At 56.4% G+C, this 103,206-nt stretch overlaps 9 protein-coding genes, 1 long non-coding RNA gene and 1 other non-coding gene across 20 annotated transcripts; 5 read left to right on the top strand and 6 right to left on the bottom strand.

The window, feature by feature from the left end:
- The first annotated feature begins 8,320 nt into the window (after window positions 1-8,320).
- Window positions 8,321-13,042, top strand: MRPL4 (mitochondrial ribosomal protein L4). The gene is made up of 9 exons (XM_012790668.3): window positions 8,321-8,674; window positions 8,758-8,830; window positions 8,911-9,070; window positions 10,067-10,118; window positions 10,961-11,078; window positions 11,466-11,572; window positions 11,648-11,757; window positions 11,842-11,918; window positions 12,704-13,042. The coding sequence occupies exons 1-9, from the start codon at window positions 8,618-8,620 to the stop codon at window positions 12,847-12,849; spliced, it is 900 nt and encodes a 299-aa protein (XP_012646122.2). The 5' UTR covers window positions 8,321-8,617; the 3' UTR covers window positions 12,850-13,042.
- Window positions 13,043-21,273: 8,231 nt separating this feature from the next.
- ICAM1 (intercellular adhesion molecule 1) lies at window positions 21,274-30,635 on the top strand. Its single transcript, XM_012790667.3, has 7 exons — window positions 21,274-21,427; window positions 23,303-23,563; window positions 27,666-27,971; window positions 28,193-28,480; window positions 28,557-28,811; window positions 29,002-29,250; window positions 29,342-30,635. Exons 1-7 carry the CDS (start codon window positions 21,370-21,372, stop codon window positions 29,515-29,517), a joined length of 1,593 nt encoding a protein of 530 aa, XP_012646121.2. The 5' UTR covers window positions 21,274-21,369; the 3' UTR covers window positions 29,518-30,635.
- LOC142864856 (uncharacterized) lies at window positions 23,123-26,423 on the bottom strand. The gene is made up of 2 exons (XR_012915167.1): window positions 25,668-26,423; window positions 23,123-23,819 (listed from the first exon to the last, which is right to left on the bottom strand). It is a non-coding gene; the product is annotated as an uncharacterized LOC142864856 (long non-coding RNA).
- A 403-nt stretch (window positions 30,636-31,038) lies between the features above and the next one.
- ICAM4 (intercellular adhesion molecule 4 (Landsteiner-Wiener blood group)) lies at window positions 31,039-32,243 on the top strand. The gene is made up of 3 exons (XM_020283939.2): window positions 31,039-31,432; window positions 31,552-31,854; window positions 32,035-32,243. The coding sequence occupies exons 1-3, from the start codon at window positions 31,039-31,041 to the stop codon at window positions 32,226-32,228; spliced, it is 891 nt and encodes a 296-aa protein (XP_020139528.1). The 3' UTR covers window positions 32,229-32,243.
- A 1,428-nt stretch (window positions 32,244-33,671) lies between these two features.
- ICAM5 (intercellular adhesion molecule 5) lies at window positions 33,672-40,202 on the top strand. Its single transcript, XM_012790666.3, has 11 exons — window positions 33,672-33,845; window positions 34,777-35,046; window positions 35,243-35,563; window positions 35,788-36,075; window positions 36,360-36,614; window positions 36,751-36,999; window positions 37,449-37,694; window positions 37,782-38,060; window positions 38,141-38,380; window positions 38,775-39,041; window positions 39,760-40,202. The coding sequence occupies exons 1-11, from the start codon at window positions 33,764-33,766 to the stop codon at window positions 40,032-40,034; spliced, it is 2,772 nt and encodes a 923-aa protein (XP_012646120.2). The 5' UTR covers window positions 33,672-33,763; the 3' UTR covers window positions 40,035-40,202.
- A 3,612-nt stretch (window positions 40,203-43,814) lies between these two features.
- ZGLP1 (zinc finger GATA like protein 1) lies at window positions 43,815-46,834 on the bottom strand. Its single transcript, XM_012790372.2, has 5 exons — window positions 46,689-46,834; window positions 45,729-46,094; window positions 44,822-44,898; window positions 44,375-44,468; window positions 43,815-44,219 (listed from the first exon to the last, which is right to left on the bottom strand). Exons 1-5 carry the CDS (start codon window positions 46,832-46,834, stop codon window positions 44,090-44,092), a joined length of 813 nt encoding a protein of 270 aa, XP_012645826.1. The 3' UTR covers window positions 43,815-44,089.
- A 369-nt stretch (window positions 46,835-47,203) lies between these two features.
- FDX2 (ferredoxin 2) lies at window positions 47,204-51,451 on the bottom strand. 2 transcript variants are annotated; one of them, XM_012790665.3, is made up of 5 exons: window positions 51,162-51,353; window positions 51,020-51,074; window positions 50,701-50,807; window positions 47,823-47,910; window positions 47,204-47,635 (listed from the first exon to the last, which is right to left on the bottom strand). In XM_012790665.3, the coding sequence occupies exons 1-5, from the start codon at window positions 51,313-51,315 to the stop codon at window positions 47,479-47,481; spliced, it is 561 nt and encodes a 186-aa protein (XP_012646119.1). In that variant the 5' UTR covers window positions 51,316-51,353; the 3' UTR covers window positions 47,204-47,478. The 2 variants fall into 2 exon arrangements, with proteins under 2 accessions (XP_012646119.1, XP_075854477.1); XM_075998362.1 differs by lacking the exon at window positions 47,204-47,635 and having other exon boundaries at window positions 50,637-50,807; window positions 51,162-51,451.
- Window positions 51,452-51,544: 93 nt separating this feature from the next.
- RAVER1 (ribonucleoprotein, PTB binding 1) lies at window positions 51,545-65,894 on the bottom strand. 3 transcript variants are annotated; one of them, XM_012790661.2, is made up of 14 exons: window positions 65,636-65,894; window positions 63,959-64,025; window positions 60,981-61,450; window positions 57,319-57,510; window positions 57,102-57,231; window positions 56,635-56,729; window positions 55,635-55,722; window positions 55,167-55,378; window positions 54,964-55,057; window positions 54,743-54,888; window positions 53,987-54,061; window positions 53,473-53,613; window positions 52,996-53,079; window positions 51,545-52,906 (listed from the first exon to the last, which is right to left on the bottom strand). In XM_012790661.2, exons 1-14 carry the CDS (start codon window positions 65,852-65,854, stop codon window positions 52,760-52,762), a joined length of 2,160 nt encoding a protein of 719 aa, XP_012646115.2. In that variant the 5' UTR covers window positions 65,855-65,894; the 3' UTR covers window positions 51,545-52,759. The 3 variants fall into 3 exon arrangements, with proteins under 3 accessions (XP_012646115.2, XP_012646116.2, XP_012646114.2); XM_012790662.2 differs by having other exon boundaries at window positions 54,743-54,777; XM_012790660.2 differs by having other exon boundaries at window positions 54,743-55,057.
- A 228-nt stretch (window positions 65,895-66,122) lies between these two features.
- ICAM3 (intercellular adhesion molecule 3) lies at window positions 66,123-71,732 on the bottom strand. The gene is made up of 7 exons (XM_020283984.2): window positions 71,147-71,732; window positions 70,356-70,622; window positions 67,993-68,310; window positions 67,388-67,675; window positions 66,861-67,115; window positions 66,492-66,740; window positions 66,123-66,404 (listed from the first exon to the last, which is right to left on the bottom strand). The coding sequence occupies exons 1-7, from the start codon at window positions 71,226-71,228 to the stop codon at window positions 66,214-66,216; spliced, it is 1,650 nt and encodes a 549-aa protein (XP_020139573.2). The 5' UTR covers window positions 71,229-71,732; the 3' UTR covers window positions 66,123-66,213.
- Window positions 71,733-74,146: 2,414 nt separating this feature from the next.
- On the top strand, window positions 74,147-74,210 carry LOC142864966 (U7 small nuclear RNA). The gene has a single exon (XR_012915257.1). It is a non-coding gene; the product is annotated as a U7 small nuclear RNA (small nuclear RNA).
- A 1,950-nt stretch (window positions 74,211-76,160) lies between these two features.
- TYK2 (tyrosine kinase 2) lies at window positions 76,161-96,078 on the bottom strand. 7 transcript variants are annotated; one of them, XM_075998142.1, is made up of 27 exons: window positions 95,964-96,076; window positions 95,305-95,519; window positions 94,985-95,145; window positions 94,283-94,508; window positions 93,873-94,085; window positions 90,203-90,326; window positions 89,960-90,107; window positions 89,428-89,591; window positions 87,343-87,709; window positions 86,687-86,908; window positions 86,440-86,597; window positions 84,987-85,095; window positions 84,701-84,893; window positions 84,510-84,613; window positions 83,974-84,156; window positions 83,782-83,869; window positions 82,479-82,606; window positions 81,059-81,194; window positions 80,821-80,975; window positions 80,453-80,603; window positions 79,901-79,998; window positions 79,531-79,723; window positions 79,083-79,201; window positions 78,537-78,709; window positions 78,067-78,184; window positions 76,895-77,005; window positions 76,161-76,812 (listed from the first exon to the last, which is right to left on the bottom strand). In XM_075998142.1, exons 5-27 carry the CDS (start codon window positions 94,063-94,065, stop codon window positions 76,678-76,680), a joined length of 3,570 nt encoding a protein of 1,189 aa, XP_075854257.1. In that variant the 5' UTR covers window positions 94,066-94,085; window positions 94,283-94,508; window positions 94,985-95,145; window positions 95,305-95,519; window positions 95,964-96,076; the 3' UTR covers window positions 76,161-76,677. The 7 variants fall into 7 exon arrangements, with proteins under 7 accessions (XP_075854257.1, XP_012646109.1, XP_075854258.1 ...); XM_012790655.2 differs by lacking the exon at window positions 94,283-94,508; XM_075998143.1 differs by lacking the exon at window positions 94,283-94,508 and having other exon boundaries at window positions 94,985-95,056.
- Window positions 96,079-103,206: the final 7,128 nt, after the last annotated feature.

Genomic DNA, 103,206 nt, shown 5'->3' with positions numbered 1-103,206 from the left:
CTTTCTGACTTCTGTGACATATGCATATATGTCCTATTCCAACAATAAATTCAATTTAAAAAAAAAATTAAAGCTCTTGATAACCAGACAGCACCCCCAATGCAAAGCAGGGGTTAGGCACAGTCTCCTATTTGAATAGGATGCTGTCCTAAATTAAAGAGTATTTGAAAGGCAAACAGAAGAAAGAGAAAATTAAACTTGATCCATTTCTGCCTCTTAAAAAATAGAAATGGAGTAGTCTCGTGCGTACTGATGGGAAACGGCCTTCAGCGTAACAAGTTGAAAACAGCACAGTGCAGGCAGATGTGCATTGCATTTCTGGGTGTATTTAGAAGGGCTGTATAAATACACACGCATTTGCCTGTGCGCTCACAGACCATCTCCCGGAGAAGGCACGAGACACTAGTCACAGCGGTTACTCTTCTGGGGGTGGGGGGCAGCTGGGAGGAAGGAAAACTGAATGAGAAGAGGCCACATTTTCAGGGTGAAATTTTTAGCTTGCGTTACCAATTCCAAAAACTTAGGAAAAATAAAGAGTAACAAGTTCCCACGTTTCTCATTGCAATAATAATAATAAATAATATTTTTTAAAAATTGTTTTCCTTTTTGAAACAAGGTCTCGCTCTGTTGTCCAGGCTGCAGTGCAGTGGCACCATCATAGCTCACTGCAGCCTCGAACACCTGGGCTTGAGCGATCCTCCTGCCTCAGCCTCCCGAGTAGCTGGGACTACAGGCATGTGCCACCATGCCAGACCCTTTAATAAATAACCTTGTTGGCCGGGCGCGGTGGCTCACGCCTATAATCCTAGCACTCTGGGAGGCCGAGGCAGGCAGATTGCTCAAGGTCAGGAGTTCAAAACCAGCTCTGAGCAAGAGCGAGACCCTGTCTCTACTAAAAATAGAAAGAAATTAATTGGCCAACTAATATATGCTTGTAGTCCCAGCTACTTGGGAGGCTGAGGCAGGAGGATCGCTTGAGCCCAGGAATTTGAGGTTGCTGTGAGCTAGGCTGACGCCAAGGCACTCACTCTAGCCTGGGCAACAAAGTGAGACTCTGTCTCAAAATAATTAAATAAATAAATAAATAAATAACCTTGTTAATAAACATATCAATGGTTTGTTCAACATATTTTTTACTTGCTTTAGCTGTCAAAATACAATGTATTAGGCCGGGCGCGGTGGCTCACGCCTGTAATCCTAGCTCTCTGGGAGGCCGAGGCGGGCGGATTGCTCAAGGTCAGGAGTTCAAAACCAGCCTGAGCAAGAGCGAGACCCCGTCTCTACTATAAATAGAAAGAAACTAATTGGCCAACTGATATATATATTAAAAATTAGCCGGGCATGGTGGCGCATGCCTGTAGTCCCAGCTACTCGGGAGGCTGAGACAGGATCGCTCGAGCCCAGGAGTTTGAGGTTGCTGTGAGCTAGGCTGACGCCACGGCACTCACACTAGCCTGGGCAACAAAGCGAGACTCTGTCTCAAAAAAAAAACAAAAAACAAAACAAAACAAAAAAAATACAATGTATTAATATTAACAAATTTATATTGAGAAATAAGCATATATAAATTATTAATGAAGACATGATTAAGAATCTACATATACAGATGCAACATATACACGTGTATAACACAACAGCTAATGCTCCGTGGTAAGCCCTGGTGATGCCTCATTGGTTGCTGCCACCCAAAGCTGACAGTCTGATGGAGGTGACAGAAAAAACCAGATGGTTCTAACACAGGTAATGGGGCTTTGATGGGGAGATAAGGGAAGTCAGAAAATGACTAGTCATTCTAGATTTTGCATCTTTTCCTGAGCTAGATGTTGGGGTCTACTTAGTTCCAGGCCCGATCTTGGGGTCCACTTGGACCACAGGAAAACCTCGCTGTATCTTCTGCCAAGTGAAGTGTGGCACCCAGACAACGTCTAGAAACCAGGTGTTCAACCTGCGGAGCAAGAGGCACAGAGGAAACTGGGTTTTCTCCTTGCACGGGAGCTATCGGGAGGAAATCTCGGCTTCTGCGGGGACCTGAAGGCTGGGGAGGAAGTGCCCCCCCTCCGTGTGCCTGGGCTGGCTCAGCAAATTGACATCTCTCCAGGGACCTGGGGGTGGGGGTGATGTCAAGGCCACAGACATATCCGGCTGTCTGCTAGGGGAACCGTGGCTCCCAGACAAAGGTGATGTCCCCAGGGACATGCGAACACACCAACAGGCAGCTCTCCACCCACCCCCCCCAACCCGCGCTGCTGAGGCAACCTAAGGTCTCCGCCAGGTCAGCTAAGAGAGAAGGGGTCAGAGAACGGGAGGCCTCGACTTCCTGATGGTCTGGCGCTGGGGGGGTCAGGGAAAGAGCTGGCCCTGCCCTTGGGGGCCCCCCAAGTAAGGGAGCCATGGAAGAGGAAGGAAACAGGGCCCTTTTCTTGGAGAACTCCCAGGCAAAAGAAATACAGGAGAAGGAAGAGGCTTGAAGTAGTTTCCGCTAATTATAGGGTCACTAACAATAATGGCTACCGCTCACACTACATGGACTATGCGCTGGGTGCGACTCTATGAATCCTCACAACCCGAGGAGGTGAGTATTAGTATTATCATCATCCCATTTTAAAGATGAGGAAAACTGAGGCACACAGGAATGGTGGGATTTGAACTAGAGCTACCTGGCTCCTCTCAGCCCAGCAGCCCTGGCTATCTGCCCCCTTTTTAAATGTTTTTTATTTTTTTACAGACAGGGTCTTCACTCTGTAGCCCATGGTATCGTGCAGTGGTGCAATCATAGCTCACTGTGACCTTGAACTCCTGAGTTCAAGTTAGTTAATGGTGTGCCTGAATAATTCCTTTTTTTTTTTTTTTTTTTTTTTTTTTTAGAGACGAGGTCTTCCTATGTTGTCCAGGCTGGTTTTGAACTCCTGGCTTCCAGTGATCCTCCCGCCTCAGCCTCCCAAAGTGCTGGGATTACAGGCATGAGCCTCCACGCCCCGCCTCTCTGCCCTCTTGTTTGTTCTTCTCTGTAATCCAGGTGACGGGAACCCTCTGACTTCTGTTCCCACCCCCAGCCCAGATATTGCAAACTCCTCCCAATCAATGAGGCCAGGCCTGTCCTCCCTCCTCTCTGGGCTTCCACTGTCCTCCCCATCCCCCTGCTTCTCAGTTTTTGGCAGGAGGAACTGCACGGGGAGAGAAGTGTCTGAGATGGATCCCAACTTTCCCATCGTCGCCCCAGCACTGGGGGAAGGGGCCCCGGTCTGCAGAGAAGTTTCCCAGATGCTGCTCTTGGCAGGCAGGGGAGAGGCAGCGCCTCATGTCGTCCGTGGGCTCGGAGCCCACTTTCAGCTTCAGGGAGGGGGAGGGGAGGTTCCCGGTGGAGTCCAGCCTCTGCCACGTCTGCACCAAATGCAGTCTTGGCCATTCAGGCCCGGGAGGGGTGGGCTCTCTCTTGCAGCCCAGGGAGGCGTGCACAATTAGGAGACAGCAGAACGCCAAAGAGGCCCATTTCTCAGCAAGCCCCACCCACACCAGCACAATCATAACAGCTGACACGTGTAGAACATGCCAGTTACTGTCCTAATCGCTTTACAAATATTGAGTCATCATCGATAGCCCAGGGCTGCTCCTTCAACTAGGGAAAGGACGGACAAAGCCCAGCACATCCTCAGAACGGTAGACCACTCAGCAATCAGAAAGGCGCTTGTGATATTAGCAGTGCGAGTGGACCTCAAGTTCAAAAGAAAACCAAACGCAAAAAGCTACATACTGGCCCAGCGCTGTGGCTCGTGTCTGTAATAATCCCAGTGCTTTGAGAGGCTGAGGTGGGAGGATCGCTTGAAGCTGGGAGTTTGAGACCAACCTGGGCAATGTAGGAAGACCCTCCGTATGTCCAAAAAAATTTCAAAATTAGCCAGGTATGCCGGTACCCACCTGCAGGCCCAGCTACTCTGGAGGCTGAGGTGGGAGAATCCCTTGAAGTCAGGAGTTTGAGGTTACAGCGAGCTGTGATGGAGCCGCTGCACTCCAGCGTTGACGACAGAGTGACACTGTGTCTCTAAAAAGGAAAAAAAAAAGTGACATACCGTGCGGATTCCATTTCCGTGACCTTCTAGAAAAGGCAAACCTGTAGGGACGGCGAATAGGTCAGTGGTTGCCAGGACCAGGGGGCTAAATGGAAAAGTTAACCCCAAAAGGGCATGAAAGAATTTTTTCAGCGATGGGACCAGCCTATAATCTTGATTGTGGTTTTGGTTCCGTGACTATATGTTTGTCAAAACTTGCACAACTGTACCCTAAAAAGGGAAGACTTCATTGTACCTGAATTGTATCTAGAAAATACCAGTAACTTTTTTTTAAAAAACCCTCATAACAACTTTACATCCATTACATCTATTTTCCTAATCAGGAATATAGAAGTATCTCGAACAGAGGAGATTTAATACGGGAGTTGGTTACACGGATGAGAAAACCAAAGGGGAAAGAGAGATTGTTTAAAATTTAACAAAGCTGGCCACAGTGACCTGCACTTGTAGTCGCAGCTACTCAGGAAGCTGAGGTGGGAGGATTGCTTGAGCCCAGGAGTTTGAGACCAACCTGGACAACACAGTGAGAACCCATTCCTAAAAATCAAAAATAAAATAAAATAAATTAAAAAATAAAGGATATGGCAGACCACGTATAAAAATGTTTCTTGGCCGGGCGCGGTGGCTCACGCCTGTAATCCTAGCTCTTGGGAGGCCGAGGCGGGCGGATTGCTCAAGGTCAGGAGTTCAAAACCAGCCTGATCAAGAGCGAGACCCCGTCTCTACTATAAATAGAAAGAAATTAATTGGCCAACTGATATATATATGTAAAAAATTAGCTGGGCATGGTGGCGCATGCCTGTAGTCCCAGCTACTCGGGAGGCTGAGGCAGAAGGATTGCTTGAGCCCAGGAGTTTGAGGTTGCTGTGAGCTAGGCTGACGCCACGGCACTCACTCTAGCCTGGGCAACAAAGTGAGACTCTGTCTCAAAAAAAATAAAATAAATAAATAAATAAAAAATAAAAATGTTTCTTAAATAAAAATTAGGGTATAGGGAAAAACTATGTCTGGTGGGCTGCCAGAGGCAGAAGGGGAAACAGACCTTGGATTCTCCCATCCTCTTGTCCAACAATCTACCCCCAGTGCCTCAAATTGGCTAAATCTGCCCAAAAGCCAGTAGGCAAGGGACATGTCCTGTGCAGGGGTGAGTCCCTAGCCATGCAGGGAAGGCAGGGCAGGGAGTGGATGACATCAGGGTACAGACTCAAGCCTGGTACACCCCCATTTTCCAGAGGAGGAAACTGAGGCCCAGAGAGCCGATGTGACCTTCCCAGGCATTCAAGCTCTGAGGGACATCTGACTGTCCCCCAACACCTGCTGGAGGGCTGCTTCTGTGCCTTTTTCCTGCCCCCTCCAACCCGCTTTGTGGTTGCTCAGGGAACCGAAGGGAATAAAAATGTCCATGCAAATCAGCACCATCCCTGGGGGAGGGGGGAGGCCCTCAGTGGGCGCCTCCTCCCCCCACCCCCACCCCACCGCCGGCGCAGGCGTTGGCGGTTACCCACAAACTGAGCTGAAAACAAACACGCAGCAGATGTCTGGGCAGTTGGTGGGGGAGGGACGTGTTAGGTGTCATCCCCTAGTGCGCTAGACCAACCCCCACCGGAACTGCACCTGGCACCGTCCCTGCACTGCCTGTCCCAGGGCTGCCCCCCAATATTCCAGCCCTGACCCCTGGCCTTTGTGAAAACCCCCACGCCGTGATGTAGGGGGAAGAGCCAGATGTTGGGGGGCCATCTAGCATCCGATGTGTGCCCCTAAATTCCTGTGATACCCATGGCCCGCAAAGACCCCTTCTGGGCTGCAAGGCTGACACAGGTCCCGCACTCCCAGGGCCAGAGGTCACCTGCAATTGAACCTTTGATCCGCAGGAGAGGGCTGGTTGCATCGACCTTTGACCTCTACCCGGGCTTGGCTCAAATTTTGAACCTCTCATTGTGGAGGTTTTGAGGTCATTACTTCCTTTGTATTAGACTCATAATCAACATGCCAGTGAGGGCGCCCTGTGCCAACTGGGGTACGGAGGGAAGGAGACTTTACATGCAGTGTCACCGGAGAAGGTAACATTTTGGTAAAGACCTGAAGGAAGTGATGGAGGGGGACATACAGATATTTTGGGGAAAGGGATCCAGGAAGCAGGAACAGCCAGTGCAAGGGCCCTGAGGCTGGAATGTGATCAGTGGATTCCGGGGAGGAAGCCGGTTTAGCTGAAACCACAGAGTCACCGCAGCGGAGGATGGGAGGAGGGTCTGGGCAGCTCCCGCAAGGCCTTGTGGGCTGTGGGAGGACTTTGGCTTTGGATCTAAGTGAAATGGAAGACACTGAGGAGTTCTGAGCAGAGGAGGGACGTGACCTGACTCAGGTGTTTACACAGCCCTGTAGGGGAGGGTTTGTGTGTGTGTCACTTACAGATTAGGAGGCCACAGCTCTGCAAGAGCTCAGGGCTTGCCCAAGGACACCCAGCCAATTAGTGGCACCCCCTGGATTCAAACCACTATCTATGCAACTCCAGTGCCATTGGGTAAATAATCATTTATGGGCACCTTACGTGCTCAGTGACAGTAAGGGGACAGAGACCTCAAGACCCAGGAAATAAAAGGAGATCTTTCTTTATTCTTAGTAATACCTCCATGACAAAATGATGAGTGAAGGAATCCATTCTGGAAACATTTATTGAGCACCTACTGTGATCCAGGTACCATATGGAATGCTCAGGCGACATCAGGGAACAAGACCATTCCAGCCTTGGGGGAGTTTATACTCTAATGGGAGAAACAGACAAAAAGCATTACCAAAAAAACCCCAAAACCAAAAACCAAAACACCTCAGGAAATTATAGAGGATGTTAGGACATAAATATTAATGGAAAAAAATTGGCCATGTGTGATGGTGCACGCCTGTGATCCCAGCAGTTTGAGAGGTCAAGGCGGGAGGACCACTTGAGGCCAGGAGTTCAAAAAAAGCAACATAGCAAGACCTCATCTCTACAAAAAATACAAATAAATAAAATAAAATAGCAATCTCCACCCTTGGCCCTTGATGGTGTCTCGCTCTGTCACCCAGATTGGCGTGCAGTGATACAATCATAGAACGCTGCAGCCTTGAACTTCTGGGTTCAAGCAATCTTCCCACCTCATGCTCCCAAGCAGCTGGGACTACAGGTGTGCACCACTGAGCCCAGCAGAAACTGCTATTTTATTTTATTATTTTTAAAATTTTTATTTCAGAGTATTACAGGGCTTCAAACATGTTGGTTACATAAATTGCTTTTGTACAGTTTGAGTCAAAGTTATAGGCTGGGCGTGGTGGCTCACGCCTGTAAATCCTAGCACTCTGGGAGGTCGATGCAGGAGGATTGTTTGAGCTCAGGAGTTTGAGACCAGCCGGAGCAAGAGCTGGCTTGTCTCTACTAAAAAAAAATAGAAAGAAATTAGCTGGACAACTAAAACAAATATATATATATATATATATATATATATATATATATATATATATATATATATAATTAGCCAGGCATAGTGGCTTGTGCCTGTAGTCCCAGCTACTACTTAGGAGGCTGAGGCAGGAGGATCTCTTGAGCTCAGGAGTTGGAGGCTGCAGTGAGCTATGACACCACTGTGTACTCCTGCCTGGCAACCTGGGCAGCAGAGGGAGACCCTGTCTCAAAAACAAAAAGAAAGAAAGAAAAGGCTGCTGTGGGCTTGTGGCGCCCCCTGGAGGTAGAGATGGGAGTCTAATAATGAGCGTTTGGATTTCTGGGGTTCGCAGGACCAGGGGGGCAACACAGGATCTGTGGACTCCCCACTTTGCTCCGTCCTTGGGGAGCCCTGGAAGGCATGAGAGGCGACAGGACCCTGGCCTAGGGGAAGGAGGACACACAGACCTAACCGGAAGGGTTTCAGGACGACATAGCCCTACCCCGGGGATCTAAGCGGGCAGGCGCGGTCCGCCAGGCCCAACCCTGAGGGCTCTCTGCGGGCGATAAGGCCCGGCCTTCAAACAAACCAAACCAGGGCATTGGAAGCACAAAATCCACCTCCGCACGTCTCTCGGGCCCAATGTGGGCGTGACCGGCCTGGTGGGCGTGACTGACATCAAAAGCTTAGCGGTCATTGGCAGCATTCCCTTCGGTGCCCGCCTCAGAACCGCCCAGCCCATGGGCGGGCCATTCTTCCAGATTTAACGTTCATTGGCTGAGTAGAGCCTGGGTGCTCTCATTGGCAGGATTCTTGCGCCCGCTCGTTGGGGGCGGGACCTAAGGGGGCGAGGCCTATGGGCAATGGGGCTTCTTGCTGTGCGGTCTCGCGTCCCCAAGTGTCGCAGAGGATCCTTAAGCTACGAGCGAAAACTGGGGTCTGGGGGTTAGTTCTCAAGGAGAAGTGGGGACACTCTGGACCAGGCCTCTCCGTCCTCGCTCTTGTACACCCCGCTTTCCAGCGCGGAATCCGAGCAGGGGGAGTGGGACGGCGTCGCGCGTGTGACGTCATCTGGAAGCGCCGCGCGCGGCTGCCGGAGCCGTGACCTCCCGTGGCGTGGGAGGCTACACTGCGATGCTGCGGCTAGTCCGGGCCGGGGCGCGGGCCTGGCTTCGGCCCACGGGCTGCCGGGTGAGGCGAGGGACTGGAGGCGGGGTCGCAGGAGGAATGTTGGGAGCCCAGGGTCGCCTCTCACTTTGGCCCGCACCTTACAGGGCCTGACCTCGCTGGCGGATGAGGCGGCGCGGCCGGCGGACAATCCAGAGCCGGTGGCGGTGGCGAGCGCGGGTGAGGCTACTGGGGTCACCTGAGTAGGGACGGCGAGTGGGAAGCCCTAACCCTTAACCTTGACGCCTGTCCTCCCCCAGCCGCTCCAGGTCTTCAGGCGCCCGTGCTACGCAAGTGCGAGCGCCCCATACCCGCTCATCTGAGCCCCGTGCAGGCCTGGATCGAGTCCCTGCAGGGCTACGAGCAGGAGCGCGTGGGTCTGGCCGACCTGCATCCCGACGTTTTCGCCACCGCGCCCAGGTATAAGTGGGGGCTGTAATGGTGAACTGGGTGGCAGGAGGAAGAGAAGCGGGAATTCAGGATCTTTGCGAAAATGTGGAATTTCTAGAGTCTCAGTTTCTCCACCTGTCAAGGGGGGAGGTGATGCTTTTCTCTGCTGCAGACCTGTTGAAGCTGAAGAGTGAGAAGTAACATCCTTCAGGGATTAAGGGCACAAAGCTCTAGAGCTGACAGGGGTCAAATCCTGCCTCAGGGATTAAGGGCACAAAGCTCTAGAGCTGACAGGGGTCAAATCCTGCCTTCCTCTCTTGTGTCGTCTTAGTGTCCCCATCCTGTCAAACCTCAGGAGGTTGATGTGATGATTAAATGACTTAATTCTGGCACACGATGGTTCTTTAGGAATGTTGGGTATCATTACTGTTAACTGATTTTTGCTAAAGGCTGGGTGAGGTGACTCATGCCTGTAATCCCAGCAGTTTGGGAGGCAGAGATGGGAGGATTGCTTGAGGCTAGGAAGGGGTTCAAGACCAGCCTGAGCAACTTAGCGAGACCTTGTCTCAAAATAAATTTAAAAATTAGCCAGGCGTGGTGGTGTGTCCCAGCTACCTGGGAGACTGAGGGAGGATTGCTTGAGGGCAGGAGTTTGAGAAAGTTACAGTAGTAGGAAAGAAGTAATGGTAGAAAAGGAGGAGGAAGGGGCAGCCCTTTCTTTAGAAGGGTGCTCCTCTCAGAGATACTATTTGAGCTGACACCTGTAGGCTGAGAAGGAACCAGCCAGGGGAAGAGTGTTGCAGGCAGAGGGAACAGCAAGTGCAAAGGCCCTGAGGCAGGACTCCATCTTGCAGAGAGGCCAGCTTGCCTGGAAGTGGTGTGAGATGGGGTCAGAGAGGGGCAAGGATAGATCACACAGGGTCCTGGAGGTCAGAGACAGGCAGCTGCGTTTTCTGATGGTGGGATAGGGACCCATGGGAGGGTTTTAACCCAGTGGGTTTGTCATGTCCCCTTCCTCCCCAACAGGCTGGACATCCTGCACCAGGTGGCCATCTGGCAGAAGAATTTCAAGAGAATCGTGAGTGCCCGAGTGGAACACGTGGGTGGGGAGGAGGCAGAGGAAGTCCAGTGGTGTGTTTTCAGTGGATTGCTCAGCTCGGGCCTCATCTTCTCTCTCCTGAACCATCCACTGATAAGTGGGCAATTTTCAGTTATTATCTGAATCCTCCCAAATCAACAACTCATGGCTGTAAATGTGTGATTATGGGCAGTCATCCCAGAGAAAGGGACATTTAACCTCAAGTCTACAGTAGAAGCTAACCAGTTAAAAGACAAGACATGGTGGGGCCAGCCACAGTGGCTCATGCCTGTAATCCAAGCACTATGGGAGGTCGAGGCGGGAGGATCGCTGGAGGTCAGGAGTTTGAGACCAGCCTGAGCAAGAGCCAGACTCCATCTCTACTAAAAAAAGAAAAGAAAAGAAAATATCCAGAGCATGGTGGCACACGCCTGTAGTCTCAGCCACTCAGGAGGCTGAGGCAGGAGGATCGCTTGAGCCCAGGAGTTTGAGGTTGCGGTGAGCTATGATTGTATCTCTGCACTCCAGCCTGGGCAACAAAGAGGAGAATCTGTCTCTTAAAACAAACCAAGAATTTGTCTAAAAACTACTGAACACCCCCTGTGTCCCGGCAACAGTGCGCCTGCCTTAGGGAAGGGGACCGGTTCCCCCATCCTCCCTGACTGCCCGCAAATGCTCTGTTCTTGCCCCGAGAGAGTTGCCTCTCACGGTGCCTCCTGCCGGGCTCTCCGGTGACAGGACTGATCTGCCCAGCTCTTGGCTGGATTCCTGGGCCTGGCGCCTTTGAGCTGCAGCGACACCTGTCTTGCAAACCTGACCCCGTCCTCCCTTTGTGCCTGCAGAGCTATGCCAAGACCAAGACTCGGGCCGAGGTGCGGGGCGGTGGCCGGAAGCCCTGGCCACAGAAGGGCAGCGGGCGGGCCCGGCACGGCAGCATCCGCTCCCCGATCTGGCGAGGTGGTGAGTAGGGGGCTGATGGGTGAGGGTGGTGCCTGGGGTGGGCGATTTTTAACACACAACTGCCCACATCTGGTGTGGTATCGTGTCAGCCCTGTTCCTCCTACCTCACCTTCAGAGTTCTGGGTCATGCCTCCTCCAGGAAGCCCTCCTTGACTCCCCCTGGGCACTACCAACCCTCCACAGTCCGTCGGGCCGCCCTGATTCCTGTTCTGCTTTGTGCGGTCTGTGCTGTCACTCCCGGTGTCCTGAGATGGGAACCATCTGATCTCAGGGTTTGCCAGCTGTGGAAACTGAGGCCCGGAGAGGCGAAGTCACTCACGGGTCCCAGGCTGTCCCTGATCCACACACAACACACCTGCTCACACACACACACCCCTGTCCCCACAGGAGGCGTCGCCCATGGCCCCCGGGGCCCCACGAGTTACTACTACATGCTGCCCATGAAGCAGCGGGCGCAGGGCCTCAAGGTGGCGCTGACCGTCAAGCTGGCCCAGGTAGAGCCCGGGCGGCTGCTGGGGGAGGGACAGGCGCTCTGGACCCAGGGCTCAGATGGCCCCTTCTCCCACCAGGACGACCTGCACATCGTGGACTCCCTGGAGCTGCCGACCGGGGACCCCCAGTACCTGACCGAGCTGGCCCGCTACCGCCGCTGGGGGGACTCCGTGCTCCTCGTGGACTTGTGAGGGGCGGGGTGGGGCGGGGCAGGGGCAGGGCAGCCCGAGCTCGGCCCTCAGCAGGGCTCACCTCCCGGCCTCTCTCACAGAGCGTACGAGGAGATGCCGCAGAACATCGTGGAGGCCACCTCCAGGCTCAAGACCTTCAACCTGATCCCGGCTGTGGGTGAGTGAAGGGCCCAGCGCACCTGCCCGGCCCCCGGAGCGTGCACGTGCGGCCCTGCTGTTAGAATCACAGTCCTTGCTGGCTGGTGGCTCAGGCCTGTACTCCTGGCAACTCTGGGAGGCTGAGGCGGGAGGATCGCTTGAGCCCCTGAGTTTGAGGTTGCTGTGAGCTATGATGCCACCACTGCACTCTAGCCTGGCCAACAGAGAAAGACCCTGTCTCAAAAAAAAAAAAACAAAACACAAAGAAAACAATCTTGCATCTGCCACTTGGGCATTGAGTGGTCTTGGGCAGCCACCACGCTCCCCCAGGCTGACCCTCAGCCTGCCTGGAACAATAACCTCTTTTAAAAGCTCTGAGGTGCCCTCTGGCAAAGCCACAGTCCACTCCCCCTACAGCCACCAGAGGGCGCGTGTGAGCACCTGAGTCAGGGCCTGCCCCTCCGCCCACAGCCCTCCATGGTGCCCGCCTCCCTCCCTCCCTGCAGCACCCCAGGCCCTGCACGCCCTGCCCCGGCCCCTCCTTACTCTCCCCTCACCTGCCCCGCGTCCCTCCCACTGGATGGAGAGCTGGGAGTCACAGCCAAGTGCTGGTGGCCCTTGCTCAGTAGCTGATGAGCTGAGGACAGTTCCCAGGCCAGGGACTGGGCCCAGGCCTCAGGCTCAGTAACTGCGGCTAGGCCACGGTGTCGTCCCTGGGACAGGCAGGGTGCGCCCCTGCGGAGGGAGAGGGGTTCCACATGGGGGGAGGGGCAGCCCCATCCTGACTGTCCCCGCCCCCCCCAGGCCTGAACGTGCACAGCATGCTCAAGCACCAGACCCTGGTCCTCACGCTGCCCACTGTCGCCCTCCTGGAGGACAAGCTGCTCTGGCAGGACTCGCGCTACACGGCCCTCTACCCCTTCCGCCTGCCCTACCGCGACTTTCCCTGACGGCGCCCTCGCCTCTGCCCGCACCCCTGGGAGCCTCCCGCCCACCCTGCGAGGGGGGAGGGCGGCGCTGCCAGCACCCCCATCCCAGTGAGGAAGCGGAGGCCACGGCCAGGCAGACGTCACTGCCAGAACCCAAGCACCTGCCTCAACGCTCTCTTTTTTTTTTAAATAAATTTTATTTTTTAATCAAGGAGTCGGGATAGAGAAGCGCTTGTTGTCATTTTTCATTATTCCATTTGGCATGTTGGGTGCCTTCCCTGGTCTGGGCACTGCTGAGCTCCTCTGTCTTCCCAAGGGGCCCACTCCTGTCATCCCGGCGCTCTGGGAGGCTGAGACGGGAGGATCGCTTGAGGTCAGGAGTTCGAGACCAGCCTGAGCAAGAGCGATACCTCGATGATGCCAGTACTCTCTCACCAGGGTGACAGAACAAGACTGTGTCTCTAGAAAAATAAAAAATAAAAGCAACCTCAGGGCCAGGAGTTCAAGACCAGCCTGGGCAGCATAGTGAGACCCCATATCTACAAGAAATAAGAAAATTAGCCAGGTGTGGTGGCTTATACCTGTAGTCCCAGCTACTCAGGAGGCTGAGGCAGGAGGATCGCCTCAGCCCAGGAGTTCAAGGTTGCAGTGAGCTGCGGTTGTGTCACTGCACTCACTGGGCAGTAGAGCCAGACCCTGTCTCTAAAAACAAACAGAGAAAAACCACTTCAGTGGTGTTTATGGAAATTTCAAGAATCCACTTACCCCTGGTGTGTGTCAGACTTGGAGCTCGTGAAGTTATGTGGGTGTTCACAGTCCCCGTCCTGAGTGCGGCCACCTCTTGTCATCCCTGAGTCAGGGCCCACAGTCTAATATGTTAGGGCCCTTCAGTCCAAGAGTGTGGGCGTCATTGCACAAGTAAATGTCATGTACAAACGAGTTTTCATCAACCGTTTCCCCTAAGCACAAAGTCAGAAAAGCAAACATCTCGCAATAAATGAGCAGGTAAATACGTTCTTAAAAACACCAAGTCAGTATCCCAATTCTTGAGTCTCCTAAAGTCAGCCAGAACTGCCCCCACGGAGTGCGGTTCCAGGCAAGCGCCTGTCTGCTGGGCCACCACAGGCTGAAAGCATCTCTGGAATGCCTCTCGGGGTTGCCTTCAGGACACTTTTTGTTTTTGTTTTCCTTTTGGGTGTGTGTGTGTGTTCAGTTTCCTTTTTTTTTGAGACGAGTCTCACTCTGTCAACCCTGGGTAGACTGCTATGGCATCATCGTAGCTCACAGCAACCTCAAACTCCTGAGCTCAAGCGATCCTCCTGCTTCAGCCTCCCGAGTAGCTGGGACTACAGGTGCGTTCCACTACACCTGGCTAAATTTTCTTTTTTTTTTGAGACAGAGTCTTGCTTTGTTGCCCAAGCTAGAGAGTGAGTGCCGTGGCGTCAGCCTAGCTCACAGCAACCTCCAACTCCTGGGCTCAAGCGATCCTCCTGCCTCAGCCTCCCAAGTAGCTGGGACTACAGGCACGCGCCACCATTCCTGGCTAATTTTTTCTATATATATTATTTGGCCATTTAATTTCTATTTATGATAGAGACAGGGGTCTCACTCTTGCTCAGGCTGGTTTCGAACTCCTGACCTCGAGCAACTCGCCTGCCTTGGCCTCCCAGAGTGCTAGGATTACAGACATGAGCCATTGCGCCCGGCCCTAATTTTTCTATATTTAGTAGAGACGGGGTCTCGCTGTTGCTCAGGCTGGTCTCAAACTCCTGAGTTCAAGCGATCCTCCAGCCTCAGCCTCCCAAGTACCTAGGACCACAGGTGTGCGCCAACATGCCTTGCCCTTAACAGCACCGGATTTGACTCAGTGAAACAGAAAAAGCTGTTGGAACCAGTTAAAGGGGTACCAAGGCTGGGCAGGAAATGCCACCTCTCAGCTGTGCCTCTTGCCACCCCGTGGGGACACCAAGACCTAGAGTAGGAACCAACTGGATAGTTGTAGCTAGAAGAACAAATGAGGTTCAGTCTACATCACAGCGTGGAGACTAACTGCTGCCCATATTTCAAAAGAAATGGGTCACAACCTGTTCCCCCGCAGCGAAATCCCTCAGCCAGATCCAGGGTGGAAAAGGGCATCGGAAAAAATCATACTCTGTCTACAGTGCGCTTTAAAATAATTGGGGCAGGCGGGGCGCGGTGGCTCAGGCCTGTAATCCTAGCTCTCTGGGAGGCCGAGGCAGGTGGATCGTTTGAGCTCAGGAGTTCAAACCACCCTGAGCAAGAGTGAGACCCTGTCTCTACTATAAATAGAAAGAAATTAATTGGCCAACTAATATATATAGAAAAAATTAGCCGGGCATGGTGGCGCATGCCTGTAGTCCCAGCTACTCGGGAGGCTGAGGCAGGAGGATCGCTCGAGCCCAGGAGTTTGAGGTTGCTGTGAGCTAGGCTGACGCCACGGCACTCACTCTAGCCTGGGCAACAAAGCAAGACTCTGTCTCAAAAACAAAACAATAATAATAATAATTGGGGCAGGCGGGTGCACCTGTAGTCCCAGTGACTTGAGAGACTGAGGCAGGAGGATCGTTTGAGCCCAGGGATTTGAGACTGCAGTGAGATATGATGATGCCATTGCACTCTAGCCTGGGCGACAGAGCAAGACCCCATCTCTGAATGAATGAATGAATTTATAAAATCCAAGATGAAAGCGTGGGCAGGGCTGGTTCCATCTGAGGGCTCCGAGGGAGGATTTGTTTCCAGTCTCTCTTCCTAGCTTCTCGTGGTTTGCTGACAGTCTGTGGTGTTCCTTGGCTTGTAGAAACATCACCCCAATCTCTGCCTTCATCTTCACATGGCGTTGTCCCTGTGTGTATGTGTGTCTGTCTCTGTGTCCAAATTTGCCCTTTTTATCCAGACACCAATCTATGTTGGGTGAGGGTCCACCTGACCTGGCCTCATCTTTTTTTTTTTTCGAGACAGGGTCTTGCTGTGTTGCCCCGGCTAGAGAGCAGTGGCACAATCGTAGCTCACTGCAACCTCCAACTCCTGGGCTCAAGCCATCCTCCTTTCTTTTTTTTTTTTTTGAGACAGAGTCTCGCTTGTTGACCAGGCTAGAGTGAGTGCCGTGGCGTCAGCCTAGCTCACAGCAACCTCAAACTCCTGGGCTCAAGCAATCCTCCTGCCTCAGCCTCCCGAGTAGCTGGGACTACAGGCATGTGCCACCATGCCCGGCTAATTTTCTATATATATTAGTTGGCCAATTAATTTCTTTCTATTTATAGTAGAGACGGGGTCTTGCTCTTGCTCAGGCTGGTTTCGAACTCCTGAGCTCGAGCAATCCGCCCGCCTCCGCCTCCCAGAGTGCTGGGATTACAGGCGTGAGCTACCGCGCCCGGCTGCCATCCTCCTTTCTTAGCCTCCCGAGTAGCTGGGACTACAGGCATGCGCCACCATGCTCAGCTATTTTTTTTTATGCTTTGTAGAAATGGGGTCTCACTATGTTGCCCAGGCTGCTCTCAAGCTCCTGGCTTCAAGCAATCCTCCCATCTCAGCCTCCCAAAATGCTGGGATTACAGGCCTGAGCCACCTCGATCTGCCACAAAGTCGCGTTTTGATCAAAATATGAACATCCTGAATTTTTTTGCTCTATACCCGAGCGCTGTTAGAAGGAATTGTGGTCCTGGCATAAATAAGGTCCATGGAAACTTCTTGTGCACCCTTTGAGATATGCGATATCATCCCATTCTACAGCTCAGGCCATTAAGGCACAACCAGGGGCGCGTGGCACCGAGCAATGGGCTCACGGCTCCATGCACGTAGACGCCAGTACCATGGCACCTGCTTTTGGGAAAAGAAAAACTTCATCGCGAGTCAGCTGAGAAGGAGAGAGGGGCAACTCTCAAACCCATCTCCCCGGTCTGGGGCTGGGTCAGGCTCTTGTGTTTCTAAGTAGTTGCAAATTCATGCCAATGTGTTCACGGTTAGGAGGTGGCAGCTTCCTTCCATTGCGCATGCCCATTTCTGTCCCTGTGCCATCTGTAACAGCTTAAGCAGTGGTTAATCAGTTTCAGCTGGCCCCGCCGTGGCACGTGGCTTGCTCAAGGCCACGCCTTGTAGGGGATGCTCTCAGCGATCCGATCTGGCCGTGTGCGCCCTTTGCTGCCTACTGCTTCGGGGTCCTGTTGGAATTGCCAGCTGGAAGGTCAGACATGCTGGGAAACCACGACGAGCTCCCCCTGCACAGCCACTGGGTTGGTAATAATAATGATAATAAAAGGAAAATGTCGGCAAGGATGCAGAAAAATAGGAACCGTTGGACCTTTGTCCATTGCTGGTGGGAATGTGAAACACGGTCTGGCAGGTCCTCAAAAAGTTAAACATAAAATTACCGCGTGACCCAGCACTTGCACTCCTAGGTATACGCCCCCAAGAATCGAAAACATGTTTACCCAAAAACTTGTACGTGAATGTTCACAGCAGGATGATTCATAGTACCCAAGAAGTGTGGCTCACACCTGTGATCCTAGCACTCTGGGAGGCCAAGGGGAGAGGATCGCTTGAGGCCAAGAGTTTGAGACCAGCCTGAGCAAGAGCGAGACCTCATCTCTACAAAAAATAGAAAAGTTAGCCAGGTGTGGTGGCTCACGCCTGTAATCCCAGCACTTTGGGAGGTCAAGGTGGGAGGATTGCGGGAGACCAGGAGTTTGAGACCAGGCTGGACCACATAGTGAGACCCTGTCTCTAAAAAAAAAACCCAAATGCACAGCCCTCACCCAATACAGGACAGGTTTGATGTAGAGTGTAAGGATCTTCCACAGCTCTGCAGTGGGACTGAGCCCCAGCTGTCCCCAAAGGGGCAACTCACTGAGGCTCACCTCTCCTGGCTGCCTCGTCTTGCCTTCCTTGGCTACCCACTGCCCCACCAAGCCATTGTCATCACCTGCACTCACACCCTTGTCTCAGCGTCCGCTTTGGGGGGAACTTAAACTAAAACAGTTGGCAAATAATACAGCCTGGATGGGAACCCCAGCCTGGATGGAGTTCTGGGGGCTTTTGGTAAAAGCGGTGGGAAGAGAATTCTAGGCTGGAGGAACAGCATGTGCAGAATGCTCAGAGACAAGGCAAGTTCATTCATTCCACAAATAATGTGTTGACCACGCCTACCAGGGCCGGATATCGATTCAGGGGCTGGGGCTGGCAGGCTCCCTGGTCTTTTGGAGCTCACAGAAATGGAGGTGACAGCCATTCAAATACATCAAAAGAATTTTCATTGCCATTCAGAGTTTCCCTACGAAAAAAGACAGAAAAAAAAAGAATTTTCAGCGAGCGATGAGTTCAGTAAGTGCAAGTGACAGTTCAGTAGGGCAAGTGACAGGGAGTGACCAGGGTGTGGCTTGGGATGGAGCGAGAAGGTGTCCATTTAAGTGGAGACTCAGGCCACGAGAAAGGAGGAGCTGGCCCTGTCGGGGATGTGGGGAACAGCATTCCAGGCTGAGGGAACTGCAAGGCGGCCACGCCGGAGCTCAGAGTGTGAGAAAGAGGGCGCAGTGCCGTGGAGTGGGGCTTGGCTGCTTGTGCCTTGAGTCTGTACCCTCTGGTGTGCAGCGGGCCCAATCCTTGGCCTGCCCGAGACTGCCTGGCACCCGAGAGGAAGCCCTGCCCTTCCTGGAGACTGCAGCAAAGCGCTGGGGAGCGTCTGCTTCCCTTCCACGGTGGAAGACTGGGAAGTGGGTGTCCCCGTGCCAACCTTTCCATCCCATCCCATCTGCATCTCAGGAAACAGCCCTCCCTCCTCCCCGGGGCTCAGCCCAGACCAAGGAGTCGGCCCTCCTGTCCCAGCATGTCTAGTTGGCCCTGCCTCCAAAACCGATGCCAAATTCGAGGGCTTCTCCAAGGCCACTACCAAGTCCAGTCCCATCATTGCTCACCTGGACCAGAGCAGTCACCTCCTCCCCCTCTCCTGGCTGCAGCTCCTGCACCTGTGAACCCCTGATCCCATCAGCTCAGCTCCCTCCATGGCTCTGGGCTCACTGGGAGTAAAAGCCAAAGTCCTCCCCAGGTGACAAGCACCTGCAGAGTCTGCTCAGTCACCTCCCTGCCCTTCTGTCCTCCAATTCTCTCCTTCGATCACCTGCTCCGGCCACACCCGCCCCCTGGCAGTTCCTACCTCAGGGTCTTTGCGCTTTCTTGGTGCTCTCTGCTTGGTACATCCTCATCTCCTTCTGGTCTTTCCAGAATACTGTATTTTAAAGGGTTATTGGGCTAGGCATGATGGTTCACACCTGTAATCCCAGCACTTTGGGAGGCCGAGGTGGGAGGATCACTTGAGGCCAGGAATTCAAGACCAGCCTGGGCAGCATTTCGAGACCCCGTCTCTATAAAAAGATTTTTTTTTTATTTTGGCATATTATGGGGGTACAGATTTTAAGGTTTCAATAAATGCCCATTTCCCCCCACCCCCCAAAAGTCTGAGTCTCCATCATGACCATCCCCCAGATGGTGCACATCTCACTCATTATGTATGTATATACCCGCCCCCCTCCCTTTTTTTTTTTTTTTTTTGAGACAGAGTCTCGCTTTGTTGCCCAGGCTAGAGTGAGTGCCGAGGCTTCAGCCTCGCTCACAGCAACCTCAAACTCCTGGGCTCAAGCGATCCTCCTGCCTCAGCCTCCCGAGTAGCTGGGACTACAGGCATGCACCACAATGCCCGGCTAATTTTTTCTATATATATTAGTTGGCCCATTAATTTCTTTCTATTGATAGTAGAGATGGGGTCTCGCTCTTGCTCGGGCTGGTTTCGAACTCCTGACCCCGAGCAATCCACCAGCCTCATGCCTCAGCCTCCCGAGTAGCTGGGACTACAGGCATGCGCCACCATGCCTGGCTAATTTTTTCTATATATATTAGTTGGCCAATTAATTTCTTTCTATTGATAGTAGTGACAGGGTCTCGCTCTTGCTCAAGCTGGTTTCGAACTCCTGACCCTGAGCAATCCACCAGCCTCGGCCTCCCAGAGTGCTGGGATTACAGGCATGAGCCACCGCGCCCGTCCATAGTAGGTGCTTAATAAATAGGGCTCCTGGCGTTGAGAAAAGCACGTTTTCCGTGCGTGCGTGTGGCTGCAGGTGGCACTGTGGCCGCGCGGGGGAGCTCGCCGCCCGCGCACCTGGGGCCGGAGCCGGCGACGGGGCAGACCCGCTGGAGAAAAGTCGCCCGAAATAACCGGGCGGGACATCCCCGTTCCACCGTGTGATTTTTGCCCGGGCCGTTCCGGGGCGGGAATTCAGTCCTCCAGCCACCCCCCACCGAGAAAAAGATCCCCGTGGAAATTCCTTGGAAATGACCAGGGCGGGGGTGGGGGACGCGTTTGCACGGCGGGAGGAAGGGCCCGCGCGACCCCGGGACCCTTCCTGTCCCCTTCTGGGGCGCGACCTCTCCGGCCGCTCCGAGGTCTCCATGGCGACGCCAAACGCGCCCCATAACAGGAAGCGTTAGGCGGCGCGGCTCGGTGCTCCGCGTCCCCAGCGTCAGCGTGGAGGGGACGACGGATCTTGGGGTCACACGCGCAGACGGTGGCCGGACCCCCGCACGCATCCGGTGCAGGCCCCCGGAGTCCGAATTTCGGGCGCCGCGCGCGGAGGGCAGGGGTTCGAGCGCCCAGTCTCCCCTTCCTCGTCGAGGTCTGAGCGGCTGCCTCAGTTTCCCCGCAGAGCCTGAGGCACCAGCAGAGGAGGCTCGGCGCGTCAGGCCCGCGTGGCTTCCTTCCTTTTTCTGGGAGCTGTAAAGACGCCCCCCGCCGCCGCGGCCAAAAGGGGAAGCGGGGAGACTGCGGGGGTGGGCGCACCCACGGGTGGCAGGGGGAGGGACGCCGGCTCCCCGGACGTGATGGCCGCGCGCCCTCGCTCCCACGGCTCCCGGGCGGGCGCGCGCCGAGGAGGTGCCCGGGCCTGTTCCCGCGCTTCTCGGGAAATCTGTGTCAGCTGGGCGGGGACGTGCCCCTCGCAGGGAGCCCCCAAGCGACGGGCTCGTCCCCTTGATTCAAGAGGCCCGCGTGCGCTGGGGAGTGAAGAGTGAGAGCTTGAGTTCGGATCGCCGCTCGGCCCAGAGCCTCAGTTTACCACTCTGTGAAACGGGCACAACAACAGTCCCTCCTCGTCCAGGGTAGCGAGCAGTATTCAGTAAGGTGCTTATTGCAGTGTAAACAGCAGGTCAGGCTCAGCCCAGCCGAGGGACAGGACGCGACGGGGTCTGGGGCAGCCCCCGGGGTCGCCGTCCCGCTGCTGCGGCCACAGCCGCCCGGTGGCTTCAGCTGGGAAATTCCGGGGGCGCCCAAGTGGTGGGCGAAGGAGGCTGGCCGGGCTCGGGCCAGGCACAGTTTGGTCCGGAAGGGCCCTCGCTCCGGAGGGGAAGGCTCGAGATTTCCGGGAAGGCGGCCCCGCCCCTCTGCCCCCCTGGCCGAAGAGTATAAAGGGCCGGGCGCGCTCCCCTGCGCCCCAGTCGCGCCGCGCACTTCTGCCTCCCGCCGCTGTCGCCTCGCCCGCTATGGCTCCCGGCGACGCCCTGCCCGCGCTCCTGGCCCTGCTCGGGGCTCTGCTCCCAGGTGAGTCTTGGGTGGCCGGTCGCCCTCGGGCCAGCTCCCCGACCCCGGCTGCGCCCCGGGGGGACCAGCTCCCGGGAGTGGCCGTTTAGGGGGAGGTGGGGCTGGAGCCAGCGATTGGAATTCAATCAACAGCCCCACAGCCGAGGGTTCAAATCCTCCACCTGTGGGCTCAGGTTATAGATCGCGCCTTCTTGAGCCTCAGTTTTCCCAGCTGTAAAATGGGGAACTTGACAGCGGCCACCAGGCCGCGATGCGTGTCCGGGGGCCAGCACAGCACCTGGCTCGGGGAGGCGGCCAGATGGCTTAGGGACTTGCCCGCCCTCCCTCTCACTGCCCCCCCCCAGCCTAGTGGGCTCAAGGACACCCCGCCCCAAAGACATACTCTGTTCCTCATCCTCGCCCCTGGGGAAGTCCTGGGCCGCGTCTACTGGGGGAATTCCAGAGCTCACTTGCTGGGGCCAAGAGCCGAGGTGGCCCTGGCACTCCCCTCCCCTCCCCCAAGGCCAGCCGGGCTAGGGAAGCGAGACAGAGGGTCACTAGCCGTGGTCAGTTTGGGGAAGCAGGACAGGGGAACTGACCCCTTGGTTACCAGCCCTACAAAGGTTTCTAATCCGGACTCCGCTGCTTTCTACCCGAGTTGTCGCCCCTCTCCTGGCCTCACTGTTTCCCTCTGTGAAATGGGAATGATTCCAGAATCCGCCTTGGAGAATTTGCAGAGCCAACGTTCTCACACACCCCCACCCCAGATAGAACACCCCTGATAGAGCAAATCTGAGGACAGGGATCTTTGAGGGAAGGGGAGGAGACCTGAGCTCAGATAGACTTTTTTTTTTTCAGCTTTGGGGGCACCAGAGTCCGACGGATCTAATCAGAGCAAGCCCCTTCTTTCTTGCCTGTGGTTGTGTGCAAGGTGGCCACTTGCTGCCTGCCCTGTGCTCAGCTACTTGCATTAGCAGGAGGCAGGGTAACTATAGTCACCCACTTTACGGATGGGGAAGTTGAGGCCTAAAGAGGGAAAAGTACTTGTCCAAGGGAAAGAGGAGCCAGGATAATTCCTGGAGGGCTGCCCCCCTCCACCTGGCCTCTTGGAAGAGAGGAGGGCTCTGACTTCCTGTTTTTGTTTGTGTTTTGAGTGGGTTTTGTGTGTGTCCCAGGCTGGAGTGCTGTGGCATCATCACAGCTCACTGCAGCCTCAGCCTCCTGAGTAGCTGGGACTACTCAGGTGTGTGCCACCATACCTGGCTAATTTTTAATTTAAAACAAACTTTTTGAAAACATTTTTGTAGAGATGGGGTCTTGCTATGTGGCCCAGGCTGGTCTGGAACTCCTGGCCTCAAGTGATCCTCCCGCCTTGGCCTCCCAAAGTGCCGGGATTGCAGGCATGAGCCACTAGGCCTGACCTGACTTCACATTCAAACTGACTCTGCTAAAAGTCCTTCCACGGGCTCCCTAGTGCCCTCAAACTAAAGAAAACACCTTTAGCTGGGACTACAGTGCCCAGGTGACCTTCCCGAACTCATTCCACCCTGCCCCAGGACCTTTGCACTTGCCGTTCCTTTTGCCCGGCATCCACTTCCCTTTCCTCTGGTTCGCCAGGCCTTTCTCGGCACTCAGATCTGCTGAGACACCACCCTGCCCCCAAGGCACTCTCCGTTCTATCACCCTGTTTCGTTGTCATCAGACCTCATATTAACATCAGTTCTTAATTATCTTGTTTGTTCATGAAATGTTTCCATCTCCCACACGGAAGGCAGAGAGTTTTGTCTTGTCTGAGCCTGTGTCCCCCGCCCCCAGCCCAGCCCGGGCACACTGTCCTGTTATGGTTGTTGAACCCCGATTTGTAACGCCTGTCCCCTCCTCGCCTTTTTGTCCCAGGACCTGGAGGTGCCCAAACCTCCGTGTTCCCCACCGAGGCCACGCTGCCCCGAGGGGGCTCCGTGCAAATCAACTGCAGTTCCTCCTGTGACCAGCAGGCCTCCTTAGGCCTGGAGACTGACTTGGATAAAACAGAGGTGGCCCGTGGAAACAACTGGAAGGCCTACGAGCTGAGCAACGTGCGCAAAGACAGCAATCTGATATGCTTCTCAGTCTGCGGCGGCGACCAGACCATGGCTGCGGCGTCCCTCACCGTCTACTGTGAGTGGCTGGGCCGGGGCTGGGGGGGCCCTGCAGGGCCAGCGCCCGCAGGCTTGTGGGGGGTCTTTGTCGCTTGGTGGTGGGGCCCCTGGAGGGGCTCACTGAAGAGCATGCGGGGACATCCTTGGAAGGTCCCGTTGTCACTGGGAAGTCCCTCGGCGAACCTCTGTGCATGCATTTAGAGCGTCCACAGAAATGTCGCACGTTTGAGAATGCCAGCTCTCGCCACCCCATTCTTTAGACACATGACAAGGCCCTGGCAACGACATGTTAAAAACAGATACAGATTGGCCAGTCGCAGTGGCCCGTGCCTATGTTCCGAGGAGCCTGAGCTGGGAGGATGGCTTGAGTCCAAGAGTTCAAATCCAGCCTTGGGGGCAACATCGTGAGACCCCCCCATCTTTATTTTATTTATTTATTTATTTATTTATTGGTGACAGAGTCTCACTCTGTTGCCCGGGCTAGAGTGCCGTGGCGTCAGCCTAGCTCACAGCAACCTCCAACTCCTGGGCTCAAGCGATCCTCCTGGCTCAGCCTCCCGAGTAGCTGGGACTACAGGCATGCGCCATCAGGCCCGGCTAATTTTCTTCTATATGTTTTTAGTTGGCCAATTAATTTCTTTCTATTTTTAGTAGAGACAAGGTCTCGCTCTTGCTCAGGCTGGTTTGGAACTCCTGACCTCGAGCAATCCTCCCGCTTCGGCCTCCCCCATCTTTATTTTTAAGAAATACATACAAATTAAAACTAGCCCTGAGATGACTTTTTTTTTTTTTTTTTGCATATTGAGAACGATCTAAAGAATTGATAGCAGGTGTCTTGGCCAGGCTGAGGGGACTTGGGCAGTCCTGGGACCATGCTACACGTGGCCCTGTCCATGAGGGAAGAGGTGGGGGCCTGGGGTTATTCCCTGCAGCTGTGTTTGGTTTGGTTTTTTGCTTTGGAGAGAGGGTCTTGCTCTGTCGCCTGGTCACAAAGGCGGTGGCACGATCAGAGCTCACCGCAACCTTGAACTCCTGGGCTCAAGTGACCCTCCCACTGCAGCTTTGTTCGAAGGGCAAACGTTTGCAAACCACTCACATGTGGAGGGCCAGGGAGAGAAACCGAGGTTTGGCCATACAAGGACTAGTATGCAACTGCGCAAAGGAACGAGTGAGCTCCCAGGTGTACCATAAAGTTGCAAAGAAAGAAAGTTATGCCGAATATGTGCGGCATGCCACTCTCAAGTTAGGGAGTGGCAGGGGTGAAGGAGGGAGAGGCTATATTTATGCATAAAAGAGCCTTAAAAGGACATTCAAGAAATGACAATATTAATTGGCTGGGAGGAGAGAGGCTCCGGGGAGGGCAGAATTCTCTCTCTTGCGTCCTTTCCTACCTGAGGATTTTGAACAGTGAGAATGAGTTGCCAAGGCAAAAAAAAAAAAAAAAAAATTAAATAAATATAATCCAAAGGAAAACGAAAGAAAAGAAAATAACGAGAAAGAAAAACGGAAGCGAACTGGCCGAGTGGCTTTGGAATTAGCCTTGGGTTCCAAGTCCCAGCATGCCCCTTCCTAGCTGGGTGACCCGGGGGACATGGCTTCTTGCTCTCCTCTCCTGTCATGTGCAATGTCCTCGGGGGGTGTGATGATTCAGTGAGGCAGAAAGGACGACCCACTGTCAAGACGCCGGGGCAAAGGCAGCCTTGGGCAAATACCAGCTTTGTTTCTGATCTGGAGGGTGTTTGAGCAGTCGCTGGCCACGGCCCTGCCAAGTGAGGGAGTCCCCAAACATTCCCAGTGACCTCTGGAACCCTAGAGGGGAAAACCTCTTTGAAGGACTGTTTGCATCTCTGCCCAGCACTCCAGCTTCGAGGCCTGGCTCCACTACGTTTCTCGCTCTGTGACCATGGGTGCCCCAAACAGTAGCAAGGGGGTGAAAGGTGAGGGCCTAAGGGTCACCTAGGAGACACTGACTCTAGCTTGGTCTTGCCCCACCCCTGGATAGCTGAGCCTTCTCCAGTAAGGTTAGAGATATCATTCCTTGAGGAGGTGGCCACAAGTTGGGCTTTGAAGGATGTGTAGGAGTTCGTAAAGACAGGCATTTGATAGCAGAAGGCTGGACTTACAGGAAACCAGAGAGCCGTTGGCTGCAGGCCTTATCCACGCTGCCCATGTTGTGGAGAGTAACTGTATCCAAGAGAGAAGTACACAAATATTTGAAGAGCAGAATGACCAGGATTACGTAAGGGACTTTATATTAGAGTCAAGAACAGGTAGGGGCAGGACAGACTCCCTGCCCCCAGTTCCTGGCCCTCAAGGTAGGGAGCTCAGGCAGTTGCTGAGTTTCCTTTGGGGCTTGGCAACACCTCAAGTTCTGCACCTTAAAGTTTATAGCAGGTGGTTAGAGGTAAGAACTGAAGCCTTAGGTTTTTTTGACCTTATTATGCTTTTTAACAGCTTTTTTTTTTTTGAAGACAAAGTCTTCCTCTGTCCCCAGGACTAGAGTGTAGTGGTCACATCATAGCTCACTGCAACCTCAAACTCCTGGCCTCAAGCAATCCTCCTGCCTCAGCCTCCCAGATTGCTGGGATTACAGGCATGAGCCACTGTGCCCAGCCAATAGCTTTCTTTTTTTTTTTTTATTTTTTTTATGCTCAAGAAACTGAAATCTAAAGCCAATAGCTTTCTTGAGATATGATTTGTCTGCTGGAAAATTTGTCCTTTTTAAATATACCTTTCAGTGATTTTTAAAGTGTATTTATAGAATTGTGCAACTATGACCACAATCTAATTTTTTTTTTTTTTTTTTGAGACAGAGTCTCACTTTATTGCCCAGGCTAGAGTGAGTGCTGTGGTGTCAGCCTAGCTCACAGCAACCTCAAACTCCTGGGCTCAAGCAATCCTCCTGCCTCAGCCTCCCGAGTAGCTGGGACTACAGGCATGCGCCACCATGCCCGGCTAATTTTTTCTATATATATTAGTTGGCCAATTAATTTATTTCTATTTATAGTAGAGACGGAGTCTCACTCTTGCTCAGGTTGGTTTCGAACTCCTGAACTCAAACAATCCGCCCCCCTCGGCCTCCCAGAGAGTTAGGATTACAGGCGTGAGCCACCGCACTTGGCCCACAATCTAATTTTGAAGCATTTCCATTACCCTAAAAAAGAAATCTCCTGTCCATTTATGGTGATTCAACCTGTGAAGTGGATTAATAATAGTCCTACCTCTAAAAGTGCCATTTAAATTTTTTATTTTATCTTATTTTATTTAGAGATAGAGTGTTGCTCTGTTGTCCAGGCTGGAGTGCAGTGGCATGATCATAGCTCACCATAACCTCAAACTTCTGGGCTCAATTGATCAATCCTTCTGCCTCAGCCTCCTGGGTTACCTGGGACTACAGGCGCGTACCACAATGCCCAGCTAATTTTTCTATTTTTAGTAGAGAAGGGGTTTTGCTATTGCTCAGGCTGGTCTTGAACTCCTGAGCTCAAATGATCCTCACTCGGCCTCTCAGAGTGCTGGGATTACAGGCATGAGCCACTGCACCTGGCCAAGAAGGGTCTTTTTAAAACAATGTCTAGTGGACTGGGCTGCCAAAATTTATTAGATTTATTTGACTGGACTCCTGATGACAGACGTTGAAGTTCTTTCCCACTTTCCACTCTAAGATGCTGCCGTAAGCCAGACATGGTGGCTCAGGCCTGTAGTCCCTGCACTTTGGGAGGCTGAGGCAGGAGGATCGCTTGAGCCTAGGAGTTCGAGGCTGCAGTGAGCTATGATCCGACCACTGCACTCTAGCCTGGGCAGCAGAGCAGAGTGAGACCGTGTCTCTGAAAACAAAACAAAAGAGAAAGAAAGGGAAGGAAGGAGAGAGAGGAACAAAGGAAAAAATAGAAAAGGAAAGCAAGAAACTGCTGCCATGAATAATGAATTTTTTTTGGTCCCGGTCACAAACACTTGGAACTTTCTCATCAGTTTCCCCAAAGCTCTTGACATTCCTGTCTGTCTAGGTGGCAGGGCGTGTTTGGGGGCCACGGTGAAGTCACAGAGCTTCTGGGCAGGTGTGAGCTGTCTGAGGCCGGCAGTGCGGTCCAGCTCACAGGGACTCGCCTGTTTCCCTGCAGGGTGCCCGGATCAGGTGGAGCTGGCGCCCCTGCCCTCCTGGCAGCCTGTCGGCGAGAACCTCACCCTGCGCTGCCAGGTGGCCGGAGGGGCGCCCCGGGCCAACCTCACCGTGGTGTTTCTCCGTGGGGAGGAGGAGCTGGACCGGCAGCCGGTGGTGGGGGAGCCCGCCGAGGTCGCGGCCACAGTGCTGGTGGCCAGACGCGACCATGGGGCCAATTTCTCCTGCCGCACGGAACTGGATCTGCGGCCTCTGGGACTGGAACTGTTCGAGAACACCTCAGCCCCGCGTCAGCTCCGAGCCTTCGGTGAGGCGCCGGGGGGCCAGCAGGGCGAGGGTGGGGTGCCCGCGGCCGCAGAGTCCTCTGAGAAGGCTGTGACTCCAGCTAAGGGGTGCCTGCGGCCTAGGACAGGGACGGCCGAGTCTCCCGGGAGGAGGGTGGCCCAGGTGGGGCAATGAAAAGGAAACGCCCCAGGAAAGGGCTTCGGGACGTCCGCCCCGTCTGCTCACACCCGCCTCTGTCCCCAGCCCTGCCGCCCACCGGCCCGCGCCTGGACGCGCCCCGGGTCCTGGAGACGGGCACGCGGCGGGCCGCGGTCTGCTCTCTGGACCGGCTGTTCCCTGTCGCAGAGGCCCAGGTTCACCTGGCACTGGGGGACCGGAGGCTGGCCCCCACGATCGCGACCCACGGCGACTCCCTCTCGGCGCAGGCCCTGCTGCGGGCGAAGGCGGGGGAGGAGGGCTCCCGGCAGCTCACGTGCGCGGTGACGTTGGGCAACCGGAGCCGGGAGACGCGGCAGACCGTGACCCTCTACAGTAAGACGGGGCCGGGGCGGGGCTTCCTAGGGGCGGGGCTTCCTGGGGCGGGGCTCACTGTATGCCCCGCCCCCAGGCTTCCCGGCGCCCAACCTGACTCTGAGCGAGCCGGAGGTTTCAGAAGGGACAGAGGTGGTCGTGGAGTGCCAGGCCCAAGCTGAAGCCGTGGTGACGCTCAGTGGGGCTCCAGCGGGGCCACCAGGCCCGCGGGCCCAATTCTTGCTGAACGCCAGCGCTGAGGACAACGGGCGCAGCTTCTCCTGCTCTGCGGCCCTGGAGGTGGCCGGGCAGGTGCTGCAGAAGAACCGGACCCGGGAGCTCCGCGTCCTGTGTGAGTAGGGGTGCAGGACAATGACCCCTGTCCTCCCAGGCCCCGAAGTCCCATACGCTTTTGCCCTTCAAGCCCTGTTCCTTAGGGAGCCCCCTCCCCGGATTCCTACCTAAGTCCTTCAGTCCTAAATGGAGAGAGAGGGGTGTCCCGGTCCCTGACCCCAGTCTGTCATCTTGTCGTGTCTCTTCAGACGGCCCCTGGCTGGACGAGAGGGACTGCCCGGGAAACTGGACGTGGAAAGAAGGCACCAAGCAGACCCTGAGATGCCGGGCTCGGGGGAACCCGCCCCCCGACCTGAACTGTTCCCGGGAAAAGGATGGGGCTTTGCTGCCCATCGGGAACCTGAGCCATGTCACGCGGAGCCTGTCGGGCACCTACGTCTGCCGGGCGGTCAGCAGTCGTGGGCAGCTCACCCGGGAGGTGTTGGTGACCGTGCTCTGTGAGTGTGCCGGTGCGCCGGCTGCGTGGGGCCGTGTGGCGGGGCGGTGAGCCTGGCCCTGTCCTCACCGCCCCTTGTGTCTTCCCGACAGACTCAGACCACCAGAATTTAGTGGCCATCGTGGTGGTGACGATCTTAGTCATCCTGGGCGTTGCGGGGACCGCGGCTTACCTCTATAACCGCCAGCGGAAGATCAAGAAATACAAGCTACAAGAGGCTCAGAAGGCGGCCACCATGAAACTGAACACACCAGCCACGCCACCCTGAGCCCGTCCCAGGACCAGGCCTCCACCTCGGCCCCCCACGTGGTGAACGGAGTGGTGGACAGATGCCTTTCGGCTACATCCACCGCTCCAGCGCGCCGGAGGACAGGACAGCAGCCTTGGTCACCCGCAGGTGGCGTTTGGGGTCATGGCACCTTGGGCCCCTCATACCTGACCTGTGGCCACAGGACCGAGCCAAGAGGAGGGGGCGGGACTCAAGGCACGATTGTGAGGAATATCAAAGTCTAACCCGGCCACAGTGGGAGTGATAAGAGACACCCCCCCAACGTGGGGACACACAGCCGGAAAACACTGAAACTCTCTGCCTGCTGTGTACACCGAGGCCCCACGGCCCCAAGGAAGACGTGGCCCTGCGCAGACACGCGCAGCATCGAAACACAGATGCCCACACTTCCTCTGACAGATGCCTGCTCCCGAGCCGCTGTTTACTAACTGTCCTCAACTGTTGATAATGCCATATTTATTCATTTGTGATTTTACCAGCTATTTATTGAGTGCCTTTTTTTGTAGGCTAAGATGGTGGACGAGATGAATATAGGTTCCTGCCTTCATGGAGCTCCCAGCCTAATCTCGTTCAGGGTCGCCAGGGACAGTTGTACAGGCTGTGCACTGCACAAAAAGATCAATTTCACACTTCACTGGCCAAGCTGCTTTCCCCCAGAAGGGTGATTTTTCTGTCTGGCACAAAGACACTACGTGGACTAGCAATGGTCACATGCTCAGGGACCACCCAATGAGTCCTTACCCACCCCCACCCCCCCCAGCACTGACATGACCTTTGTTGGTCACCTCCCCACCCACATGTGTCTCTGCCAGTGTTCACAATGGCCATGCCCAAACATGGGTGATCTGAGTCTGCCAGGAAGACACATGGGTGCCTTGGCAGCTGAATCATGGGCTGCCGTGAAACTGTGCCCAACCGTGTGTCTCCTTGTCCAGCCTGTTTTGGTCTCAGTGGAACCAGAATGTTCTGCAGCTCCAAATTCCAGGAGCTACCAGGGCCCTGCAAGCAGTGTGGGGAGGGGCTGAGGCCCTGGAGGACCGTCCCTGCCAACCCTGGGAGCCTCTCGTCTGTGCAAATAAAGCTTTGTCATCCCCCCAGACTTGTGTGGATGGAGGGGAGGTGTCGCGTCCAGCTGGAGCCCTTTCTCACCGGCTATGCAGCAACCCTGTCCTCCCGTTTCCTCCCTCAAGAAAAGGGTGTGGGTTCAAGGCCAAACGCTGAGGCTCTGGTCCAAATCTAGGGCTCTTTATGACCTTTCGGGACTCTAGTGAATACTGAAGTCCCATCTCCAGAAAAGGGCCATGCGCTCTGGCTCACGGCGGCGTCTGGAATCCCACTGCGGAGCCAAGGGGAGGGAGTATTTTTTGCAAAGCTCCGGAGCCCTCGAGGGCCTCCCCTCTCTCCCGGGGCGGGGTGGAGGAGGCGGCGCTGGGGGCCTTCTTATCTCGGGAGCCAGCTCCGGCTCTCTGGCGTGGGGCCCCTCAGTCCGGGCTCCCTGCCATGGGGTCTGTGTTCCCCCTGTCGCTGCTGCTTTTGTCAGCGGCCGCGTACTGGGGCAGCGGGACCGTACCGGGGCGCCGGGCTAGGCGGGCGCAAGGTCCCCGGGAAAGCCCTCCCGCGCCGTCGGGGACCTCGGCGTCATTCTGGGTGCGCATAAGCCCGCAGTCGGTGGCCGTGCGGCCGGGGGTCTCGGTGTGGCTCAACTGCAGCCACAGCTGCCCGCTGCCGCCCAACTCCAGCCTCCACACCCAGCTGCGGCGGGGCCCGACGCTCAGCGGCCCGGGTTGGGTATCTTACCAGCTGCTCGACGTGAGGGCCTGGAGCTCCGACGTGCGCTGCTTCGTCACCTGCGCGGGAGAAACGCGCGGGGCCACCGCCAGGATCGCCACCTACAGTGAGGGACAGGGCCCGGCCCGGCTGCGGGAGGGGGAGGGTCGGGAGGAGCGGGGCGGGGTGGACAGTCGGGCTAGGGGGCGCCCGAGGACCGTGCTCAGGGGCTCCCTCTTGCCTTAGAAGCGCCGCACAGCGTCGTGCTGGAGCCTCCCGTCTTAGAGGGTGGCATGTACACTCTGCGCTGTCACGTGACGCGCGTGTTCCCCGTGGGCTTCTTGGTGGTGACCCTGAGGTGCGGCGGCCGGGTCATCTATTCTGAAAGCCTGGAGCGCTTCACTGGCCTGGATCCGGCCAACGTGACGCTGACCCACGCGTTCCCCGCGGGACTCCGCGACTTCGGGCAGCCCGTGACCTGCCTCGCGTGCCTCAGTCTCGACGGGCTGGTGGTCGGCAGCAGCTCGGCACCCATTACGCTGACGCTCGGTGAGGCCCCCTTGCAATCCTCGGGACTTGGGGACCTGGTGGGGGCACGGGGGCGGGAGGGGCGGGGAGACAGGGTTATGTATGACCCCAGGAGGGGACACAGACAGACCAAGCGTGAGCTCCACGCGAGTCATCAGACCTCCACGTGCTCCGTCCCTAACTGTCACCTCCTGCTCCCAGCTTGGAGCCCGGCGTCCGAAGCCTTGGCCTTCACTTCCGTCGCAGTCCTTGTGGTCATACTTGTCGCCGTGGGGGCTGCCTACCTGCGCAGGTGCCTAGCGATGCGGTCTCGGCGTAGAGGGGGAGTTCTGTGCCGGCTGAGCGGGGGAAAAGAAGAATCTGGAACGATGCGGGGAACCCTCCCGGATCAATAAAGCCTTCCTCAGCCAGCCTTTGTCTCGAGGCCTCGGGCTCCCCATTGCTGCATCTCCTGGGGGGAAGTGTCTCCTGTTTAGGCCCCGCCGAAGTCACTTTCTCCAAGTTCCTTGTCTCCCTGAGGGCACCTGAGGTTTTCTCACTCAGGTCCCAAGTGGGGTCCGGGACGCCCGCTCCCGCACTCCCAGACGGTGTAGGGAAAACCTCTCCTGCTGGCATTATTCTGGCGGTGTAGACGGGCTAAGCAAGGACCCGGGAGGACCAGGGGCGGGAAGGGGCGAGGGGGCGGGTTCATGGTATGGCTTTTTCTGATTGGCTCTGCCGCTACCACGCAGCAGCTCTGATTGGTTGCTAAGTTTCCCGGCCTAACCCCACCTCCAGGTAAGACCTGGTGCTTCCCGGGAGATCAACCCGACCGTGCGGGTAGCCAGAGCTCACCATTAACGCCGGGGGTCAGGCCACACACGGGGGTCACATGGACATCTGGAGGGACTTGGATTCGCAGAAGAGGTGTCCATATAGTGACAGCGGGGAGGGGTAATCAGTCCACACGGAATGCCACAGACTTGCGTCCTGGCAATGTCCTTGTAGTTACCAGACCAGGTGGGCGGGTGCGGCGAGTGTCACAGCCCGGGGGCCTGAATGCGGGGTTGAAAGCGTCGCAGGCGGTCTTTCGGTCTCGCTCCGAGGCAGAATCCGGGCCCACACTGGGTGCCTAGCAGAGCCGGCGCGATCCAGGGCCCCGCCCGCCGGCGCGGAAGGCGGATTCGCGCTCACACACGCCGAGTAGACACGTGCCCGCTGCACGCTGGGTAAATACAGACCCGGAGCTGAGCCGATTCTGATTTGGACGCCCGCGAACGCTGCGCGCACGCACCCGTGTCCCCAACTCGCTGGCACTCTCGTCCCGCCCCCTCCGTCGCGTGCTGGGTGAGAGGGAGGGGGATTCGGGGTGTGGCTCCGCGGGGTCAAAAGGAGAAGCATCTCAGTGAGGGTGGCATCCTCACGCTCGCCGCTAGAACTGTCCTTTCTCCATCCGGTGCTTCCCAAACCTCTCCAAGCCCCAAATCAATCCCTGCCCTAAGGGGCGCTGGTAGGAGGAGCTAACGACGGGGGCGGAGCTCGGGATCCGGCTCATTATCATAGCATCCAAACCCGGGCTGGGGAGGGGGTTTGGGAAGGGCAACCCAGCATCCCCCGACCTCCGAGTCGCCGCTGAGGATGACGCGGGAGAGCGCGGCCGCCCCCGGAAGGCTCCGGGCGATCAGGCCGGCCGCCGCGTAGACCCTGGGGGTCGCTCGCTCCTGCCAGCCTGCCTTCGCCAAGGCCAGGAGCTCAGCGCACGCTCGCCTGCCGCCCCCCCGCCGCCTCTGCCGCCGCCCCCTCCTTGGAAACCAAGTTACCAACGTTAAACCAATCCCCGAGCGCAACTCTGCCTCCCCCACACCCCACCCGCCGCGCCGCGCCGCGCCGTCCTCGAGCCCAGCTCCTCGCTCGCGCTCCCCTCGCCTCCTGCGCTTCCCCCGCGGCGGCGATGCCAGGGCCTTCGCCAGGGCTGCGCCGGGCGCTCCTCGGCCTCTGGGCTGCCCTGGGCCTGGGGCTCCTCGGCCTCTCAGGTAAGAGCCCGCCCCGGCTCGGGATGGACAGGGCGGGGGCGGAGTTGCCGACCCGGGAAGCGGCCCTGTGCCCCTCCCGGCTCCGCCCTCGCCTCGCTCCCACGCTCCGTCCCCACCTCGAGCCGGGTCCCCTTCCGTCTCCCCCGCGCCCCCAACACACGCCGAGACCCAGCTTCCTGACTCCTCGCTCGCCCCTACCCCCTCGGAGACCCTGGGCGCTCTTCCGCGCCCAACCCTGCGCCCTGGAGACCCCGTGGCTCTCGTGTCCCCTCCCCGGGCACCTCCTCCCGCTCTGCTGTGCACCATGGTCCACGGACTGGCATCTTCCCCACTCGCGGTCCGCGAAGACTCCATCTCTCCAACTACCGTGACTCAGAGGCGCTGCTCCCGCTCCACCGGGAGCCCTGGCAACCGGCGACCCCGGCTGTTCCCGCGGTTCCTTCCTCCAGCCCAGCCCCTCGTCCTCTTTCCGTGTTCCCCACCCAGGTTCAGGGTCCTTCCTTATCCTTCACCCAGTTTCAAATCTCCTCTGCCCTCCCCCACCCTCACTCTCCTCCTCTCCCCGCAATGTGCCAGACCCGAGAACCCGTTGGTTCCCCCTCCCCCACCCGGGGTCCCCTTCTCCTGGCATTGCTGTGCGCATCGAAGACCCCATCTTTCCTCTCGTCTCCCCCTTCCCTCGTGCTTTCCCACCGCTTCATCGGCGCCTTGGAGACCAGGGCTCTCTGCTGCCACGTCCCAGAGACACCCTGGAGGTTTAGACTCTGGGAGCGCACGCCTCCAAACCCGAGGCCTGGGCAGGACGCGGGACTCCTGGGTTCTTTCCTGGCTGCGGCCTCCGCTTGTTCCCCGGGAACCCTTGACTCGGCGTAGGGGCGCTAAGATCTCAGGGGGCTGGCTCCCCAGGCTGAGCCCGCGTTTCCCTGGGCAGCGGTCGCGCAGGAGCCCTTCTGGGCGGACCTGCAGCCCCGCGTGGCGCTGGTGGAGCGCGGGGGCTCGCTGTGGCTGAATTGCAGCACTAACTGCCCTCGGCCGGAACGCGGTGGCCTGGAGACCTCGCTGCGCCGAAACGGGACCCAGAGGGGTTTGCGCTGGCTGGCGCGGCAGCTGGTGGACATCCGCGAGCCGGAGACCCAGCCCGTCTGCTTCTTCCGCTGCGCGCGGCGCACACTACAGGCGCGTGGGCTCATTCGCACTTTCCGTGAGTCTGGGCGGCCGCGCGCGTACTCCACTACCGTCCCTCCCTTCCAGGCCCCGCCCCTTGGGCCCCGGGTCCTCCCCGTCAGGCCCCCCCCTCTGGATCTCCGAGCCCTGCCGTCTGGGACCAGGCTTCCCTGAGTTCCACGCAAGTCCCCCTAAGCCTCGGCGCCCCAAGAGCCGCGGTTCCTCCCTTGCAGAGCGGCCGGATCGCGTAGAGCTGGTGCCACTGCCTGCGTGGCAGCCCGTGGGCGAGAACTTCACCCTGAGCTGTAGGGTCCCCGGCGCCGGGCCCCGTGGGAGCCTCACGCTGACCTTGCTGCGGGGCACCCAAGAGCTGATCCGCCGCAGCTTCGCCGGCGAGCCGCCCCGAGCGCGGGGCGCGGTGCTCACAGCCACCGTGCTGGCTCGGAGGGAGGACCACGGGGCCAATTTCTCGTGCCGCGCGGAGCTGGACCTGCGGCCACACGGCCTGGGGCTGTTTGAAAACACCTCGGCCCCCAGAGAGCTCCGAACCTTTTGTGAGTAGGTGTAGGGGGGACATGGGGACCAAGTGGAGTCGGGCGGGTTTTTAAAAAGTTTCGAGACAGGTACATCCGAACGCTAATCCTTCAACACTCACCGACTGTTTCCCTCTCTGTGCCTTGAGGGTGACAATACCATACAATAGTGCATATAAAGTGCTTAGTACGTATTGAGTGCTCAGCACAGAACTTCGCTCAAGCTCGGTGCTTCGACCCCCTAGCCCTGTCCCCGGACCCCCCGCGCCTCGCTGCTCCCCGGCTCTTGGAAGCAGGTTCTGAAAAGCCGGTGACCTGCGCCCTGGACGGACTCTTTCCGGCCCCAGAGGCCAGGGTATACCTCGCGCTGGGGGACCAGAGGCTGAGTCCCGATGTCACCCTGGAGGGAGACGCACTCATGGCCACTGCCACAGCCACAGCTAGCGCCGAGCAGGAGGGTGCCAAGCAGCTGGTCTGCAGTGTGACCCTCGGGGGCGAAAGCCGCGAGACCCGGGAGAACCTGACCATTTACAGTAAGAAGGTGGGGGGGAGGGGGCTGGAGGGGGAGACAACTGTGGCTCGGGGTGGGGCCAGAGGAACGCGAAGGCGGGGCGAAGAGTGGGCGGGGACTCAGTTCCGGAGCAGGCGTGGCCCGAGAGCCCCAGAGGGGCGGGGCAGACGGAGCACGGAGACCGAGCAGCTGGAGAGGCGGAGCCCGGGAGGCGGGGCGTGATGCTCGGTTAGGGCAAATAAGGGGCGGGCCTTGACCGTCGGGAGGGGCGTGGTCCGCGGACCCCAGCCAGTGCTCCGCCTCCAGGCTTCCCCGAGCCCCTCCTGACCCTGAGCGAGACCAGCGTCCCCGAGGGGAAGATGGTGACAGTAACCTGCGCAGCCGGAGCCCAAGCCCTGGTCACACTGGAGGGAATTCCAGCCGCGGTCCCGGGGCAGCCTGCCCAGCTACAGCTAAATGCCACCGACGACGACGACAGACGCGGATTCTTCTGCGCCGCCACGCTCGAGGTGGACGGCGAGACCCTGAGCAAGAACAGGAGCGCGGAGCTCCGCGTCCTATGTGAGTTGGTGTTAGCCCCTCGCCCCGCTCCTCGTGACCTCCAAGGACCTGCACGGTCCCTGGCCGTGTCGTCGAGGCAGGGCCATTCCTCACCGTCCACGTCTAGCCTCTCTGTATCCCACGCCCCTGCCCGCAGACGCCCCTCGGCTGGATGATTCGGACTGTCCCAGGAGCTGGACGTGGCCAGAGGGCCCAGAACAGACGCTGCGCTGCGAGGCCCGCGGAAACCCGGCGCCCTCGGTGCACTGCGTGCGGCGAGACGGCGGCGCCGTGCTGGCGTTGGGGCTGCTGGGTCCTGTCACTCGCGCGCTCGCCGGCAGTTACCGCTGCACAGCGGCCAATGTCCAGGGCCAGGCGGTCAAGGACGTGATGCTGACGGTGGAATGTGAGCGGGGGTGTGCAGGGACCAACTTCGCCTGGTTGAGGGTCTGGGAGTGGCTGGCCTAGGGTCTGAGACGCGCCTTTGGGCGGGATTTTGGGAAAGGGAAGGGATTGGTTACTGGGATTGGGAAACGATGTTGGCGAAGGATGGGGAGGAAAGAATGGGTGTGTCCGTAGGCTGGGGCGTGGCGCTTCGGCAGAGTCTTAGAAAGGTGGGCGGTCCAGGAAGTCTAACAATTCTTAGTCTGAGAACTGAGGAAGGGCTTTCGGGGCTCATGGATCCCCAAAACAGATGCATGACTACAGTAGCGCCACGCCCCCTGGGATCGGAGCCCCTGTGTAGACCAAAGCCTTCCCAACCCTTTGTAGCAGTCTGGGACACGAAAGTGGGTCTAGGGACATTAGACTTGTCCCCCAAACCCCAAAGCTAACAGAACACATTCCACTCTCCAGACGCGCCGGCGCTGGACAGCGTGGGCTGCCCCGAGCGCATTACTTGGCTGGAGGGGACAGAGGCCTCGCTGGTGTGTGTGGCGCACGGGGTCCCGCCGCCCAGCGTGAGCTGCGTGCGCTCTGGGGAGGCGGGGGCCGTCATGGAGGGGCTGCTGCGAGTGGCCCGGGAGCACGCGGGCACTTACCGCTGTGAAGCCACCAATGCCCGAGGCTCTGCCGCCAAAAATGTGATTGTTACGGTGGAATGTGAGTAGTGGCAGCACAAGGTCTGTCGGGACAACCCTGGCTGGACTTCCTGTCCCGTGTGTGAACTGCTCCAATCCTGCTCCCCAGATGGCCCCAGTTTTGAGGAGCTGAGCTGCCCCAGCAACTGGACGTGGGTGGAAGGAACCGGTCGACTGTTTCCCTGTGAGGTCGATGGCAAGCCAGAGCCCAGCGTGCAGTGCGTCGGCTCTGGGGGCGCCACTGAGGGGGTGCTGCTGCCGCTGGCACCCCCAGACCCTAGTCCCAGAGCCCCCGGCACCCCTGGCGATCTGGCCCCCGGTATCTACGTTTGCAACGCCACCAACCGGCACGGCTCCATGGTCAAAACCGTCGTCGTGAGCGCGGAGTGTGAGCGGGGCCGGGCGGGTGGGGTGCAGGGGTGCCCTCGGTCCCGGCCCCTCCCTCACGCCCCCATGTCTGCTTTGCAGCGCCACCGCAGATGGATGAGTCCACCTGCCCCAGTCACCAGACCTGGCTGGAGGGGGCTGAGGCTGCTGCGCTGGCCTGCAGTGCCCGGGGTCTCCCCTCCCCCGGAGTGCGCTGCTCCCGGGAGGGCGTGCCCTGGCCCGAGCGGCAGCGCGTGTCCCGAGGTGACGCGGGCACCTACAGCTGCGTGGCCACCAATGCGCACGGCACAGACTCCCGGATGGTCACCGTGGGCGTGGAATGTGAGTGAAGGCAGCATGGGATGGAAGGGACACAGTCTCTGGAAAAGTGACTTGCAGGGGTGGCAGAGCCCATGAGAGTTCAGGGCGTCTGTCCCAGTCCCATTCTGGGGGACAGGGAATCCCGACCTAAACTGTGGATAATGAAAAGTTTAGGCAACAGGACCGGCGTCCCTCTCAAATCCTGGATCAGCAGGACACCGGCCCGGGACTCCACCTCCTCCCATTCAACGAAGGGCGCCGAACTTTAGTCCCGACAGTAGCCCGTGGTGGGGGCAGGGGGCTCGCCTGCCCACCGGAGGAGGGGTGGTCACAGCCCTCTGTGGTGGCTGGACGAGGACACCTGGTCAGCCCTGGGCCGGCGCTAAGCCCCACCTCACCCCCTGTCCCCCTGCAGACCGGCCGGTGGTGGCAGAGCTGGCCGCCTCGCCTCCGGGGGGCGTGCGGCCAGGCGGGAACTTCACCTTGACCTGCCGCGCGGAGGCGTGGCCTCCAGCCCAGATCAGCTGGCGCGCGCCCCCGGGGGCCCTCAACCTCGGGCTGTCGAGCAACAACAGCACGCTGAGCGTGGCGGGTGCCATGGGAAGCCACGGCGGCGAGTACGAGTGCGCAGCCACCAACGCGCACGGGCGCCACGCGCGGCGCATTACGGTGCGCGTGGCCGGTAAGTGGCAGCTGGGGGCGGGGCGAAGGACCTGCAGGGGGGCGTGGCCTGGGTTTTGGGCGCCTGGGCTTCGGGCCCCTGACGTCGTCTATGCCTCCCTGTAAGTCCCCGTAGGTGAGACCAGAGCGGACCAGAGTAGAAATCAAGGGCACCTGACCGGGTGGCAGGTTGGGGGTGGGAGGTGGAATTCCAGGGGAGGGGACCTTTCAGGGTTGTCACTGCTGTGGGGAGGGACTTAATAATTTGGGGTGGGTTGTGCGTGGTGGAGACTGGACCCAACTTACTCTCCACTGTGTCGCTGGGGGGAGGAGGGGTTGGAGGGCCACCAAGAGCAGAAGACAGTAGGGGCGACTATGTCTCCTCCTCCCACTTCCTGTAGCTTCTAGAGCTGGGGTCTTTCTTGGGTAGACAGACTCTGACCTGATCCTGCCAACCCTCATCCTTTTGAGGGTGGGGAGAATTAACTTGTCACCAAGGGGCTGGCTGGTCACGGGCTTATGTCCCCATGGGGCTGACGTGCGGTGTAAATTAGGTCTGGGGTCGCCCAGCGCTGGGAGTGGCCTTATTAAATGGGGTCTCTCCTTTCTCCCAAGGCCAGATTGTGAGTTCCTTGGGGCGTAAGGACTGACCTCGTGCCTGTGGGGAGGGGACAGCCGTGGCAGGGATTGGGGGAGCCCCCCAAGCTTGGCCACCCTCCGTGAGGGTCTCCACCCCTCAGGTCCGTGGCTGTGGGTCGCCCTGGGCAGCGCGGCGGGGGGCGCGGCGCTGCTGGCCGCGGGGGCCGGCCTGGCCTTCTACGTGCAGTCCACCGCCTGCAAGAAGGGCGAGTACAACGTGCAGGAGGCCGAGAGCTCGGGCGAGGCCGTGTGTCTCAACGGCGCGGGCGGCGGCGCCGGCGGGGGCGCGGGCGCGGAAGGTGGACCGGAGGCGGGGGACACAGCTGAGTCCCCTGCCGGGGGCGAGGTCTTCGCCATCCAGCTGACCTCCACGTGAGCCCGGTCCCCTCTCCCCGCGGGCCGGGGGACGCCCCCCCAGATGCGCACAGGGGGGCTTGTTTATTGGTCTATTTATGTATTTATTTATTCATGTATTTATTTATTCAACTCCAGGGGCGGCAACCCCATTTTCTACCCATCTCCCCCATAAAGTTTTTATAAAGGACTCTGGGTCTCTGCTTCTGTGTCTGCCGAGTGAAACAAGCCCAAGATTCAAATCCCGACTTTGCCATGCGTGCAAAAAACTTTCTTTACAATTTGGGAGCCTGCTGTGCCTCAGACACCATCCAAGGCATCTTTTCGAGGTGTGACCTGGAGCTTGTCCTCCATTCCTGCCCTGTTTCCTGCTCTTATGAGCCCTTGGGCAGGGGTGGGGACCTTACTCCTTCCTTCTCCTCCCAGCGGCTTATCTCTTCCGCCCAGCACTGCCCTCTGCTCCGGGTCACTCTGGGAGGTGGGAGCTAGGTGCTTCCCCGGGCCTGGTTACTTACCGGCAGGGCCAAAGGCAAGGCCACCTTGCCAGGATGGGCGGCCCCCTTCCGCCTCGCCCCTGCGCTGAGACCTCACCAGCTATGAGTGTCAGCCCTCAGGATGTCTCTCCTGCTGAAGGGTGCGCCCCTGCCCCAGCCCTCCATGCCTCCTCCATCCTGTGTGCACCCACAGTGCCTCAGTTTACCCCCAAGTGCCTTTTCACTGGGCGCATCATGACTCAGAACAGACACACGCGATCGGAGCTGCAACCCCCGCTGCGTATCACTATCACCCGTGCGCTCACCCCCAACTGCATAAGGTGGGACAGCTGGGCCTCCTCCCCGCAGCCTCAGAAGCAGGAACACGGGGCCCTGGAACAGGAAGCCACCCTGGGCCGCCGAGCGCCATTGGCTGCCCCGTGCAAACACTGCATGAGCAAGGATGAGACGAGGAGGAAACAGCACGAGACGGCAAGCCAGTGCCGGGGGCCGCGTGCCAGGTACAAAAGGCACAGCGAGGAGCAGCCCCTGTCACCCCCTTAGTCATCTCTCTCCACTCCCACTGGTCTCTTCGAGGTTTCTGGAAGCCCACAGAACCCTGCTTGCTACGGGGCCTTTCCTCTTGCTCTTCCTTCTGCCTGGGTGTCTTCAGCTCCAATAGTCCCAAGCCGGTCCCTAACCCTCAGGTCTGTGCAAGTGTCACCCCCTAGGGGAAGCCTTCACTGAGCCCCATAGCTAAGGTAGCCCCCCAACTTTGTATTTTTTTGAGACAGGGTCTCCCTCTGTCTGTCACCCAGGCTAGAGTGCAGTGGCACAATCATAGCTCACTGCAGCCTCGAACTCCTGGGCTCCAGCCATCCTCCTGCCTCAGCCTCCCGAGTAGCTGGGACTACAGGCGTGTGGACTAGAGCCACCACACCTGCCTAATTTTTCTATTTTTTTTTTTTTTTTTTTTTTGTAGAGATGGGGTTACCGTCTTGCTCAGGCTGGGGATTATAACTTAAGATCTGATTAGACGTTTAATTGAATATTTTACTGTCTCCCTAGAGCACTGGCCACCCTGAAGCAGGGATTTGTGTTCCAGTCCCTGCTGAGTGTCCCCATCGGAGCTTGGCACACCTTGTGGCTCAACAAATGTTGAATTAATAGGTAAAAGCATGGCCGGGCGCAGTGGCTCACGCCTGTAATTCCTAGCACTCTGGGAGGCCAAGGCGGATGGATTGCTCGAGGTCAGGAGTTCAAAACCAGCCTGAGCGAGACCCCGTCTCTACTAAAAATAGAAAGAAATTAATTGACTAACTAAAAATATATATTGAAAAAATAAGCCGGGCATGGTGGCGCATGCCTGTAGTCCCAGCTACTCGGGAGGCTGAGGCAGGAGGATCGCTTGAGCCCAGGAGTTTCAGGTTGCTGTGAGCTAGGCTGATGCCACGGCACTCACTCTAGCCTGGGCAACAAAGTGAGATGCTATCTCCAAAAAAAAAAAAAAAAATAGGTAAAAGCAGCCTTGAGTTTGCAGTCACGCAGTTTGAGACCTTCATGTGTTCAAGGTATATCACCAAGAATTTCTCTACGCGGGACACTGGGGAGCCCTTTCATGCACACAGATGTGGTGACTCAGGCCTGAGAAGTCACTGTCTAGTGGGGCAGATGGGCCAGACCAAGAATTGAAAAATCTAGTAGCTTCTGAGCCGAGCATGGTGGCCCATGCCTGTAGTCCCAGCTACTCAGGAGGCTGAGGCAAGAGGATTGCTGGAGCCCAGGAGTTTGAGATCAGCCTGAGCAACATAGTGAGACTCTATCTCTTAAAAAAAAAAAAAAAGGAAAAGAAAATTCTAGTAGGTTCTAAGAAGGTGAAGACCAGCAAGGAGCTGGACAAGAGGCTGACATGAGGTGGGAGAGGGTGTCTATTTGAGACTGGGTAGTCAAGGAAGGCTTCTTTATTTTTTATTATTTTTTTTTATTTATTATTTTTTTTGAGACAAGAGTCTCACTTTGTTGCTCAGGCTAGAGTGAGTGCTGTGGCATCAGCCTAGCTCACAGCAACTTCAAACTCCTGGGCTCAAGCGATCCTCCTGCCTCAGCCTCCCGAGTAGCTGGGACTACAGGCATGTGCCACCATCCCCGGCCAATTTTTTCTATATATATTAGTTGGCCAATTAATTTCTTTCTATTTATAGTAGAGACGGGGTCTTGCTCTTGCTCAGGCTGGTTTCGAACTCCTGACCTCGAGCAATCTGCCTGTCTCGGCCTCCCAGAGTGCTAGGATTACATGCGTGAGCCATCGCGCCTGGCCAAGGAAGGCTTCTTTGAAGAGGTGATGGGGCTGAACCTCTCCAAGTGACAAGAATGTGGCAGCCCCAGGGAGATGTGGAGGGAGGGTGTTCCAGGGGAGAACGGGTGAGACCAAATGATTCAGGGATCTGACAACTGGAAGATCTAGACCCCAGCCCTGTTCCTACAGGGCCACCCAGGAGGGACAAGGAGGGTCTCACTGGCCTTGTGCTCATAGCAGGGACAATCCCACCCTGTTTCATCCCAGCCATTCTGGACTCTCCCTTGGAGTGAGCGCTGGGGACCCGGGTGGCCCACTTGCCCAGGGCCAGCCTCTCATACGTAGCTTTTGGCTTCAGGCTTCGGGGAGAGGGGACATCCTTTGGCTGGGTTAGAGAGATCTGGAAAGCAGCCAGGGGACACGGCAGGGCTGGCATGTGTAAGGACTCAGACAGGGTGACAGGCTGGGGTGTAGCTGACTGATGAAGGGCCCCCTGGGGTGTGTACCTCTGTTATGCATGTGTGTCATCTACATGTTTCGTGTGTCAGTTGACATGTATCTGTCAATGCTCGTATGTGTCAACGCTTGTGGCTTTTGGTCTTGTGAGTGATCTGTGTTTGTCTCCACGTGTGTCTGTGGATATGTGTGTCATTAGCATGCATGCCTGTCGGCACACACGTGTCTGTCTTATGTGTCTTTCTATGTGTGCTGTCTGTCTCCGTGCGTGGTGGCTGTTTTCCCGGATGGGACATTGTGGCGAGTGTGGCTAATTTTGTGTGTCAGACTACATGACTTGTACAATGTCATGTGCAAGTGTCGTTGTACATGTACACATATGTGTATACATTGTACATGTACATGTGTACATTGTACTTGTACACATGACTGTGTCCCTGCGTGTGTCCGTGCACGCCCCTCTCAGCAATGCGAAAACACCCACCCCACTGTCCCAGGCTGGCAGACGGTCACACGAGGGGGGATCCCCAAATCACACCGCTCTGTCTCTCTGAGTAGCTGTTTTATTGTTCTTGCGAGTAACAATAGACCCGTCACAACCAACCTTGTTTCCTGAGCAGGACTGGAGAAGGGACTCAGCAGGGGGACAGGGGACCCCCTGAGACAGGCCCTGGGGCCAGGGTCTTTGCCCTGGGAATCCCTGAATGGGGACACAGGGCAGGCTGGCTCTTAATCCACTCGTCCTAGGAGAGCTTCTGTCCATTCTCCTCCTGGGGAAACTGAGGCAGAACTGGCTCACAGCTTTTTTTTTTTTTTTTTGCTCCAGATGAGGAATCAGTGAAGGCTCAGGGCTTAATCTGCCTGAGCTGGGCTTTGGTGGGGGTCCAGGGCCACCCCGCATCTGCCGCACAACCTCCCGGGCTGGACGCTCTTCCTGGGCACCAGCCAGCAGCCAGAGCAGCGGATGCCGTACTTCTTGTACCTGGGGTGGGGTGGGGGTACAAGAAACCACCCTTCAGGACGCAGCGGGGGCCCAGAAACCGCCGCTAGGAAATCACTTTCCCCAAGAGCTGCATGTTGATGGACTGAGTTGGGGACCCCCCCCCCCGTCCCGATTCCCTCCTGCATTCTGAGCACCTGATACCGCAGGCGTTGCAGAGAGGGGTCCCATCTTCCGCATCTCTCCAGAGTGGAGTCGTCTGGGTCCTGCAGGAGGCACAGCACCGGGGCCCTGAAGGGTCGGGTGGCAAAGGGCAGGGGTCAGAGGCCAAGCATGTGAGCCAGAAGGGCTGGTATCTTGTGGGGGGTCTGTGTGAAGGCCCCACCTGGCTCTGGGCCAGCCCTGGGGTGTCGCCAGATCTGAGAGAGAGTGGTAGCCAGGAAGGGAGACAGATGGCACTGCTCGGCAGGGGAGGAAGCTGGGGGTGGGGTGACTCAGCCCGAGTGCCGGGGGACACTGCGACTCCCCCTGGAAGGGTCTAAATGGGGAAGCGGGATGGGGAAGGGGGGCAGGGAGGAAGACAGGGAAGATGGGAAATTGGCACCCCCCCACATATTTCTAGGTGTCAAGTCTTCAGGACTCACCCAAGGCCTCGCTGCCTGCAGGGTGGGCCTCCAGACCCCCGGAGGGGGGCCCCTGAGAACGGCTGTTACAGACCAAGCTAGGGGGTAGACAAGGCGTTAGCATTAGGGGGTCTGTATCTTGTCCCCGACAGCACCCCCAAAATGCAGATTTACTGTCAAGACATCAGGCACCTCCGGAGGAAGAGTCTGATGCTGAAAGGCCTGGCTTTGCCCCTCATTCATAACAACAACAACAATAATAATAATTGATATTATTTTAACAAGTAGTAAGCCTGGGGCCAGCCTTGCCAGGTTCAAATCCCAGTTGTCAGCCAGCACCGGTGGCTCATGCCGGTAATCCCAGCACTTTGGGAGGCTGAGCGGGGGAGGATCACTTCAGGCCAGGAGTTTGAGACCAGCCTGGGCAATATAGTGGGACCCCATCTCTAGCAAACAAACAAAAATCCAAAACGAAAAATCAAATCCCAGTTCACCCACATTCTTGCTGTGTAACCCTGGGCAAGTTATTTCTCTCTCTCTGCCTTAATTTTCTCACCTGTAAAATGGGCTTCCCAAGGCTTCAGTGAGCCCATACATATCAAGTGCTGCCTGTTACCTCTTATTGCTGTTGTTCTCATAACTATTAGCATTATTGGGGAAAATAACAGCAGCCCTTGGTAGGGTCTGGCCTGACACTTAGAGGAGACCAGGTCTCGCACTGGAAGGTGACACCCCAGCGGTGGCAGGGCTGGATCGTGCATGAGCCCGAGGTCTCGCTCTATCAGACTGGGCCTTGTGTAATGTGCGGTTGGTGTGCGAGCCCATGAGCTGACGCCTGGGAGCACCTGTCCCCAGGCCTCTGGCCGCCACCCTGGGTGTTCTCCTTGTTACTGGTATAAAGGGTGCCCTGGCTCCAGCTGGCTCCTACCTGTATGTGGGGACAATCTGCAGGCTGGAATCTGGCTTTATCTGAAACTTCAGCGTCACCCCCTGGAACCTGGGGTCCACTTTCTCGGCACCCTGGCGGGGGTTTGGCTGCTTCCGGGACCTCCTCTTGGGTGGGGCCTGGGGAGTCCCTGTGGGGTCCAGGCTGTGGCACTTCTTGCTGATCTGGGTCTGCATAGTCTTCGAATCCCTGTCCAGAGGTAGGGGGCCCGGAGTCCCCAGGGACATCGGCTCCCAGCAGGGTCCCAGGGCCTGGGTGTTGTGGGCAGGGGGCTGGGCCAGCTCCTCTGCTGTCACTTGGAGGAAGTGCAGGGCGGAGACGGAGTCCTGGCATGCAGGCCAGAGGGACCTGCGGACAAGAGGCAGTGGGGTCACCCAGTTCCCTGGGGTGTTCCAACCTGTGACTGCTCCTTGCTAGCTGTGTGGCCTCGCGGAGGCTACTTGCCCATCTGGGCCAAGAATTACTCCTAACGCTGCGTTGAGGTTTAAAAGTTGCAAAGTAATTGCAAACACCACGTGCCTACTGTGTGCGCCCGGCACCATTCTCAACCCTCCACATCAGTCAACCACGTCATCCACCCAGTAGCTGACCCTGGAAAGGACCCCCCAGGGGACCACGTCAAGATCTGATTTGCTGTGATCTGGTTTGCTGTGATGATCACGATGATTTTTGTCATTATTGGTTTCCCCTCCCTAACCCCTGGATGAACCCTTGCTGGTGCCTACAGGGGCCTCAGAGGCGTGGAATTGCCCGGCCTCTGATCCCTGGATGACCCCAAGTGTCCCTAGGGACCAGAACCTCTTCTTTTGTTAAGTACTAGTAACTAACATTGCCACCCTGGAGGACCCCAGGAACCAGAGGTCGTGACCCCTTGACCACCGGGTCAGGTGGCGTCAGGGGGGTGTGCCTGGCGTGGGGAGGAGGGAGCCTGGCCTTACGCACCTCCCACTGAGGCTGAAGCATTCTGGGGTCCTCCGCTCCTGCGGGGTGGCGGATCCTGGGGGCGGCTCCGGGTCCAGACAGGGCGGCGCCAGTAGCTCTGGTGGCATCAGGCAGTCGGAGCAGTCCCGGGCTGGCTCAGCTTCCATCACGCCGCAGCCCAGCCCACCCCCCTTCCCAATTTCACCTGGCCCGGGACCCGCCCCCGCTGGGCCCACCAATGCGCCCCACCTGCGAGGGCGGGACCGGCAGGGCGGGGCGCTTCCGGCTGGGGGTGCAATGAGCCCCACCTGGACAGGACGGGCCAGCACGATGAGACAAGGATCAGAGGTTCAGCTTCGGCGGCTCCATCCCCCCAAATCCCTCCGCAGCTGCAGGGGCGGGGCCTCGCACCAGGCCTCAGCACGCTAACTGGCCGTCCCTGGCCAGCACTGATGGTGGCCGGGAAGGGGGGTCCCCAGTATATGCAGTTGTAGACCCGGGACCTGCCCCTCACAAGGACACTAAGCATACGGAAGGTCTGTGAGACAGTTTTATTGCAGCTCTGATTTCAGTCCGCCCCTCCTGGCACCCCAATTCTCAGGGGTTGGGGGAGGCCGCCCCAGTAGCGGTCCTATCCCCACCAGAGCCTGGCCGGGCGGTGGGATCTCTCCCAAGCAGGGGCTGTGGCCTTCTCGGGGGGCTTCCTGCTTCTCTCCGGCCTCTCAGTGCTCTGGGCTGGGCTGGCAACTCGACTGTTCCTTCAGTCCTCACTCTGGCGCCATGGCGGTCCAGGCCTGTCCAGCTGCCCGCGTCAGTGGGGCTTGGGGACGTGGCCGTCCACGTAGAAGTTCCTGGTGATCTTGGGCAGGGTGAATTCCGCCCCTTCCAGCTCTGGTGTCAGCATGATCTGGCAGCCCAACCGGGAGTTCTCCTGCAGGAGGGGGGCCATGTCCAGCATGTCATCTTCCCTGCGGTGATAAGGGCAGTGGTTAGGCTGGCTCGGCTGCAGGGCAGATGGGGGCCCGTGGGGAGCGGTCAGATGGGCAGCTCCCCTTCCAGAAGCTGGAGGGGGGCCCTCCCCCATTGCCCAGGGGCATCTCTGGACCCCTGGAACCACAGGCTTGGTGGCCACGCCTGCAGCTGGGAGGGGCTCACCTCTCCTCAGGAGGCGGCAGCAGGTCCAGGTGGTTCTCGCTCACGTACACATGGCAGGTGGAGCACGCTAGGGAGGCCTCGCAGGCCCCTGTGGGCAGGAAGTGAGGGGTCCGGTCAGGAGGAGAAGCCTTGTTTTACCACACGCCTCATCTGTCCCTCTGGGGGGCCTGCACACCCTCCACCCTGTCATTTACCCAGCTAGCTGTTCCCAAGTCTTACTCTGTCAGAGTCTCACTGTCACCCCAGGTAGAGTGCAGTGGCGTCAGCCTAGCTCACAGCAACCTCAAATTCCTGTGCTCAATTGATCCTCCTGCCTCAGCCTCCCGAGTAGCTGGGACTACAGGCATTCGCCACATGCATGCTCAGCTAATTTTTTCTGTTTTTAGTAGAGATGGGGTCTTGCTCTTGCTCAGGCTGGTCTCAAACTCCTGACCTCAACCGATCCTCCCGCCTCGGCCTCCCAGAATGCTAGGATTACAGGCATGAGCCACCACGCCTGGCCTAAACAGTTTAATCTTCACAGCAATTCAGTGGGATAGGAACTAAATCATCCTATTTTACAGATGAGGAAACAAGGGTCCAGAGGAAACAAGGGCCCAGAGAGGCTAAGTATCTTACTCAGGGTCACACGGCTGGTAGGAGGCAAATGTGAACACAGACCACCTGCTTCTAAAACTCATGTTCCGGCCGGGCGTGGTGGCTCACGCCTGTAATCCTAGCTCTCTGGGAGGCCAAGGCAGGCGGATTGCTCGAGGTCAGGAGTTTAAAACCTGCCTGAGCAAGAGCAAGACCCCGTCTCTACTATAAATAGAAAGAAATTAATTGGCCAACTAATATATATAGAAAAAATTAGCCGGGCATGGTGGCGCATGCCTGTAGTCCCAGCTACTCGGGAGGCTGAGGCAGGAGGATCGCTTGAGCCCAGGAGTTTGAGGTTGCTGTGAGCTAGGCTGACGCCACGGCACTCACTCTAGCCTGGACAACAAAGCGAGACTCTGTCTCAATAAATAAATAAATAAACAAACAAACAAATAAATAAATAAATAAAATAAAACTCATGTTCCAATCTCTGTCCCAGATGCTGGCCAATGGATTCCACGACAGAACTTGAGGAAAGGCTACCATGAGCCCCCAACATCTCTGCCCCCTTTAATGATTAAATCAGGTTCCCTATTATAGTCACCCCCCCAAAAAAAAATGAACCCTGTACATTTTCCTTCTGACCACCCTTCCCAGTTGCTCATGACATAATTATATGTTTAGTCCTGGGGGTCTGTCCTTATTAGGCTGAAATTGGTGTGAGATGACAGAGGCCGTATCTGTTTTGTGCACTGTTGCCTGACACACAGTAGGTATTCAGTGTTCATAGAAGAGCAGCACAGATTAGTGGCTAAAACGGGCTGGGCTGAAATCTAGTTTTGTCACCTACTCATATCCTGGAGATCACTTTCCTCACCTATAAAAGGGAATAACAGGCCGGGCGCGGTGGCTCAAGCCTGTAATCCTAGCTCTCTGGGAGGCCGAGGTGGGCGGATTGCTCGAGGTCAGGAGTTCGAAACCAGCCTGAGCAAGAGTGAGACCCCCGTCTCTACTATAAATAGAAAGAAATTAATTGGACAACTAATATAGAAAAAAAAAAATTAGCCGGGCATGGTGGCACATGCCTGTAGTCCCAGCTACTCGGGAGGCTGAGGCAGGAGGATTGCTTGAGCCAGGAGTTTGAGGTTGCTGTGAGCCAGGCTGATGCCACGGCACTCACTCTAGCCTGGGCAACAAAGTGAGACTCTGTCTCAAAAAAAAAAAAAAAAAAAAAAAAAAAAGGGAATAACAGCCTCCCCTCCCATATAAAGTTGTCATGAAGATTCAATCAATTAATATGTATCAACAAGCCTAAAGTGATTTCTGCTATTATTGTCTTTCCCTTAACAAATACTGTTAAAATCAGTATAAGAACCACAATAGGCCGGTCGCGGCGGCTCACGCCTGTAATCCTAGCTCTTGGGAGGCCGAGGCGGGCGGATTGCCCGAGGTCAGGAGTTCAAAACCAGCCTGAGCAAGAGCGAGACCCCGTCTCTACTATAAATAGAAAGAAATTAATTGGCCAACTGATATATATATAAAAAATTAGCCGGGCATGGTGGCGCATGCCTGTAGTCCCAGCTACTCGGGAGGCTGAGGCAGGAGGATCGCTTGAGCCCAGGAGTTTGAGGTTGCTGTGAGCTAGGCTGACGCCACGGCACTCACTGTAGCCTGGACAACAAAGCGAGACTCTGTCTCAAAAAAAAAAAAAAAAAAAAAAAAAAGAACCACAATAGACAACAGATAAGTGTGAACAAGGAGAATGAGTGTCTTTGATCTCATTGGGGGACAGGTGACAAAGAAGGAAATGAAACTTTGAGAAGTGCTACCTGTCATACCATATCACACTGTTATGATACAGTGACTAGAGCACGGGGACTTTCGCTGGGCTGAGGGGGTGGGATTGTTAGGGAGACGACATTTACATTGAGATCTGAGGATGAGGAGGAACCAGAATGTTTGTTTGGAAAGGACTTCAGACAGAGGGAACAGCCCATGCAAAGGCCCTGAGGCAGGAATGAGTTTAGCTGTTTGAGGAACAGCAAGAAAGCCAGTGTGGCTAGAATAGGGGGAGGAAGAGAGAAGAGAACACAAGCTCCCAGAAGGCAGGAGTTCTACTGGCCTCTAATAAATAAATTAAGAGCTAGGCAAGGAATGGGGCCACAGTGTTAAGTCTGAATTTTAGTCCATATTTTGTAAGAAGTCATGGGTGGGTTAAGTAGTGGAGAGACATACCTGATTTGGGTGTTTTTGAACGAATGGATAAGGACCTCCTCAATTCCCTGTGCCGGGCTCCTACCTTCCAGGTCCACCCCGTGGCGCTGGGCCAGGTGGAGAACATTGTCCCCGACTCTGCCGCTCACTGGGATCCGCTGGCCTGACCGGTCTACGAACACCACATTCACTCTGGGGACAGACAGAAGTGCGAATGCTGAAGTGGACGATGGGCTCAGGGGCCTGGATCGAATCTATGGTTAGGAAGTTGGGGTTGAGGTTTGACGGACAGGGACTCAATAGAGCGAGGCAGAACAGAGACCTAGGGACGAAGCTTCAGGGCCAACGGGGGACCAGAGGAACCTTGTGGGACGAAAAATGGGGAACTTGCCCTCTGCACTCACACGTCCCCAGGCCGCTCAGGGCCGCTGGCCTCCACCTCTCCCGACTGGCGCGAGCCTGGAAAACACGGTTGGGTGAGCGGCTGCACCCCACCCAGCCGGCGTCCGACGCGTTAACGCTGCCCATCCTGGGCGTCCCAGGTACCTGTTTCCTGGAATTTTCTGGTTATTGCCGGCGCTGTCGCCTCCCCAGACCCCGAACAGCCCCCAGGCCTGCTCCACCAGGTGCCCCTGGCAGCCCGCAGCAGAACCTTCGCATTCACGCCTCCTCGGGCCATGGAGGCGGCCATGACAGGCATCACGTGATCCGGCAACTGAGCATGCGCTCTGCCGGACAGGCGTGCAAAGGGCCCGTAATTACCGGAATATTAGCGCCAAGCGTTTTGGGGCCCGAGGCAGTAAGAGGCCCATGTGAGGGCTTACTAGGGTGGGAAGGTGCAGGGCAGGATCCGGCGCACAGAAACCTGCTGGGGTGTCCCGGACCTCCCACCCAGGCCCACTGTTGTCCCAAGAACCAGCCAGCTCTGATTTCTTTAAAACCATTTACTTACAAACTTTAATTCAGCAAAGGTCTGTGTGGGGAGATTGGGAAGAGGACATCCCCTGGAGTGGATGTGGGCCCCCAGTGAGGGGAGGGAAGCTGGTGGCCCAGTTGGCCAGGGGCAGGGCCCAGGGTCACCTCAGGTCGACAGGTCCTGCTGGTGGGCAGGTGCAGAGCTTATCTGCACAGAGCTGTTGGTTTCTGGGGCTGGGCCGGAAGGAGGCCAGCTCCAGTGATCTGGCCTGGGACTGGAGGGTATAGTTCATCTTCAACAAGGGGGCGACAGCAGAGGCTCAGTGAGATGGGTGCCATGCCTGACTCCCACAGCCAGGCAGCAGGGGTACTGGTATAAGCTGGCAGAGAAAGTCCATCTGGGCGGAAGGAGTGGTGGGGTTGGTTGGCCAAGAGGAAGGCTTTGGCCTTCTACTGTCCCCAGGGAGGAGACCCTAGGTAGGGGGGCCAATCCCCAGGCCAGAGCTGTTTGGTCCGTAGTCCAGCTCCCAGAGTTCAGCGTCTGAAGCTCTGGCCAGCAGGGCCTGGGGCCCAGCTTTAAGGCATCAGAAGGCGAGGGGGCTGTGGCAGGGAGCTGGGGACCTGGGGCTGGGGTACAGGCCAGAGCAGGCAGGCAGGGACAGGAGACAGCCATGCCTGCAGCAGACACAGGGAAAAGAGAAAAGGGCTGAACTGTTTCAAACCGCAAAGTGTGGAATGAAGCCCAGACAGGATGGGCCTTGAAGGAATCAGAGCTGGGGGTTGTCCTGGATGGTTTAAAAATTAAAAATTAGAAAAGGAAACAAAAGTCAATTGTCAAAGTTAAAAAAGGGGGACAGTCTCTGATCCTCACGGGAGGTCAGGGAAACCTCCAAGGCACTCGAAAGGCCAAAATACAGGAGTGACGAGGCAGGAGAGGACTCCCGGAGAGACGGGCACAGGCAGAGGACAGGAGACGGGGAGGGGAGAGAGCAGGCCGGGGGCCCTCTCTTAAGGCTGCAGGGTTTCGGCGCTGGGAGCCGGCCAGAGGGGCGCTGAGGCTCCTAGACGCCCCCACACTCCTTGGGCTCCGGCTGGTTGGTCAGTAAAGTCTTTCAGAGATTTTTCTATTACCGAAAGAAAGAAAATGTTTTAAAAAAACACAAAACAAAACACCAGAAAACCCAAAAGCGATTTGGTGCAGGTCCTCGGGCATCTCTGGCGCCGGCCCCTTAGGAAATTCTCTTCCGTTTCAGGTAGGAGTCCGCGTAGTGGCCGCCGAGGCCCTGGGAGTGCTGGCCCACATAGCTGCCTTCGGGGCTGGGCTCTGGCGAGGGCAGCAGGTGGGCAAAGCTGCGTTTCTGGCCGCCCAGTGGGGTCTGGGGACAGAGGGCAGGGGGCAGCGGGTCAGGGGCTGCCCGAGGGTCAGGGCTCCCCAGCCCTGCACGTCCCCACCCCCTGCCCGTACCTTCAGCAGGTGGCTGTGACCGTTGGGCCCAGGGCCGAGGCCCAGGAGCCCTTCTCCGGAGCCCAGCGGGGAAGAGCCAACAGCCTGGGAGAAATGAGAGAGGTGGGAAGGGTCACTTCCTGGGGGCCGGAGGGAACACCCCCAGAGGGAAGCTGAGGGGTTTCAGGTTCCAGTCTTGCCTCTGCCACTTACTGTGAGACCTGGAGCTGATCACACCATTTCTCTGAGCCTCAGTTTCCTTATCTGTCAAATGGGACCAATACCGCCCACACCCTGGGCTGCTGGGGGAGGACGTGAGGGAAGACTAGCATGGAGGGAGGACCACAGGCTGCTTCCACTCTGCCCTGAGCAGGACTGACCCCTGCTACCGCCCCCACCTTGGTCTAGGCAGTGAAAGTCACAGAGCCCTGGTGGCAGCAGGTGCCTCCAAATCCTGGCTGTCCCAGGGGACCTGTCCTAGGCCGGGAGGCTCCTTACCTTGTTGAGGTGGCTTTGCTTGAGGCCAGCCTGCAGGCCGCTGGTGAAGTAGGAGGTGGGCGAGCCCGAGTAGAAGTGAGAGAGGGGCCCGCCTCCGCCCCCACCACTCCGCTCGCCAAAGCCGCTGGGTGGGGGAGACATCTGCAGAGAAGGAGTCAGCTGACTAGAGCAGGGGACTGCAGCATCCACTCCCTTGAGTCGGATCCCCTCAAACAGCTCTGCGCTGTGCCCTAACTAGCTTTGGCCAGCAGGACTGAGGAGACCCTGCCAACGGCACAGGCCAGCAGCGCAGAGATGAACCGCCCCGGCCCGTGGACGACCACCGTATGTGAGTGAGGCCATGTGCCCCACTGAGGCCCAGGAGAGCACCAGGTGACTTTGGGGGCCCACCCACAGCCCCGCAGAATGGGGAGACATAAAATGCTTGCTGCTCTCCGCTGAGCGGCGGCACGGCTTGTTACTCGGCGAGGGCTGACTGCTACAGCCTCAGGCAGGACACGCAGGCAGCCCTTACCTTGTGCCGGCTGGGCCCGTGAGGCCCGAGGGCTGGCTCCCGTGGGTGGGAGAAGAGCCGCCGAGGTCCCACGTCCTGAATAAAAGCGGGAGAAGCACAGTGGGTCGAGCTGGCTGAACTCCATGGCATAGTGGTCCCCAGGGAAGTCGCCCCCTATCATTCGGGGGCCAGGAGGGGGCAAAGGTGGCTTGTGGGGGCCAAGAGAGGCTTGGGAGCTGGAATGAGGCAGGACGTGCCCCGTCCTAGGAGGTGGCTGCCCCTCGGCCTCAGTAGTGTCTGCTGTGAAGGTCTGTGGCCCCAGCGAGGCCAGGTGTTTGAAGTTCTCAAGGCAAGCTGGGAATCCATGCTGTGTGACTTCTCGCAATTGCCCTGTGTTGACATTTATTTTACTTGTGATTTGTTTGAAGCCCAGTGTGGGACAAATATAACACAGGCGGCCTGTGGGCAGCCAGTGTGCAATTTCTGACTTGGAGGATATTGGGATCATAAAAGGGCCAACTCTCCGGGGCCAGAGACGGGAATCAAAGGCAGGAGAGATGGACAGAGTGGGGTAGGAGGCTGAGCCCTGTCTCTAGGGGGAAGCGAGTAAGGCCTAAGGCCTGTCGGGAGGGACAGAAAGACTGACAGACAGATGTGGCCTGTGTTCACCAGGTCTTGGGAATGGACAAGCCGACAGATAGGAAGCAGGGCCAGATGGACAGGAGGGTTAAGGGCAGAGACACATCTGGCACGGTCCCCGGGCGCCCAGCCACTCACCGAGGGGTAGTCGAAGCCGTAGCTGTCGGACAGCCCTGGTTCGGGGGGCAGGCGGGCGCTGGTGAGGGGGCTGAGCAGGCGGGACTTAAGCTGGAAGGCTTTGCTGCTGCTGCTGCTGCCACCACCACTGCCACCACCGCCAGGGGCTGCGGGGTTAGGCAGGGGACCCTCAGCTGGGCGGCGGTTTCTCCCGGCGCCTCCCCAGCCCCGGGCCTCCTTACCCGCCAGGTTGCTGGCCGGGAGCAGGCTGTGTAGGTTCAGGTAGGGATTCAGGGGGATCCGGTAGTCCTTGGGGGGCTCCCCCAGCAGCGAGACCTGCGGCGGGAGGGCCGGATTCACGAGGGCCCCCGGACAGGGGGACCTGGCCGGGTGGGAGGCTGGGGCAGGAGGCTGGAGTGGTGGCGGGTGCAGAGTGAGGCCTTACCCCAGGGGGCGTCGGCAGAGGCCCACTGTCTTTCTGGAGGCCCCTGAGGCCAGTGCCTCGGAGCCCTACGGGGGCTGGGGGAGGAGTGTGCTGGGCGGCTGGGGGACCCAGGCCCATGGCCTCCCGGTCACCCCCAGCGGGGCCAAGCAGTGGTGGCAACAGGGGTGGTGGCTTCCCTCGCCGGGGCGGCAGCTCCGGGGGCAAGCCCCCCCCTACGGAGAGAAGGAGGAGATCAGTGGCCCGGCCACACAGGTCCCCTCTTCCCGGGACAACTTCGTGTTGCCTACTGAACAAAGCTCACGGCCACCCCATGAGGTGGGCACCCGACTGACATACGAGGATGCTGAGACCCAAAGCAGCTGTCACTTGCCCAAGGCCACACAGCTTGGAACTTCCAACTCCAGTGGGGAGAAGGGGCTTGGGAGGGGCAGGGTGCCGGCGTCCTGCGAGACACGGCGGGTCTGTTACCTGCAGACAGCTCTCCCAGGAGGGGGGTGGCCGGCTGGGCCCCAGGCTGGAGGGTGCCCAGGGGTGAATCTCCCAGGATCCCAGGCTTCTAGAAACAAAGCACAGACAGCTGGAGAAGGGGCAGGGTGGCCTGGGCAGCAGACAGGTGTCACCCAGAGTCCTGAAGGTCACAATATTTGGCATATCGAGACTCCAGTCTATAGCATGTCATAGGCATGTCACAATATTTGGCATACCGAGACTCCAGTCTATAGCATGTCACAGGCATGTCACAGGGTGTCCGCCCGTGCCTGTGACATGCCATCCACTGCCCATCTGGTCAGCCAGGCCACTGAGGGCCTCCTGCATGCCAGGGCCTGTCACCCCACACTGTCCATCACCGTCAGATACACACAGTGACAGTCCTTCTTAGGCACACGCTGTGCAACACCCAGCCCCTGGCAAACGATCACGCAGCACGGTGTCAGGGTCTCGGTCACTTAGTCACACAAGGTCTGAACCCACAAGCTCCCGCTGTTACCACTGAACACACCTGTGTCACCTACTAGGCCCCAGGGAACCAAACCAGACAGGGTGGGGCATGGGTGCGTCTGTGTCTGTGTGTGAGTCTGTGTGTGCGTGTACCCATACATGTGTACCCACACGTGTGTCCACGTGTGTGCGTGCTGAGGGGCCGGCCTGGACTTTCTTCCCCAAGTGGCTACTCTGCAGGGGGGACGTTGAGCAGAGTCTATGCACAAACTGGTGCCCGGCAGGGATGCTCCCAACCCACACCCAGTCTCAGAATGTAAATGGGTGTGTCCAGGTCCCCTGACCCTGCCCCGGCCACCAAGGCCAGGTGCCCTCCCCAGAGCAAAGGGAAAGGCAAACCCTGCCGTGTGGGATTGGACAGGGTAAGCTAGCATCACCCTTGTCCTGGACCCCGGGGACACAGCCAGAGGTCCCCCAACCCCACCAGCCGTGCCAGAAGGGCCGTGCGGTGCGGGAGGGGGCGCATTACCTTCTGGCTCTGGGTCTGCAGGGCGAGCTGCAGCAGCGCCGTGGACAGGGCTGGCCCGTTGAGCAGTGGCATGGCTGGCGGGGCGCCCAGGAGGCCTGGGAGAAGACACAAGGGGATGGGTGGGGGTCCCTGTGTCCCCCCACCATGAAACACAGTCCCAAGTCTGTTGCTACAGCAAGACACTGAAGCTTTCAGGGGCTAACAGATGTGCCCAAAGGAAGGGCCCAGAAGAGGCAGAGTCCACTCCAGGGAGGGATGGCCCCGTCCTCCCACCACCACCCTGGCTACGGGCTGTGCTGCTGTCCCCATCCCTGGGTGGCCAGCAGCAGTTCCCTCGGGCCACCTCCATTCTCCTCAGCCCTCCCCAAGGGCTTCCTGGTGCCTGCTGCTAAGATGAGCAGAATTTCGGGGGACACGGGGACAGGGCTGTGGCCCCTGTTCTGAGCGCATCGGTCGCCCCGCCTTACCCTGCTTGCCCCCCACGCTGCCGTGGAGCAGGGGGTTGAGCAGCAGCTGGAGGGACGCCGACGACCCCAGGTTGTTGAGCAGCTGCAGGATGTTGGGCTCGGGCAGGAGCCCCTTGCCGCGGTTGAGGGCCTGTGGGCAGGAGTGGAGGGCAGCTCAGCGCGCCGCCCGGGGTCTCCCCATCCCCACCCAGGGGTGCCCCCATCCGAGCATGCTCACCGTGGCCTGGGCGGCGATGAGTGCAGCCAGCATGCTGCGGCCGGGGGGCCCGGGGGCGCAGAAGGAGACGCGCAGGTGGCTGCCCCCCAGGGCCAGGCCATCCGCCCGCTGCTGCACCTCCTCCGCCATCTCGGCCGTGTCGTACTCCAGCACCGCGAAGCCCTTCAGCTGCCCGTCCTGGCCACAAGCCAGCTGCGGGGAGGAGGCAGGCTGGCGTGAGTGCCAGGGTGGCAGTGACTGCACCACCCCGTGAAGTGACGGCAATGACCAAACGTGCCTCCCGATCATGACAGGGAGCCTCCAGAGAGGGGGACCTTAGTGCGAGGCACTGTCCTGAGCCCTGCACCGGCTCATCTGATCTCCATTGGCCCTGGGAGGCTGCACTGGACCCATTTTCCAGAGAAGGCAACTGAGGCACACAGGGCAGCTCACCTGAGGCCACATGGCAGCGGGGAGGGCAGTGCTGGGAGCCGCCTCCCCACCAGTGCCAACAGAGAAGGGACTTCCACTGGGATTCCCGAGCACACCAAAGCACAAGGTGGAAGACAGGCAGGTGGCTCCAGAGTGCCACCTGACCACAAGCTGAGGACACCGCAGGCAGGGATGGGAAGGGCACATGCCCGTGGGTAAGGCAGATGGCCTCCAAGCTTGGGCTGGAGGCTGCCGTTGCCAATGGTCACGCAGCCAGGGAGCAGTGGGGACAGAGGTACGGTCACGGCAAGGGTACAGGGGTCTCTCTCCCCCCTTGACAGCAGCCACTTGGATCTTCGGGCCCACACCCCCTTACCTGGAGCCCTGGGGCCAGGTGTGCTCGAGGACTGAGGGTTTGGGGGAGAGAGGGGTAGGGTGCCGCACACAGCGAGTGAGTGTTATGTACTAGCCACTCCCAGCGGGCTCTGGGGCAGCTCCACATACCACAAACGCACGCACCGCTACGCCGCAAGATGCAAAGATCAAGGCCACAAGGGGCCCCATCGGTTCGGGTCAGGTTTTGCTGCCAGTGGGGCTGCCACAAACTCAGGGTACAAAGACCCCTGGTTGTCAGGGCACTTGGGTGCTGGAACTGTGGATGGGTCTGTCCCATAGCAAGCAGAGCTGCCGTCAGGGCACCCAGTCCAGGCCCTGCGTGGCACCAAGGGACCACCCTGCGGGGTGCCGCTGGTGTTATGTCACCGCATCAGAGGCAGGCACTTTCAGTGCCCCCATGAGGAAACTGAGGCTTTGGGGGGGGGTCCCTTGTCCAGGCCACAGAGTGGACCTGGGATCAGACAAGGTCAGGCGGATACCCTTCATGGAACCAGCTACCTTGGGTGTGGTGATGGCTGTCCCAAGAAACAATGCTGTCACTCTTGGTCCCAAGTGACCAGCGGATGGCTGGGTTATGGTTCGGGACCAATGCCCTGTCCATCAGTAGGGGCTAGTATAGTATCCGTCAAGTGGAACATGCCCAGCCACAAAAGAACTAAGACAGCTCTTGTGCCTGAGCACGGAAACATGCCACAGACAAAGCGAGTGGAGAAAGGAAACCAAACCAGGCACAGCAATATCTGGGTCAAAAAAAGGGGACAGCCAGAAAGTATACAACATATGTATTTTGAAGTGCATAAAACAATCTTACTGGTTGTTTTGAACAAGGAACACAGCAAACTTGAGGCCAGCAAGGAGGGAGCCTCACTTTTCCAGACACGCTGAATTCTGAAGTGTGCAAAAGGCTTTTTAATAACACCCAAGGTCTTGTGAGACTTGCTTTACACATTTGCATGGGAAATATTTATAAGCAACTTTGTAATAAAACAAAGCAATCAAGACATGTCAATTTGCCTATGAATAAATGGCAGAACGCAATGGGTTTCTGAGGGTTTCCCCGAGATTATGTAGAAAACAAACATCCCCCGTCGCTGCCCCCTTGAGGACAGTAAACTCGCAGTTTGGCATCTGGCGATCTCAGGGGTCAGGGGTGCCTGATTAAGCACCTGGGCTCTGAGGTCAGCTGTCCCATCTGGAATCCCAGCCCGCCTCTCGCTGGCTGGCCACTGCACTTACATGTCCCTGTCCTCCTTTTTCTTTATCTGCAAAATGGGCCAGCAACTGGCCCCACCTCATCGGGTTGTTGTGAAGATTAAATAAGACTCTGAACAATGGGTGGGGAAAGGAACGCTCCTGTTCCAGGCAGTGGCCAAGCCAGGCGGCGACACTGCGGGATGTGACTGGGCCTGGGCCCTGCACCCACTGAGCGCCCGGCCAAGGAAAACGTTGGCTGCAGCTGGGCTGTGCATCTTCTCATAATCACGCCCATCTTACAGATGAACAGAGAGAAACTCAGAGGGGTCAAAGGGTGACCAAGGCCACACAGTTACTAAATAGGTATCACATTCAACCAGGACACTTAACGTGAGCTCCGCAGAGGCAAGCTGCTTCAATGCCTAGTACTCAGCAGGTGCTCAATAAATGTCTGGTGCAGGGGTGGGGAACCTGTGGCCTTGGGGCCACATGTGGGCTTCTGGATCTTTGAATGTGGCCTTTTGGCTGAATAGAAATTTTACAGAACAAATCCTTTTAATGGTAATTCACCCTGTGTCCTGCTGGACACGGGCATGCGACAGCAGGCCTCAGATTGCGTGGTGAGTGGGCAAGTGTCCTACGCATGCCTAGTTTGAATGGGGCACCAACATCCCACGTACACGAGGTAGCCGGGACCCGCTCAGGGCTGCACAGCTGGGGTCTGAGCCTAGGACTGTCCCATCCAGCCCACACACTGGCCTCTGCTAGGCTGGCCCAGGGCTCTGGATCTGGGCAGTAGCCCGCCCATCCCAGCTCTGCCAGGCCCTGGCTGTGTTACCCTGGACATGTCACTCGACTCTGTGCCTCGTGCCCTAACCTGAAAATGGGAATGACACCTGCCTCTCCGGGAAGTTACAGGAGCGACTGCAGGTAGTGTACTCAGGACCCACGTGAGTGCTGAAGGAATGTCCCCCTTGAGGGTCTGCGGACGAGACCTTCTCACGCTGTCGGAGAGCTGGGCCTGGCCTACCTTGCCGCACTGGGCAAGGGGCAGTCACAGGGCAGCCAAGGCACACATAGAGGTGCCTGGCACGTGTGGGTTGAATGAACACGGGATTGTTTGGCCAAACCCAGTGGGGGCAGGTATTGAATCCCTACTGACAGAGAAAGGAAACTGAGGCTTGGTGCTGGGATCTGGCCAAGCCTCACTTTTCCTTTTTTGTTTTTAGAGATGGGGTCTTGCTATGTTGCCCAGGCTGGTCTTGAACTCCTGGCCTCAAGCAACGTTCCCACCTCAGCCACTCTGGAACAACTTCCTCAAAGCCTGCCCCGGGCTAGGCCCTGGTAGAAGCTCAACACAGGTGTGATGAGGGTATCAGCGAATGGCGGGGTGAGTGCGCCTTGAGATCAGCAATTATAAGGGTGGCCTCGCTGTGTCTCCACAGCCCAGGGATTCACCCCCAACCCTCTGGCTCAGATCCGGGCCCACCGCACCACGAGGCCTCTCTGGCAAGCACCCCATTCAAAGCTGCATCACTGCTGCTTTACTGAAAAGGGAACTAGGAGATTAGAAAAGGCAAGTGACTCCAGTGGACCCCTCTGAGGTGCTCTAGGTCTGGCATCTGCTCCCCAATGTCCCCCGCGCCGGGCACAGGGCTCACCTGGCAGAAGGTGGGCGTGTGGATGGCGGATAGCGCCCGGCACAGGGCGTCCGCGTCGCTGAAGCCGGGTGGCAGGCGGTCGACACAGAGGCAGCGGGAGTGCAGCAGAGCAGGCGTCAGCTGCCCGGCGTCTGTCCAGTGCACGTAGAGGGTGCGCGAGCCCAGCGGCTTGCCCAGCAGGTCCGACTTGGCGCGGGCGGCTGAGTCCTTTTTCATGTACTCGGCAAAGCCGTAGCCCTTGGAGTGGCCGGTGCGCTCGCTGTAGACCAGGAAGCAGCGCTCCAGGCTGCCGAAGGGCCGCACCAGCTCCTCGAACTGCTGCTGCGTGAGGCTGGGCGGCAGGTTGGCCACGCACAGCAGGGCGTCCGTGGGCTGCAGCTGCACCGACAGCTCGCGCTCCCGCAGCCGGCTCTGATGGAACGCGCTGATGGCAGCCTCCGCCTGCTCCCCGTTCAGCAGGGTCACGAAGGCTACAGCGGCAGGAGGGCAGCTCGGGGTCAGTGGGGCTCCGAGGGCCTGCTCCTCCACCCCACTGCCCTCCAAACTAGATGTGATAGCCCAGTGCTGGACATCTCAGACGGTGACACCTTGGACACCACCCCATGTGAACAGTCGCCAGCCTGAGCAACTCGCATGGGTGAGCGAGCCCACACGTGCGCACAGAGGGCTCACCTGGCTCTGTCCTAAGAACTATACAGGCAACTGAGGTGACACCAAGGGTGGTGGTTAAGCACGTGGTCACTGAGCTCGGGCTTAAATCCCAAACGTTAGGAGGCTTTGGGGGCCTCGTTTTCCTCATCTGTCAAATGGGCACAAGTTAATCCTCACAACCATCGTTCTGCCAGCGAGGAAACAGTGCCTCCTCACCCAAATGGAGTAGCCTGGACTTGAACCCTGGCAGTTGGGCTCCAGAGCCCTGCTCTGAACACCCTCCACCGTCTTTCCAGGCCACCCGTGCCCCTCGGCCCTGCTGCCATGTGCCACTCCTGATTCCCCATCTACCCAGTGGCCGCAGGAAGCTTTGTTCAAAATAATAACCAGGCCAGGCACGGTGGCTCACGCATGTAATCCTAGCACTCTGGGAGGCTGAAGCCGGCGGGTCCTTTGAGCTCAGGAGTTCGAGACCAGCCTGAGCAACAGCAAGACCCTGTTTCTACTAAAAATAGAAAGAAATTAGTTGGACAACTAAAAATATATAGAAAAAAATTAGCCTGGCATGGTGGCACGTGCCTGTCGTCCCAGCTACCTGGGAGGCTGAGGCAGGAGGATCACCTGAGCCCAGGGGTTTGAGGTTGCTGTGAGCTAGGCTGACACCACGGCACTCTAGTCCAGGCAACAGAGTGAGACTCTCACTCAAAAAAAATATGATAACCAGATCATGCCATACCCCTGTCTGGTGGCTTCTTGTTGCAGGGTCCAGCGGAGCCTGTGTGGGCACACTCGCCACTGTTTCCCGGGCCACGCCGGGGACACTCCATCCAGGGCCTTTGCAGCTGCTGTTCTCTGAGTGTGGAACACTGAGGCCCACCTCTTTACCTGGCTACCCCTAGCACATGTCAGCTCTGACCTCAAACGTCACCTCCCCTATGAAGCCTACCCTGACTGCTCCTGCTTCAGATCCCAGCTCTGTGCTCCCTCAAGACCATTTCACCTTCACACTCGGAGCAGTCTGACTACCATCCTCCTCCCTGGACTACACCACCTCTGTCTGGTTCACAGCTGTGTCCCTGGTACCTAGCACATAGGAGGCACCAAGTAAATACTTGCTGAAAGATTGTGTGAACAAAAAGTGTCACTCAATATCTGGATCCCCAACGTGTGGCACTTGCCTAGGTGCTCAGCAAACATGTGACTTACTGACTGCTTCTTTCTTTCTTTCTTGGCCTCAAGTGATCCTCTTGTCTTGGCCTCCCAAAGTACTGGGATTACAGGTATGAGCCATTGCATCCAGCCTTCCTGCCACAGTTTACTAAGCACCTACTATGTGCCAGGTACCAGAAGCCTTTTAGGCATTTTAATGTATCTGGTTCTATGGCCAACTCAAGCAGGTACAATACGTGTTATGGTCACAGTCAATTTGCTGAAGAGCAAATGGAGCCTTTGGAAGGGCAAACCACTTTCCCATGGCCACAGAGTGAGGACGAAGCAGGATCTGAACTCTAGGTCTGTCTGCCAAGACCTTAACCACTATTCCAGCCTGCCAGGTACCTCTCTAAGGGTCACTTGTCCTTAGCTCCTTCTCACCCATGTTACAGATTGCAAGCGAAGGCCTGGGAAGGTCTAATGCCGGCACAATGCGTGGCGGGCACTGACATCCACCGAGGGACAAGACCTGTCCCCACTGACATGGAGCAGACCACTCCAGGCAGGAGGCAGACAGGAGAGCCAGCAACCACAGCCCAGAGTGGTCAGTGCCCTGAAGGGCAGCTGCCTGCTGCCACCTGGATGGAAGAGGGGACAGTCTCGAATCATAGGTGGCTGAGGAGATGGTGAGGCAGGGGCACATGTTAGGAGGAGCCACAGATTGTGAGGACAGAGGATAACGGTGAGTGTTAGGATCAGGTTTAATCGAGTTGGCAGTGGGATCGGAGCTGGCTTCCTGGGGGAGGGCAAGTAGCGGCGTGAAATCATGTTGGCCGAGAGGCCAGAGGAAGGCAGCCATTTAGGCAGAGACAGAGGGGCGCAGCCCAGGTGGAAGCCAAGGGCGTGGAAGGCTTCAAGGAGAAGACCACACAGGATGGGGCAAGCAATGTGGGAAGAGGGTGAGCCCAGTGCCAAGTTATCTGGCCAGACAGTCCAGAGGAGAATGTGAAGGCTGCCCCAAGATGGGCACCCAGGACCAGAGACAGATTGTGGCAACCTGCTACGCTGGCCTGGGGGTGATACCGGGCCCCTAGGAGAGGAAACACTGAGCCAGGACCTTCCCATCTTCAAGGACTGTCACCCCCTGCGCTGGTCCACCCCACGGCCCCACAAACCTGTCCCTTTGTATTTGTCCACAAAACAGTACTTGAGCTCATAGTCGCTGAGCAGGTCGTGCACTTCCTGCAGGGACAGAAGACAAAGGACCAGGAGTCACCAGAGACTACAGGGAACAACCCGGTGCCACCCTGACGTGGACCAGCTATAAAGGCAGGCCACTTACCACCACCCCCCATTACAAATGGGAAAACTGAGACTTAAAGCAGTTATTTGCCCAAGGCCATTCAGCAGGCCAGACCTGGCAGGGCTGCAGGCCCTGTGCTACTAACCAACACAACACACTCTTAGAGAATTCACCTTTACTATGGCCATACCACCCTGAACGCGCCCGATCTCGTCTGATCTCGGAAGCTAAGCAGGGCCTGGCCTGGTTAGTACTTGGATGGGAGAATATGCCTTTAGGGAAGCCACATCACCTGTCTGAATCTCCTTTTGCAAGACTGTTTCCAACCACCCTACAACTGAAGTATTAACGAACCCATTTTGCACATGAGGAAATGGAGGCCTAGAGAGGTGAAGGAACCTGTTAAAGGCCAGGCAGTTGGTCAGGGCAGCAGCGGGAATGCCACCCAGGGGTACCTGACTGGGGTACTTAATAAGCCCACATTGTGTGGATTCACATACGTCCCAATTCTCTCCTGCTGACAGGACCGCCCTCTCGCAAGCCAGCTTTGAGAGCAAGGCGCTGGGGCCAGCTTGTGCCAGACACGCTGTGCACTTGCAGGAGAGACAGTGTGTTCCCAGCAGAGAGACTGCGGGCACCAAGAGGAGGACCGGCTCCAGGAACAAACCAGGCCGTGCTTGGTGGCGCCTGGTCTGTCCCCACATCAAGCCCCTTCCAACACTCCTGGGGCCCCATCCACGGGCATGTGCCCACCCATGGGCAGGAAGGACCAGCGGCAGGTGTGCTGGTGGGCCGGAGAGCTGGGTTTCTCCGCAGTGGAGACAGAACCCATTCCGCCGTCACAGGGCAGGGCAGCATAGATGCCACTTCCCTGAGTCCAAAGAGCACTGAAAGCCTTGCTGGACGTAGGCCCCACGAGAAGGGCCCTCCTGCAGGCAGATTGGCCAATGGGGGCTCCACAGAACACTGGCACCCCGTCCTTTCTGTAGGTCTGTGGGCTGGTGGCCGGAGACCCCATTTTTCCAAATTATTCCTGGGGCTTGGGGGTTTTTGGGTTACCTCAGGGGCTGCTGTAACTTCCGGCTCTACCTCTGACAGGAATGAATAAACGCGTGATATGGAGGGGCATGCTCCAGCTAGCCCTGAAACTTCTGGATATGAGGTCCCGTCACCCCATGATACAGGGGGTGGGGATAAGCACGATCCGAGAAAGGGGCGAGAAAGGGGCGACTGGTGTCCCAATCTGCAGGCCTATTCACAACCCCTGAAAAGGGCCGAGCTGCCCGCCCCCTCCCATTCCCCGCCCCCTTCAAACGTTTGGTCTCGCCCAAGCCTGTGGTCGCCCCTAGCAACGTCCTCCCTCAGGCCAAAGTTGGCTTCTCCCTTCATCACCGCCCCCCACACCCCGCTCTCGGTCTCTCTCGATCCCGCGTGGATCCCGCGCCCCCGCCAACGACCCCCGCGCACGTCAGCGTTGGTGTGGCCCTGTTTCCCCCGCGCACGCGCACGGTGGTATTTCCCGCCACGCTCCCACACCGCCCCCCCATACCTGGTTGGTCACGTCCCCCGGGAGGCCCCGGATCAGTATCTTGCGGCGGTTACGGAACTGGCGCTCGGTGTGTTCCAGGCGCCTCCGGATCTCTTCTGGATCTAGCGGCGGCAACTCTTCTTCGGGCGCCCGGCGCTCCGCGGCATCACCAGCTTCAACCTCGGCCCCAGACTCCGGGCTCAGCGGGGGCCGGTGAGTAACGGACACGTCGGCCGCCATCTTGGGAAACCCGGCGCCTTCTGGGACCAGCGAGCCGGGGCGGAGCGGCATAGAGCGGCAACGAGGGGACGCCCTCCGATTGGCTGAGAGAAGCCCCACCTCCCTCCCGACCCCCTCAGCCCATTGGCTAGGGCTCAGCCCGCCTCTCAAGAGTTCAAGCCGCGTCGGGCCCCACAGACTCCGCCCCCTTCCGCAGCCGCGACGGTACTCAGCGGTCGCGCGGCGCGGTGGGACAGCCCCGCAGCGCAGGCGGAACCAAGCTAACGACTACGGAGGTGGAGGGCTTTATTGGTTGGGGAATCCGGGGGTACAGCCAGAGCCCCCGCCGACTTTGGCCCAAGATGCCGGCGTCCTGCCGCTCAGGACGGTTCTTCCGCCACGGTCTCGATGGGCTGCACGGACGTGAGGGGCAGCGAGGCGTTCTCCTGCTTCACCTTGTAGATGCCGCGCCGCTTCACCCCGTGGACGTATTTTAAGGCCACTGCGACAGTGACCAAGCCCACGATCACTAACACCGCCATGAAGATGGTGACGAAGGGGCGGTTCCGACCTGCGCAGAGAAAGCGCCGAGTGAGTGCCCGCGCCCCAGCCCGTCCTGGACTTGTGGGTGCAGACCCGCGACCCCGCCTTGGCTCACCCTGAACGTCCATCACCACCTTCAGGGTGTACGTGCCCCGTGAGCTGGCCGCTTGGCAGCGATAAGTGCCCTGATATTTTAAATTGACGAAGAATGGGGTCCCGACGGGCACCTCAAGGCTCGAGCCTTCCTGCCAACAGTGCACCTGCGGGGCTGGGTTGCCCCGGGCCTGGCACTGCAGGACCTGGTTCGTTTTATCTTTCCATTTCAAGCGCTCCGGACACTTGGCTCGGTCAATCTTGGGACCATCTGTGGAATCACCATGTGGATCAGACACACTCAACACACCCGAGGCACAGCGGGGCAAAGGAATGCCAAATCTTTCCAGGGCAGGGTTCGAGGGATTAAAGGTCAGAGTGGCCAACTCACACAGGACACGCAGCTGGACGCTCGTGTTCCTGTTCAGGACCTCCCCGTCCACCTTGAGCATGGCACTGCAGAAGAAGCTGCGCTGGTCGTCGATCTCGGTAGCATTTAGTTGAAGCTGGGCGGGCTGTCCCGGGGCTGCAGCCGCAAACCCTTCCAGAAAGACGTGGACACGGGCCCCGGCCATGCAAGTCACGGTCACGATTGACCCCTCGGGGGCGCTGGACTCGCTCAGGTTCAGAATGGGCCCTAGGAAGCCTAAGGGCGAGGCATTGCGCAGGAGCTTGCAGACCGCGACCCTCCTGCGGGTCAGGCCGCGCCCTCCGCCCGCTCCTTTTCTCTAGGGGTATCCGGGCCACGCCTTTAGGCTTCTCAAGCCACCCCCTCCCTCTTTGCCGGCCTCGTCCTACTTGGGGCGCTCAGGCCCAACCCACATTGCAACTGCTATTGGGCAGCTCGGGCCCCGCCTTTTTTATTAGTCTCCGCCCCTGCCACGCCCCCGGGACTGCTGAGACCCCGGCCCCTCTTACTAAAGACTGTCAGGTTCTGCCGGGACTCGCGAGTCTCGCCCCCCAACGTCACGTTGCAGACAATGTCCTGGGGACCTTCCTGATCTGCCAGCGCTGTGACTGTGGCTGTGGCCGAGAGTCTGTCTCTGCTCCTTGTGACTGCAGGATTCAGCATCTGCTCCCCCAGTGCCAGTTGGACCTCGGCCTCAGAAGATGGAAACACCCCGTCCAGGGCGCAGGTGACCTGCCGCAGCGTTCCCACCTCCAGGGACCGGGGGACCACGAGATGAGGGAGAGTCACAGGCAGGACTGGGGAGAAGGGGACACGTGAGCAGGAGGAGGCCTCACACAGCCACGGACGGACGCTGTTTTCCCCAGCACACCTCATCGCCCCAGCCAGGGTCCTCTTCCCGGGATAGCTTGAGACCCGGGTCACCCTCTTTCTCAGGACACACTCGCAGGGCCATGAACACGGCATTCTCCAAAGCTCCCACGCAGCATGGGCCTCCCTTCTGGGGCCACCCGACCAATGGCCGAGGGCATGCCTTCCCAGGAGCCCGTGAGGTCCGGGGCACCCCCTTCCCTACTTTAGCTCATCACCCACCGTCTGAAGCCCCTTCCCTCACCAAAGGTTCGGAGCTGGCGGGGGGCCGAGGTGTTCTCAAACAGCCCCAGCCCTTGGGGCCGCAGATCCAGTTCCGTCCGGCATGAGAAACTGGCGCCATGGTCACTTCTGCCTGCCAGCACCGTGGCCGTGACCTCGACCTCGGCCTTGGTGGGCTCCCCAGCCGCCTGCTCCCGGCTCAGCTCCTCCTGCCCGCGGAGCAGCACCACTGTGAGTTGAGACCGGGGCGCCCCGCCGGCCACTTGGCAGCGCAGGGTGAGGTTCTTGCCCACGGGCTGCCAGGGGGGCAAGGGCGCCAGCTCCACCTGATCCGGGAACCCTGGGGGAGGGAAGAGGGAATGGCACTTGTCACCTGCCCCTGCAACCCCCACCACAAGGACAGGGAAGGAGACAGGGCCACAATGTGCATAACTGTGAGCTTTGAATTAATAATCGTGTAGGGCTGGGCCAGGTGCGGCAGCTCACGCCTGTAATCCTAGCACTCTGGGAGGCTGAGGCAGGAGGATCACTCAAGGTCAGGAATTCAAAACCAGCCTGGGCAAGAGCAAGACCCCGTCTCTACTGTAAATAGAAAGAAATTAATTGGCCAACTAAAAATATATAGAAAAAATTAGCCAGGCATGGTGGTAGTCCCAGCTACTTGGGAGGCTGAGGCAAGAGGATCGCTTGAGCCCAGGAGTTTGAGGTTGCTGTGAGCTAGGCTAACGCCATGGCACTCTAGTCTGTGCAACAGAGTTGAGACTCTGTCTCAAAAAAAAAATTTAAAAACGTGTAGGGCTTAGAACTGTTCCAGGACAAGTGTTTATTATTTCCTGTGTTCTCAGACACCTTGCTTGGTGCTAAAATAAAAGGAAAATCTTCTGTTACCAAAGATGTCACAGTTAAGAAGAAAAAAAAAAGAGGAAAGAGGATGAATTTTTATGACCACTTATGATATTAATATTAATCATAAAAGTTCCTGTTTATCTAGAACTTTCTCTCCAGGAAAGTCATCCATCTTCATGCACACAACATCCTCGGGAAATCTTCTGTATTGTTTTTTCTTTTATAGGAGGAACATATAGCAGCCCAGAGAGGTGACGTGATTTGCCCAAGGACACACAGCAAGGAAGTAGCAGAACCCCGGCTACAGTGTGGGTCTCCAAACAACTGCATACTTGCCTCATTCATGTCATGTCTAGGAACTCCTTGGACCTTCCTCCCAGCTACCTGCCTGGACTTCTGATTCAGCCTGTCCCAGAAGTTGGGTCAGCTCTCTGCAGTCAGTCCCAGCCACCCAAGGCTTTCCCTGTCCACCCGCCATGTGACAGCTCCTCAGGGTGTTCTGGCATAGTGATGGGGACTCACGCCCCCAGGCTGGGTCTTCTACTACAAAACCCTGGGCCTCCTTTGGGAATCATCTCTGTCACCCTTGACAGCTCAAGCCATGGTCTTGAGCTGTGACAGAGACCTACAGACTAGTGGCTATGAGAGATACTTAACATCTTTTTTTTTTTTTTTTTTTTTTTTGAGACAGAGTCTCACTCTGTTGCACGGGCTAGAGTGAGTGCCATGGCATCAGCCTAGCTCACAGCAGCCTCAAACTCCTGGGCTCGAGAGATCCCCCTGCCTCAGCCTCCCGAGTAGTTGGGACTACAGGCAAGCACCACCATGCCCGGCTAATTTTTTCTATATATTTTTAGTTGGCCAATTAACTTCTTTCTATTTTTAGTAGAGACAGGGTCTCGCTCTTGCTCAGGCTGGTTTTGAACTCCTGACCTTGAGTGATCCTCCCGCCTCGGCCTCCCAGACTGCTAGGATTACAGGCGTGAGCCACCGGGCCCGGCCAACATCTTAATATTTATAACTGTAAGATATTTAACAAAGAGGCCCCCATATTAACCTCGGGTACCACTGGCCAGGGACAGTGGTATGCTGCTCAATGGTGGTCATGCCAGTGATCAGGATCTCAAGATTGGGTGGGTGAGAGGAGCCCAATTTACAGCAGTTGCCAATTCCTATGGTGTAAATACTCCCTCCATAGCTGATTTCAGTGTTGAGGGAGAGTTGGAAAGAGATGACTACAGTTTGCTGACATGACCCAAGACACCCAGCCCTGGACAGAAACTTCCCAGTGAGTGTCAGCTGGGGGCTACACACCCAGGACACAGTCACAGTCATGGTGAATCTTACAAACACAGAGACATACACAGAGACACTCATCAGCAAACACACATACACACAGATGTGCACATCCAGGTCTGGGCTCTGAGTTAAAACCCTGGTCCATTTCTGCAAACTCAGGGTCCCCACTGCCCCAAGCCATCAGCCATCTGTCCCTACCACTGCCCGAGGTCAGTGCCACCTCCAGGCGCATGTACTCACGGTACACAGTGATGTTAGAGGGGCTTATCATCTGGGAGCCATTGCAGAACCCGGCGCAGAGGACTCGACTGTCGCTAGTCACGTTGCTGAGCTTGAAGGCCACCCAGCCTGGACCATCGCCCACTGGCTCCTTCAACAGGGATGTCTCCAGAGTGAGGAGCTTCGGATCGGGACATTCAGTACTGCAGTTCACCACCAGGGACCCACCAGCATGAAGCACTGGGTTCTGGGGCTGGACTCGCAGTGCGAACTCCTGTCCCTGGGAACCTTTGGAAACATGGAGAATTTCCACTGGTTGTTCCGGGACCTCTGACCCCCCCCCCATCAGCAGGCTCCAGCATTCAGCCCCTCCTGGAGCTGAGATATAATGGTTCCTGCCCTCATGACGCTGCCAGTACAGTGGGAAAGAGAGAATCCATCAGGGATGGGGGAGGGCTCAGAGGGAGGCCGGAGGTGGCTCTGATCCAGCACAGAGAAGGAGGTGAGTCAAGGAAGGCTTCCTGGAGGAGGTGTCAACATCCACTAGCTTTGAAGGCTAAGTCAGAGTTAGCCAAATAAAAATGAAGAGTGATCCGGGCAGAGGGAACTGCATTAGGCAAAGATTAGGGGTCCAGGTGGCACAGAAGGTGGGCAAGAGAGATTTGGGATGGCAGGGGGCTTGACCATCTGAAGGAGCCAGAACTTTCTCCCCAGGAAGCTGAGGCAGTGGCCAGGGGGAACTTCACCTTACCTGTTCGCCCACCCCCTACTGGTCCCCCAAACCCAGCCCTGCCCGAGTGGACCGGTCTCACCTGGGGACAGCAGACCGCAGACCAGCAGCAGGAAGAGAAGCAGAGTCCGGCAGGTCCCAGGCAGCGGCCTGGAGGGCACCATGGTGGCCAGCCTGAGGCAGGAAGTTGCCTTCAGGAGGTGCCGCGCAGGGCAGGGGCGAGGCAGGCCGCCCGAGGGGAAGGAAGCTGGGTGGTTGAGATTGCGGAAGGCAAGGGGGGCTGTACCTTGCCCAGGCCTGGTGGGGAAGAGGGAATGCTCTGACCCTGAGGGCCTCAGGTGGGGACACAGGCGGGGCACAGCAAGGTGGCGGACACCCCTGGGTCTCCACCAAGGGTAGGGCAGGCCTCCGTGCACTGCTGACACCCCTGCGTGCGCACACACTCTCAGGAAATGCTGACACAATCGGCTTCCTCTCTTCTCGGCACTGAGAAGCCCTGGGGTGGGGGGAACGAGCACCTCCTTCTCGGTGAGCTTAGGTGTGGGGAGAGATTCTGTCCCCAGAAAGGAAGTTAACAGGGGGACCTGCAGAAACTGTCATTAAGCTGAAAAGGGAGGATTTCATGGCAACGTTTTAAGGGGGCCAAGATGAGGGGGACTTATAGGCACAGCCTGGAGAGTTTGTTCAGGGGCAGGTTGGGCTTGTTGGCTCACGCCTGTAGTCCCAGCTGCTCAGGAGGCTGCGACAGGAGGATCGCTTGAGCCCAGCGTTCCAGACCAGTCTGGGTAACATAGCGAGACCCCCGTCTTTAAAAATAACTTAAAAAGAGGTTAAAATGGTAAAATCTATGTTCTATTTATTTTACCACAATAACAAAATGACATCCCAGCCTGAGCAATATAGCAAAACGCTGTCTCTACAAAAAATAAAATAATTTAGCCAAGCGTGCTGGCTCATGCCTGTGATCCCAGCACTTTGGGAGGCCGAGGCAGGAGGATCACTTGAGGCCAGGAGTTCAAGACCAGCCTGAGCAATATAGTAAGATCCCCAGCTCTACAAAAAATAAAATAATTTAGCTGGGCATGGTGGTGCATGCCTGTAGTCCCAGCTACTCAGGAGACTGAGGCAGGAGGATCACTTGAGCCCAGGAGTTTGAGGTTGCTGTGAGGTATGACGATGCCACTGCACTCTAGCCTGGGCAACAGAATGAGATCCTGTCTCAAAAAAAAAAAAAAAAGGACAGCCATCTATTTTGATTTGTATGGAAAGAGACAGATTGAAAGATGGGCAGACCAATGGACGGATAGAGTATAATAAAGCACATGTAGCTACATGCTCATTATAGAATGTTGGGCGTTCACCATACAATTACAATTTGGAAAAAAAATTTCTTTTTTTTTTTTTGAGACAGAGTCTCACTTTGTTGCCCAGGCTAGAGTGAGTGCCGTGGCGTCAGCCTAGCTCACAGCAACCTCAAACTCCTGGGCTCAAGCGATCCTCCTGCCTCAGCCTCCCGAGTAGCTGGGCCTACAGGCATATGCCCCCATGCCCGGCTAATTTTTTACATATATATTAGTTGGCCAATTAATTTCTTTCTATTTATAGTAGAGACGGGGTCTTGCTCTTGCTCAGGCTGGTTTCGAACTCCTGACCTCGAGCAATTCACCGGCCTCGGCCTCCCAGAGTGCTAGGATTACAGGTGTGAGCCACCGCGCCCGGCCAAAAAAATTTTTTAGATGTTGGAAAATACAGTGTCCCTAATAGATCTTGGTGGCTGCTCATGTCAAGGAAAGACAAGGAGGACTTGTGTGCTTCCTGCTAAGAGCATGAAGGAAACTCTCCAAGAAAATCGAAACAATCTGTTTACGGTCAGTGGATTTCACTGGATAGAGGAATGTGTTAAACTGGACCACAAAGATGATGTCAGACTGGTAAAGTCTGTGGGACACACCGCCTGGTTTCATCACAAAGATGTCATAAGACGGGAAAAAATAGGAGAAGGGGACACCAGAGGCCAAAACAAATGTAAAGAAAACTGGCCTTAATTAAATGCAGTTGTCGATCTTGTTATTTGAACACACTGTAAGCAAACAAAACACAAACATTTAAGAGTCAATTGAGGAAATCGAAACACTCACAGGCTACGCAATGACGTTGAAGAATTATCAGGCTTTTCTGGTGTGACAGAGACACTGTGGTTATTGCTTGTGGTTATATCTTTCTGAGATACACATCATAGTTTCTGGGGTTTTTTTTGAGACAGAGTCTCACTCTGTTGCCCGGTCTAGAGAGCCGTGGTGTCAGCCTCGCTCACAGCAACCTCAAACTCCTGGGCTCAAGCAATCCTCCTGCCTCAGCCTCCCGAGTAGCTGGGACCAGGCATGCGCCACCATGCCCGGCTGATTTTTTCTATATATTTTTAGTTGGCCAATTAATTTCTAATTTTTTTTAGTAGAGACGGGGTCTTGCTATTGCTCAGGCTGGTTTCAAACTCCTGAGCTCAAATTATCCGCCCACCTCAGCCTCCCAGAGTGCTAGGATTACAGGCGTGCTAGGACACATCAAAGTTTTTATAGATGAAACCATATGTTTGATGGATGGGCCACTTTTACCCTGATTCGATACCAATCAGGGTATATGTACAAAAATAAGTGCCCCCCAAATATGTGCAACTATTACATATCAACAAAAAATACATAAGAAAGTCCCAAATCCAAACTTTATAAACATTTATCCATATTTTTACAAAGTAAATAAAATTCACCTATAATCACCCTACTTAAACATAATCACTAGTAATATGTTGGCATATATTCTTCCCATAGGTTTTTATTCTATGCAATATGTACAATTTTACAATAAGTACATTTTTATAATAAATTGGGGTCATTCATAAAAAAAGCGATTATGTTTGCGATTGGCTTCAAAATCATCCAGTTGGCCGGGTGCAGTGGCTCAGGCCTGTAATCCTAGCAGTCTCGGAGGCCGATGCAGGCGGATTGTTTGAGCTGAGGAGTTCGAGACCAGCCTGAGAAAGAGCAAGACCCCGTCTCTTGCTCTTGCCCCTCGATACTATCATGGCGAGTGTCACGGTTCTTCTAGAATTTGTCTGGCAGGTTTTCCGGTCCTCACTGGAAGACGCCTCCCTCGCCCACCCCCCAAAAGATGCTGTAATGGTGGACACGTGTCATTACACATTTGTCCAAAGCCACAGAATATAGAACACCAAGACTATGAGTGAATCCCAATGCAAACTAGGGGTTCATTCATCTTCACACACACACACACCTGGGAACTCTATGCTTTCCACTCAACTCTACTGTAAACTTCAAACTGCTCTAAACAAAGTAAGTTTGTTAATTTTAAAGCACATAACTGCGTAAGAATAAGCCCAGATCTTTTTGAGAAAAAGAATGAGGAGAGACCAGCCCTGCTGAACATGAAAGCATATCTCTCAGGGACATCGTTCCAAATTACCAGCCCAGATCCTGACGCCAGTTGCTCCCACCAGGGATGTGACCTACAGCTGTCATAGCGCGGGTGAAGCGTGCGAGTCCTCGGCTGCTCACTGCAGCAACACCATGGGAACAGCAAAGGATCGGAAATTACTACATAAACACCCGCAGGAAATGAATGCTGATAACGTTTAAATGACGGGCTACAACATAATTATAAAATACAACGAGGAAACTCTGTATATCTTGATATATGGGCCCATCCCCAGAACTTGTTACATGAGGGGGGAAAAGCAAAATACAGACCAGGTGCCATCTCTATTAAAAATAGAAAAATTGGCTGGGCGTGGTAGCTCACGCCTGTCATCCTAGCACTCTGGGAGGCCGAGGCCAGTGAATTGCTCGAGGTCAGGAGTTCGAAACCAGCCTGAGCAAGAGCGAGACCCTGTCTCTACTATAAATAGAAAGAAATTAATTGGCCAACTAAAATATAGAGAAAAAAAATTAGCCGGGCATGGTGGCACATGCCTGTAGTCCCAGCTACATGGGAGGCTGAGGCAGGAGGATTGCTTGAGCCCAGGAGTCTGAGGTTGCTGTGAGCTAGGCTGATGCCACAGCACTCACTCTAGGCTGGGCAACAAAGTGAGACTCTGTTTCAAAAGAAAAAAAAAAAATAGAAAAATTAACCAGGCATGGTGGCACACATCTGTAGTCCCAGCTACTTGGGAGGCTGAGGCAGGAGGATCACTTGAGCCCAGGAGTTTGAAGTTGCAGTGAGCTATGGGGTTGACCCCCCACAGCACTCTACCCAGGGAAACAGACTGAGACTCTGTCTCCAAAAAAAAAAAAAAAAAAAAAAAAGCAAGATACAGATCAGAACAATGTATGGAACATGCTACCATTTTGCACAGATGGGAATACATAATATGTATGCAGATTTCCTTGTATGTGGGTAAAATATCACTAGAAGCAAACACAGGAAACCCAATGACATTGGTTGCCTCCAGGGAAGAGAAAGTGGTAGCTGAGGGACAGAGGAGAGACACATTTCACTGCCTACTTTTACACGAATTTAGAACAATGTCGATATTACCTATTCTTCCCAAAAGATTTCAAATTATAATGAATAATTAATTTTGAAAAATGTTATTAAAAGCATCTGTCATTAGAATAGTAGAAAATTGTTCAGTCAGGAAATTTGCAAGGCATAAAGTCTTTTTTTTTTTTTTTTTTTTTTTTTGAGACACTCTCACTCTGTCGCCCTGGGTAGAATGCAGTGGCATTATTGTAGCTCACTGCAATTTCAAACTCCTGGGCTCAAGGGATTCTCCTATGTCAGCCTCCCAAGTAGCTGGGACTACAGGCACATGCCATGACATCTAGCTAATTTTTTCTATTTTTGGTAGAGATGGGGTCTCACTCTTGCTCAGGCTGGTCTCGAACTCCTGACCTCGAGCAATCTTCCCAGACTGCTAGGATTACAGGTATGAGCCACCTTGCCCAGCCTGCATAAAGTCTTTAGAAGTCCTTTATGGAGAAAAAAGAAGAAAAAATTTTAACTGCCTCTCATAAATGTGTCTGACTCCATAATCCATCCTAAGTCACGTCCAGTAAGTAGAAACAGTTTGGCAAACACCAGAATAACAATTGTACTGAATGTTTATTAAACACTATTTGCATGTCCCTCTGCTAAGCATTTTCCATATACCACCTCATTAGATCTTCACGTCAGGCCTATGAGGTAGCAAGCATGACCACTGCGTGTTGAGAACAGAGGCCCAGAGAGGTGAAGCCACTGGCCTGAGGTCACACAGGAACGAAAGGATGAAACTGGCAGTCTTGTCTATGTGGCACGTGGTCCCCACCAAGTGCTGTGTACACTTAACAAGTAGTTATGGACCCCGTGGGGTGAATAGGGGACAAGGTGGGCCTCAGCGTGGGAGTTAGGGGATTAAAGGCCTGATTCGCTCCCTGCTTGTCCTGGATTCCTCAGGGTCATGGTCAGGCTCACAGTCATGGATGGAAAGTCAGTTCACAGAGGTGGGGTCTCCGGACAGAAGTAAGGCACAGCGGGTAGGCGAGGCTGATTTCCCCCTCTTGGGCCCACTCTGTGGGTACCGCCTGGTCCAACCCCGGCAAGCGGCGGGGCCACTGGGCCTCAGCACACACTGAACACCGAAGGGGCCTGGCTTCGGTATTTCTCCTGGACCGTCTTGAGGATGGGTATGAGGTTCTGGAAGGTGGGGCGGAAGGAGGCCTCTGTCTCCCAGCAGTTCTTCATGAGAAGATAGATCTAGGAAGGAAGCACCGTGCAGTGGTGGCGGCTCCCTCCATGCCATGATAGTGGGGGCAGGGGAAGACGCAGGGGGTCTCACCTCGGGGGGACATCTGTCAGGCCGGGGCAGCCTTTCCCCTCGTTCCAGCAGCTCCATGAGTCTCAGCACCGTCATCTGGCCCTGCGTGTGGCCTATGAGCTCGATGAATTTCTATAGCAGAAACAAGACGAATTCTTTTCAAGAGGCAGCGAAGACTGCATGGGTTCTGTTTTTTCTTTTTATTATTATTATTTTTTGCTTTTTCATCTTTTCATTTTTGAGACAAGGTCTTGCTCTGTCACCCTGGCTAGAGCGCAGTGGCATCATCATAGCTCACTGCAACCTCCAACTCCTGGGCTCAAGCGATCCTCCCGCCTTGGCCTCCCAAAGCGTTAGGATCACAGGCGTGAGCCACCATGCCCGGCCGACTGCGTGGGTTCTAATCCCACGTCCACACTTCTCAGCTGTGTGACTTTGGATTTAGGCCTTTGCCTCTCTGGGCCTTAGTTTCCTCATCCCTAAAATGGGGTAACAGCATCTACCACCTGGGGATACTGCGAGAATTGGATAAACTAATATTCACAGAGTAAGTCTGAATCAGGTGTCTGCTGTTATTATTAAACCCTTACAGTATGGCGTTTTAATCTGTCCAGAATCTTCTTTTTCTTCTGTAAGGGTCTCTGGCTTTGGGAATAAACCTCTAACATATTCTGGGCTCCTCCCTCCAGTCTAGGCCTGGCCAATCACTGTGGACCGTGGCTACGTAGTGATTGGCCGCATAGGTGGACACATGAGCCAATGTGGACCAATCAGAGAAAGCCCTGAGAATTATGCCGGAAGGAGGACCACTGGTCCCCTGCAGCCCCGTGCTGGGTGCTGGAGGACTGGGGTGCACTGTTGCCACAACAGAGGGAGATGCTACCACAGAGAAGAGAGTTGGAGAAAACCGGATTCCTGATGACACCTGAGGGTCCAGTGTAAGCCCTACCCTCGGCCACGCCCCTTCCCACGCAGAGTGTCAACAGTGGAGCGTGCTGCTCCTATTTTGCCTACATCAGTTGGAGTGGGGCTTCTGTCACAATCAAAGCCCCCTGCGCTGCAAGTGGCCCATTTTATAGATCAGGACTGTGAGGCTCTGTTAGGTTAAGCGCTTGCTAGGATAAGGAGCTGAGATGTGAATTCATGTCTAACTCCTCTAGCAAATTCTGGGGTGGGTGGGGCCTGGCTCTCACCGAGGGGGGGCTCTGGCTGGAGTCGCAGTACGTTAGCAGCTCATACAGGGTGACCCCGAAGGACCAGACGTCGGACGCATAGTAGAACTTACCCTCCTTCAAGCACTCTGGGGCATACCTAGGGGGAGGGGATATTCAGGCCTGGGGGCTAGGCTCTGGGTTTGGGGTTCAGACCAGGCTGGAGCCCTCACCTGGGACTGACGGACCCCTCTGGCCTGTCACGACCCACCTTAAGGGCGCAGCCTGAGGGGGGATGAAACTCTAATTGGCCAGGCCAGCTTGGCTCCACCCACCTGGCCTCCCGGTCCCTTGCTGTGGTCCCACCCCCTCACTCTCTAGGCCCTGCCCGTTTCCACTGGGTTTTTTTTTGGGGGGGGGGTTGGTCATCTCAGACCCAGCATCAGTCTCCTCCACCCTGCCTGTTCCAAATGACCCTGGCACCCCACCCCATGTACACCCCTCCTGGTCACCAGAACACGGGGCTGTCCCCATCCTCGCGCACGCAGTAGTACTCGTGGCCTTCGGGCACGGCCTTGGCTAGGCCAAAGTCCCCGATCTTGACCAGCCTGTCGTTGTCCAGCAGCACGTTGCGCGCAGCGAGGTCTCGGTGGATGTAGTGCTGCGCGTGCAGGTAGGCCATGCCCTGGGGGCGGGGCGGCTCAGGATCAGTGGGGCAGGGGTGGGCCCGCAGTGGCCTGAGCCAGCCAGGAGGCCAGCCAGCGGGCCTGAGCAGCCAGGAGGGCTGGGGGCCAGTCAGGTCAGGCCTGGGGACCAGCTGCTGGAGAGCGCAGGATGACACGTGTGGCCAAGCAAAGGGGGCGGGGCCCGAAAGCAGGGGCGGGGCCAGACGAGTGATGCTTGGCAGGGGGAGGGCCGATTGGGCTGGGAGGGATGTATTGGGCGTGGCCAAGAGAGCGGAGGCGGGGCCAGCGAGCACGTGGGACCGGACCGGCTCACACCAGGCCACACCCAAGAGGAAGGGGCGAGTTCTGGAAGCAGCGGCGGGGCCGACCCACCTCGCAGATCTGCTGTGCGAAGAGCAGCAGCTGGGCCAGCCCGACGCTGTGCCGGGGCAGGTAGTCTCGGAGGCTGCCCAGGGGCACATACTCCATGACGAGCTGCACCGACTTCTCGCCTGGCGCGGAGGGGGGCGGCCGGGAGCGGGAGATAGAGGGAGGGGCCGGGGACAGCCCCCCCTGAGCCATGCAGAGCCCCCTCCAAAGTGGGGAGGGCAGGCCAAGACCCGTGCGCGCTACGCCCAGTCCTTAGGTGGGAAGGGCCCATCCTGTACCCCGTCCCCACGTGAGGGAGCTGCCGGTGACCCTGCCCATCCTGGGTCCACCAGGCAGCGACCCCGAGGTGGGAAGCAGGCAGTTCTCCGGTGCCTACAACCGCGTCCTCCCCGCCCACCACGCCACACCCACGTTCTAGCCACGCCCCACCGCTAGGCCCCGCCCCGCTCACCTTGGTCCTCGCAGCAGCCCTTGTACCTGACGATGTGGTCGTGGTACAGCGTGCGCAGGATGTCTATCTCCCGCCTCCAGCCGGAGCGCAGCTGCGGGCCGCAGTCCGCCTTGAGGGCTTTCACCGCCACCATCTCGCCGGTGCCGTCGTTGGTCGGGTCGTAGCAGTACAAGCTGACCTTGCCAAAGTGACCCTGGCAGGAGCGCGCGAGGGACGGTCAGCCCCAGCCCCGAGTCCCCAGGCTCCGCCCCCAGGCAGATCCACTTGAAAAGCTCAGGCCCCCAAAAAACCACCCTTAGGCCGGACTTTACTCAATCCCCAAATTCCTCCCCACCACGTGGGCTTCCCGCAGCCCAGGGCCCGCCCTCACCTCGCCCAAATCCCGGATCTTTTTCAAATAGCGCTTGTGGAAAACCGTGGGGTCTGAGGCCGGGGAGTCGGGGTTCACAGTCACGACGTCGGCAAGATCTGGAAGAGGCCCCATAAGTGAGGCCAGACACTGGCCCTTTCCCCAGCAGACCCACGCTTGGGGTCCCAAAGCGGCCACTGCTCCACCAGCCTCTGTCCCCAGAGGTAAGAAAACATATTTTTGCAACAGCGGAAAAATCACAGTTCCTGTCCAACATGCACAGAGCTGGCCTCATTAAAACTGACACCTGGACGTCCTCAGATTGGGTAGAGGGCACAGACATTTCACTGAGAAAAGAAACAAACCGTGATGGTCTCATACCCAAAGAAGTTGTGGAAACATTAACGACAAGGACAGCTCAGGACAGCCGGCGCCTTTACGTGAATTGGAAACCAGCACACACCCTGAGCCACTGTGTACCCGGCCACAGACCCTGGGCGTACTGTGGGTGCAGCAGCGGGAACCCCAGCCCTGCCGCCTTCCCCAGGGTCCCAGCGCTGGGCGGTGGCTCACTGTGTGGCTGCAGCCGAGTGAGGTCGCGCAGGATGGTGCGGAAGGACGGCCTCTGGCCTGGCTCGTAGGTCAGGCACTGACGGGTGAGCGTGGCCAGCTCGGGGCAGGAGGGCTCGGGCAGCTGGTGCTGCTTCTGGTAGAAACGCTCTTTCTGCAGGGGAGGGCACCCACAGTAGTCAGCACCCCCATCCTCCCCCACCCCTTCTGCAAGAAGCAGAGGCAGGTCCCTAGAGCAGCAGGGCTGGCCCAGCCAGGCGCTTCAGCCAGATGAGGCATCGGCCCCCGGTCCTGCTGACTCTGCTGAGCTGAGCTGCATCTCACACTTGTCCCTTCCTGGCCTGGCTTCCAGCCACCTCCCCTGGACGTACCTCCGAGGGGCCTCGGCCCTGCAGGGGCGCCTCCCCGTCGAAGCAGATCTCTAGGAGGGTGGCACCAAAGCCCCACTTGTCGGCCGCGGTGCTCAGGCTGTTGGCTCCGCCGGGCAGACACTCGGGGGCCATCCACGGGATCCGCTCCACCCGCTCTGGGGGCCAGGGTCAGAGGTCACTGAGGGTGGGAGGAGGACAGGAGGCCCCTCTCTGTGCCCAGCCCTGCTGGGGTTCTCACCCTCCCTGGAGAGGGCGCTCAGACCCACGCCCGGGTCGCTCAGCTTGATGAAGGGGCTGGTGCCTTCCGCCAGCCCCGGCCGTGCCAGCAGGACGTTCCGGCCACACACGTTACCATGGACCAAGTTCTTGTCCTCCTGGGGTGGGAAGGAGAGGGATGTGGCCACGGGGAGGGGCGCAGACCTGACTCCCAACCGCTAAACCATGGGGTGCACCCTGGGGACAGCCAGGGTGAAAAAGACAATTGTGGTCACTACTGGGATATCAGCACGCTGTCATCATGACCACACAGCACTGGGGACTGTGCGGGTCTCAAACCCACGCAGGCACACTCCTTCACTATAGCCTTTGCACTGGCTGTTCCCTCTGCCTGGAATTCTGTTCCCTCAGAGCTCTCCCCCAACCTCCCTCAGGGGCCAGCTATTTAAAACTTCACCTCTCCTCTTCACCTCACCCCCCAAACCATAGCAACCCTTACCTCTGCCGATATGCTTTTTTTTTGAGACAGAGTCTCACTTTGTTGCCCAGGCTAGAGTGAGTGCCATGGCATCAGCCTAGCTCACAGCAACCTCAAACTCCTGGGCTCAAGCGATCCTTCTGCCTCAGCCTCCCGAGTAGCTGGGACTACAGGCATGCGCCCCCATGCCCGGCTAGTTGTTTTTTTCTATATATATTAGTTGACCAATTAATTTCTTTCTATTTATAGTAGAGACAGGGTCTCGCTCTTGCTCAGGCTGGTTTTGAACTCCTGACCTCGAGCAATTCCCCCCGCCTCGGCCTCCCAGAGTGCTAGGATTACAGGCATGAGCCACCGTGCCCGGCCCAGATATGCTTTTTATCTTTTAATTTTTTTTCTTTCTTTTTTTTTTTTTTTAAGAGATGGGGTCTTGCTATATTACCCAGGCTGGTCTCGAACCCCTGGTCTTAAGCAATCCTCCTGCTTTGGCCTCCCAAAGTGCTGGGATTACAGGTGTGAGCCACTACACCTAGTAGTTCTTATTACTTTCTAACATATTGTACCACATACTCATTGTTCCTTGTTTGTCCCTTCCAATTAAAATGCCAGTTCTCTGAGGACAGGGATTGGTCTGTTTTGTTCTCTGTTGTGTCCCTAGGGTCTAGGACAGGGCCTGGAACACAGAGGGTGCTCAGTAAACACCGAATGAGTAGGCGAAGGGGGAGCTCTGGAAACTGGGGTGACCAGGGCGGGAGGGGCTGGAGGAAGGAAGGGTAGGAGGGAGGGACAGTCAGAGGAGGCCACAGCCAGGCCCCAAGGGCCTCAGCTGCTAGGCAGAGGAGGTTCATGGAAAGATCCGCCAGGGTCCGCGTGTAGACAGAGCGAAGGGTGGAAGCCTCCCACCCCAACGCCAAGACCGCCCTGGCCCTCCCCAATGCCAAGGGCCCCAGGCAAGGCCACGTACCAAGTAGCTGAGGGCGCTGGCCAGCTGCTGGGTGACCAGCACCTTCCAGGCCACAGGCACGTGGCCTCTCTCTCGCCGCAGCCACACATCTAGCGGCCCGTGTTCCACGTACTCCGTCACCATGATGTCTGCAAAGACACAGCTGCTCCAGGGGCTGCCTGCCTGCTTCCACCCTCTGGGGCCGGGGACAGGGGCCGGACTGGACTCGGGGACTGGGCTTGTGGCCGGGGAGGTGTCAGGGCAGAGGCGTGGGCAGGGTTTGGTCTGGGCTGGGAGTGAGTTTGGGGAGAGGAGAGCTGCAAGATGGGGCAGAGGCCGCGGTGGGCGCAGGGTAAGGCAGAGGTGGACGGTGGCGTGTGAGTCCAGGCGGGCTGGGGCATTGAGGAAGGTGAAGTTCAAGTGATAAAGGTGACCATGGAAGTGGGGTGCTTGAGGCCTGGGCAGAGTGATGTTAGGATGCCAGGCCGGGCGCAGTGGCTCACGCCTGTAATCCCAGCACTCTGGGAGGCCGAGGCGGGAGGGCCACTGGAGGCCAGGAGTTCCAGACCACCCTGGGCAACATAGTAAGACCCCATCACTATAAAAAAATACAAAATTAGCCAGGTGTGGTGGTGCACGCCTGTAGTCCCAGCTACTCGGGAGGCCGAGGTAGGGGGATCACTTGAGCTCAGGCATTTGAGGCTACAATGAGCTGCGACTCCACCACTGTACTCCAGCCTGGGTGACAGAGCAAGATCCCATCTCAAGAAAAAACCCAAAAAGGATGATTCCAGAGTAGGCAGGAAGATGCGGGTCTGGGTGTGGGGTAGTGCCAAGGTGAAAGTAAGAGAAATGTACACACATGGGGTTGGCGGGTCTGGGGTTGCCTGTACGAGGAGTTTTGAGGTCCACGCAGAGTTGGGGTACGCTGCAGCAGGGCTTCAGTAGGTTTGGATGTCAGGGTCCCGACAGGGCTGGGGTCTGCCCAGGGCTCTAGTGCTGATGGGGTCAGAGGGTGGACAGGGGCTGGGTTGTGGAGGTCACACGGGTGGCAGATGTTAACTGAGATGTAGTCAGGAATCAGGGTGTGGGTCAAAGGTCGGGGTGCAGGCCAGGTCAAGGGATGTAAGCTGAGGGCCGGAATATAGCCAGGGCTGGGGAAATACGTTGAAGGTCAAGGTGTAGCCCAAGGTCAGGGTGCAGGGCAGAGTGGAGAAGTCGTCATAGGCTGGGGTGTACGTTGAGGGTCAGGTGCCACCCGGGCAGTGGGTACAAGGTGGGTGGTGGCCAGTCACAGGGGGTGGGGGTGGCGGGGCCCACTCACTCTCAGAGCCGCGCACACAGACGCCGTGCACGAAGGCCAGGTGCACGTGGGACACCTGGCTCATGAGGCTGGCCGTCTCGTAGAAGGCCTGTGGGGACCAGGCAGGTCAGGTGGCTGCAAACCAGACCCCTCCCATCCTGCCCCCCCGCGCCCTCCTCTGCGGACACACGCTGGCTGGGCCGCGTCACTCACCAGGGCAATGTCGTGGTGACTAGGATCCAGCACTTTGAGCACCACTCGTAGCTTCTGCCCGCAGTTCCCGCCGGGCACGAGGGGGTCCCCGCCGTCCACTTTGCCCTCCTCGGGGTCCGCGCCCTCCACTTGCAGGACGCCCTCATACACGTTGGTCCTGGTGCCCTGGCCCAAGTGGGACAGCTACAGGGACGAGGCACAGAACATCGCCATGAAGACAGCTGGCAGCTGACCCCCCACCCCGGGACCCCGGCCCCTCCTGGGACCCCGGCCCCTCCGGGACCCCAGCCCCTCCTGGGACCCCGGCCCCTCCTGGGACCCCGGCCCCTCCGGGACCCCGGCCCCTCCGGGACCCCGGCCCCTCCTGGGACCCCGGCCCCTCCGGGACCCCGGCCCCTCCTGGGACCCCGGCCCCTCCTGGGACCCCGGCCCCTCCTGGGACCCCGGCCCTTCCTGGGACCCCGGCCCCTCCGGGACCCCAGCCCCTCCTGGGACCCCAGCCCCTCCTGGGACCCCGGCCCCTCCCGGCCCCCCACCTGGGTGATCTGGTCCTGGCCGATGCGGTGGAAGCTGAGCTGGCTGAGGTTGAGCTGCCTGCTGCTGGCCTGCGGCCCCCGCATGACAATGAGGTTGGAGATTTCTGGGGGCAGGGGCGATGTCATCACCGAGGGCTGGCATGGGGCAGAGATGCCACCCCCACCGGGCAGGGCAGTCCCTGTCACCGTACCTCCCGGCCGGGGCAGGCAGCAGCGGCGCAAGGAGAAGCAGTCGTCCCCGGCCCGCAGCGAGCAGCCCTGCAAGGCGGCGCGCAGCTCCCGCACGCTGGGGAAGGCGCGGCCCCAGCCCTCCAGCACGAAGGCGCCCTCGCGCTGCTCGATGGGGAACTTGCGCAGCTGCAGGCTCTGTGCGGGGCCGGGCGCCTGTGCAGGGTGGCAGGGTGCGGGCGGTGAGCAGGGGTCCAGGCAGCGAGCGTGCCCAGCTCCAGCCCCAGTCCCCCGTCCCAGGCCCACCACCTGGCCACGCTGGGCCACCGTGAGGATGAGGCGGTAGAGGTGGCCGGTGCTCCAGTGGATGAGGTACAGGCCATCCTCGGGCCGCAGCTTGGCCTGCACAAACGGCTCCCTGGGGAAGGGGGGCATGAGGGGACACCATCAGGCCACCCAGGGCCCACTCCTGGACACACACTTGGTAACAACGACACAGAACACCTGTCCAGAGGGGCACAACCCAGCTGGGACTAAAGCGGTGACACTATGCCTGGATGCACACGCACATACGGCCACTCACATAGAGACACAAGCACAAGAACAGGCACAAACTTGTGCATGACGGACACAGGGGCTGGCAAGGTTGACACACACTTGAGCCGGGAAACAGCCACCTGGGGCCACTCTCAGGGTGACAGACGATGGATGATCTGTCACACACCCGAAGGACAGCGATCATAGATACACCTGATTATGCAACACAGCAACACAAGGGCCCTGACAGCCCAGACACAGAGGTGACAACTGTCACAGGCACTACAAGGTGACACAGCCATACAGACCCAGACAGCAGCACCTGCAGTGGCTGACACAGCAACATGGCCCCAGACACCTGTGCCAGGGGCGGTACATACCATGAAGGCAGCACGGCCACAGGCCTCACGAGGTCAAACAGCCACTCCATCCTGCCCCCGTGTCACAGGTAGGACAAGGGACAGCTGATGACCAGACAAGCACACAGTCACAAACCATGACCTGGCAGCACCCAGGATGGCCACACACACCCCTGCACCTGAGGACCCCACAGGCATGGACACCTGACACTCTTGGCCCCACACGTCACAAACAAACCTGCTGAGACAGTGACATGCAAACTGCCAGCACCGGGACCTGCCTGTGGAGGTGGGCGTGCCCGACACACCCGAATGGTCACCAGCGTCAGTGCAACACATCGCCCCCAGACATCACCCATGTTGCGCAATGACAACCTCAATATGCAATGACAGTCTCAAACACGGTCACTGGGGCGGTGACACAGCCGCATGACAAGCAGGCGGTTGTACGTCCAGAACAGCACAGTGACAGTCCCGAACACAGCATGCTCATGATGACATGCAGTCCATAGCATCTCTCATCCTGTAACCCCTGGCGTGCACACGTACGTGTGCTCACTCACATGCACACACCGTGCGTGCACACACACACATGCGCACGAGCAAACATGTGTGCACATACAGAGACATGGGCGTGTGTGCACGCACTCATGAGCGCATGTGTACGTGTGCACTCACATAACACATGCTGACACACATATGTGCACACGTGCACATGACGTACTCACACTGAGAAACAAATGCACACACACGTGCACACGTGGGTGAACACGTAGGCACACACACGGCCCCTGGTGCTCACAGTCTAGTTGGCAGCCTCGGTGCCCCACCAGGTCCCCTGGGCCCCCCTGTCCCCAGGCACTCACAGCAGGGGGCCGTGGATGCCGTCCTGAATGCTCATCACCAGCCGCGGGGGGGCCACCTCGTGGCACAGGTAGTGGCTGGAGTCTGCTGTCAGGCGGAAATAGCCGTCCACCAGCGACACGAAGGACAGGGCCGCGGCCCGGGAGGGCAGGCTGAGCTCCTGCAGGCCAGGGGCGCCTCACGTCAGGCAGGCAGCCCAGGCCAGAACCCCCCCAGCCAGGCTCCCCCAACTCCCGGCCGGGGCCCCACCAGACACTTGTTGTCCTGCCGATGGATGCTGACGCGGCACTCTTTGAGCACCACGTGGGTGATGTCCCGGAAGTCGCAGAAGTAGGACCAGGGCAGCTCCCGCGGCCTGTCCACTGGCGGGTCGCCTGCCTCGTGCGCCTTGGCTTTCTTCCCGGACAGGCTGGCGTGGGGATTCCCGCCGCTGCTGCCACTGACGTTGCCGCTGCCGCCACCACTAGAGCCCTGGACACCCAGCGTGCGGGGCAGCGGTTGGAGCAGGCGATGCCTGTTCATTGCCCTTGCACTTTTCCTCAGGGGACAGATGGGAGCCAGAGGGGCCAGGCACCACCTCAGGTCACCCTCCCAGGAGTCCAGGTGTCACAGGCAGGACAGGGACCCGCCCCCAAGAGACAACACATGCCGGCAACCTCCAGGAAGGCAGAGTAGAGAATCCCAGTCCACGCACCCCCAGGTGCCAAGTCCCCAAGAGGATTCCCCAGAGGTGCAGACCCCAGAAATCAGGACCCAGGGGGCAGGCGGATGTAGCACACTCTCCAAGGGACAGCCAGCCAGACCACACGGGGAGAGGGCTCAACTCAGCCACCCTCAAAGATGAGCAGAGATCCCCCCCTCCTGCCCTGCCTGGACCCCCAGAGCGGAAGAGGCGCCCTGCTCACCTCAGTCTGTATAGGCCGCCACTGGATGCCGCCGGTGCCTGCCACCAGCACCTCGTGGGTGGAGGGCCCGGCGGCAGACTCAGGGCTGGGGTCCGCAGGGGACTGCCCGCTGTCCAGGGTGTAGCAGGGCTCCACCTCGGCCTGGGCCAGCAGCCTCAGGTGGCACACCGGCAGGCGCTCCGTGCCGAAGCGGGGCGCCAGGCGCTCCAGCGTGGCCAGGTATTTGACCATGACCACCTGCTGGGAGAGGAGGCCCGGCTGAAAGGCTCGGATGAACTTGCGGAAGACACTGCGCAGGCGCAGCCGCGTCAGCACGTTGTGCTGCCGGATCTGCCTCCGGAAGGAGCGTGGGATGCAGTCCTTGAAGCTGTGGGGGCCACATGGAGGGGCCCGTAAGGGACCTGTGTGGCAGGCCAGGCTGGGCAACATGGGGCAAGCGGCTTAACCTCTCTGAGCCTCAGCTCATCTAGAAAATAGGCACACTGGCCAGGTGCCGTGGAAAAGGCCTCAAATTCAAGCACTTTGGGAGGTCAAGGCAGGAGTTATCATTTGAGGCCAGGAGTTCAAGACCAGCCTGGGCAACATAGCAAGACCCCCATCTCTACAAAATATAGAAAAATCAGCCAGGCGTGGTGGCGTGCACCCGTAGTCTCAGCTACTTAGGAAGCTGAGGCAGGAACATCGCCTCAGCCCAGGAATTTGAGGTTGCAGTGAATTATGATAACACCACTGCACTCCAGCCTGGGCAACAGAGTGAGACCCCGTCTTAAAAAAAAAAATTAAAAATTTCTACATTCAGTTGCCCTAGAAACGGGCCTTTGCCACCTCCTGCCTCTGGGCCTTCATGTATGCTGTCCCCTCTGCCTAGAATGTGTTGCCAGTGCAGTCTGGCAACCAACTCAACTTCTGGTCTCAGCAGAGAAGTCACCTCCCCCAGGAAGCATTCTTTGATGTCCAGGCTGCACAGGCTCCCTCCTCTGGGCTTCCTAGAACCCTGGACTTTGCTGCCACAGCCTTAGTCTTTCAGAAGATAACAGGATAAGGACGGAAAAAATGCGTGCTTCGAGAAAAATGGCTATCTTTTTTAAAATTTTGAGGCAGGGTCTTGCCCTGTCACTCAGGCTGGAGTGCAGTGGCCTAATCATTGTTCACTGTAGCTTCCAACTCCTGGCCTCAAGCGATCCTCCCACCTGGGCCTTCCAGAGCGCTGGGATTACAGGTGTGAGCCCCGCACCCAAAGAGAATGGCTGGTTTTCAAAGATCCAGCTCTTGCGCCACCTCCTCCAGGCAGTATGCCCTGACTACCCAGCCCTCACTGCAATGCAGGGATCCACTACAGCTCTGTTGGTGGGAGTGAGAAGAGCTGGCTCCCAGCTCCCTGGACTCCCGCTTCCTTCCTTCCCTTGAATTCGAATGAGTTCTCAAAGCCAATGGGCTTTGAGGGTCTCCCAAGTCCCTACCTCCCTGCTCCAATTTCCTTCCCCATCCCCCTAACAGCAGCCGCTAACTCCTGGGCTCAAGTGATCCTCCTGTCTCAGCCTCCCAAATGGCTGGGATTACAGGAGTGAGGCACCGCACCAGGCCTGTACATTTATTTCACTTTTGTATTTTGTTAATTGCCTGACTCCGTGGGATGGGAGGTCCAGGAGGGTGGAGAGAATTGTCCGACTTGTTCACTGTTGTGACCTCAACATTTAGCACTAGTGCCATTCAGGAATATACCTGCTTTTATTTTAACTTTTTTGAGACAGGGTCTCACTCTATTGCCCAGGCTAGAGTGCAGTGGTGTCACCACGGCTCACTGCAACCTCACACTCCTGGGCTCGAGAAATCATCCCGCTTTGGCCTCCCAAAATGCTGGGATTACAGGCATGAGCTGCTGCACCTGGCCTATACCTGCTTTTAAAACAGATGAAAAAAAAAAAAAATAAAACACACACAAAAAAAACTAGTGCTAGGCAGTGTTCAGTAAGTGTTGAATGAATAAAGGCATGGCGATATGCAAAGTCCACCCTGGCTCCCAGATGTTTGGGGCATTCCCACCCCCTGCCACCTAGGCAGCGTTGCCACCCCATTCCCAGACACCTGATATTCTTGGCCACCTCCTGCAGGGGGACGCCGCGGTGGAGAGCAAGCTGGCAGAGGTGCAGAAAAGCCATGCCCAGGCTCTCATTCTTAAAGTGGTGGATCTCCTCCTCGTTTGAGAGCTCCCACAGTGATGCCACATCATTCACAAACTCGTGCTTGCCCTGGGGACGGGGGAGTGGGGCAGAAAAGGAGGCGTGAGAATGCATTCGCTTTCTGGCCAGAGGACTCTGGTTTATTGTTTCTAGCCACCTTGAGGATGGGAGAGATCACCATTTTCTGGAAAGACCAAATATATATCACACACACCACTTATATCCAATCCTGTGCCTGTGGCAGACATCACTAATCAATCGCAGAACTCTTTCCCCTTCAACCCAAACTCAATCGGTTCAGGCAACCAAAAGATCCCCAATGACATGAGTTGAAACCAATTAGCTATATATGAATCAGGGATGGAATTGGTGGCTCTTCAACTGCTCCTAAGTCCCCCATAAATAGTCCTGCCTCCCTTCCCCAGCCCTGCTCAGACCTGCTCAAAGAGGTACGCAAAGGAGGCCGGGTCCAGGAGTTGCACGCCCTGCTCTGTCTGTTCTGAGGAAGCCTCGGTGCTCGGGGGCCCGCAGCGGTACACGGCTGGCTCCTGAGGATTCATGCCATGCCAGTTCCGGAAATAAAACCTGCAGGAAGGGAAGGGCACAACTGAGGGCTTAGTACAGACTCAGATCAGCTCCAGAACGAAAGGGGACAGATCTTCCAAGGGGCCTTCGCCCACCTCATGCGGAAATACAGCAACAGGCTTGTGTCTCCGGAGATCTCTAGGAGGTGGTTTGGGGGCAGCCAGACTTGAGCTTGGGCATCGAAGAGGGCAAAGAGATTGACGCAGGGAGGAGTGATGCCTGCATCAGGGGAGAAATGAAGTCAAGGTCAGGTCACCTGATGCCATCAGCCAGCAGGACCCCCAGATTCTCTGTCTGTCTTTACACTCCTACCATGGGCCACCTCCCCTGCCTACAGCTTGAGCCTCACATTGCTCATGGGCAGAGGACAATGCATGGGTGACCATGCTGTGGCCTCATAGGAGGACTACATTTCCCAGCCTCCCTTGCAGCTAGGATGGGGCCATTGGATTGGTTTCTGGCCAATGGGAGGTGGACACGTTTCTAAGCCTAGAAATAAACTCTCTTATCATCTTTCCTGTCCCAGGTATTTTGAAGGTACCTTGTACCGGGTGGTGAAGATGGAGGTGAACCATCCAACCTGCATTTGATTTTGGGTAAACCTTGATTGTCTTAAAGCAGGAAGATTTGGAAGGTTGCTTGTTACTGCAGCAAAACCTACCTTAGCCTGACTAACATAACTCTACAGACTGCGGGCAATTTGCCCAGTGCCTCCCCTAAACTCCAGCCCCAAACACACATGCAACCTCCTCCTGGCATCTCCCCGTGAACATCAGAGGGCCCCTTTAGATGTGCCTTGCTCCAAACATATCTCCTCCATGGACCTCAAACCTGCCCCTCCTGTGCCCAGTTCTCTGAGCCAGGAACGTGGTCCTTGTCCTCAACTTCCCCCATCCCCTCCACAGCAGATTGGTCACCAAGGCCTGCTCTTTCTGCAGCCTCCATGTTCTTGGGATCCATCTGCCACCTTCAAATCCAAAGCTCAACTCTAGGCCAGCCTCCAAACTTGCCATCATTCTCCATAGCCACCCAAGGCATCTTTCTTTTTCTACGTATCATTTTAGAGTTTTATCTAAAACAGTCCCTTCAGAATAATTTATGGTCATGTACGTACCAGCCACCAGATAAAGAAATAAAACGTGACAAGGACAACTGAAGCTCCTGTCTACACCTTTTTCCTCCTGCAAAGAAGTGGTTACCATACTCCCGAAGTAGCGTTTATCATTTTCACGTCCTCTACGATCTAGTCTCGAATGTCACAAACTTGAAACGTGTGGGATTATACTGCAGATGTCTTTCTGCAATGTGCTTTTCATGCTACAGTACGGTTTTTTTAATTTATTTTTTTAGAGGGTCTCACTCTGTTGCCCAGGCTAGTATGCAGTGGTGCTATTATAGCTCACAGCAGCCTCAAATTCCTGGGCTCAATCGATCCTCCTGCCTCAGCCTCCTGAGTATCTGGGACTACAGGTACACGCCACCACGCCCGGCTAATTTTTCTATTTTTTTGTAGAGACAGGGTCTCCCTCTTGCTCAGGCTGGTGTCAAACTCTTGGCCTCAAGTGATCCTCCCACCTCAGCCTCCCAAAGTGCTGGGGTTACCATGCCTGGCCACTATTTTTACATTTTTTATTTTAGACAGAATCTCACTCTGTTACCCTGGCTAGGGTGCCATGGTATCAGCCTAGCTCACAGCAACCTCAAACTCCTGGGCTCAAGCGATCCTTCTGCCTCAGCCTCCCAAGTAGCTGGGACTACAGGCATGCGCCACCATGCCCGGCTAATTTTTTCTATATGTTTTTAGTTGGCCAATTAATTTCTTTTTATTTTTAGTAGAGACGGGGTCTCGCTCTTGCTCAGGCTGGTTTCGAACTCCTGACCTCGAGCGATCCACCCTCCTCGGCCTCCCAGAGTGCTAGGATTACAGGCGTGAGCCACCGTGCCCAGGCCTGGCCACTATTTTTAACTATGATAAATGAGGCAGCTCTGAACGCTGTCATAGATGTCTCCTGAGACACGTGAGCTGAGTGTTTGTAGAGTGAATATCCGCGTAGCAGTGGAACTATATGGCCTCTGGGAATGTACATTTCAACTATGTTAGATGATGTCAAATCACTGCATTTAATTATACTGCCTGCTGCAAAGGGATGATTTCTTCCTTGAGAGACTTCCTAAAGAACCAATCAGACTGCTTCACTCTCTGCCTTAAACCTTCCATGGCTCCCTATTGCCCCGTGAGAAAATCCGCAGCCCAACCCTGCCCCACCCCCCACCCCAGCACTGAGTAACCATGACTTTGCTTCTGCCTGTTACGCTCTGGTTTCAAGTCTCACTTCCCCTTCCAAACTGTCCAAAGTGAAACCCAGTCACCCTGAAGGTCTCCTGCTTCCTCCAACAGACCAAGCTGTCTGCACACTCTATGCACGCTGTTCCCTCTGCCGGGCCTCATTCACGCCACCCAGCTCACCCGCCCAAGTCCTGTAAGAATCAGCCATCGACGGGGGAGTACCAGATGCAGAAATACACGGGAGCGGCCCCATCCAGAAGCAGGATGTGGTGGCGGAGGGTTAAGAGGGCTTTCTGGAGGGACAGGTAAGCATTGCCTCCTTGGAGGGAGGCCTTCCCTCCGCCAACAGGTGAAATCACACTCCCGAGCGCATTCTGGGTTTCTGCTCCCTGCTGTTCTCAGGGGGAGGTCTAAACTCTAAAGTCCCTCCTCTGGCATATAACTTACTGTAAGATCTGGCCGTGGTTCACCTGACCCCTTCATGTCCCACCTAGAGGTCACCTCTGCCCTACTCTCCTGTCTCCTGCCTTGACCTCCCCAGTCTGTTCCCCTGACTGCCGCCAGAGGACGCCTGTGAGCACCCAAGTTCCTCCAGCCATGTTCCTCCTGCTGCTCACAGCCCTCCGGGGCTCCCATGTCACTCAGAATAAAATCCGGAGTCTCCTCCAAGGCCTGCAAGCCAGTACGTAATCTGCCTTCTAATGTCCTCCTGTCTCCCCTCCACTTATTCTGCTCCTCACCATTCCTGACAAGTTTCCACCCCAGGGCCTTTGCACTTGCTCCTCCCTCTGCCCCAGATATCACCATGCCTCCTGCTCTCTCCTCTTTAACTTGTCATTCAAGCGGCCCCTTCTCAGAGAAACCTCTCTCCACCCCCAGCACACCCCATCTCCCTTCGCTGCTTAATATTCCCGCATCTCTGGATCCTCCCATGCGGTTTTCTTATTTTTTAATTTTAAAATTTATTTTATTTTATTTATGTATTTTTAGAGACAGGATCTCGCTCTGTCGCCCAGGCTGGAGAGCAATGACTCAATCACAGCTTACTGTAGCCTTCAACTCCTGGGCTCAAGCAATCCTCCCACCTTAGCCTCCTGAGTAGCTGGGACTACAGGCAAACATCACCCTATCTAGCTAATTTTTCTTTCCTTTTCTCTTTTTAGAAATAGGGTCTTGCTAATGTTGCCCAGGCTGGGCTCAAACTCCTGGTCTCCAGTGATCCTCCCACCTCAGCCTCCCAAAGTGCTGGGATTACAGGCGGGAGCCACCGCACCTGTCCATTTATTTATTATGTTTCTGCTGTCTTCCCTACTAGAATTTCAGCTCTACAAAGGCAGCGATTTGGGGCTGGCACATAGTAGGTGCTCACGCAGGGGCTGCTGAATGAATGGACAGACAGACGGACGGATGGATTGACGGGGCCCAGCGGCTGCCTGTACCCGCACCCAGCCCCGATGGCGTCAATGCCCCAGACTCACCGATTTTGTGTGCGATGCGGATGCAGACCTCTTCGGCAGTCAGCGAGCCCTCGCTGAAGGTGACCCAGGGCTCCCCGCCACCAGGGCCGGCCCAGTGCAAAAGCACCTTCAGGCCGCCCACGGCAGCCAGAGGCTGAGCTTCGTCCGCATTGGGCTCGCCGCGCCTGGAGCCCCGCCGTTGGCACAGCGGCATGCTCCTCGCGGCTGGCTCGGCTGGAAGACAGCAGTCCGTCAGGTCCTGGGCCTCGCCTGGAAGCCCCCTTTAGCGCCACAGAGATGCTAGGGCCCCCTCACTGTGTGACCTTAGACACCCGATCCCCCTCTCTGAGCTTCAGTTTCCACATCTATTTGACAGGGCTGGGGTATGCGTCCCCACCTAGATCTATCATCAGTGATAACACAGAACCCACCCCTTTTGTTGTTGTTCTTAAGAGGCACAGTCTCACTCTGTCACCCGGGCTGGCGTGCAGTGGCTCAATCATAGCTCTCTGAAGCCTCAAACTCCTGGGTTCAAGCGATCCTCCTGCCTCAGCCTCTGGAGTAGCTGGGACTACAGGCACATGCCACTATGCCTGGCCAATTTTTCAATTTTTTTCTGAGCTGGGTGCAGTGGCTCACACCTATAATCCTAGTACCCTAGGAGGCCAAGACAGGAGAAACACTTGAGATCAGGAGTTTGAGACCAGCCTGAGCAAGAGTGAGACCCCGTTTCTACTAAAAATAGAAAAATTAGCTGGGCATCATGGTGCACATCTGTAGTCCCAGCTACGGAGGAGGCTGAGGCAGGAGGATTGCTTGAGGCCAGGAGTTTGAGGTTGCCATGAGCTATAATTACACCCTGCACTCTACCCGGGGCAACAGAGCGAGACTCTCTCAAAACAAAAAAAATAAAAATTTTCTTGTAGAAACGAGGTCTTGCTGTGTTGCTCAGGCTGGTGTCAAACTCCTGGCCTCAAGTGATCCTCCCACCTCGGCCTCCCAAAGTGCTGTGATTACAGGCATGAGCCACTACGCCCGGCCCCTCCCCTCTTTTGACAAATTTGTACCTATACAAATCCGCTCTGAACCCACCTCCCTGAGGTCACCAGGCAAATAGGCGTAGTCAAACAGACCTGGGGGGTGAGTCCTGGAGCTCCCTGTGTCAACTATATGCACTCAGCCACTCTGGGCCTCAGTTTCCCCATCTGGAAAAGGGGCGGGCTGAGAATATTGCCATCGAAAGATGGTTGTGACGTTTCAATGCAGTTTTGCATGTTACACATTCAGTTCGGATCTTGGCGCAGACATGAAAAAGATAACAAATAATAACAAAACAAGAATAAAATAATTATGATTAATTTCATCATTGTGATTGGTTTTTTTTTTTGAGGCCACCATCCCTGTCCCCCACACCTACCCCCCACCCCCGTGAGTAACTCCAGTCCCTGCTGACCGCTGGGAGGATTAGGGTCCAGCTCTGTTCCCCAAATCCAGGGCCTAGGCCTCCTGAGTGAAAGGTTAGTTCTGTGGCACGGTCATGGCAGGGCTGTCAGGCGTTCCACTGATGTCGCTGGTTTAAGACAAACAGTGGTGGGAAGAGGAGGATGTCCCAGTTGCAAAAGTCAGATCCCTCAGGACTTGGCTCCTCTTTTGAATTTGTTTGGTTATCTGGAAAATAGGTATGTAAGTCTCTGCTTCAAAGAGTTCTTAGGAGGATTCGAAGAGATGGGGCAGGGGAAGGGGCTGGCACACAGTAAGTGCTTAATAAATGCCCGCTGTTAATATCTACTAATGTTTGAGACGGGATCCCCGAGATGGGGCTTTCCCGGTGCTCACTTCCTCCTTCCTCGTCCCCACTGGATCCAGACCCGGCTTGGAAGATAGGGTCGGGGTGAGGTCCGCACCTGGGAAGGCTTCACCCTCCGCCCCCCAAAACCTCCAAAGCCGGCTGGCAGGGGCAGGAACCGGGATGTGCACCCACTGGGCATCGGACCGGACCCGAGGCAGGGGATACTCCCATCCAAGTGCTGCCTGCCGAACGCAGCCCGTCCCCGCGCCTCCTTCCTGGTGACCTCCCTGGCGCGCCCCTTCCATGCCCCTCTCCAGACTCACCCGTCCCCCGCGACTCTGGACTCGAACCCGGCTCCCGCCCCGCAGCTGCAGCCGCCGCGGGGAGCCGCCGCTGGTTCGCCGCCGAGACGCCGCCTCCCATTGGCCGCCTGAAACGCACACGCCCGTTGGCCGCAGCCCTGGAACCCCCTTCCTACGCAACCATTGGGCAGTTTGCCGCGACGGCGGCGCTCCTATTGGTCCTTGGTGTTACTCATGACTCAGCCTCGATTGGCTGGGTCGGCTTCCGGATGCACTACAACGTTTACGATTGGCTGCCGCGGGGTGGGCGGAGACGCGGAAGTAGGCGGGAGAGCAGGGTTGGGGGGTGCGACCAGATCCTGGGTTTCCCGGCTGAGCTCTGTGCTCAAGTCAGGTGTATGTGATCCTGACCCTGGGCGTAGGCTCTTGTCCTCACCTGGGCGTTCACGGCTGCACCCGGACGCCATTCAGTCCTCCAACCCCCTGCGTTGTGGCTCCCCCTTCCATGCCGTCCCACCTCCCTTCTATCGGCTCTACCTGGCCAGCTCCACCTTGCTGGCTGGGATTCCCCCCTTAACTTCCGGGTGGCATTCCTGACCTACCAGTTCCTGTCCCCATCCTGATCACCGGCAACCCTGTCATCTGAGGCCCCCTAGCGGTCAAGGTAGCAGCTTGGACGTCCCACCACCAGATCTGAGTTCACTGGGCCAGCGGTTGCCATTCATTTACTGAGAAGGCTACACCGATCGCTCTGCGTTGCATTATCTCATTTAATCCTGGCAGCAGCCCTCAGTGTGTGGGCTCTCATTATGCCCATTTCGCAGAGGAAGAAACTGAGGCACGGAGAGGGTGACAAAGACTTTTCTCTGACCAAACTTTAGTCAAACGTTAGTCCTCTGAGCCTTCTTCTGGACTAGGCTTTGAGCAGTCCTTGACCATGAACCTGAGCCTGTCTTTGGCCTGGCCTGGTCTGGCCAGTCTTAGTAAAGGATCCTACTAAGTCCTCCCCGACCCTTAATATCTGATCAAGTTCCTCATCCCACACCTTTGATGTATATAAATCTTTGCCCTGTCTTTAGCAAGAGTCTTGTTAGATCAGTTAAGCAAGACTCTTCCTACCCTTGATATCACCTCTTAGTAATAATATTCCCTCCACGACCTCTTCACTCTGATTTTTGGTTATTAATCCCCAGCTGTCTTTGCTGTATTTGGAGTTGAACCTGATTTCTCTCCCTTTTTGCAATACGAATATTAGCCCTTAGAATAGAATCTTCCTTATCATTTTAACAGTGTTAGAATATTTTTTGTCTTTAGTAGATGGGCACAGACAGGTCAGATTGTTTCTGGAGTTGGAGTCTGTTTGCCAAGGCCAAGGGCACATGGCTGCTGCTCTGAGTCTGAGAAAATATGGTGAAAAGACTGCCTCGCAGGGCAGCTGTGGAGATTCAGTATGAAAATGCAGATAAAGACATACTCTGGGCTGGGTGCATGGGCTCAGCCTGTAATCCCAGCATTTGGGAGGCCAATTCGGGAGGATCACTGGAGCCCAGGAGTCTGAGGCTGCAGTGAGCTATGATGATGCCACTGCACCCAAGTGTGGGCTATAGACCAAGACTCTGTCTCTAAAAAATAAAAATAAACAATAAAAAACCATACTAAAACAAGAAAAATATGCATATGTGTCATACTGTATATGTTCTTCTGCCACTTGTTTCTATTTACCCAGTGATACATTCTTGAGATTCATCCATGCTGACATAAGTGACTCTAGAACATTCCTTTTCTCTGTAGTATCATATTCCCACTGTACAAATCAATAGATCAAGATTTACTTGTCCATTCTTCTACCGAAGGCCCTTTATGTGATTTTCAATTTTGTTGCTGCAAGGGGTGTAAATGCACACACACACACATTTTTGGTTTCATTTTGTTTTGTTTTGGTGGCCTTAAGGAATCTTTTATTTATTTATTTATTATTTTAAGGTTTCTTTTCTTCTTTTTTTTCTTTTTTGTGTCTCCCTCTGTTCCCCCAGCTACAGTGCCATGGCATTAGCCTAGCTCACAGCAGCCTCAAACTCCTGGTATCAAGCAATCATTTTACCTCAGCCTCTTGAGTAGCTGGGACTACAGGTGTGCACCACCATTCCCGGCTAATTTTTTTGTATTTTTGGTAGAGACAGGGTTTCATTCTTGCTCAGGCTGGTCTCAAACTCCTGAACTCAAACGATCTGCCTAGCTCAGCCTCCCAGTGCTAGGATTGCAGGTGTAAGCCACCGTGCCCGGCCAGGAATCATTTTTATATATTTATATAGGTGATCAGACCCAAGGGCCGAGTAGATGGGTTACAGAATTTTAAAGTCATTTAAATGCACACCCCAAATGGTCTCTTGTGCTAAGATAAGGGCATTGGTTTGGAAGTACTGGGTCCCTGAGGCTTGGAATGGGAATATTGGACAGATATAAATGAGTCTGAGAATTCTGAACTCACAAATATCCTTATATCTAAAGGAGTTGCCCTCTCATGTATTAAAAAAAGAAAAAAACAGAGCCAAGAGGATTGCTTGAGCCCAGGAGTCGAAGGCTGCAGTGAGCTATGATCGAGCCACTACACTCCAGCCTGGGCAACAAAGCAAGAACCTGTCTCTAAGCACTTCTAAATACTCTCAGGGAATTGAAAAAAAAAAAAAGAACAACAAAAAAAAAGAACCTGTCTCTAAAAAAAAAAAAAGAACCAAAAAACAAAAAACTCTTTCATGGACTTTACCTATGGGTCCATTTTTCTTTTTCTTTTTTTCTTTTTAGAAAAAACAGAGATGGGGTCTATGTTGCCCAGGCTGTTCTTAAACTCCGGACCTCAAGTAATGCCCCTGCCTCGGCCTCCCAAAGTGTGGGTCCAGTTTTAAGGAACAACAGTAAAAGAAAGCCAGCTCCCAAGATCAAAAGTGAAACCTCACCACCTCCCAGAAGCTCCTCATTTTAAATCAGTAACTTGATCACTCTGTTTCCTTTGCTTGTGCATTTTCTTCACAGCCCTTAGCATGATCTGCCATTTCACTGGAAGTTTCTTTTTTTTTTTTTTTTTTGAGACAGAGTCTTGCTCCGTCACCCTGAGTAGAGTGCATGGCATCATCATAGCTCACAGCAACCTCAAACTCCTTGACTCAAGTGATCCTCCTGCCTCAGCCTCCCGAGTAGCTGGGACTACAGGTGTACACCACCACGCCTGGCTAATTTTTCTATTTTTAGTAGAGACAGGGTCTCACTCTTCCTCAGGCTGGTCTCGAACTCCTGACCTCAAGTGATCCTCCTGCCTCAGCCTCCAAGAGTGCTAGGATTACAGGTGTGAACCACCGCACCTGGTCTGGAAATTTCTTTGAACACCAGACTGCCTGCCTGACACCTGTTCTTGAAGGTCAGCTCCACCTGGAAGGGGTCTGTCTCGTCATCTGCTGTGTCCTCAGTGCCTGGAATTGTGCCTGGAGCCCAGTAGGTGCTTAAGAAGCCATTGCTGGGCCTGGCGCGGTGGCTCACGCCTGTAATCCTAGCACTCTGGGAGGCCGAGGCGGGCGGATTGCTCGAGGTCAGGAGTTCAAAACCAGCCTAAGCAAGACCCCGTCTCTACTAAAAATAGAAAGAAATTAATTGGACATCTAAAAATATATATACAAAAAAAATTAGCCGGGCATGGTGGCGCATGCCTGTGGTCCCAGCTACTTGGGAGGCTGAGGCAGGAGGATCGCCTGAGCCCAGGAGTTTGAGGTTGCTGTGAGCTAGGCTGATGCCACGGCACTCTAGCCTGGGCAACAAAGTGAGACTCTGTCTCAAAAAAAAAAAAAAGAAGCCATCGCTGGAGGAGAGAATGGCCTGGAAGCCGTGGCCTTCCGGCCCGAATTTCCTCTGTGTCGCCGTCGCCGCCGGAAGTGCAGCAGCAGGAAGCTGATGGTGCCAGATTCTTCAACAGTCAGCCTGGGCGAGGCTCTGGGACTGGACACCAGACCACAGAGGTCCGGGCCGGCCTGGGACCCGGTATCCATTACTCCAGAAGGAACCAGCAGGAAATGTCAAATGGGGTGACTCATAATAACAATGGTGGTAATAATCCCAGTAATCACAATAAATTATAGCAATAGCTCCAATTTTCCCAGCCTGGCGCTTGGCCAAGGCCTGGCCGCATAGCTTTCCCTGGGCCTTCTCAGCTTATGTTCAAGTGGGACCAGCAGAAGAGAAGAGGCCACAGAGGCTGTGAAAGGCTCATGTCCCGGGCCCGAGCCCTCTTGCCTGCACTGCAAATTCTAGCCCCGTCCTATGACAGAGACCCCAGGCCCTATGAGTGACAAGCCAGCCTTCCTGGGACTGAGGGAGTTCCCCAATGAAGGACTTTCCATGCTAAACTTGGGACAATCCCAGGCAAACCAGGACAGTTAGCCACCCTGCCCCCGTTGGGTTGTCAAGAAGTCGCTAGAACTAGGGGGATTCCCCTGATCCTGCCAGGCCGGCAGGGAACCGTCCCCCACAGCTCCCACCGGGCCTGGGAAATCCAAGAGTTGATGAATTAAAAACAGAACCCCATTGTCTTCTTGGGAATGAACAGAGAGTTCAGTGAACAGCCAGCCCCCTCCCCAAAACAGCTATGAAGTGTGTTTCCTGGGAATTTTCCAAGAAGGTTCCACACCCCACTGGAGACATGGGTGAACCTGTGTGGTCTAGAAAATTCCCAGGAGCAGCCATAGATGGGACACTGTGCTGGCCTGAGAGGAAACGGAGGATCGATATGCACAAAGGCTACTGTCGCCCGAGCTAGAGTGCCGTGGCGTCAGCCTAGCTCACAGCAACCTCTGACTCCTGGGCTCAAGCGATCCTCCTGCCTCAGCCTCCCGAGTAGCTGGGACTACAGGCTGGCACCACCATGTCCGGCTAATTTTTTCTATATATTTTTAGTTGGCCAATTAATTTCTTTCTATTTTTAGTAGAGACGGGGCCCTGGGGAGGGGGGTCTCACTCTTGCTCAGGCTGGTTTCGAACTCCTGACCTCGAGCAATCCTCCTGCCTCGGCCTCCCAGAGTGTTATGAAAGCTTTTAAACACCCCAAAGACATTGAGAGAAATCAATACATCACTAGGCAAAAGGTGGAAACAGGCCAGGCACGGTGGCTCACATCTGTAATCCTAGCACTCTGGGAGGCTGAGGCGGGCGGATAGCTTGAGCTCAGGAGTTCGAGACCAGCCTGAGCAAGAGCGAGACCCCGACTCTTCAGAAAATAAAAAAATTAGCCAGGCGTGGTGGTGTGCACCTGTAGTCCCAGCTACTTGGGAGGCTGAGGCGGGAGGATCGCTTGAGCCCAGGAGTTTGAGGTTGCAGTGAGCTAGGGCTGATGCCACTGTACCCTATCCAGGATGACTGAATGAGTCTCTGTCTCAAAAAACCAAAATTATGCTAAGTGAAATAAGCCACACATAAAGGACAAATACTGTATGATGGCATTTATATGAGATCCCTAAAGTAATCAAACTCGTGGAAACAGAAAGTAGAATGGGGGATGCCAGGGGCCAGGGAGTAGGACGGGGAGTTAGTGTTTAAAAGGGGACAGAGTTTCAGTTTGGGAAGATGAGAAAGTTCTGGAGATGGATGGTGGAGATCGGGTGGTCGGGGACCTCCATTTCCACCTGAGGGAGGTGGGAGGGGAGCCACATGGATGACCAGGAAAAGAGTGTACCGGGCAGGAGGACAGCCAAAGCAAAGGCTCCTAAGAGAAACTTGTTCTTGAACTTCATATGCTGGACTCTGTAACTTGCCCCATGCATATCATGTTCCTGAATCTCCTCATCCTTTTTGATGCAAGGAGGCCTGCTTCACTCAATGGCGTTGTTCTATTGTGCAGTATCACAAAAATTAACAGACCAATTTCTTTCTTTTTTTTTTTTTTTTGATACAAATTCTTGCTCTGTCACTCCGGGTAGAGTGCAGTGATGTGATCATAGCTCACGGCAACCTCAAAATCCTGGGCTCAAGTGATCCTCCTACCTCAGCCTCCTGAATAGCTGGGACTACAGGCATGCATCACCACACTTGGATAATTTTTGTATTTTTTTTGTAGAGACAGGGTCTCATGCTGCTCAGGCTGGTCTTGAACTTCTGACCTCAAGTGACTCCTGATCTGCCCCTCTTGGACTCCCAGAGTGCTAGGACTACAGGCTTGAGCCACCCTGCCACCCAACAGACCACAATTTATCTGTCCTTTCTCTCATGATGGACATCTATATGGTTTTCAATTTTGTGGATTCAATGGCTCCAGAAAACATCCTTATCCTGCTATTCTTTGCGTTTCAAACATTTTTTTCTTGTTTCTTTTTGAATAAGTAACTCATGCCCGTGGCTCCAAATCTAGAAGGCACAAGAGGGCTTTGAAGACAAGTCCCCAGTCTGCTCCTGGGTCCCTGACACCAGCTCATTACTATATTCAAAAGAGGTTTCCAGTTTGGCAATTCCTAAAAAAGTTCAACACAGAATTGCTGTGTGATCTAGTAATTCCACTCCTTGGCATATCCCCAAAAGAATTGAAAGCAAGGACTCAGACACTTACACACCCATGTTCATAGCAGGTACAAATATCCCAAGCATCCACTGACAGATGAATGGATAGACAAAACGTGGTCTATCCAAGAGGCCATCGGAAGGGACTAATGCAATAAACGCTAAGCCATGCACGTACTGGAGCTCTGGGCAGTTAGAATGAGGAAGCTGATATGAGACTGATAAGGAAAGCACTCCAGGGTGAATTGTTCAGTGAACAAAGCAAAATGCATACAAGTTGCACAGATCGTAGAGTGTGCTATGTTTTGTATAAAATAAAAGGAGGAAGGGATAAGAATATGTTTGATTTTCCAAAAAGAAACCCTGGAAAGAGTTGCAAGAAACTACTAACAGTGGTCCCAGCCAGGCAGGGTGGCCACGCCTGTAATCCCAGCACTTTGGAAGGCCGAGGCAGGAGGATCAATTGAGTTCAGGAACTTGAGGCCAGCCAGGGCAGCATAGCAAGACCCCATCTTTAAAATAAATAAATAAATAAATAAATAAATAAATTAGCCAGGTCCAGTGGCATGCACCTGTAGTCCCAGCTACTCAGGGCGTAGAGGCGGGTGGAGCCCAGGAGTTCAAGGCTCCAGTGAGCTATGATGGAGCCACTGCACTCCAGCCTGGGTGGCTGGATAAATATTTCAATGCAATATTTTGAAAAGCTGAAATTAACGCAAACATGTCTATGATG

The sequence above is a fragment of the Microcebus murinus genome, chromosome 27, assembly GCF_040939455.1.
Source record: "Microcebus murinus isolate Inina chromosome 27, M.murinus_Inina_mat1.0, whole genome shotgun sequence".
In the NCBI taxonomy this organism is placed as follows: domain Eukaryota; kingdom Metazoa; phylum Chordata; class Mammalia; order Primates; family Cheirogaleidae; genus Microcebus; species Microcebus murinus.
Note: the sequence above shows the minus strand (reverse complement) of the source record. Positions and strands in the feature narration are given on the sequence as shown.

Bases quoted from the DNA above. Each gene is read 5' to 3' on its own strand.
- RAVER1 (XM_012790660.2), bottom strand. From the start codon at position 65,854: ATGGCGGCCGACGTGTCCGTTACTCACCGGCCCCCGCTGAGCCCGGAG. The intron at 64,026-65,635 runs GTATGGGGGGGC...CTGTCCCTGCAG, and splicing joins CGGGGGACGTGACCAACCAG to GAAGTGCACGACCTGCTCAG. The intron at 57,232-57,318 runs GTGAGCATGCTC...TCCTGCCCACAG, and splicing joins TCATCGCCGCCCAGGCCACG to GCCCTCAACCGCGGCAAGGG.
- ICAM4 (XM_020283939.2), top strand. From the start codon at position 31,039: ATGGGGTCTGTGTTCCCCCTGTCGCTGCTGCTTTTGTCAGCGGCCGCG. The intron at 31,433-31,551 runs GTGAGGGACAGG...CTCTTGCCTTAG, and splicing joins CGCCAGGATCGCCACCTACA to AAGCGCCGCACAGCGTCGTG. The intron at 31,855-32,034 runs GTGAGGCCCCCT...TCCTGCTCCCAG, and splicing joins ACCCATTACGCTGACGCTCG to CTTGGAGCCCGGCGTCCGAA.
- ICAM5 (XM_012790666.3), top strand. From the start codon at position 33,764: ATGCCAGGGCCTTCGCCAGGGCTGCGCCGGGCGCTCCTCGGCCTCTGG. The intron at 35,047-35,242 runs GTGAGTCTGGGC...CCTCCCTTGCAG, and splicing joins TGGGCTCATTCGCACTTTCC to AGCGGCCGGATCGCGTAGAG. The intron at 36,076-36,359 runs GTAAGAAGGTGG...CTCCGCCTCCAG, and splicing joins GGAGAACCTGACCATTTACA to GCTTCCCCGAGCCCCTCCTG.
- TYK2 (XM_075998142.1), bottom strand. From the start codon at position 94,065: ATGCCGCTGTGCCAACGGCGGGGCTCCAGGCGCGGCGAGCCCAATGCG. The intron at 84,894-84,986 runs GTGGTGGGCCTG...CACCCTGCACAG, and splicing joins CGGTGGCCCAGCGTGGCCAG to GCGCCCGGCCCCGCACAGAG. The intron at 83,870-83,973 runs GTGAGTGACGCG...TGGTCCCCACAG, and splicing joins GTCACCACGACATTGCCCTG to GCCTTCTACGAGACGGCCAG.
- FDX2 (XM_012790665.3), bottom strand. From the start codon at position 51,315: ATGCCTGTCATGGCCGCCTCCATGGCCCGAGGAGGCGTGAATGCGAAG. The intron at 51,075-51,161 runs GTACCTGGGACG...CGTGTTTTCCAG, and splicing joins CAGAAAATTCCAGGAAACAG to GCTCGCGCCAGTCGGGAGAG. The intron at 47,636-47,822 runs GTGAGCCCCTCC...TTATCACCGCAG, and splicing joins CTGCCGCCTCCTGAGGAGAG to GGAAGATGACATGCTGGACA.
- ICAM3 (XM_020283984.2), bottom strand. From the start codon at position 71,228: ATGGTGCCCTCCAGGCCGCTGCCTGGGACCTGCCGGACTCTGCTTCTC. The intron at 68,311-70,355 runs GTGAGTACATGC...TCCCTCCCCCAG, and splicing joins CTCTAACATCACTGTGTACC to GGTTCCCGGATCAGGTGGAG. The intron at 67,676-67,992 runs GTGAGGGAAGGG...CCTTCTCCCCAG, and splicing joins CCGCCAGCTCCGAACCTTTG to TCCTGCCTGTGACTCTCCCT.
- ZGLP1 (XM_012790372.2), bottom strand. From the start codon at position 46,834: ATGGAAGCTGAGCCAGCCCGGGACTGCTCCGACTGCCTGATGCCACCA. The intron at 44,899-45,728 runs GTAGGAGCCAGC...TCTACCCCCTAG, and splicing joins CAGATTGTCCCCACATACAG to CTTGGTCTGTAACAGCCGTT. The intron at 44,469-44,821 runs GTGAGTCCTGAA...CCGACCCTTCAG, and splicing joins TGCAGGCAGCGAGGCCTTGG to GGCCCCGGTGCTGTGCCTCC.
- ICAM1 (XM_012790667.3), top strand. From the start codon at position 21,370: ATGGCTCCCGGCGACGCCCTGCCCGCGCTCCTGGCCCTGCTCGGGGCT. The intron at 28,481-28,556 runs GTAAGACGGGGC...CCCCGCCCCCAG, and splicing joins GCAGACCGTGACCCTCTACA to GCTTCCCGGCGCCCAACCTG. The intron at 29,251-29,341 runs GTGAGTGTGCCG...TCTTCCCGACAG, and splicing joins GGTGTTGGTGACCGTGCTCT to ACTCAGACCACCAGAATTTA.
- MRPL4 (XM_012790668.3), top strand. From the start codon at position 8,618: ATGCTGCGGCTAGTCCGGGCCGGGGCGCGGGCCTGGCTTCGGCCCACG. The intron at 8,675-8,757 runs GTGAGGCGAGGG...CGCACCTTACAG, and splicing joins TTCGGCCCACGGGCTGCCGG to GGCCTGACCTCGCTGGCGGA. The intron at 11,758-11,841 runs GTGAGGGGCGGG...CCTCTCTCACAG, and splicing joins TCCGTGCTCCTCGTGGACTT to AGCGTACGAGGAGATGCCGC.